The sequence below is a fragment of the Chlorocebus sabaeus genome, chromosome 22, assembly GCF_047675955.1.
Source record: "Chlorocebus sabaeus isolate Y175 chromosome 22, mChlSab1.0.hap1, whole genome shotgun sequence".
NCBI classification, from domain to species: Eukaryota; Metazoa; Chordata; class Mammalia; order Primates; family Cercopithecidae; genus Chlorocebus; species Chlorocebus sabaeus.
In genome coordinates, this window is record NC_132925.1 from 55,936,921 (window position 1) to 56,081,099 (window position 144,179).

Here is a 144,179-nt window from a genome sequence, read left to right on the forward strand (position 1 = left end):
CAGAAATTCCCAGGGAAGGCTCTCAGTGGCTTGGTCTGGGTCACATGCCCAGTCACTGGCCAGGGAATGTAGTGATTGCATTGGTCAACCTAGGTCACATGACCACACCCTCCCGCAAGCTAAGTTCTGTCAGCGTGGCCCAAATCTGAAAGGCAACTGGAAACTCTGCAGGCAGAAACATCACCTGTCCACTAGAGAGGCAGACAAAAAATGCTGGGTTCTTCCAGGATGGTGTTCTGGAATTTTCTGTGTGCTTTATCCCAAATGACATCTTATGCCAAAGAGGAGCGATTGGGGCTGGGTCCTTTCCCTCCTGAGCCTTGCACCTCCCTTCCCCGTACTTGTTGGGGTTGCAGGGCTGCTGTGCCTTTGCGCTCTGGTTATTACAAATACAAATTTGGACTGACCTTGGGCTTCCTTCCTGCAGGGCTCAGGGGAGGCATGTGGTCCTGAATGTGTGTATGCACGGTGTGTGCATGGGTGTAAGTGTGTGAGTTTGTGTGGTGTGCGTACATGGGAGGGGTGGTGTGTGTGTGTGTGTTCCAGTTGGGAGGATCACTTCTTTGAAAGCAGGAAGGACTTCTCTCCCCAGTGTTGTTTTCCTCCCCTTCCTTCTAGGCCCCTGTCATTCTTGTGGTTCCCAATACCCTGCCATTGGTTCCCAGTACCCTGGCCCTCAGCATGTGATCACCTTGTTGTAACATGGTGGACTTAAATTTCTAGTTCACGGGCAGAACTTTAAATGGAGAATGATGAAAGAACTGTTTTTTCAGTCAGGGCAAACAGCCCAAGTGGGGTTATGTTTCTCAGCAGGAAGGCACCTGCTAGATACAGCAGCTTGGATGCTGTTGGTTTACCCTCAGATTCCCATTTTCTCTGCTTTTTGTTTGCATCGAGTGGTCTGGGGTTGTGTAAAGAGTATGGGTTTGGGAATCAGACACACTCGGGTTCAAATTCTGGCCCTGATCATTTTCAGTTCTAAGATGTTGAGCAGTTCATTTAATCTGGCTAAGCCTCAGTTTCCTCATCTGCGAGATGGGGATGATAGCACTTGCTTTGCAGGATGAGTTAAAGATATGAAAAGAGATCAGCCATGCAGAGCTCAGCATGAGGAGGTGCTGAGTACCTGGAAGGGTCCTCGCTCTCCCCGGATCGAGCTCTTTGGTGGGTCAGTGCTTGGCTGCTGGTCCCTGGCCTCTCCTGGGGGCTGGTGATCCGGGCCTCCTGCATCGCAGTGGCTGCTTATAGGAGAGATATGGCTTCCCGTCCCGTGCCCCTCTATTCATCTCTCAGCTCGTCTCAGCTCTCAGATGCTTTCCCTGGGGAGGTTTCCCTTGCTCTTTATTCAGGTGAGATCCCATGTCCTTCCTTTAGGGCTCACATCTTAGCAGCAACTGTACATATGTTTGCTGTATTGCACATGCATTGTTGTATTTATTGAACATTTGACTTGTATCTGCCTGTCCCACTGGTGCCTGTCAATAAACGCCAGCAAGCATGACTGAAAGCCTGAATAAAAGTGCAGAATGTTGATTTAATACAAGGCATATTGGATTTTAATTCCAGCCTGGCCTCTACCAGCTGTGCAATCCTGAGCAAGTCCTTTCACCTCTGAGGTCTCTTTCTTGCACTGTGAAGAATGGGGTTGGATCTTATATTTCCTTTCCTTTCCTATGGCACTGTTTACTTCTCAGATATATCACACGAATCAAGCAGGACTGCTGTGGTTGGGTGTGCGTGGGGCCTCAGAACCCTTCCCTGCCTGAGCGCCTGGGCCCTGCTCACCTCCAGCCCTCAGCTTCTAGAAATTCAGCTGAACACGGCCAGAGTAGAGCCACTCAGAGCCTCCCTGCCACCACATGTGTGAGTCTGGGGGATGAGCTGCATATCTAATAGACCACAGGACACTCCCAAAAGTTTTATTTATTTTCTTTCTTTCTTTTTTTTTTTAAGAATTAAAACCTTGGCAGAATCTGATTTTCTGCTTATTTCTCAGAATGGCACACGTACTGAGGAGAAAAGCACTGTAGAGCCCTGTTGAGGGGTGCTCTGGGCAGCAGATGGTTTTTCTGTTTTATATCTAGAGCAGATGGGCCCTGGGGCATCCAGATTCAGACGCCCCTCCCTCTATCCTGATCTCCAAGCTGCAGAAGCATGTTGCTACTTTTTTTTGCATCTTTGATCCTGTGGCATTCTTTGCTTTTTTCTCATCAGCTGATGGAATTGAAACTTCCAGCTAAAAGGAAGATGGGATGTGGGAATGTGGATGGGGGGACACGAATCTTTTAGGTCAAATCAGTTACGGTCATTTTAGTGATATATTCTGTCCCATAATCAGAAAGTAAGGTAAGACTTTCAGGGGACTGGGACACAGGATGGGAATACTTTTTAGGGGAGACAGGACAGTGGGACTTCAAATCACCCAGTGTGGCTTCCATGGTCACAGCCTGGGGCTCACATCTTGGCTCGACTGCGTGTCAACCAGTGAACTCTCGGGCACCTCTGTTTGCCTGGGACCAGTGACGGGTCTGCAGTGAGGACTCAGTGCAATTGTGCACACAGTGTGCATGGCACGCATGTCCTCAAGCCACATTAGGTGTTATGTGAGGGGACACAGGGAGAGAGAGGCACATGCTGGGAGGGAGAGGTCAAACCCTCAGGCATGGGACTGGAGGGAGAGGGGTGTCCGCACACAGACTCTGAGACCATGTGATGAAGGTGATGCTTTCCAAATGCCAGTCCAAATACTGGGACCTGACTGCACCGGCTTCACCTAGAAAGCTCATCAGAATGCAGATTCTCAGTCGCCCTTAGGTATTTGGGGGTAACGGTGTCTGAGATTCTGTAGTTTTACCCAGTGTCCTCAGAGGATTCTTATGCACGGTCAGAAGAGGGAATTGGCATTTAGAGTACGCATAGTTGAACTTTGGGATCAGAACTCTCAGCCTCGTGTCATTTTTTTTAGCTCACCATGGGAGGACCCCTTCTAAGCCTCATGTATATTTTATCTGTGAAATGGAGATAATCCTTAGCTACCTTGCAGGGCCGTTTTAAGGTTCACACGAGCTACTGAATGTGAAAGCGCTTTGCAATCGGAAGCACTGCCTCAGTATCTTTTCTTGCTAGGAGTGGAAATGACAACCTTGATGGTTTCCAAGACTTCCGGCACTTTTCACTCGGTGCGCCAGGGGGCAGCAGGCACTCGTACATGAAACCTCGGAGCTGGAGCCGTTTCTCCTGCAGGAGCGAGGGCCGGTGACTGCAACACCTGCATCCAATTTCCTCTCAGCAGTACCTGGGCCATGGAGTGTCCTTACAGGACCAGACCCTCTGGAAAATCGAGGTGGCTCCAGGAAGTTTCTTCAGAAACGGATTTAGTATGTCTTCTGTTATTTGTAGGCTGTAGTTAAAGTGTTTTATCTTCCCAAAGGAAGGATGACACAGAGAACTATAGTGTCTTTGAGAAAGCCAGGCTTGAGATGCCAGACTGGAAGTTCATGGTCTAGGTTAATACGTTAGCTCCTGAATCCAATTCATTCATTCATTCATTCATTCATTCATTCATTCATTCATCCATCCATCCATCCATCCATCCATCCATCCATCAAACTTGAACTGAGCCTCTTTTCTGCCGGGCACTAACTAGGCCAGGCATGGGGGAGACGAAGGTGAATAGGGCCCTGATCTTGCCTTGGGGATTCTTGGTCTTTAAGGGAGCGGCAGATGTTTCTAGAATACCACCCATGTGTCAGGTGCTGTTCTCAGCCTTTTACAGGTGTCAAGATGTGAGTCCTGTGAATGAGGTATTATTATTCCCTCCACTTGACAGAGGGGAAACTGAGGCCCAGAGAAATTAAGTCAAGGTCTCAGGTCTAGGAGAGAAACAGGGCTTTGGACATGGGCAGCTGGGCTACAGAGCCTTCACTCTCCCTGGTTGATGGGCGAAGCAGACGTGAGATCGATTCAAGGGTGGGTGCCCACAGCCCTGTGCCTTAGCCGCTTGTTCCTGGGAATGCTCTGATGGAGCCATGCTGCCAGCCCTTGAGCCCCCGTCTGAAGGCGTCCTCCTGCCTACTGTGCCTGGCAGTTGGAAGTGCTGGAGGGGATGCCCGTAGGAGCAACCCTTAGCCAAAGACGGGAGAGTGGGAAGTTGATTCTCTCCAGGTGGTGCAGTCGTGGAGAGCTGCTCTAGAGTGCTTCCTAGCGTTCCCCAGAGGGACTGAGCTCCAGGTGCCCTCAGCGGAACCTGTGGCTGTCCCAACAGTGTACGTGGGATCCCTGTCCAAATAAACGACCCCCACTGAAAGCCTTGGCTCAGGCTCTGTTCTGGGAAATAGCCCTGCCTAAGGCCACTGTATCTCCCAGGATTTGTATCCTTTAAAGCACAAAGGGCTGAGTTCTAGGCACAGCTGTGGCTCCAGCCCAGAACATGCCAGGGATGAATGGAATCAGAGGTTGCGAAGCTTTGGGGGGCATTACTTTGCCCTTGTAGAGGGTGGTGAAGGCCTCTCAGAAGAGATGACATTTGGATTCAGATCACCTCTCTTAACTTCCTGTTAAAGGGTGTTCTCCCTCACTGATGCTTTCCTCGCCTTTCAAACCCGCATGCCTATCTGAGGTCTCAGAAAGCCATGAGCCAGCCCCTGGAATCCCAGTGCCTTCTGTACCCTTCTTGTTCATCTCTAAGCATTTTTTTCCTCCATATTGGTCAGATCGGTTGCTTCTGCCTGACTTTTCTGGAGCCATCTGAAGCCACACATAACCTCCCAGGGCCTCAGTTTCCACACTTGTGAAATGGGGATGGTGATGCTTCAAGTCTCGAATGTGATAGGCTTTGACAGCCGGCATGCTCAGCTGCTGGGCTCCCCTGGGAGCTGGGTGGCAGCCTTAGCCCTGCTCTCTGCAGCGGCCCAGTGCTCTGCCTTGCTCTTGAAGGTGGCCCAGCTGCTGCCTGCGTATCTTCTGCCCTGTCACCTGCTCCAGGCATGGGGCATCCTTCTCTGATCTTTGTTGGCCCTGATGGTGTCCTGGGCTCCTAGAGGATATGCTGCACTTCTTCCTCATTTCTTTCAGATGCCTGCAGACACCTGGAAGAAACCAAAGTCATTTTAAAGGTTCAAACAGCCTGAACCCCTCCAGTACAACCCAGTAAAACATTTAGACTTTGTTCTACTGACAGAACGCTTGTCTCTTCCCCACCTTGTCATACTACAAAGCCCTGTGTGACTCCTCTAACCTACCCTTAGTGGGGCACCATGACCCCGTCCCAATTCCTTGCTTTTTTAAGGGATCCTTTCAGGTACTAATAATGGCAAACATTTATTAAGTTTTTCCCAAGTTACAGGCGCTATTCTAACTATTTTTCAGGTGTCAGACCCTAAGTCTTCACAACAAGCTTATAAAGGAGGGACTGTTTCTATCCCCATTTTTACAGATGAGGAGACAGAAGCCCAGAGAGTTTCAATCGCTTGCCAAAAGTCATAGAGCCGGGAAGTGCAGAGCCAGGCCACTGCCTGGTTTTAAATTCTGGGTGGAAACGCAATGTGCTGGTTTACACGGTGTGCTGGTGCGTGTGTTATCCTCAGCAGCGCCCAGGGGACAAATGGGCAGACCAGCTGACAGCGACAGCAGGCTCCCCTCTTCTCCACCAGGAACTGTCAGAGGAGGCTCGGTAAGGAGAGCAGCTTGGTCGCCTAGGGCTGTGATTGGGAGGCCCTAGCGCAGCAGCTGCTGGGTGAAAGTGGATTGTTTTTCTTCAGTAGGAGTTTTGGCCCCAGGTTGCTTTGTTGCCAAGGCCAGCTTGGCCTCTTTGCAAATAATTGGTAATTGTGCCGTTGCACTTCAGCCTGGACAACAGAGTGAAACCTTATCTGAAAAAAAAGAATTAATAGTAATAGTAATTACTGAGTACTTGGTATGTGATATGGTTTGGCTGTGTCCCCACCCAAATCTCACCTTGAATAGTAATAATCCCCACGTGTCAAACGTGAGGCCAGGTGGAGATAATTGAATCATGGGGGCAGTTTCCTCATACTGGTCCCAGGTAACCTCTTTAGCCACACCTGAGAGTAGAAACATCTTCATTTTGGAAGGCAAGTAAGGGTCCTATCCACAGCTTCCTGTGCGTGATCATTGCTCAGGGCAAGGTGACCAGTAGAGCCCTGGGTGAGCCTCCCCTCTGCCAGCCACTGTGGGACTAGAATTACTTACAATGCATATTATGCAAGATATGGTGTATGTATACACACGTACAACATGTATATGATTAATTGTAAAACAACTTTTGCCTTTGAATAAATCTTAGCTAAGCCTCATCCCAGCCCTGAGACCGTCTCATCAATCTCTGCGAACTTGGTCTGCTGATCTGCAAAATGATGGTATTAAGAGTACCTACTCCTCCCAGACCTGTTGCGAGGACTAGATACACATAATTAATGGAGGGCTCTTAGAACACAGCCCAGCACGTACTGTATTAGTCTGTTCTCACGCGGCTAATAAAGACAGACCCAAGACTGCGTAATTTATAAAGGAAAGAGGTTTAATTAACTCACAGTTCCACATGGCTGGGGAGGCCTCACAATCATGGCAGAAGGCAAAGGAGAAGCAAGACATGTCTTACATTGCAGCAGGTAAGAGGGCATGTGTTGGGGGAGCTCCCATTTATACAACCATCAGATCTCGTGAGACTTATTCACTACCACGAGAAGAGTGTGGGGAAGCTGCCCCCATGATTCAATTATCTCCACCTCACCCCACCCTTGACATATAGGGATTATTACTATGCAAGGTGAGATTTGGGTGGAGACACAGCCAAACCATATCACATACTAAATACTCAGTAATTACTATTACTATTAAATCATTTTTTTGAGACAGGGTTTCACTTTTGTCCAGGTTGTAGTGCAATGGCACAATTAGGGCTCACTGTAGCCTGAAACTCCTGGACTCAAGCAATCCTCCTGCCTCAGCCTCCCAAGTAGCTGGGACTACAGGTGTGTGCCACCATGCCTGGCTAAGTCCAGTGTCACATATTGTCATTATTACTGTTACTTTTACAATGTGGAGTCATTGTGGGACTTAAATGCATAAATGAAATGATTCCTCGCACAAAGTAAGTGCTCATTAATGGGTAGTTTATATTTTTGTTGTTATTACAAAGTTTTTTCTTCCTCATTTGATCCCCACCCCAGATGTGGGGGAAGGCTGGGATTCCTTTTCTCATTTGAAAAATGTTGAAACAGATGCATCTAATAAAACCAAAATGGCTTGTTCCAGGTTTCCTAAAGAGGAAGCATGAAAGGCATAATTGAAATTCAAAATGTTTGGTCTGAAAATCCTACATCCTTTCTCCTAACCACCGTGAATTCTTACTAAGGGATAAGGCATTAAAGCCTTTTTTGAACCATCTTTCTCTTATGGAGGAACATGGCCTCTTAAACCACACCAGCTACTAACTGCCTACTAGGGTCTGAAAGTGTCCTCCCAGCAGTCATGTCCCCAAGGTGATGGCATTAGGACGTGGGGCCTGTCAGAGGTGATTAAGTCACTAGGGTGGAGCTCTTATAAATGGGATTAGTAACAACTTCTAAGAGGCCGGAGAGCTAGCTCTTTCCACCGGGAGAGGATACAGGAGAAGTCAGCTGTCTGCAACCTGGAAGAGGGTCCTCATCAGAACTCAACCATGCTGGCACTCTGATCTCGGACTTCCGGCCTTCAGAACGGTGGGAAATGAATTTCTGTGATTTATGAGCCACCTAGTCTATAGTACTTCGATATTGAAGCCCAGACAGACTGAGACACTGCCTGTTCACACAATTCCGTTCCACCTATCGTTTCAATTTCGTGCTCTTAGGAGTCCTTTGAGACCCGTCTATTTTGAAACCCATTTCAAAGATGAGAAACCTGAGGTTCAAAGAGTTGAGCCTCCTGCCCAAAGCCATGCAGCAGAGGGGGCCGGACCAGGGTCTTCTGGCTTCTGGTTCTCCAGTATGGAATTAAAGAAAGAGTCCGTTTAAACCCAGAGGAGGCTTGGGGTGTGCCAAGAAGCACCCAGTGCCTCCACAGAGCAGGCTTCTTCCTTCTCCGTCTTCACCTCTCTGGCCACCCTGGCAGTCCCAACTGTGCATGAGGGCCAGCCTCTCACTGTGGCCTCCAACCCCTCTTGTACTCGGTGCCTCCTGGTGAACTTGCTGTGCCTTAGAACCCAGCGCTGCCTCCCTTTCACTGCATAGTCCCGGTGTGAACCTTCCGAGTGCGTCTCCCAGCACTGGACCCTGCAGTCTCTGAGTCCCACTTCCACACTGTCATCTCAGACCTGCCAGCAGGCGGTCACCTGTACATGGTATAGCTGAGCCGAGATCTCACCTCCCAACACCCAGCTGGCAGTAGATGGGCAGGACCATTCAGAGGAAAACAGAGGGAGGTGTGCAGGGGTACGGAGGACAGATAGATGTCACTGACCCCACCAACAAATAGTGAAACAGCAGAAAGAAAGCATAGATGTACATGTGGGCATTAGGACACTTGGTCGCAAGTAACAGAAACCTAACCCACCCTGGGTGAAGCAGTTTACTGGCACACAGAACCGAGAAGTCTGGTGTAGTTCTGGCTCTCGGCTGGGGTGTTCCCAGAGGTTCAGGCACTGCTGTTGAACATGTTTCTTTCTACATGTCTCCTAGGCTTCTCTATCCTGCTAATGGCAAGAGGTATACCCTTAGTTCCAGGCTGGCTGTGACTCTCTCAGCATTCCTGCAGCCAAGAGCTTATGACTTTCCTGGTTGCTCTACAAAAGGTCCCAGGACTGAGACTCCTTGGGCCAAACACCCTGGCTTGAGCGAGCCTAACCCCAGTCTCTATGGCCCTGTGCTGAAATAAGCTGATTATCCAGGCCTGGATCCAGGGGATGGGACCTGCCCCATCTAAACACCCTGGATAAGGAGAGGGCAAACCCTGCTTCCCACAGGAAAATTCAGGTGCCATTTCCAGAAGCGGAGGAGAATCCTGGCAGTAAAACCACCAACACCCAGGGCAGTATTTATGCACATACTGGACACTGGGTGTCCCCAGCCAACCACTTTCCTTGTAAGACTGCAAGCTTGGATCTGTTCAACATCACATGTGAACGTGATAAGAAACCAGGGTGGAGGGTTTCCTCTGAGGATGCAAGGGCTGGGATGGAAATTCTCTGTCTAGACTGGCCTGAGTTCTTTCTGAAGCTGGGCAGGACAATCAGGCTCCCAATTTTCCTTCCTTCCTGGTGCCCCCAGCAGCCACCAACAATCGCCCTGCCTCACAGTCAGGGAGGCTGTTGAGGAAGACAAGGTGCCTATTATTTCTAAGGGACATGCTCTCTCCAGGTGGTACAGAATGCAGACTCTCCCCTGAGAAAGAGTGAATGAGGACAGCCCAGGCTGCAGAAGCCAGTGTGGTCTGCCTTTGGGCAGCAGTGGGCAGGTGGCTTTGGCTCTGTGGTCATTGGTGGGCACAGGGAGTCCAAATTCTTGTAGGGGAACAGATCCAATCTGACTCTACAAACATGAAAATCTTCCTGGCTGGAAGCATCTGGTTATTCTTCTCATTCCTCCAGGTTGGCTCAGAGAAAGTTTTCTCAAAGAAGGATCCACTCAGCGGCTGCCCCTTACAGCTGCAGAAAAGCCTCTTTAGTTTTGCCCTGAAGCAGATAGCTGCAGATGCAGCAACCGTCCTTGAAGAGATGGGATTTATATTGACAGACACATGTTTATCCAGATCAGTTAGGGAAAATTATTTTTTGCAACACTCCTCAAACAAGGTTTTGCAGCTAATAATCAGTTTGAGTTGTGCAATGTGAATGCCAAAACTGTGAGACAAGATGAGAAAGCTATGGGCTAGATTGCCTCTCGGGAGAGCACTGTAGGCCGGGAAGAGACACTGTGGTGATCCTCTGGAGCACAGGGCAGGACGCTCTCTAAATCACTCTGCATAATTAAGGAGAGATAAGTTTGATGTTGGGGAGGGAGTGATTGGATTGGGCAAACTGACCACTGTGTGGAGGAGTGAGTGGCAGGAGAGAGAGAGAAAGTTAGCCCTGCAGAGAAGGGCCTGGGGCGTGCCCATGTACTGAGTGGAGAACTTTCAAGGGAGATCTTGGGTGCAGGGTGACATGGACCTTCCCACATTGTCAGGGGAAACTGTTGAGAAATCCTCAAATGCTTGGTGGATGAATCTGTTCTTTTTGCTTTTCTGGATCCTCTCTGGACCCTTCTCCACTCTAGACTGGTCCCTGGGAGGCTTTCCTGCATGGACCTCCTCGCCCTCTAGCTTTTTTGAGGGTTTGGCCAATGGGGAGCACAATGCACTGAATGTGTCCCACCAAAATTCATAGGTTGAAATCCTAACCCTCAATATGAATGCACTTTACTTTGGGGAGTAATCAGGTCATGAGGGTGAAGCCTTCATGAATGGGATTAGCGCCCTTATAAGAAGAGATGCAAGGGTTTGATCTTGCTCTCTGCTCTCCATCACATGGGGATACAAGAAAGTGACCATCTACAAACCAGAAAGCAGGCCCTTCCTAGACACCAGATGTGCCAGCACCTTGATCTTGGACTTTCAGCTTCCAGACTGGGAGAAATAAATTTCTGTTGTTTATAAGGCACCTAGTCTATGGTATTCTGTAGCAGCCCAAACTACCTAAGATACGTGCTTTACTTAGGTTTGGATAACAAGGAGCTTTCATTTAAGCCTGGGAGGGAAAGAGTGAGGCTGGGGATACTGGTTCCCCTATCCCCCAACTGCTACGTTGCCTTGGGCTGGTTGGGTCTCTCGACAGAAGACCTCAGCCGTGATGGAATGACATTTCTCCACAGCCTCCTCTGTCTCCTGCTTCCTGAAGTTGCTCCTTCCTTGGCTCCTGCTGTTACTGGCTCTAGGGAGTCACACAATCCCTTGGGGTTTCTATAAGCCTTGCCCACACCTTGACAAAATTTCCCTCCATTGAACACTCCCCAAATAATCCTGGTTTGAGTGTGCTGGCTGTTTCCTGCCAGGACTCTGACAGACCCACTTGGTGTGAGTGCTTTTCTCATGGAAGCCAGTCTAGGACACGGGTTCTGGGTGCTGGGTGAGGGGCTGAGCAACAAGTTCACACCAGGGAAGAGTTGGCTTGTAGGTTAAAGCAAACACATTTGGGAGCTCTCCGGGAGTATCCCAGCAGCCTGGCTGCCGCTTGAAGCCATTCCCGCTTGCAACTCCAAACTTCGAGGCTCAGTGGGGGAGGGTTAGCATTAGGAGAAATACCTAATGTAAATGACGAGTTAATGGGTGTAGCACACCAACATGGCACATGTATACATATGTAACAAACCTGCACGTTGTGCCCATGTACCATAGAACTTAAAGTATATAAACAACAACAACAACTGCAAAAATCTACATGCTTCAGTGTGAAAAAAAAAAAAAATATATCAGAGCAGCCTCAGGAGCTCACCCAGGCTAGGGCCCCTTAGGCCATTATGGAGAGGTCTTTCATTCACTGAGACCGGGAACAACTAGGATCTCAAGACACAGAAGGTAGGAGATTGAGAACTGCTGATGTGACCATTTCACTGATGTGGAAATTGACATTATAAGAGGTTCAAGGTCACAGGTCAAGTAGACCGCAGCATTGAGAGAGCCGTAGGAATGTAAAAACAGGCCTTGGTCCGAGATCAGATGCTGAGCTCGAGTGTTTATAGGCCATGTCTAGGCATGTCAGCTAGGAGGGTTGTGAGGTGCTGAGATTGAAAATATGTTTCTCCATTTTTCTGACTACAAAAGTAATTCAGATTCATTACAAAATATTTTAAAAATACAACATAAAGTAAAAATCACCCAGGATCTTACCACTTAGACACAACTCATATTTACCATATTTCCTTCCAGGCTTTTTTCTTCAATATAGCTGCAGTCATTCCCTTCTTATAACTTTATTTTCTACATATTTTTTTTTTTTTTAGCATTATGAGTAAGCATTCTTTGTAAATGTGATTTTTAGAACTTCCTATTTTTTTGTCACATAGAATGCCATAATTTGTTTGTATAACCAACTCATAATCATTCCCATAATAGTGGCGTTTACTTCTTTTTGTCTCTAATTTTTAATTTTTTGCTATTATAGTTAATGATACATACTTATATATGTATGTAACTAACATATACAAACCCTCTACTTACATATTTGTGTTCACGTACAATTATTTCCTTCATTTAGAGTCCTAAAAGTGGAATTACAGCATGATAGAAAACATGAACATTTTTTAGAGTCCTAATAAATATTGATGCCTTAGTTTCCAGGAAATTTGTACAGAAGACCCTCAAATATGGTCATTTTGTTCAACATTGTTTCGTTATAATGTTGATAAAAAAATCCATTCCCGGTTGGGGCTGCTGTGTGTGAATGGAGTTTGTATGTTCCCCCGTGTCTGCGTGGGTTTTCTCTGGGTACCCTAGTCTCATCCCACATCCCAAGGATGTGCTGTAGGTGAATGGGCGCCCTCAGTTGTCCCAGTTTGAGTCTGTGTGGGTGTGTGAGTGAGTGTGCCCCAAGGTAGGATGGTGTCCTGGCCAGGGTGGGTTCCCACCTTGTGTCCTGAGCTGCAGGGACCGGCTCTGGCCACCCACAACCCTGACTTGGAATAAGCAAGTTGGAAAATGAATAAATGAATGAACACGAATTATTTTAAAATAATAATTTATAAAGTTCACGATAATCATACAAATGCACAACAGTAAACTGTTTGGTACCAACGTGCTCAGCGAGCCACCGTATTTGTGATTGTTGGTGTTTGAACTGACTGGTGGTAGGAGGTGCTTCTGACAATGTTTGCTTTGCATATGTTTACTCCTTGATTTAACTCACTCACTGATTCACCAAAAGTTTAGTAAATAATTCTCTTACTTGTTTTTATTAATATTTCTTAGTATGTGTATCTTACATTTATTTCAGTGTTTGTTATTAGAGTGTTTTGGGTCTTTCTTTAGAAGTTGGTAATGATTTTGTGACCAGAATTATGCCATAGGAACTTAACTCTTGTTTATATCAATTAGCCCATGGTCAAACTGGTTTTGTTACATGTTGTTTTGCTGACAGTCTCAGTTTCAGAGATCCTATCAAAGACGTTAAGTGAGGACTTAGTGTGCTAAAAGCATTTCTCCTGCCAGTCCCCTAGGACAGTGTGTGTCTCAATGTATGGAGTTTAGTAGGGGCTTGCTTCCAGGCATTGGCTCCACTCCAGATCCCAGCCCTTCCCCCAGGCCTTGCTTTGCTTCCAGGTTTCACTTCAGTTGGTCTTAAAGGTGAGCCCCATGCTGATTAGTGAGCGCATGGTGTGCGTGAAGGTTCCAAGAGTAATATGTGCCTACTTTCTACTTTCCAGATGTTTCTCCCCTCTGGGGCCAATTTCACCACTCCCTGGAAAGTGATGTGATGACCCTGGGCTTGAGTCCAAAGAACATAGGAGAGTTTTGGCAGGTCGATGGTGTGTTGGTGCCAACTCACTTAAAGTGAAAACACTATAAGGTGAGTTTACATGGATGAACATATCAGCATCTGCCTCACATGATTTCAGAGGGCACCACAGCCTCCTCCCAGAGACTTCCTGGGTAGCCAGATCTCTTTGGAGGACAAGTGAGCAGGGTGTGATTTAGAAAGGGTTTATGTATGGGATGTTGACGGAAGGTATATTAGTCCATTTTCATGCTGCTGATAAAGACATATCCAAGACTGGGAAGAAAAAGAGGTTTAATTGGACTTACAGTTCCACATGACTGGTGAGGCCTCAGAGTCATGGTGAGAGGAGAAAGGCACTTCTTACATGGTGGTGGCAAGAGAAAATGAGGAAGATACAAAAACGGAAACCCCTGATAAAGCCATCAGATCTCATGAGACTTATTTACTACCACGAGAACAGTATGGGGAAATCCACCCTCATGATTCAAATTCTCTTCCACTGGGTCCCTCCCACAACACCTGGGAATTATGGGAGTGCAATTCAAGATGAGATTTGGGTGGGACACAGAGCCAAACCATATCAGCAGGGTAAACACTTTCTAGGTGTGGAGACCTGGAGACACTGGTCTGTAGCGACCATTAGTACAAAGTCAACAGTAGTAAAAGAAGTGGAAACTTAGCCTCTCTGAGCCTCAGCTTCCTTCTCTGTGTGGGTTAATGTTGGAAAAGTTTTCTTGGACATTTTCCATTGAGCACACATTTACCCATGTGCTTGAGTGTGCACACACACACGTACACACACACAAATCCATCCCAAATTTATTTGCATTATGAACTTGCTGGATGGTGGATAAATCCCAACTCTTACCTATTTTAATTTTCATCTCCTACTACTTATCCTGATGCCAGAAATGCATTTAGTGGATTATTAGTAGTAGCTATGGAAACCCTGAACAAGGCCCTCTGCCCCCCATCACTACCCTGGGGCCTCACCATTTCCTGTGACTGGGTATAGCTCATTTAAATGTTAACTTTAAAAATGCAATTAAGAAAGTGGATCTTCAGGGCTTGTGTTTGGGCTTATCCAGTGTTTATGTAGTCATCTTGCATAGCTCTTCTCCCTGAGTGTGGGCAACTTAGAGTTGCTGGACATGACCATCTTATAGATGTGGAAACTGAGGCTGAGAGAGGAGCCATGTCTAGCCACAAAGCATCCACTTGGTGAGTGGTAAACCCAGGAAAACAATGCATACCTCCAGATTCCAGGCTGGTGCTTTACTTATTTTACCCATGATTTTAAAGAGGTAAACTCCCTTAGAAAATGTGTCTTAAACAAATCTTCCCGTTTTTTTCCTTTTGAGATGGGGTATCACTCTTTCACCCAAGTTGAAGTGCAGTGGCAGCCATTTCAGCTCACTGCAACCTCTGCTTCCCAGGCTCAAGTGATCCTCCCACCTCAGCCTCCCGTGTAGCTGGGACCACAGGCGTGTACCACCACACTCAGAAAATTTTTTGTATTTTTGGTAGAGACAGGGTTTCACCATGTTGCCTAGACTGGTCACAAACTCCTGAGCTTGGGTAATCCATCCATCACAGTCTCCCAAAGTGCTGGGATTACAGGTGTGAGTCACTGTGCCAGGCTACACAAATCTTCTCAATTCATAAACAGATGGAAGTGGTGAGAGGGGGTAGGTGTGGCCCAGAGTCTCATCCACTACAGGTTTCTGAGGCGATTTTGTGGATCTCTACAGTTCTGCCTAGAAATCAGTGGGGTCCACTAAGCCTGATCCCTTGCTTCACTTATTCTTTCATTCATTTATCCACTCAACAAACTTATGATGAGTACTCACCATAGCTTAGGCTCCAGGCTCAGCTTAAGTGAAGTACCTTGGATCCTTCCAATAAATTCCCTGTCTTTGCCTTTCTTTCCTTTCTTAAATTACTCAGTTTTTCCTGTTGCTTTCCATCAAGAAATCCTAATAGGTGCAAAGAGTTTATACTATTTAGTGGGTGAAGCCCCTTTGAAAGATTTTAGATGGGGAAATATTTGAGTGTTATGTAGACTATGCTGATGGCTTAGAAAGAATGACTGAGTTCCCATATGAGAAGGAGGAGATAGGAGTACAGCAGGTTGGTTAGGTAGTATTGAAGTCGAGGAAAGAAATACTGAAAGTCTAAGCTAGTCAGTGATTAAACTAAAGGCAGGAAGGTGTAGTGATTAATAGCTTGGACTCTAACTACAGACCAGGGTTCAAATCCTGACCTTGCTGCTTACCTGGTATGTAAGCATGGGCAGTTTATGTAACCTCTCCAAATCTGTTTCATCCGCTGTAAGACAGACTGGATAACAGCATCTCTGCTTGTGAGGGATTCACTGAAATAACTAAAAGAGAGGTGAAGCAAAATGCCTGGTTCATAAGAAGCATTCAGTAAATACTATTGGCTATTGTTACTGATAATGGTGATGATGATGGTGATGACAGTGATGATGATGGTGATGATAATGGTTATGATAAAAATGATAGTGATGATGGTGGTGATGACAGTGATGATATTTATGATGTTGATGATAATGGTTATGATAATGACGATAGTGATGATGGTGGTGATGATGACAACAATGACACTGATGATAGTGATGATAATGATGACACTGATGATGATGGTGATGATGATGATGATAATGGTTATAATGATGGTGATAATGATGATGGTGGTGATGACAGTCATGACATTGATAATGGTGATGATAATGATGACATTGATGATGGTGATGATGATGATGATAATGGTTATAATGATGGTGATAATGATGATGGTGGTGATGACAGTCATGACATTGATGATGGTGATGATGATGATGACATTGATGATGATGGTGATGATGATGACAATGGTTATAATGATGGTGATGATGATGATAGTGGTGATGACAGTCATGACATTGATGATGGTGATGATGATGATGATGATAATGGTTATAGTGATGGTGATAATAATGATGGTGGTGATGACAGTCATGACATTGATGATGGTGATGATAATGATGACATTGATGATAGTGATGATGATGATGATAATGGTTATAATGATGGTGATAATAATGATGGTGGTGATGACAGTCATGACATTGATGATGGTGATGATGATGATGACATTGATGATGATGGTGATGATGATGACAATGGTTATAATGATGGTGATGATGATAGTGGTGATGACAGTCATGACATTGATGATGGTGATGATGATGATGACAGTGAAAGTGAGCATGGTGATTGTGATGGTAATGATAATGAAAGTTATAACTATGAAGGATGGAGATGATAAGTGAGATTTGAGGGGAAAGGCAAGGATGATTCCTGAAGTTCTAGGCTAGGTGATGGAGGGAGTCCTTTTTGAGGGGAAAAACATACAAAATGTGTTCATATGGTCCTATGCTTTTTAGAATTTGAAAAGTTGGATATCTTAATCCCAATCAATTAAGGTTGCCTTCTCTTTTCACTCTGGCTTTTTCTCCTGTATGCTATCTCTTTTATTGAGTGGTGCTTTTATTGAGTGGTGCTGGGACAGCTTCAGGAAGGACCTATGCAAACTTCATTAGCTGTGTGTTTAATCTATTTCTTTGTAATTTTCAGGATATCTGAATTATATTTACTTTATGTTTTATTACATTGTCTTATGGTTTTACATGGGAACCAACATCACTTGGCTGTTATCACGTCTTATGCTTATACATGATACCAACATTACTTTTATAAATAGAAAGTAGCTACAGAATTAAATATGATGAGATCAAACCAAATTATCCTATTTAGTCAGATACCTGCCAACACTTTTGTTTTTGCTAAAAAGGGAAATTAAGTATGTCAGAAAGGTGATAAAGACAGTGGCAACAAAGAGAGACTTTTTTTTCTTGAGACAGGGTCTTGTTCTACTGCCCAGGCTGGAGTGCAGTGGCACAATCTCAGCTCACTGCAGCCTCACCTTCCCAGGTTCAAGTGATCCTCCCACCTCAGTCTCCAGAGTAACTGGAACCACTGGTGCATGCTACCATGCCCAGCTAATTTTTGGATTTTTCTCAGAGATGTGGTCTCACTATGTTGCCCAGGCTGGTCTTCAACTTCTGGGCTCCAGCGATCCACCCACTTTTGCTGGGATAATACACGTGAGCCAGCGTTCCTAGCTCAAAGTGAGACTTTCTCCTTGAAGTAACCAGCTAGATTGGTAGAGAAGTGATAAAAGAATATGGTCAATTTTTCACTGTGTGAGTCAATGTTACTTAATGCTAGATTTGTGGAGCACTGAAAGCATGTCCTGAATGGCCAGTGATACTCACGTTATACCATGAACAGTCCTGCTTCAAAGACAGGCTGTCATATTACACACCATGAGACTACACTATTCAGGACCTGTGGAAATGGACATCAACAGGTGGACACAGGTAAAAATTAGCTCATAACTAATCAGCTTGGCCTCTCAGCCTGGCTTCTGTAGGCAGGCAAAAGGGTAGGCATCACTAAACAAGGCTTCTATTTAGAGAAGGCATCCGAGCAGCTGAGTTTGGGATGGGCCAGGCACTGCAGAAGGATTGCTTAAATCTCCAAAGCCGACTTGTGGGTGACATCACTGGAGCCAAGGGGGCAAGAGCCCAGCTCAGAGATCACCATGAAGCAATTAAATGGACAAGAAATGCTCCTCACTTCTAGGTGCTTCCATACAGGACCCTCCTCCCAACGAAGGAGGCGAAGCTGATAAATTGGTCCCCTGGAAAAGAAATGAGGATGAGAAACAGTTTTGCCATTATTTTGTTGAGTGGTTTTTTTGGCCATTATTTTGATGAGTTATTTTGATGAGTGTAATGTTCCTAGTCCCTGTCCCATTCAATAGCAGTTTGGCCAAATGACTTCCAGGAAGACTAAGAAGCACTAACATAATTATGGATACCAAAATTGACCTTTGCAAAATATTCACATCCTTTTAAAATTCTCTTTCTAGGCTGTGACATTAGCAGTGATGCTCAAAATATTGGCAATGTATTTTTTCAAACTTTAATTATGGAACATTTCAAATGTATACAAGAGTAGAGAGAAGAGCAAATATAACAAGGTGCCTTGGTACTCAGCCCCCAATTCAACAATTATTAACTGAGGTTGTTTCATCTGTCACTTCTCCCTCTTCTGGAACCCCTGTTAGGCTATTTTGAAGGAAATCCTATAATTATGTCATTTCATCCACAAATACTTCAGAATGTATTGGGTTGAACCTTATGTCATTTCTGGTAGGTAAACATATTTATTTAAAGTTTATTTATTTGGGTGAGGATTCAAATGTGGTCCACCCATTTTGGCAGCGTCTTCATCTTGCTTTTTCTCCTTTCACATGTCTCCATCTTTCTTCCCATGTCCCTTATGTTTACAGTTATCTCAACAGGGGACATTTGGGAATGAAGCACAGTAATCCCCCTTATCTACAAGGGGTATGTTCCAAGACTCCCCGTGGGTGCCTGAAACCACAGATAGTACCAAATCTTATGTATATTATGTTTACCATGTTTTTCTCCTATGTAATCACTTTTTTTGTTTTGTTTTGTTTTTTGAGACAGAGTCTCGCTCTGTCACCCAGGCTAGAGTTCAGTGGTGCGATCCTGGCTCACTGTAACCTCCTCCTCCTGGGTTCACATGATTCTCCAGCCTCAGCTTCCCAAGTAGCTGGGATTACAGGCATGTGCCACCGCACCCAGCTAATTTTTGTACTTTTAGTAAAGACGGGGTTTCATCATGTTGGCCAGGCTGCTCTCGAACTCCTGGTCTCAAGTGATCTGCCCGCCTCGGTCTCCCAAAGTGTTGGGATTACAGGCATGAGCCGCCATGCCCGGCCCCTATGCAATCACATTGTATAATATGGTGAGTGACACAGACAGTGTGCATATGCTTGACAAAGGGAAGATTCAAGTCCCAGGTGGGATGGAGAGGGACGGTGTGAGATTTCATTATGCTACTCAGAATGGTGGTGTGCAATTTAAAATTCATGAATTGTTGATTTCTGGAATTTTTTACTCAATCTTTTCAAACTGTGGTTGACCTAGGGTAACTGAAACTGTGGAAAGTAAAACCACAGATAACGGGGGATTACTGCAAATGTCTTTGGAGTCCCCAAGCTCTTCTGGGTGTTGTCTGCTCTGTGAGGTTCCAACCTCCCTCTTAGAGACACTCAGAGATTGTGCATTAGCTACCGCCTTAGGAGTTTTCATTCTCAAGAAACTCTGATTCCCTGAAAAAAAGAGGTTCCAGAGATGAGGGAGTTGGTAGATTGGAGGATGCAAGGGCCTCCTTTGTGCTTCTGGGCCCAGTGGGGCTGACATTTCTAACAACACTTTGACCAAAGGTGGAAGGAAACCTGGTCTGACCCGCAGCCTTGCCATTGCTCTGTGACCTTGGCCAAGTCACTCAACCTCTCTGGGCTCCAGTGTATTCAAATGCCACAAAACAGAACGTTTGTTCATTTGTTATTCCCTTTCTTTCCCACCATTAGAATTGAGTCTGCCCTATAGCAAAATGCCTAGCATGTAGTGAGCACTGGCTTATGTCTGCTGAGCAAGGAGATTGGGTGTTCTCAGGAACCCCTTGTGCTCTGAAGCCCTGCTGTTCTCCCACGCCTAAGACTCATGCGCAGTCTCGCCCATCTGAACACATCTCACTTCCATCTCACAGTTGGGGTTGTCTCTCATTCCTGACAGTTTGGCTGACTGAGAAGAGAACAACTGCAGCCCCCAGTGGAGGAAGAAGGGGCAAGCATGTGGGAAGCCACTTTCGCGTGTCCTTGACTAAGCGTCCCCTTTCTGGGTGATAGCCTGGGTCCCAGTGCTCAGCTCTATTTTGGTTGCCATTTGGCAGGTGTTGCCTTGCTGAGGCCTGGGCCCTCAGGGACAAGAGGCCAAAATCTGCTACAAGAATGGTAATTTGAGGAAACTTGGCCTCCTGCCCTTGGGGCTTCAGTGTTCTTTAGGACAAGTTAAGTGATGATATCATGGACTTAATTACTTTCTGGAGCCCTTGTCTCTGAGCTCTAGCCCCTGTGTGAGGCCCCAGGGAGCCTAATTTAGGAGAAGGAGTCAGTGGGATGGCAGCTGTTGAGAGGGGCTGGCTGGAGAATTTCAGAAAAAGGTGCTTTGCTACGCCTGGCCCTCGAGGCAGTGTTTCCATCCTGAGGCCTCCCAGGAAAAAGGCTCAGTTCCTGGAGATAACAGGCCCACAGGGAGCATCTTGGCCATCGACTACTGTTCTTAGTACCCCTCTGAGGTGGTCATTCTGCTGTGCTTGATTACCTCCAGTGACAGGGAGCTCAGTCTCTCTGGAGACAACCCATTTTGTGATTAGACAGCCCTGACTGCTGGTCAGTACCGAGTTGACTTCTACTAGCCCAACTCTTCCTTGATGTCACTGGCATTGCACACACAGGCTTCACCCTGTGGAGCCACGCAGAACAAGTTTGAATTCTTCTTCCTTGTGACAGCCCTTCAGATATTTGAAAGCAGCTCTCATGTCCTCGTGAGCTTCTTCTCTATGCTAAACATAGTGCTTTCAGCCATTGCTCATAAGACATGGCTTCAGTCCTCATCACTCCTCACCATTTTTCACTGGATGGGTACCTGTTTTTCACTGTCCTTCAAGTGTGGGGCTCTGGAGGCTTGGAATCGGAGCAAGGAAAAGGAGGACACTCACTTTATTCTGCCCCCCCACCACACATCTGAGATCACAGCTCTGCTTAGCAGACACCCCACACTCTGTACATGCAACAAAGCTCCCCACGTCTTCCTCACACATGCTGCTAGCACTCTGTGCTACCCCCTCTGGGATTAGGGCAGCTGCATTTCAGGGCCCAAGCACAGAGCTTTCCACCATCTGTCCCCATTAAAGTTTTGCCTTGTTGGATTCATGCTGTATTGTTCCAGGATGCCTGGATATTTTTGGGTCCTAATTTTCTCATTCAACATTTGGCAGCCCTTCTCATCACAGTGCCACCCACGCCATTGATGAGCATGCTGTGTGCCTCACCCCAAGTCATTGATAAACACGCCGTCTGGGCTGGCACATGCATCCCTCTCAGGCTTGCATGAAGCTGTTACTCGGCACCCTTTTGGGGGTGGTCATTCAGCACATTATAGGTTGTACAGCCACATAGCTCCCATTTCTTCACCTACTCATAAGAGTGTTAGGGGAAGCCTAGTTGTGGTCTAGATTTTCTGTGTCTACACACAACTCCTGACTGAGGTATCTTGTCTTAGGCAATGAGACAATGAACTGAACTACCTATGCCTCGTGCACAGCTAGCCCATGCTACCTTCTAGTGATCTCTGCCTACTGTTTAGAAGGTTAACAATCTCCAGGCTGCCCTGGAAGCCAGAAGAGAGGCAAGCCATGAGGCAGTAGCGTTCAGTGGGGCAGCTGCTTGTGTGGGGTCCTTGGGGCTGATTAGCAGGTGATGGAGACTCTAGGCTTCTGATTGAGGTCACAAGGAAGGGCTGTAGCGTGAACGACAGGTGCAAGGAAAGGGTAGCCTATGGCCTCATCCAGGTCAGCTCCCCTGTAGAACCTTTTCCAGAGGCTGAGCTCAGTGGGTTCGTAACTAGAGGGACAATAGGTCTCACATTGCTCTACTTTATTTTCCTTCCTCCTTTCCTTCTTTCTCTCCCTTCCTTCCCTTCCTCTCTTTCCATTGAAAATTTTTTTCCCTGAGCATGGTCTCTATTCACCATTGCCCTGTGTATTAGTCCATTCTCACACTGCTGATAAAGACATACCCAAGACTGGGCAATTTATAAAGAAAAAGAGGTTTGATGGACTCACAGCTCCACGTGGCTGGGGAGGCCTTGCAATCATGGTGGAAGGCAGAAGACATGTCTTACATGGTGGCAGACAAGAGAGATGGAGAGCCAACTGAAACAGGAAACCCCTTTTAAAGCCATTAGATCAGGTGAGACTCATTCACTGCCATGAGAACAGTATGGGAGAAACCAATGATTCAAATATCTCCCACCCGGTCCCTCCCACAACACGTGGGAATTATGGGAGCTACAATTCAAGATAAGATTTGGATGGGGACACAGACAAACTGTATTACTCTGGGTGCTGAGTGCAGAGACGACTGAGACACTGAATTGTCCTCCATGTCACAGACCAGCGGGAGAGACACATAGCAATCACTAGCCTCCATGCCTGTGGTAAGAGGCAGGCTGGAGGGGCACACAGGGCGCTATGGGAGCATGGAGTTGCTGAGTTGTCCCAAGACCTGCTGCTCTGCCCCATGGCCTTCAAAAACCATTGAGCTATCCCTGGAATGACCACACTCTGGTATCCAAATGACAACTTCCCAGACTGTCTTTTATACCTGAAGGAGAATAACATTCATCTGTTGGACCCTGGGCTTGCTCTTTGATTTAAAAAATGCATTCCCCTGAAGAGATGACTTAGTCAGCCCAGGTCATTTTGGGATTCAAGGTCCTGTTGAATTTGGAGACGATGCTTGACAGGCACCAAGTGACCATAGGTCAGTGTGATATGTAGATTTAACCGGGCCATCTGAGGGCTGGAAGCTCTCAGTACTGTCTGGAGAGACTCTAGACTCTAACATCAGTTAGTCTGGGGTTTGCACAGTGGTCCTTCCTGTCATTGACTGTGTGGCCTTGAGTTGAGCTTCTTAGTCTCTCAGGGCCTTAGTTTTTCTCATCTGTGAAATGGGAGTAGTATTTTGCAGAGTCATTGCGAGGATTAACAGAATGAATGCAGTACCCGGTACACAGTAGACTGTTGCATTTCCTGCCTCTAATAGTACTATGAACTCTTTTGAAAAAGCTGTGACTCTTTTAAAAAGGAAAAAAATGCTGGAAAATGTAAATAATTTAGGTTCCATATGGTGCTTGAATTATGCTTTCAAAATGATTCCTAATTTGTGTTTCTCAAGCAGGTGACATTTTGTAGGTTTGCTTTTCTTTGCTGCTAGGTTTTGTTAGGAAGTCTTTATAGAGAGGAAAATGCAGCTGCATTTCAAAAGTCAGAGCCTCCAGGCCTTGCCTTTGTTTGGGACAGCTGGGGCCCTCAGACCAGGGGTCCAGCAGTGTTTCCTGACAAGCAGCCACAGGTGGAACAAGGCCTGCCTTGCTCTGTGCAGAGAGGTGTGGCGTAAAGCAGGGAGCTCCCAGGGTGCCAAGCTGGAAGTGCTTGTGGGTGGCTAGCACCAGAGGAGGGAACAGTGCCATGCAGCCACACACAGGACAGACACGTGGCTTTGCCACTCACCTCTGGGCTACTGGCCAGGGTTCAGGCAGGAGGAGGTTCAGGGTGGAGAATATTCCTCCTGCACCTTTGACCTTCACCTTCCATTCCCCATTTTCAATGCCAAGACCTGAGTTCCATGTTCTCCATCCCAGCCACTGTCCCCACTTCTCCTCTGGTAGGACTCAGGCCAGCCTTAGATGCCAGCTCACCACAGGTCAACCTGATCCTTGTCTGATGATCATTTCTCTCCTGGATTGGTCTCCTTTACTCCCCTTCCTCCTGAATCCCAACATTGTGCCATTTCACTAGGATTTCCCAACTGTGAATTCCTGCGTTATGGCCAGCTCATGCCATTCCACACCAAGTTAAGTCAGCAGATTTTATACTATTTATAGAATGACGTGGAAATTCAGACCTGGCACCATGTCTGCTGACCTGGTGGCCACAGTAAAATCTCTTTTCTCTTTGTTCTTTATTCCCAAAAGTCTTAAAGATAGCTATTTTCGCAAGCAATGTATGCAAATATATTCTCACTGGAAAGGATTTTAAAAATAGAGAAATATGGCTGGGTGCAGTGGCTCATGCCTGTAATACCAGCACCTTGGGAGGCTGAGATAGGAGGATTGCTTGAGCCCAGGAGTTTGAGATCAGCCTGGGTAACATAGGGAGACCCTATCTCAACAAAAAATACAAAAATTAGCTGGGTGTGGTGGTGTGCACCTGTGGTCCCAGCTACTTGGGAGGCTGAGGTGGGAGAATTGCTTGGGATCAGGAAGTCAAAGCTGCAGTGAGCTGTGATCACACCACTGCACTCCAGCCTGGGTGACAGAGTGAGTCCCTGTCTTTAAATAAACAAATAAATAGATAGATAAATATAGGAAGAATATGTAGAGTAAAATATTTAAGTTCCATTTCAATCAATTCTGACTATTAACAGTTTTATTCCAGTCTTTTTTCTATGTATTTGAATACACTTTGTATTGTTTGTGTAAACACAAGTGCAACTATATATGTGTGCATACAGTAAAGAGTTTAACCTTGCCTACAAGAAGGTCTGGTTTTGCCCTCAACCCCTGGGAGGTGATCTTTGTTTGCCTAGGGCCCCAAGCTTGCCAGATAGTAACATGTGGTTTCAGGTGAGGCTGACCACACCAGAAAGACCAACAGTGTGATTGAGGGTGGGGCTTTGAATCATGCAGTATCAGTTGACCTGGAGACTAGATCAACCATGTGGGCAAACAATCCACCAATCAATCAATTACACCTATGTAATGAAACCTCAATAAATACTCTGAACACCAAGGCTCAGGCAACCTTTCCTGTTAGGCAATGCTCTGTGCATATTGTCACATATGGGTGCCAGGAGAGTAAAATGTTCATGATTCCCCGGGAAGAGGACAATGACAGCCCTACCTTTCGCACTTCTCCTACACTCTGCCCTATCAGCTTATTCTCTTGGCTGATTTTTATCTGTATTCTTTCACTGTAATATAAACTGCACTGTGGGTATAATCGCTTTTAGTGAGTTTTTCTTTAAGAAAATTATTGAAGCTGAGGGTTTTGGGAATCCCTCTGAGTATATAATTGGCATGAGAAATGAAGGTGGTCTTGGGGACAGTGCCCTCTAACTTTATAGTTGCCTAAACTAATTGCAGTGTGTGGTTTTACCTATGTATACATGTGCGTGTTTAAATTACCTGATAGTGAATTCCATTCATGGTCCTGGGATTTGAATTTCATCTTTCATATGGTTGGAGACCTTCTTTATGCCTGTTGTGCCTCAGTTTCCTCACATGAAAAATGGGGTTAGTAACAGCAGCTTCAACTATAGGATTGTTATGAGGAGTAAAGGAACAAATGTTTGTAAAGCTCTTAGGTTGGTGCCTGTTATGCACTTAGGGTTACAAAACAGATGATAATGATTTTCATACCAGACCATGGAAATCTACCTTGTTGCTTTTAATAACTGAACGGATATCATTTCTATTAGTTGCCTCTGGGTTTTCCACAAAAAAAAAGTAGTAATTAGGGAACTAAAATGTGTTGTTGGAAAATGACTCTTGTTGCACTACAAGGTTGAGTAAATTAGTCAACTAGTCTAGAACAAAGTATTTATCTGGTATCAATTATTTATCTAGAAAATGCTAAGTTGGCCTACACTATGTGCAGAGGCCCAGTGCTGACAACTGTAGGGATATAAAAACAGGTATTTTGAGAGAAGCAAAAAAGGAATGGAATGAACATCCTTTGTAGATCTAATAAGTGGCCATTGCTATTCATTTGTTATTTTATTTAATCCTCACACCAACACTGGAGAAAAATAGTATGAGCTCATTTTCAAGAAGACAAAAACAGAGTCTCAGTTTAAGAAACTTGCTTAAGTTGACAAGGCCATGATATGTTGAAGGTAGAATTTAAGCCTAGATGCGTCTCATTTCAAAACCTGTTCATCTTGAACAGCATTTCACTGCTGGTCAAGACAGAGATGATGCCTTACAAGAACTTGTTGTCCCTTTGGAGGACGGGTGGTAGAGGTGGGAAAGATGAGACATGATGCAACTAAAGTTAGTTCAAACTCTGATAAGCTCTTCTCCATTTGCAAAGTTTGTCACTCAATGAGCAATTGGAATTTTCAGAACGACTCATATAAGCAAACATTATAGTTTGCAGGTGAGAAAACTGAGGCTCAAAAAAGCTAAGCATCTAGCCCGTCAGTATCTAATAAGGGGCAGAGCTGGTAGTTGAGTCTGCATTGCTGCATGAGTGGGTGTAATAATACTGGGAATGACTTTCTCTATGAAGAGGAGAGTCCCAGGAAAGGAGAGACCTGGAGTTCTTGCCTCATTCCTGACCCCATCCCACTAAACTCTGGAAAGTTGTTTGCAGATTCTTTAAGTTTTAGCGCTTTCTCTTGTGACCTAGCTGCTGAAATCATTGAGACACTGAAAACATATTCCTTTGGTCTTTTGATAATAGTGCATTCCAAAATTGAACATAAATTAAAAACAAAAGCCTTAATTAGTTTCCTTTGCATCTTTATCTGCAACCAAATAAATGGCTGCCTCTGGAGAGTTTTCTTCATTTCTTTTCCAGGCATGAATCACCCTCAGATCTATGCCTCCTCCAAGATACAGTAGAAAATGAATGGGAATTTAATGTCAGCCAAGCATAGTAGGACAAATCCAAGTCGAATACGGGGATGGCCACAGGGCAGTCAACAATGACTTAGAATGCTTAGTTTCATTCTCTAAGTATGGGCTTTGAAATAGTGGCTGCTCTCTGAGCCAGCAGAAGAAGGTCATGAATGAAACTGGCATTTATTTTTCCCTGTAAACTTCCATTTATGAGATCTGATGGATTTACCTTCCCTGTGGTGAAGGCCTCTGAGGCAGGCTGGGGCACAATTACTGCAAGATACCAACCCCTCCTAATCTGGAACAGCTGTCGCTGGCATAAAGGTAACCTAATTCTTCTGGAATCTGGGCTCTGTTTTTACTCTTTGGAACCACAGTTAAACCTGGGGCAAATATTGTAACCACCCTCTCGGGTTCTTGTTTTGAAGACTGCAGGAGTGCTGGGATTTTGGAGAGTATTCAGGAAACATCTGCTCTGAGAAACCTCCACTCAGCGGGAAGCAATAACAATGAATTTGCCCAATTCATCTAAGCTACTTTTAATTGGGCACCTACTATATCCCAGTCCAAGTGCTCAGAACTGGGGATACAGTCATGGACAATACAGACATGAACCCTCCCACCCTTTAGAAAGCTTCACTACAGGGCCTCGCTGGACTGACATTTTAATTATAAGGTGTTTTTGCAGCTGTAGCCTCAGTTTACACATAGCAAGCATGTGGAGGAGACATGGATTGGTTTTTCCTGTCTTCCAGATGAGGGAAACCGAGGCTGGGGAAGGCAAAAGAGGGAAGGTTTGTGATTTGACAGTCACACACTGGTACTGGAACTGGGTCTTCAAGGTCACAACTTTATCTAAATGCTTGGACTTCAAAACCAGTAAACTGGTTATTAGGGAGACTTTAGGGAAGTTAACTTAATGTTTCAGAGCCTGTTTCCCCTCCTATAAGATGGGAATAAGATAATCTACTTTGCAGAGTTGTTGAGATGGTTGACTTAGATAACGTAGATGGATATTAATAGATGGATGGCTACCTGTAGATGTAGATAGATACAATAGATTGTAATATGCTTAAGCACTGGACGTACTGCCAAGAACGTAAGAATACTTACCACTGCAATAATAACATTGGCAGATATTTATTGAGTGCTTACCCTGTTCCAGGTAATTTCTATTATTATTCCTGTTTTACCACTGACAAATTCTAAGCATAGGGAAGTGAGATGATTCTCTGAAGTTACACGATTCATTGAAAAGGTCATAAAGCAAGTATTCAAAACTTATAATTCAGGCGTGTATTATCTATAACTCCATTGTATATATCCCCCTTTTATTTAGCCAGTGGAAAGAAAAGGCAATTAGTTTTGAACTACCAGAGGAAAGGATAAGACCTGTTCTCAAGTAATTTATAATATTGTGTAGCCTTTCCAGATATAGAGCTCTACGTAGCCTCCTGAAGGACAACTGGGGCCTTGGTTTTCTCACCTGTTCCATGGTCATTGTGATAAGCCCTTCAGGGTTGTTGTGAATGGCCAAGGAAAAGTTTTGGAAATCCCGTAGTGCTGTGCACAATGAGAATTGCTTGTCTTCGTGTGTTGAACTCTGAGAGCCACGGCACTTTGTGCTCTAAGTTTGTAACGATGCCATTTGACACAGAGAGAGATAAATCGGTCTGCTGAATCTACAGCCCCAAAGATGATATTTTACTGGGGCAGAAGGACACCAGCTGACTATCCAGGAAATTTGGAGTAAACTATTTAAGTTTAATGCCTGGTTTATTGATACCTGCCATTCAAGCTGAAGTGCTGACTTTAATCTCATTTTTTAAAGACTTGTTCAGAGTTGTTTTCTGTTTCTCATTTTGCCTTTAATTACCTGTCTGTTGTCTTAAAATAATGGTCAGCATCACAGCATCACTGCATTGAGGTACGTAATTCAAAGGGGGAAAAACAACATAAAATGGGAATTTCTTACCTCTCAAGAAACAAAAATAGACGTACTCTTCACTATTACACCAATTTTCAGCTGTGAAAGAGAAGAAACTGTCGGTAATAATTTCTTTTCATAGATTTTTAAGAAGTATTTTTATTGTAGTAAAATATATACTACATAAAATTTACCATTTTAGCCATTTTTAAGTGTATAATTCAATGGTATTAAGTACATTCGCATGATTGTGCAACCGTCACCACCATCCATCTGCAGAATGTTTTTATCGTCCGAAGCAGACCCTACATCCCCTTTCTGTAGCACAATAACTTCCCATCCCTCTCTCCCTTCCCCCAGCCCCTGGTAACCTCTATTCCACTTTCTGTCTGTATCAATCTGGCTACAACTTTAGGTACCTCATGTATGTGGAATCACATAATATTTAACTTTTGTGTCTGGTTTATTCATTTACCTCAGGGTTTTCTAAGTTCACCCATGTTATAACATGTTATAGGCTGAATTGTGCCTGGACAAGTGTGTGTAACATGTTATATTTTGAAATCCTAACCTCAGCATCTCAGAATGTAATATTTTTTTGGAGATGGGATCTTTACATTGATAATTAAGTGAAAATGAAGTCATTATGGTGGGACTTAACCCAATAGGACTGGTATCCTTATTAGAAGAAGATATTAGGACACCATTCATATTAGATTAAGGCCAAAGAGAGAGTCCTAAAACAGATCCTGCCCTCATGGCCCTGAGCAGGAACCAGCCTTGCCAACACCTTGATTTCAGACTTCTAGCCTCCAGAACTGTGAACGAATCAATTTCTGTTGTTGAAGTCACTCAGTCTGTGGTACTAGTTATGACAGCCCTAGGAAACAGCATGTATCAGAATTTTATTCCTTTTTTAAAAAGACCAAATAATATTCCATCGTATATGTATACCACATTTTGTTTATCCATTCATGTAACTGTTTCCATCTATTGGCTATTATTAATAATGCTGCTATGAACATTGGTGTACAAGTCTCTGCTGGAGTCTCTACTTTCAGTTCTCTTGGGTATTACCCAGAAGTAAATCCATATGCTGGATCATATGGTAAATCTATGTTTAACTTTTTGAAGAATCACCAAACTGTTTTCCACAGCAGCTGCACCATTTCACATTCCCACCAGCAAAGCATGAGGGTCCCAATTTCTCCACATCTTCACCAACACTTGTTATTTTCCCTTTTTTGTTGTTATTTTTTTTTTTTTTTTGGAAAAACTTGTATCAAGGAGTTCTACTTCTCAGATAGTAGAATATGCTCTGTGATGGTTAATACTGAGTGTCAACTTGATTGAACTGAAGGGTGCAAAGTGTTGATCCTGAGTGTGTTTGTGAGGGTGTTGCCCACGGAGATTAACATTTGAGTCAGTGGGTAGGGAAAGGCAGACCCACTCTTAATCTGGATGGGCACAATCTAATTAGCTGCTAAACAGGCAGAAGAACGTGAAAAGGCAAGACTAGTTTAGCCTCCAAGCCTACATCTTTCTACTGTGCTGGATGCTTCCTGCCCTTCAACATTGGACTTCAAGTTCTTCAGCTTTGAGACTTGGACTGGCTTCCTTGCTCCTCAGCTTGCAGATGGCCTATTGTGGTACTTTGTGATCATGTGAGTTAATAATCCTTAATAAATTCCCCTATATATATCTATCCTTTTAGTACTGTCTTTTTAGAGAACCCTGACTAAAATATCCTCAGAGAACAATGATAAATTCTGGATAAAATACAAAGATCAACTCCTGAGGTTGTAAAAAGTGCAACAAAGTAGGCAGATTTTGGAAAGGGTCAGACCTTGAAAGAAAGGACAGGCACCCACTAAGTTTCTGGGGTTTATGGCTTTTGCTTGAAGACAGGATGCAGTCATAGTGAAATGAACTGTAGCCAAAATACCAACAGAAATCCTGCATATTCTTGGCCTGGGAACCAGAGCCAGGTTCTCATAGGGCTTGTAACCACTGGGGAGTGAGGGTGGACACCACGATGGGAGAGAGCTGAAGAAGAGGAACCCCCAAATTCCTTATATTCTCCCAGAAGCCTCTGGTTGAACCCTAAAATGCAGGCACAGAGCAGATGAAAGTGCCTTTCAGGGAAAGTCAAACAAAATCAATTGTGTTTGTACATATTGGCAGCAAACAACTGGAAAATAAAATTTCAAAAAATTACAATGTTGTCAACAATTTAGGAATAAATTCAACCAAAGATATTGAATCTCTACAATGGAACTCTAGAATGGAACATATCCATAATAAGAAAAATGAAAGAAGACTTGAATAAATGGAGCCATATACCATATTCATGGATTGGAAGACTGAATAGTGTTGAGATGTCAGTTCTTCCCAAATTGATCTGTTGATTCTACACAATCGCAGTCAAGAATCCCAGCAGGCACATTTGTACAAATTGAGCTGATTCTATAGTTGGTGTAAAATATTCAAGTGACCTAGAATAAACAAAAACAATTTGGAAAGAAAACAAAGTTAGAAGACTCACACTATCTGATCTCAATATTTATGATAAAACCATAGCAATCAAGACAATGTGGTGTATGGGTAAATATGAATAATAGACATACAAGTCGGTGAAACAGAACGGAAAGTTTAAAATAAGCCTACATGCATATGGTCAACTGATTTTCAACAAATGTGCCAAGGCAACTGAGGTGGGGAAGAAGAGTGTTTGCATTCAATTGGTCAAAGCAGTTCATAAGGCTAGTTTAGATTCAAGGAATTGGAAAATAGACTGCACCTCTCGATGGGAGGGACAGCAAAATCATATTGCATGGGTCATGGAGACAGAAAGACGGGAAGGATTGGATCTATTTTGGTGTCTACCACTGCAGGCAACTTGGATGCGCCTTTGGGACCACTCATCAGACAATTCTGCAAATCTGTCCAAGTCTCAGATCAAAAGGCTACCTCCTCTGAGAAGCCTTCCTGGATTGCTGTACCTCAAGGTGGCCCACAATAACTGTTTATCATCCCACTCTGTTCAGCTCCTTTATAGTTCTTCTACAATCTTGTTCATTTGTTTCTTCACTTGTTCATTATCTGTCTTTCCCGTTAGAATATAACTGCAGTTCAAGACGGCTTTACAGTACGTGAAAAGAAAAGAGTCTGGAAAAGTAGCTAGAGGCCAGATCCTGAAGGGCAGGAATAGCCCTGTAAGGAGTTCAGACCAAATATACAGAAACAAAGACTCAGACATTTAGAACAGGGTGTGACCTGATGAAATTGGTAATAGAACTATATACCATATTCATGAATTGGAAGACTGAATATTGTTGAAATGTCAGTTCTTCCCAAATTGACCTGTTGATTCTACACAATCCCAATCAATAATGGTATATGGTATAGGTAATAGAACCTTTGTTCTATTAGGTTGGTACAATAGTAATTGTGGTTCTGCCATTACTTTTAAATTATTTCAAAATCCCTGCTACAAGGGCACTGGAGTATATTTCCCTGGGCCCCCTGTAGTGGCAGGTGGTGTAAAGGGACAATTGGAGAACAGGGACAGAGGGAAGTTTGTCTGGAAGCTGCTGTAATAACCTGAGGGAAAGTGGATAGCCTGGCTTCAGGGGACAGGGGAAATGGGGAGACAAGTCCCTGAAGGCTGGTGTGGCTAGACCTTCTGATTTTTCAACGAAGTATGGATATTAAGTTGTTCTTTGTAGAGTCTTACAATTTTTTGTTACTGAAAACCAGTAAAAAAGTTTAAACTGCATTGTGGGGGGAGCTGTGGCTTAAACCCCACTAGACAGCTATGTAAGGCTGGTTGCCTCTCTGATAAGCATAATATAATCATGATTTCACAGGTGTTAACTGTAATTTAACTTGAATTCCTGGAATCCAGGTTCTTATTCTGAATGGCTTATGTGTGCATCCCAAGATACAGTGCCAGGAGACAAAATCAGGAGGCATGGGGTGCAAGGAGCAGTGGGGAATATGAGCCCACGGAGCGATGAGACCCAGCTCCCTGTCTGTACTTGGGGGAACTTTGGATTCTAATATGTTATGAATGGCCTAGATGCAGCTCTACCACTTTCTAGCTTGGTGAACTTGAGCAAGCAATGTCTTCACTTCTTAGAATGTTGGTTTCCTCCTCTGAAAATTGGGAATAATAATCCCTGCTCCTCAAAGCTGGATGATGGAGAAAACAAGAAAATGTAATTACTTACATGGTGACAACTGTGTACCACACGCAGCTCTGTACCCTTTGCCTCAACCATTCATGTAAGAGTCCCAGCAACTCTATGAGGTTATCACTATGTTTTCCTTTTTTATACAGGAAAACTAAGGTTTGGAGAAATTAAACAACCTGTCAAGTCTACATAGCCACAAAGTAGCAGATCCAGAATTTAAACCCAGCCTTTAAAATCTGTGGTTCCACTCAATATGCTCTGCCCCCAGATAGGAAAGTACCTGACACTTAGTAGGCCCTCAGCGAAGTCATTCATCCATTCAACTGATGCTTCCTATGCACCTACTGTGTGCCAGGCAGTGTGCTAGGCTCTGGGGTTGGAGTGGCAGAATAGATATGTGTGGTTCCTGTCCTTATTTGATATTTGTTGAGTATTAGTTGAGTGATGATCTGTGTTTGGGGGCAGGAAACTGTACTAAAAGGTAGGTTTTGCTATTATTCAGGTTGGTGAGACCAACAGATCAGAAGCTGATGGCTATTGAAAAATAGTTTGTTACTCACAGTTCCGGAGAGGGGTTGTGCCATGCCATGCAGGGCCACATGGGGAAGCCCCAGAGCTGGTCCAGAGGCAAAGGGAGTGAGGGGAAAACATGGGCAGGAACCCTTATTGTGGTTTTCTTGGGAAGAAATGAGCAAGGCAGAGTGAGCAGGCTGAGCAGTCCGGGAACTGGAGAGTTTGAATAACATAGTGGGCTGTGGGCCATAGGGTCTGGGGTAATCCCTAGTTGCCTGGTACCTGGCCTTGGGGTGATTTAGGGCAGGGGAATAGTGTCTTGTGCTGCAGGAACCTGATAAAGGAAGCAGATGGGAAGTGTGGACTCAGGATTTATTGCACATCAAAGGCAAGCCCACTTACTATCTCTAAGAACTGGCTGGCACTTGGAGGGGCAGTCCCTCCTCTGTCAGCAAGGCTCCAGATGCCAGCGTATCAAGGATACAGAAAAGAAGAAAATACAGTTAATTCAGAGACACATTCTCTGGCATGAAATAGACATGCTTCTGCCCTACAGAAACTTATAGGCCAGCTTGAGAAAGGACAGTCCTGTTGGTAGCAAACAATAGCAAACTTAGATATAGGAATTTTTCTCCTGTTCATTCCTTTGTCAAATATTTATTTATTCATTCAGGATGGTATTTATTGATCGCCTACTGCGTGCCTGCCAGGCAATGATCAAGGTGCTGGGGAATAAGGCACCGGCAATTCCCTGCTCCATGGAGTTTACATCCTAGTAGGGGATATCGTTAATAAGTAAACAAGTAAATAAACAAGATGTACCTCCTATATGTGCCACACAAAAAGCAGAGCAGAGGATGTCATGTGGAATGACTAGTGGGTGATGACTTTCAGATAAGGTGGTCAGGGTCAGCCTCTCTGAAGAGGTGACATTTGAGTTGATCCTGGATGGCAAGATAGAGCCTTGTGATGATCTATGGAAGCAAGGAGCATCCCAGGCACAGGGGACAGAAAGTAAGAAGATCCTGAGGTTGGATCAGGGTTTGCCTGTTATGTCGCAAGCATGATTAAAAGGCCCCATCTGGCTGGAGCACAGTGAGCAAAGGAGGGGGTGGTGATGAAGCTGGGGTAGTTTGCAGGTGCCAGATCTTCCAGGCCATGATAAAGAAGTTGGATTTTATTCTATAGAGAGACATCACAAAGTCAGAAGTAAGAAGGGACTTGAGCTGATGCATGTTAAACATTGGCTTGTGGGGAATGGGTTATGGTGGGCAAGAGTGAAGACCAGGTGAGAGCCAGTTGAAGTCAGCCAGGTGAGCAATAAGTGTCTCCTGAGTGCCTGGAGCCATGCCAGGAGGTGAAGGCACCACAGTCCTGGTCCGCAGGGGCTCACGGTGTATAGAGCAGGGAATAGACCCTTACAGAACTGGGGCACTCATGCATGAACCTGGTGTCTCAAACTAGGCCACTGGGTTCTCAAAGTGCCGAACTTTCTCTCCAAAATAACTCTCCTGCTAGGAGAAGCCAGCAAAGCCTGTTTGTAAAGTGGCTCTTGAAGAGCCTTCTGAAGGACTGAACACTCTGAGCTCTGCCTTCAGATGCCGGGGAAGGTTCTGGGCCCTGAGTTTTCCTTTCCACTGTGGCCCTCGGAGTGTGCCTTGAATCTAGGTGGCTCTGCTGGGATCCTGGGCCATTATTTTCTGCCTCTTTTTTACAAGTTTCCATTGGGATACATGGCTCTGAAGTATTTCCCCAGTCCAGTCATTATCTTAGTGTGGATTATTTGAGAATGGAGGTCATATTTGTCTCTTGTGGTTCAGCAAGCCACAGTCAAACTCTGGCTAGCACAAGGATTCCATCAGCTGGCAAAGACCAGGCTCAGTATGGATTAAACTAATTGAGGTGGCAGGGTTTTTGTTTTTAAACTGAGAGTGGAGGACCAAATTGCATAGCAAGCAGAGTCTAACTGAAGAATTACAATAAAGAAGCAAGAAAAAGGAGGGTTTCTTTAGAATCAGTTCTTCCTTTGCTTACTTACTTTAATTGAATTCTCTGAACTATGGTCCAAAAATAAGAAGAAAAACAACAAAAATACAGACAACAACATGATTAATAAGTGGTACTTGTTTCACGGGTTCTACCACCACTCTTAATGAGGAGTAAAGTAGAAAGATCTCAGGAGTAGGAACCAGGGCAACTGTGATCCAGCCCCAGCCCTACTCCTCTTAGCTGCATGGTCTTGAGAAAGTCACATTTCCCTCTGGATTTGTTTCCCCATGTATAAAATTCCTACAACACATTTTATCATCTATGAAATGCAGTAACCCCTATCCTGTTCCTCCAGCCATCTTGTGACCTTGGGCTTTCTGAGCCACGGTTTCCTCATTTGCAAAAAGGGGATTACTTGCACCCCAGCTTACCCATAGGCAAAACACCAGGCCATGACAGGCTCCCCTGGACATACTGTTTCTAGGCTGTATTACTGACAGTAACTAATGCCGATTTGCCTCAATGGTCTTGATATTTTCCCTGTATTTCTTTTTTTTTTTTTAAGAGGTGGGTCTTGCTATGTTGCCCAGGCTGGTCTCGAATTCTTAAGCTCAACAGATCCTCCTGCCTCAGCCTCCTGAGTAGCTGGAACTACAAGTGAGCATCACCACACCCATATATTTTCCCTGTTATAATTTTCCTCTACTCCATGCTGAATATCTGGTGATCTATGATGACGCAGGCCAAAGAAATAAACATAGTTGTTTTTGAACTTTGTTTTCCAAGTGCCATGGGGACTGTCAGTTTGGGAAGAGAACAGGATGGAACAAGTCCTCCCCAGTTATCTGAGGCCAGGAGCTGCCATAGATCATTTTTTATGTGTATAATCTGTTGTTTCCCAATAGGAGTTTGGTTAGACAGAAGGAACCATCTGGGGGTAAGCACGAGGTCCTTTTCAGAGCTGTTTCCACCACCGGACATCAGCATTTTGGGTAGGACAGAAGCCTCATGTCCTCTGTGCGGAAGACCCTGAAATCTGGTCTGGAAACCTGCAGCTCTGGGGCCAAAATGCTGCTCCATGTGGTTGGATGGTTAAGAAAAACAAACTTGAGGAAATATCCCATAATTCTTCTCCTACTCAACACCATGTGGGTTGTTTGGACAGAGTGTGGGTGGTGGTTTTCTTTTGCTTTTTCTTTCTTTTTGAGACAGAATCTCACTCCGTTGCCGGGGCTGGAGTGCAGTGGCACAATCTCGGCTCACTGCAACCTCTGCCTCCCAGGTTCAAGCAATTCTTCTGTTTCAGCCTCCTGAGTAGCTGGGATTACAGGCACCTGCCAGCATGCCCGGCTAATTTTTGTATTTTCAGTAGAGACAGGGTTACACCTTGTTGGTCAGGCTGGTCTCAAATTCCTGACCTCAAGTGATCCACCCACCTCGGCCTTCTGAAGTGCTGGGATTACAGGTGAGAATCACCGTGCCCGGCCTGCGGTTTTCTTTTGCATGATGTGTGCAGAAAGGCTGGATGGGGCAAGACTTGGAAGGGATAATTAAACGTGGCCTTGGCAACTTTTGCCCAAATTTCCTGCCTCATCTGTAGGCACTTTTTGCAGTCCCCTCCAAGCCCCTGATGACAGCAGCTTTCTTGCCTCTTTGATTTGAACCATGCTGTCAAGTTGCCTTCTTTCCCCTCTCAAAGTCCTTCCTTAAGGAACTAGCAGACTGGGAGGGGCAGGACGCTTCTACTGCTCTCTGTTAATGCTGCCACTAGCCAGGAATGAGACTTTTGGTATGGTCTGGTCTACAACTTTTTGCACCTGGTTGCTGGGAGCCCTAGGGGTCTGTGCAGAGGCCTTGGATGCTGCCATGAGAGGCTGATGGGTGGGGTGGTGTTGGGGGGAGTCTCTAGCTCCCCTCCCCCTGCTAATTCTTGCAGCCCTGCTTTCATTTATTTTATATATGGAGAGACTGTGTAAAATTTCGTTGATGTTAATAGTTCAAAAAATGTTTGAATGTATCTGACTTAGCCCATTAAATGCTGCTGAAAGAATGCTCATCTGAAATCAGATTAGGCGGGAGCCATTAAACAGGCCACACATGAATAGGGCTCTTGACAATGTACACAGCTCTTTCCTATTGCCTACCCCCATTTCATCTACCTGAGAGGTGGAGAGGACAGGTAGTCCCATTGTACAGTTGAACATGGAGGTTTAGAGCCACTATGTGGTAAAGCTCAGATCTGAACTCAGGCTTTCTGCCTTCTTGGTTATGGCTTCTTTTTATATCTAGAGCCCCCAAGAATGAGGTAGCCCTGTGTGGCTGAAAGAAGACTCTGGCTAGGAAAAGCCTAAGCTACTCTGCTGGCAGGGCCCTGATACCACGGTAGCTATGGGATGGGTGCAGCGAGAGAGCATCAGAACGGTGTTCTAGTCTTCAGAGACCTCAGAAATTCCCTCTCTCTAAGTAACACCTGGCACTGACTTCTCTGATGAGTCATTTGGTGCTGGGTTATAGTGTCTGCCATTGTTCCTCTTCCTAGACCTTTTCCTAAAACACAGCCATTGAAACACTCACAGGAGGGGAGAAGAGCCCAGATATCTGGCCTTAAATTAGGGATGTGTGTGTAAAACCCCCTTACTCCCCCACCCCCAGAAAGGAAGCCTGATGCTACATGAGTCTGTAACACAGCAGTCACTAGCTCAAGTCCATTCTTTTCAGACAGCTGCTTATTTGCCTGCAGATGACTTAGTTTTTTTGGTAAAAGCCATCAGTGAGGAAAATAGCTCTAATTCTGCATTATAAATGAAACAGACAACACCCAGATTAGCCCTGTTTATTATTATAGTTATTTTTTCCTCTTTGAAAGTTTTCTAGTGTGGAGGATGCCACATTGTGTCATGAAACCTTTGCCTGGAACTGAGTTTGCCTTTAAACTTTTTAAGTGGAAAGAAGTTTCCTAGAGTAAACAGTGCCCTGACCCCTAAAGTGAAGTCAGTTCCCAAAGTCACTCCCCATGGATAATGGGTGACCTATATTTGGGGCCATGTGCACATTCTCATGCAAGGGGATTCCTACTCAAGACAATAGAAAGCAATCACAATTTTAGCAAAGTCCAGAGGATCTCATTCTAATTTGTAGATTGACAGCTCAACCAAAATGGAACCAAAAAAACACATGTACCCAATCAGAAGGCCCTTGAGTGACTCTGAATATGGAAGAAGAAATGAAAGTCAAAAGAAAAGCAGGCATCCATCCTGAGGACCATGGTAGACTGCCAGGTAATTTTAGACTTGAATGATTCGACTTCTCATTGTTAATAGTGAGAGTCTCTGGGGCTATTTAAACTTTTGTTTAGTCATTCCAAAATAAGGTGTTTTAGATTTAGACTGTGGGTGTTTCCTTTATAATTTTTGGCATTTTCTTATTGGCTCCTATCTTTAATGACCCTTTGTTTAAAAAATGCTTTCCTTAAAAAATGTGAATATACTGGTGCATCCTGGCTCATTCTCTCAGACCCACGTACTAATTTGGAATTTGTGATAATTCAGCCACTACTGAATTGACTTCCTTAAGCGAAGTGACACTGGTCATATATTGCGTTTTACTTCAGAAAAGAAACAGCAATTTTCTACTGCTGGTTCCAAATGAATTCAATTCGTTCACCAAGGCAAGACATGAAGTTTCTCCTAGATGGAAATGTGTTTGCTTCCTTGACTTAGAAATTCAACTTGTCATATCCTGTCACCTTGTTAGCTGAGGAGCCAAACGTCACGTCTCATACCAGCTCCCTCTCTGTGGCTGGTTTCTTTTATTTTCTTTCTTTTTCTTTTTGTGGACAGGGTCTTGCTCTGTTACCCAGGCAGGAACAATCACAGCTCATCGCAGCCTCAACCTCTCAGGCTCAAGTGATCCTCCCGCCTCAGCCTCCCAAGTGGCCGGGACTATAGCCACATGCCACCATGCTGGGCTAATTTTGAATTTTTTGTGGAGCTGAGGTCTCACGATGTTACCCAGACCATTCTTGGACTCCTGGGCTCAACCAATCCTCCTGCCTCAGCCTCTCAAAGTGCTGGGATTACAGGTGTTGAGCCACTATTCCTAGCCTGTTTGTTTGTTTTTTTTTTCTTTTTAAAGAGACAGGGTCTTGGTCTGTCACCCAGGCTGGAGTGCAGTGGCATGACCACAGCTTACTGCTGCAGATTTCCTTAAGCGAAGTGACACTGCAGGCACAGGAATTTGAACTTCTTTATACAAGTTGTTTCAAATTGATCTGATGTCACTTTATATATGACTTTTCACTTCATTGTGCATACCACTCACTTAAGAAACAAACTTGTAGAGGGCTGGAGAAATGCTACTGTGTTAAATGTACGCTGCATCTCTGAGATGAATCCCTATTTTAGGAATGCAATGTTTTTATCTAATGTGTACTTTGGAACTGAAGAAACAAGACTGTTAACTTCTGCCCTCCTTTTAGCTCACAGAAGACAACACTTTATTGACCTTGAAAGACACAAATTACATTTTAAAAATACTGTTCTATAATATCAGTCACACTTTGTATAAATAGAGACAATTTTCTCCCCAAGTTGTCTAGTCTGCTAAGACAGGGGTTAGCAAACTTTGGCCCACCTCCTGATTTTGTAAATAAAGTTTTATTGGAACAAAGCCATGTCTAGTTGTCTACAGATTGTCAATGTCTGCTTCCACATTACAACAGCAGAGCTGAGTAGTTGCAATAGAGCTCATGTGGCCTGCAAAGTCTAAAATATTTACTATCTGGCTTTTAATAGAAAAAATTTGCTGACCACTGGTTCTAAGGTTATAGGGAATGCAAACTGGCTGCCCAAAGGCCAGTTGTCCTAACAGCCATGTTTTGCTGGTGTTTTAAAAAGTGAGCCAAAGCAGCTGAGCCCCTGCTGTTTGGCAGCTAGCTTGCATCAGACATTTACCAAACCGCCTGGCTCTTGCAGGCACCGGGATTTGATCCCTGGTTTAGTAGATTCAGAATGGGTGTTTGCTTGGGAGTGAAAGACCCAGATTGTGTTTTCGGTTCTGCTTTGAGCTTGCTGTGTGATGTTGATATGGCTACTTGTACTCCCTAACTCTGTTTCCCCTCTTCTTAGGTGAGGGGTCAGATAACCTGACTTCTAATCAGCCCTTTCAACTCCAATGTGCTCTGGCCTTGCTCCCTCAAGTGTGGTTGTCAGACCAGCATTTGCATCCCCCAGATTTGCTGAACCAGAGTCCAAAGTCTAACCATCTCTCCAGGTGATTCTCATAAGCACTCAGGTTTGAGAGGCAGTTTTCTTGAAGATCACCTTCCTGGAGTGATGTTAGTGGTACGTGCTGGTCTCCACTTTCTAAATAGAGGGCCTCTGGAGATTTCAATTTCTGAGTTTGAATCCTAGGGTGAGTTAGGTGGGACATAAAAGCATGGCCCTGTTAGTAAAATGTTTCCCCAGCGCCTCCCAGGTACTCTCTTAACACTTTGTGGGACCCAGTGTGAGTCTGATGGTCAGTACAGTCACTCGCCCTTCTTAGAACATGCACGGCACAAATACAGGACAGGCAACGCTTTGCTTTGAAATGGCAGGTAGACTCCACCAGAAGAGCATCTACATTCACAGTTTGTGTGTGTGTGTGTGTGTGTGTGTGTGTGTGTGTGTGTATCAGGATGTTGAAATGTCTCTCTTGGTGGGGAGGTAATATTTGAGCATTTGCTGGAAGGTCTCAGACTAGAAAGAAGAAAATTAGTGAGCAATTGTGCTGATAGATTTTAAGAAACTTACATAATAATTTCTTTTTAATTGCTGTTTCAAAGAGTAGAAGAGATTGCAAGTGAGACATCTTCTTTCAGGGTTCACTGCTGGGTAATACAAACAACAGCAACAACAAGGGCAATGGCTGGTACTTGCTGAACACTCACTATGTGTCAGGAGCTGTCCTAAATCTTTGAAACATGCATAAACCTATTAAATCCTCAGAACAACCTCATAAAGTAACACCATTACTATCTCCATTTTATAATGGAGAAACTTGGGGACAAAGTGAAATGACTGATCTAAGGTGCTGGGATTAGAATCTGAGGCAGTCTAGCTCCTAAGTCCATGCTGTTAATGACAATGCTACACTGCCAGGCCTGTTGAATCTACTTGGTCAGTGAGTGGGAAAAACCACTCCTGCAATGACTATCTGTGGGAGGCTGAGGGATACCTTGGAAAGGAACATAAGGTGGGATTCTGCTGGGATTCAGGCCTGTCTGAGTAGATAATTGTCTACTTGTTGCTCTCCTCTGATAGACCATCCCTCCTTAAGAACAAGAGCCATGTCTGCTGTGTCCACTATTGGATTTTCAAGGCCTAGCACAATGCTTGGGGCATAGTAGGTGCTGAGTAAATGCCCAGTGACTGAATGAATACAAGAATCTACTAATGAGTGAGTGAGCTTCCCATTGTTCAGAAGACAAAACATGGGGTCTGACATGGGTACGGTGTGATCAAGGGCCAAATCAATTACATCGTCAGTCGAGACTCTGAGAACCTAAAGGAATATCTGGAGGAATCAGTGGGGCTTCCTAAAGTGGGGAGAGCTTGTGTTAAACTTGGAAGGCAGAGGCAGCTGGAAGGAAGGCCTTTCAGGTGGAAATAAGCTGAAAGCTCAGCTTATTTGCTGTGGCCCAAGATGTCACAGACACCTCCCCTGCAGACAGAGACCACACAGTCAACGTACTGAATAGACAAACACTGTTCTATTTGGCCCGGGGCTTTGGTTGGAGCGTGTTCTTCCCTCTAGCTTTGGCACTGGATGGTCCCCTTGTGTGGGCCAAGGATGCCTGCCCGTCTGCTCCTTCTCCCTGTCCCCTTATCAGCAGAAGATGAACTCCACAGAGCTCTCCTGTCAACTGAAGCACAAACGATTCCCTTGTACGGCAAAGGCTTGTGATTCCTTGTAACAATATTTCATAATTTATATATTTGATTAAAAACCGGAACCTGAGCCAGCAGCCTGCATACTCTAACATATTGGGATCATTAGCTGCTTGTGTCACTCTTCTATTTTAAAACTTTCCATATTTGAACTCGTGGAAGTACATCCTTCACATTTGCTAAACTTTTCCCATAAAAACAGTTTAGTAAGTCTCCATCATCTTTCATAGAAAAAGAAAAAAAGTAAGGCCACAATAAAACCCTCTGGACTTTACCTTCAGGGAATATCATTTTATTTAGGCCTTTAAAAACATTTGCCTTATCTTGCCACTAATTAAAAAGAAATTAAGACAAATGAGAATTTTAGTGGCATTATAATTACTTCAAGATGAGCTGCGCCACTTGGCTTCTCTCCTGGCTCTGCTGCAGCTCTGCCCAGGCCTCCTGTGTGAGCTTCTGTTCCCCAACCCTGCACAGTCTTAGTCTCTTGGATTCTTTGGTCAGTTCTCTTCCAGCTTCTCCAAGATGGCTTCTTCTCTGTGCTTTGCTCCTGTTGCTCTCACAGGGACTTTTTTAAATAAAGGGGACTGTTTCATGAGATTTGAGTGTGGCTGTCTTCTCTAATCCCTCCCCCTTCCCCACAGTGGTTGGCCCACGATGAAGGCATCGCCAATCAGAGTACCCCACCCTCTGGGCAGAGAGATTGGTCAAGGGATAAGCATAGGACTGACCCTTGTTGGCTGATCAAAGTCACCCCGGGAAGCCCCAGAAAGAGAAGCTCCTTTTTCACTGGGCTCATTGGCTCCAAGGACAAAAGTGAGCCCAGCTGCCGCTGGTGGCTGTGTTTGTGGCTGTCTGGGTAAGCCTGCCTAAGAATAAAGCCAATGTGAAGGAAAACAGAATAGAGATGGGGAAAAGAAGCAGAGACTTAACTTGTAATTTGAACTACTGTATCCAATTGTTCCTGAAGCTAGCCCTTCTTCTGCACTTTCTGACTAGAAAACAGATTCTAGAATGCAAATCCCTTCTCACTTTTTTTTTTTTTTTAAGGTTTAAACCAGTTTGAATTGGACTTCCCTCATTTGCAACGAGGGAGACCTGAATAAAATTGCTTCTGTCTGCACGTCCAAATACTTTCATTTTTCAAGAAGCAATGTTGTACCAAGGTCAGAACAAAGAAATACTTTATGCTGATCCTTGCAGTTTCCATTACTAGAGACCCAAGAGAATCAGACCAGGAGATCCTTTTGCTTTAAACTAGTAGAATCTGACCTAAGGCAAATACCAGTTGAGAAAAAGGAGAAAACACATTTCTTCCTTCAAGAGCATCACCTCCATTCTTGGCAGAGAGAGATGTGAATGACCAACAGCCATGCCATTGCATAGTTTCATCTTTCATGTAACTTTCTCATATTTGAAGCCAAACATTTGGAGCCAAAGCCTGATAACCCAGCGAGTCAAGCACTCATGTCACTATTGCTTGTGTCTCCATGGGACAGGCTTGATTGAAAATTGCCAAGACAATATTTTAAAAATGTTCTCACTACAAAAAAATAACTATGTGAGGTAATGGATATGTTAGCTTGATTTAGCCATTCCACAATGTATACATATATCAAAACACCATGTTATAGACCATAAACATATGCAATTTTTATTTGTCAACTTAAACAAATCCAAATAAACTAGGAAGTGTAATGGTTTCAGAAATGTTTAATTCACCCAAGCTACAATGTAAAACATCTCAGGTATCTGTCACATTGTTTTTGGTTATAATTGACACTAATGAAAAGCTATATGTTGAAGAAATATATTTCAAAATGAGGAAATGTACTGCCCTACATAGAAAACAAGAAAATCAATTGTCTCATGTAGCAAGCAGTCTAGAGGTTAGTTCACTGTCTCCATGACATAACTCAGTGCCTAGGCTCTGTTTAACTCTAAGCAGCATCATGGAAAGCTTATTGGCTTGGTTCGCTTGTCTCCTTAAGGTTCTAAGGTGGTACCAGGAGTTCCAACACAACAACAGCCAGATTAAGAAGGAACTCCTTCAGAAATTACTGATTTCAAAGATGGGGCAGGAAAAATACAGGATGGGTATGGAGCATGTTATTGTGCCAGATGTAAAATGTGTTTAAAGAATAATGGGCCATGTTCAAAGGACATAGCAACCAGTTTGAAGGAGCTTTCTTTGGCCATAATTTGGGACAATTTGAGCATTAAAATAAATAAGGATGGTAATCAATTATAAACAATTTAGTAAAATAGAAATCCATAACTCCAAACTGATGTAAATAAGTGAATTAATAAATGGGGAGAAGATAGTGCTTTTCCTTATAATAGAATGCTAATAAACACTAAAGAAATGATTGAATTAGAAAAACCAACATTTGGCAACTATCATATAATAATTAGTTCGATGGGTGGAATTTTGATGAAGAACAGGATATTGACATAGTCCCAAAGCCCCTAAACACACTTATTAAATACAAAGGACAAAAGAATGACTTCACAATGGAAAAATCTGGCTGATACTGGCATTATCAAGTGTTCAAAATTAATGTCAACAGTAATGGAACAAATCAAAATCCTGTATCTGATTGGATGCAACAGAAAGAAAACATCACTTCTGTGGTATTCCTACCAAAAAATGCATAACCTGAATCTAATTTCGAGGAAATATCTGACAAACCTAATTTAATGGATATTTAACTCAACAACTTTAAACAACCTTTAATCTTCTAAGATGTCAAGGTCATGGACATTCAGGAAAGAACAAAGAACACTTCCAAATTGAAGAATAAAGAGACAAGATAACGAAATGGAATGAGTGATCTTTGACTGAATGTTTTTCTTATAAAAGACATTATTGGGACAGCTGGTGACACTTGAATTGGATCTGAGGATTTCATGGTAGAAACACATCAGTGTTAACTTCCTGATTTTGATGGTGATGTGGGAGAATGTCCTTATTTGTAGGAATTACACACGAAAATATTCAAGAGTGATAAAGCATTGTGTCAGCAACACCCTCCCATGGCTCTTTGTTCTCTTCTTGTAACTTTTTTCGTAAGTTTGACATTCTATCAAAAGAAAATAAAACAAAAGCAGGGCTATTTACTGCACAGTATCTCTTTTCATTAAGGAAGAACACTTTTCTAAGACCCTCCCAAAGCACAAGCCTCAGTGGCTGGTAATAGAGGCGCATGGCCTTTCTCCAGCTACAGACAAGGTTGGCAAAGCAAATTTATATAAAGGGGAGTGAGCTCTTCTCTCAGTCCAGTCCTTTCTCTCCATCCTCCCTTTGTCTCCATCCCCAAAGTCATATCTCACTTTGAACATTTTCTGCTCAGACTGACAAGTCTCCCTGACAGGAGCTCACCCTCTCCATCCACCGCTTCCTTGCCACTAGGAAGAAGGAAGTGGAGTGGGGTGGCAACGTGTAGGCCGCCAGCAGTGTCTACCTCATCTCAATCTGAAATTTTTATATTTGACCTTGGTCATTTTGGAACACAGTGCCATCAGCAAAGACGAACCTTCCCAGAACCCCAGGTTGTTTGTTCTCTCATTTAGTTGCCAGGATTTGTACTAAGAGTTGGGGAAATAAAGATAATACAATTATTCTTTAGAAGTTCATAGGGGAAGGCTTTCATGAACAAATAATTATAGCACAATAAAGGCCGTGGAAGAATTATTGTAAGCCTGGGATATTATGAGCTTACAGATAAAGGGCACCTAAAACACCCCAAGGGAAGGGTGAGAGAGGAAAATCTTCCTAGAGAGTGGGAGGGGTGGGGATGGCAGCCCCTCTTCCTGCTGACATGGGAGATAGAATCAGGCAAGAGTTAACATGGATCTTTCCAATTCTGGTACAGAATCCCACTCAGCTACTGCAGCCCCCCAGCAGAGGTAGCAATTAAACACAGTGTTTAACTGTGGGGAATTCCAGGCAAAAGGCACAGCCTGAGTGATGGTACAGAGGTGACGAAAGCAGGGGCACATACTGTGACTGCAAGCTGCCCATTTGGCTTCTGAAAGGATAACAGGAAGGAAGGAGAGTTGGGGCAGGAAAAATAAACTTGATTACAAGGTAAAATAATTTCAATTTTTTTCTGTGTGTGCAACACAGAATTGTTCTTTAAGAGGATTGTTCCTTTAAGAGGAGAGTGCAAGATTGTTCCCTGATTGTTCTTTAAGAGGAGCGTGCAAGATGAGGGTTGTGTTTCTGAGCATTTCATCGGGAAGTGGTGGGTGGAAAGGGTGAGTTCCTGTAGGGGAGACCTGTCAGTCTGAGGAGAAAATGTTCAAGGTGAGATATGACTTTTGGGATGGACTGAAAGGGAGGATGGAGAGAAAGGACTGGTCTGAGTGACCCATCAGATATGAAGGCGAGTGCCAGAGATGATTCAGGTGCTCCAAACGCAAGGACGGGTGTCATTAATAGACATGAGAAAGGCAGGGACAGGCTCTGGATGGTGCCCCATGGGGACTGTTGTGGGAGATAATGCCCATCCATGATGGTGTGACCCAGTGGACAAAGTCAATCAGGCATTGTGCTGGGATTTCAACAGAGAAGAGATGATGTATCTCATGATCTCCCTGTCCAGCTATCACCAGCCCCTGCTTAAAGCTTTTTGAAGGATCCCCCTTGCTCCTAGGACAGAGACCAGTCTTGAATTGCCCCAAAACTGGAGCAGGCTGGCCGTGCCCACCTATCATGCCCCAGGCCCACCCTCCTCACCATGCTCTTTCAGTTCCATCCATGGGCCATGTTCACCACTGTATCTCCAACACCAGCAAATAGGTGTTGAATAAACTGGTGGGTCTTCCACCACAGGGCCTTTGCACATGCGTTCATGTATCCATCTTTAACCATTGTCCTTTCTCTCTTTGCCAACTTAGAGGTAACCCATTCTTTTAAAATTTTTTTTATTTTTATTTTTGGAAACAGGGTCTCACTCTGTCACCCAGGCTGGAGTGCAGTGGCATGATCATGGCTCACTGCAACCTTGACTTACTGGGCTCAGGTTATCCTCTAGAGTAACTGACACTACAGGTGTGCCACCATGCCAGCTACTTTTTGTAGTTTTTGTAGGGACGGAGTTTCGCCATGTTGCCCAGGCTGGTCTCATACTCCTAGGCTCAAGTGATCCACCTGCCTTGGCCTCCCAAAGTGCTGAGAATACAGGCCTGAGCCACTATGCCTGGCAAGGCTACTCATCCTTTACAGCCCAGTTCAAGTGTCACTTTCCCAGGGGCACCTCTCTCGATATTCCTAAGTCCAGTTTACATGCATTATAGTAACACAAACCTTCCTTGTATAGCATGCACAGTAGGTGTAATTTTGCATTGACTTGTGAGAGTATTTGCTTGAGGTCCATCTCCCCCACAGACCGTAACATCTATGGGTGTAGGGGTCACTGTTCTTTTTGTGCACGCTGTATCCCCTATATTCAGCATGGGAATTGGAACTTTGATGTGCTCACTGAGTATCTGTGGAATGGATGAATGAATGATGAATTGGTGAGTATTTCACCAGTGCTTCAGGAAAGTGCCAGAGAAGCAGGTTATGCTTGAGAAGCACCTTATAGGATGAATAGAATTTCAACAGCCAGAGTTGGTCTTCAGGTAGCCAGTCCTCAACTAGCAAAGGCAAAGGGAAGCTGCCTTGATCAGAGGGAGCTTCTACATGCTTAGGAAGAATAGGGAACTGGAAATCTAGGGAAATAAAGGGCTCCAAGGCCAGAAAGACAACAAAGCCAAGTTTTGGAAGGATTCAAATGTCCATGAGGACTTGGTTGTTGACTTGGCAGGCAATGAAGAGCTATGGAGATTGAGTGAAGGAAATGACACACTTGAAACTTATCTTTGAGAAAATGAACATAACTAGGAAACCGAGGGTGACCAGAGAAAGCAGCTGGGAGCAGAAAACCACTGCCTTGGGAGGATATAGCAATGGCTTTGGTGAAACTTACAAAGCACACGAATGGGGGTTTTCTAGGTACAAGATGGTCAGAGCAAAATTTGGATGGTGAGGTTAAAGAAACCTGGCAGCAGATGAGGAAGTTCCAGAAAGAAAACCACTGGCGACCAGACTGTAAGCTCCGACAACTTGTGTCTTTTTCATCCTTATGCTCCCAGTAGAAAAAAATACGTTTTTCTTAGAAATTGTGGGAAAGAAATTAATTTAAGAGCTGAAAATGTTCAGAGAGACCATAAAATGGAGATACAATTTGGCCCAAAGACCTATTCTACTTAACTCATTCAATGTTTAGTTGGCAACATTAAAAATTGAGATTTCTCATAAAAGTGGCATTAATTTTTTAGGTTAATTTTTATTGAAAAAAATTTTATTTCCCATTATTTTGGCATTTGAAAAAGTGCTGTATTTTTAAAGATCTGCCCACATTAGTCACCACGTCCCATGTGGCACCCATTGCTGGAGCTTAGGTGGCCCCTGTTCAGCGGCTCCCCAGTACTGGTCTTATTTCCAGAGGGGTTCATTCACGATCTGCCTGGGCTCTGAGGGCAGCTGAGTCAGGCACCTGGCTAAAGAGAAGCTCATCGGTTCCCAGCAGGCCACTTTTTAGTGTACCATAAACCATGACACCTTTGTTACATTAGTGATCTGGGAGTATCTCGAATAGGTAGATGGGGCGGGGTTCTGTCCCAAAGCCTACACTCCCAGTGGAAGTCTGATGAGATACATTGATAGAGAGGCTCATTAGTATTTTACCATATTTTCTGCCAGCATTGGCATTCAGGGTCGTGGGGTTAAATAGATGTTGCAGAATCACTGCCATGGTGTAAATAATTAGATAAGGGTGTATGTGGAATTCACAAAACTTTTATTGATATGTTTATCATGCCAAAAATGTTCTTTATTTAAAATTCAAATTCCACTTGAAAAGAGGCAACAAGCGATAGTTGGGATCCCAGCCTGCTCCTGGAGGAGCTCCTGTGTCCACAAAAAAGCACGCACATTCTACAGCTATGCGATTTGCTCACACGGAATTGCATTCTGGAAAACTCCTCCCAGAGTCCCCTTGCAGAACGCCATTTGTGTCTTTAGTTGGTTGTAGCTGGGAAACAACAGAAAGAAAAGGAACTCCATCCTAGGATTTAGAATATTTATGGTTTTGAAACTACTGACCCTCAAGGATCTATCACCACCCAACCTAGAATATATATATATCATCCTAGAATATATATAACATATGATATATATATTCTCACTGAAAAGCAAATCACTGTTTATGTCACTTGCTTGCTGTCATGTGGGCCCCTTAGGATGGTCTCAGCACACCTGGCTCTCCTTCTCAGTGGGATCCTGTGGATTCTGGCTGTGAGTGGGCAGCCCTTCAGGAGCGTTTGGACTTGCTGCAAGTTGGACACAGAAGCTGACCCTTAGTGACAATGTACGCCCGGCCACTCAGCAGCTGCTCACAGCCCTCACAGACAAAGTGCTTCCGGTGCCAGGCCAGATCTTCCACACGCTGGTAGTCCTCAGAGAATATTATCTGGGAAGGGAAGCAGGAGAAATGCATGACTCAGTTTCTGTCCCTAGGTAGAGATGGTATATCTAGGACAAGTTATAGGGTGGTGGTTCATCCCATCCTATTCTTGTTTTAACCTTTAAAAGCCTTAGTGGAAAAATCTGGCATAAATTTGAGGCAGTAAGGATTGTATTTGGTGAAGGTTGTGGTTGTATCTTAGCTTCTCAGATGGAAAAAAAAAAAATTCCTCCACCACAGGCAGGTTTTACTTATCTAGCATCTGTGATACTCTTTGGGCCAAATCTAAAGTTTAGTTCCAAGGTGGGATTACACACCCTGGTGAAGAAAGCTTAGGGAAAGATAAGCTGCCAATGGCCAATCATCAAGAGCAAGAGTACAGAGGGTCACTTGGGCTTGGAACGAAGTGACTCTTAGAATAGACACACGGTAAGGATCCCCTGAGGCTCAGGAAGTGTAGAGGAGCATAATGTTTAATGGGCCTTCTAGTATTGGAGTCAAACAGGAACTGGGTATGAGTTTTCACTTAAGACATCTACCAGCTTTGTGACTTTGGGCAAATTACTTAATCACCCTGTGCCTCAGCTTCCACATCTGTAAAATGGGGATACAAATACTTTCCATACCATAAAGTTCCATGATTTCCAAATGGCCAACTACATATGAAAGGCTTAGAATGTTGACTGACACAAAGTCAGGGATATCTGATTAGCATTGACCTTTCAGAGCTGCACTTTTCTTAAATATGAAATGAGAAAAAATCATGCTTATCTCTCCCTAAAGGATTGTTGTGATATAAATGGCATGTTGTACATAAAGTATGTAGCAAATTACTGACCCACTGTAAGCTCCTAATAAATGATGGAGAATTGTTATTGTGCATATACTGTTGTCACCTCAAAAATTAGGCTCCAGGGCAGGGCTGTGACAGTTCTTTTCCTTCTTAATATCACTTAATAACAGAGTTATTAGGTAAGAGAACTACAGGGTCTTAACTTCATGTGGTGACCAATTCATAGAAGGTGGTAGAAAATAGGTGTTGGTTCAATATAAAGAAGGCATTTCTAACCTTCATACTTGCCAAAGATGAAGTCAGTATATTGCCTGCAACCAAAGGCATGCAAACAGTACTTACTATGATCATAATTAGTATTGTCATTGTTAATACACCTGAGAGTTACTTTCGTCAAACCAGTTTGAGAGACTTGAATCCCTTTCATAGCATCTCTATCATATTGTATTGTATCGTGTCACATTAATGTTAAATCTCATATTATGTTATAGTATATTATCGTTAAGACTAACAGCTGCTACCATGTATAAGTTCCTAGGTCAGGCCCTGTGGCAAGCATTTTCATGCATTATCTCATTTATCCTCATAGCCACTCTATGGGATGGGTGCTGGTCTCATCCCTATTTCATAAGTAGTAAAACTGAGGCTCAACTGAGGCTCCGGAGTTAGGTAGCCACATGACTATAATAATAATAACAGATGCAGATACAGGTTTGAACATGGGCAATGCCTCCTGGTTCACCCTGGTATGTTCTGAGTACTTACTAAGTGCTAGGTATTATGCCGAGGACAAGATTCACTGGCACTGTGTCTGACCCCTCCCAACAACCCCATGGTTTTCTGTCTCATTTTGCAGATGAGAAAATGAAGGTTGAGAGCATGCAGTGAGGCCTGACTTCAGTTTCCCAATCTGTAGAACACATTATCCACAAAGCCATACTCCTCTTGGCCTCTGGGCTCTTACCCTCAGCAGTGTCCCTCAAGCCCCCCAATCCATCTAGCCACTATCTCCCACCTCATCGCAGCCGGAGCACCGGGGCCGCAGACTCTCGCAGTAATGGCGGCCGCACCAGGGTGCACCATCCTTCCAGAAGTAGATGAGGTCCACCAGCGGCTCGGAGCACTTGGCACACACAAAGCAGGTGGGGTGCCACTGCTTGCTGTAACCTGCCCTGTCCGAGTAGACCACGGGGCTGTCAGGAGGGGCCACTCCCTTGCAGAGTTCGCAGACCTGGAACGATGGGGAAGGACCACAGGAGACAAGGAAGTCAGGAGAGCACAGTGACATGGGTTCGAATTCCAGCTCCAGTCTCTCTACTTCTTGGGTAACCTTGGGCGAGTCACTATACCTCTCCATGCCTCAGTTTTGTCATCTGCAAAGCGGCACAATAATATTGCCTACCTAACAGGCTATTCATGAGGACTAAATAATTTATTTAGCACAGTGATTCCCAAATTGTTTGGTCACAGTACCCTTTATACTCTTAAAAATTATCAAGACCCCCACAGAGTTTTTGTTCATGTGGGTAATAGCTATTGATATTTACCATAAGAGAAATTAAAACTGAGAACAATTTAAATATTTATTTTTTCATTTAAAAATGACAATACTAAACCTGTAATACATTAACATACATATTTGTTACTAAATAACTGTATGTTTCAAAACAAAAAAAAGTAGTAAGAAAATTTTAAGACATTGTTTTACATTTTTGCAAATCTCTTCAATGACTTGCAGAAGACTGCTGGATTCCCATAACTGCTTCTGCAGCCCATCTTTTGCACGCTGTTGTTTTGGTTGAAATATATGAAGAAAATCTGAACTCACACTGACATAAAGTTGGAAAAAGGAGGGAGATGCATTTTAAAAGCCCTTCCAGATAACTGTGGATATTCTTCTTTGATATTATATTAAAATTTGACAGAGGATAGTTTCTCAAGTTAGTTGCAGTGTGAAATCTGAAAGCACATCAATGAATCTTTCATACTTGGTTACATTAAAACCTGTTTGTTTACCTTGCACTTTGAATGGATCTTTTACCCATGCATGAATAGTTTTAAATAATATTTAATAAGCAATATTTTTGGCTAGAAGTGGTGGCTTATGCCTTTAATTCTAGCACTTTGGGAACCTGAGGTAGGAGGATCATTTGAGGCCAGGATTTTGACACCAGTCTGGGTGACACAGCAAGACCCCATCTCAACCAAAAAAAAATTAAAAATTAGCCAATTGTGGTGGTGCTCGTCTGTAATCCCAGCTACTCAGAAGGCTGAGGCGGGAGGACTGCTGGAGCCCAGGAGTTCGAGGCTGCAGTGAGCTATGATCGTGCCACTGCATTCTGACCTGGGTGACAGAGTGAGACCTTGTCTCAAATAACAGTAACAATAATAATAATAATAATAATAATAATAATAATAATAATATTTGAGTAGTTACAGAGTTACAGAAAAATTGCAAAAACAGTAGAGAATTTCTATATAGTCCATGCTCAGTTTCTTGAGTTCTTAACATCTTACATTAATAAGGTATATTTGTCATAATTAACCAATATTGATATGCTATTATTAACTAAAGTCCACACTTTATTCAGGTGTTCATAAACTTTACCCAATGTCCTTTTTCTATTCCAGGATCCCACATTACATTTAATTGTCATGTCTCCTGAGGCTCCTCCTGGCTGGGGCAGTTTCTCAGACTTCGTTTTTGGCCACCATGACAGTTTTGAGGAGTACTGGTCAGGTGTTTTGTAAAATGTCCCTCGGTTGGGATTTGCCTGATGTTACTATGATGACTACATTGGGAGGAAGATCACGAGGCAAACTGCTCCTCTCATCACATCCTACCAACGGTACATACTGTCGCCCTCACTCATCACCATTGAGGTTGATCTTGACCTTCTGGTGGAGGCAGTGTTTGTCAGATTCTCCACTGTAAAGTGACTCTTCTCTGCCTTTCCATACTATCCTCTTTGGAAGGAAGTCACTAAGCTCTCCATGTTTAAAGAGTGCTTCAACTCCTCCAGGGCCAAGTATCTACATGTTATTTGGAACCCATGCATGATTTTGGCAGACCCCCCAAAAGGACTCCATGCATGTTAGCTAACATTATTTTTAAAATACCTATGGAATTATCTAATTTATATCTGTTCCCTCCACTAAGTGGCTAGCTGCGGAGGGCAGAGAGAGGCTGCTTGGTTGCTACTCTGACCCAGGACCCTCTACTGGGCCCCGCACACATAAATTCCCCATCAATAGTTGTTGAATGAAGGAATGCTCCACCCTGCCATGAGGCCTTTCCCCTTGCTGTTCAGGATGTCTGGTACATTGTTCCCATTCCTGTTTGCTTGATTAACTCCCTTTCATTCTTCAGAACTCAGACTTAAAGATCTTTTGTTCTGGGAAATCTTCTCTGACCTCCTTCCATGGGCAATTAAGTCCATACTAAAGCTTCTCTGCTTACCTTTCTCTGTATGGTTATTTGATACATGTTCTTTCTACACTAGATGGAAGTACCTTGGGGGCAGGAGCCACATTCAACTATGCTTGCTTTCACATCTCCCCAGTGCCAGGGACATAGTAGATCAACAATGAATATTTGGAAACCTCTGCCCTCCAACCTCATACTTCCTACTTAGGGGACAACAGATGAATGTGGAAGACACTAGCAGATGATGCATCTGTCTGCACCTTAGAGACAGGTTTAGACTAAGTGCAGCAGAGAGTTGGGCTCCAGAGACAGTTGTGGAAAGTTCTTGGGAGTTTTCAGAACACTCTTGCCTTTCAGGGGCTCATCCCTGTTTACCGAGCATCTACTATGTGCTAGGCCCTGGACTAGATCCTAGGGATACAGCAGTGACCCAGGCATATAATGCCGTAGCCTTCAGGGAAACTGGGGCTGTGTGTGTACGGAGGCAGAAAATAAAGATATAAACAAACAGATGAGATAATCATGGAGTGTGATAAATACTAGGAAAACAATCACAGAGTAAGGGAATGGAGAGTGACTGTGGGGTGGATGGCAGGGACCACCTTAGCAGGAGAGGCCTCTCTGAGGGATAAGGGGCTAGGGATCAACCACATTCCTATCTACCTCACAGCAGTCCTCTGGATAGGAGATGCAGGTATATAGGAAATGCACTCATTTTATAGATAAGACCAGTGAGGCCCAAGGAGACAAAAGAGCTTGTGAAGGGGGGCACAGCCAAGAAACAAGCTGGGATTCAAACTGCCGCCTTTGGCTCTGTGACTTTCTATGGGAACTGAGCTGGGTCGGGTGGGGAGACTAAACTCAGGGAATTGTCTGAAGGGCTAGGAAGGCTCCCAGGAGCATGCATTCTGGCATGGCAAAGGAGCAGCATGCCCAACGGCTAAAGGTGAGAGGCAGCTTCCCTACAGGGCCTCTCAGCAGTTAGGGCAGCCAGTGCCTAGCTGCTTGTCATTCTCTTTCCATGTGGGGCTCCTTCATCTGTCTTTTACTGCCAGTAACATTTTCACTGGCCTGCTCAGAAACCATGACAAGGTGGACCTCAACTCATGTTGCTCCTCAGCTTCAGTTAGGATTAGGGCTTTGTGGAGAGGGTGAGTGTGCCTGGGAGAAGTTCTCTGTGAGAGCTCTAGATTTCTGTCTTATGCCAGTTCCCAGGAGCAGCGAAAGTTGCCAAATGTTCATTCATTCACTGGTTCATTCAGGTATCCATCCATTGCACATTTATAACTTGCCCATTCTAATCCTCTAAAGAATGGGAGCTTGACATTCTCAATCCACACAATCTTTTGAGCCATTTTAGAGTTATCCCCTGCTGCTGTAAGCCCCGATAATGATGATGGAGACGACAATGTCTGTCATGTCCCTACGGCGTGTCTGCATCCAGCACTGTGCTCAGGGCTTTGCTCTTGTTACTATTACCCCTTACATAAACCCAAGAGAGTTATTTCTCCTTCTAGAGTTATTTTTCTATTCAGAAAATCATTATCTTCTCTCCTAGAAATGGCAAAACTGAAGTTCAGGGAGATTCAGTGATTTGCTCAGTAATGCACAGCTGATGGGAGGCAAAGCTAGGATGTGAACAGAGGCCAAACCTGGCTCCAAAGCCAAAGTTCTTTCTACTCCATCATGTGGCCTTGAGATCCGGCGTCAGTAAGCTACAGCCTGTGGCCAAACCCAGCCACTGTCTGTTCTTGCAAGCCCCATGAGAATGAAGACTGGATTTTACGTTTGCCCTCCAATTCAGTGAAATGTTTTCTCTCAAGAAAGAATTCTACTTTTGTCATTAGTAGACCTATATTGAAAAAAACCCCTGTGCTCAATTATTATCTTTTGAATTTCATTTAAAAAACCCAAGGAAAGTTGTTTCCTCTCTTGTTACATAAAGTGCCCACATGATATTGCAATTTTGGCTCTTGGCTCACATCTCCTAAAATATTTACCACCTGGCCGTCCACAGAACGTGTTTGCTGACCCTGGCTTTAGATGCTAATTTAAACTTAGTATCAACTATGTTTCAGCCAAAATAGAAATATTTATTGTTCTGCCATGTGAAGACAGGGAAGCGTATAAGAGTCTGCACACTTACTATTCTTAACTTATATACTTTGATAGCATACTTAATATACTTTTATATATTGGAGAGGAAATAAACATTAAAATGGTGAAAATTAGAAAAAAAAAAAAACACTGAATAACAAAGAATGTCCATGTACTGATAGCAGTTTCTGAGCATAGGAGGTCTTGAATGACTGCCTATATAAGGAATGTGTTTGGTTAACTGGATATATCTTGAACTGGATCCTGACTGTGCCTGATAATGTTCCTTAGAACATGCTAGATCTGTGGTTTCAGTTACGCCCCCAAGAATGAAGGGTGTGAGTTTTTCGCCCAAATGAAAATCCTGTTTCTCTTCACATGATTGAGATTCAGCTGGCCTGGAGCCCATCAGGGGGTCTAGACAAAAAACCAGTGACCAATCATCGTCTACTTATTTTCACCCTCTCTCCTGCAGAGCTGGGAACTGTAAACTCTTTGGCCAGGGCTGTCTGAATACAAAGTGAGTTGTCTGTCTGGCTTCTCAGTTCTACAGAATGAAATTTCCATTCTTTAACTCCCACGCAAAAGGGACTTTGTGTCAGTTCACCAAACTACACCCCATCGGGTAACACCATGATATATCAATGGGGCTCCCCACTCCACATTACCAAATGGGAATTGACATGACAGTAGGGGAAGGGAGAGGGATAGAAATGCACCTGGATTGGTCTGGGGAGCACTGGCAGGCACCCTGATGATACACTGAAGGAAGAAGGGGGATATCAGGTCCAAAAGGCAGTTTAGGGTGATCATGGGTGACTTTGAACCCAGGTTATGGGTTGGGACTTCACTCTGGAGGCAATGGGGAGACACAACTGGTTCTTTTAAAGACATTTAAAAAATATTTACATTTTTTGTAGAGACGGGGTCCCACTACGTTACCCAGACTGGTCTTGAACTCCTGAGCTCAAGGGATTCTCCCACCTTGGCCTCCTAAAGTGCTGGGATTACAGGTGTGAGCCACTGCACCTAACCCATTACTGGTTCTTGAGATGAGGAGTTCAAGGTTCTAATTTGCACTGTAGGGAGATATTCTGGCAGCAGTATGAAGGAAAGAAGGAAAATTCTTGTTCACAGGGCTTGTTGGCAACCTTCTCGTCTGTTGGAAAGCACTTTCTGAAGCCCCTCTTGGAGGAGTGTTTCTTCCCTCACTGTTCTCCCTAGCATCCCTGGCTCTTGGCCCGGTTTCTACCAGTAGCCGGCCCTTTTAAGCAAACAGTGTCACTATCACTCTATGAAAACAAGATGTCTGGGTAAGGAGCCCTCTCAACATGTGTCAGGATGAAATGTGCTCTTCTTGCCTCTGAGCCATTTTCTGTGTCCTTAACCCAGTCATCTCAAAGGATGAGAGATCTGAGGATATCCTGGATCTATCATCTGGTGGTCCCTCAGCCACCAGAAACAAGCTAGCAGCTGAGAGTCAGAATGCCCAGCCTACTTGGGTCTCATCATCCTGGCCCTTTCTCTGCACAAACTTAGTCTCTCCTACAATCTTTTGTAGCAAGGTTTGCAATTTCTAAATTGCAACAGGTGGCTGAGAGGGGAGATACCAAGTCAGGCTGCCTGGGTTCATAGCTGTGTGACCTTGGGCAAATGAACTAACTTATCTGTGCCTCTATTTTTTCACCTGTAAAATGGCGATCGTAATGATAGCAACATCATAGGATTGTGGTGTGGGTTAAATGACATAACGGAGTTTTTGGACTTTCTAAGGGCTCAATAATGATTTGCTAAAATCTCGTCTATTCCTTACCTCTATCCACCTTGCAGGCTAGAAATGTAAAGCCCGGAGGGATTAAATCACTTTCCTAAAATGACAAAGACATGTTGAAGGCAGGTTTGGAAGCCTAGATTTCCTTCCATGATACCAAGGGCATGTAGACTAGCAGGAGGTCATTCCTGCCACTGATGAGCTCTGTTTTATCCCCTGTCAGTTATCTCCATCTGTGCAAGGCCAGAGAATCGAGTCGTGTGAGTTTTTCATCATTTGCCACTGCTCCAGACTCAGTTCCACTCATCCTCTGCTTAGAGGACCTGCTCCTCCCCATATCTGATCCCGCCCCTGGAGACAGTCTACTGTCTACTTATTTTCACCCTCCCTCCTGCAGAGCTGGGAACTGTAAACTCTTTGGCCAGGGCTGTCTGAATACAAAGTGAGTTGTCTGTCCGGCTTCTCAGTTCTACAGAATGAAATTTCCAGCTCTTTCCCTCCCACGCAAAAGGGACTTCGTGTCAGTTCACCAAACTACACCCCATCGGGTAACACCATGATATGTCAATGGGGCTCCCCACTCCACATTACCAAATGGGAATTGACATGAAAGTAGGGGAAGGGAGAGGGATAGAAATGCACCTGGATTGGTCTGGGGAGCACTGGCAGGCACCCTGATGTGGTTCTCAGGGTTGAGCCTGCCTCAGTATCCCCTAGATGGCTGGTTAAAACATATCTCTGCTCCCCCCCTCGCCACCACCTTCCCACAGTGTCTGATACAGTAGATCTGGGGTGGGGCACAAGAATTTGCAAATTCCTAGGGGATGCTGGTGTGGTCGGGGCCACTCTTTGAGAACCGCTGTTATAGACTGTTTAAAAATAACTTTATACATAAGCTCAGCAAAACTGATATCACCAATTCAGTTCAGTTACAACAAAGGCTCATTTGAATTCCTGGGATGTTTAAATTCAACACTATTTTTAAGAAAGACCAATGAGGCCATTCTCAGGCTACTTCCCCTATTAAGGAGCTAGTATGGTCAAATGAAAGTTCTTTGGGACTATGGTAAAAGGCATGGAGAAGAATACTTTATAATTAGCATATCAGTTGTTTCCTGTTCATGTTCCCAACTATCTAAGATTGGAGTTTGCTCATGAGAACGCTTCCAACATCTGTCATGTGACCTTGTTTGGAGACTATTTCCCACCTGGGTAGAGGATGTGTGAAACACACCTTTCAGAAGTAGAACAAATGGGAAGTTTCTCCCCGTGCCAATAAAGTGTTGCCTTGTTCCTTATTCTAATGGCACAAGATTCTTAATTGAAATGAAAGATTTTGAATATTGGGGTCTTTGCAATTTGTAAACATCTGCCTCAAGAAAGCTGCAGAACATTTTAGATTCAGCTGCTCAAAAGTTAAGACCCTGCAGGGTTGTGGGGTTCCCTCAGCCATGGTGTGTTTAAGCTATGTTGGCAAATTTCTTGGATACCCTTCCAACCAACATGGAATTTAATTTCTTTTCCATGAATATAGTCCCACCTTAGTGACTCGATTCTATAGAACAGAACATGGATGAAGTGATGCTATGCAGCTCCCAGGGTAGTAATAAAGGCAATATTTTCCCCTGGGCTCTCTCTCTCAGTACACACACCTTGGGAGCCTTCAGCTGACAGGAAAGAATCTTGGTATCCCAAAGCTTCCATCTGAGAGCAACCACGTGGAGAGACCTTGCAGAGGTCAAGGGAGGGTCCCAGCTGTGTGTGTCTTCCCAGGCTCTAGCCCAAACATATGAGTGAATGAGTTTCAGGTGATTCCAGCCTCCTGCCTGCAAGCTCCTCCAAATGACAGCGAATGGACAGAGACAAGCTGTCCCCATTGAGCCCTGCCAAAATGGTGATTTGTGAGCAAAATAGATGTTGGTTTCAGCCATATGCCTTGGGATGCTTTGATATGCAGCCCTAGGTGATGGAAACATCAAATGTGTACATGCAGAATTATTAAGGTTTCTGAAATGGGAGTAACCAAGACACAAAGTGTTTTAGGCAACAGCAGACTCGGGACAGTGGCCAAGGGTTACTCAGCTGAAGAACTGTCTCTGAGGAATGAACTGTGTTGGCCTTCAGAGAGGGATCAGCAGATATGGAGAAGGCTCTAAATCAGCAATAATCTCTGTCTCGGGTTTGCCAGAAATTCTGTCTGAATTGTGTTGTTTTCCTCTGAAAGGCCCTTATCCAAAGGCCTACCCAGTCTAAACCCAGAATGCCTCGTGGAAATCTCACTACTACAATACAGTAAATATTAACACAAGGGCCTTGAATTCAGGCACTGAGTTCTTTCCAACACAAATACTCAATAATTTATTTATAAACAGCATCTCCCCATTTCCTCTTATGGTGACTATTTACCATCTTTGCTTTGCAGCCTCATGTATCCCAGAGGTTTTTATGGGTGTGTTTCTTTCTTTTGTAGTCTAACATCATTTCTGGCATCCTTAGCTCTCTTAAGTTCTGTTTCCCCACACTGTACAGTCTTCCCAAGGCTCCCTATGGTGCAGAATGTGCAGGGTGGGTGGGCAACGGTTTGGGTCATGTGCTTTGGAACACGGTTCATGCCATGGTTTCATCACTGCTGAAGCTCTTGGACAAATCATCCAACCCTCTGAACCTCAGTTTTCTCATTTGTAGCACACAGAAGCAGGCCCTGGCTCATAGGAAATGTCTTACCCTGATGTTGGTTGTCACTACTGTTAACTGATCCCTTCACCTTATGTTTCTTCGGGCAGGTTATCCATTATGGGTCTCTCTGCCAAGCATCTCTAACTGAATTTCCCTCCCTAGTTATGTGATGAAGTGAGGGAGATGGAAAGTCTTCATAAATGCTACACGTGTAAGAGAACATCAGTGTGGGTTGTTCTCAAATCCAGCTCTGACAAGCATGGGCCCAAGGACTGGCTCCTTGCAAAAAGAGGCTGCTTGGTCCACAGCTGAGCAGGGACAGAGTCTCAGATGTGTTCATTCCCATTGCAATGGCCTTGCCCAGGGCTTACAACTGTGTGGATGCTCCGGAGATGGGAGCATCTGTTAATTAGAGTCTGTGTCAGGTTTGGAGTGAGGCAGGTCTGGATCCTAGTTCTGCATTAACTACTCACCATCTAGGTGACTAGACAATTTCCTCAGCTTTGTTTTTTGAAATTTTTGTTTTTGTCTGTGATCCACAGTGGGAAATACATGTCATGTCCTGATCCAACACACACACACACTCTTGAAAAAAAAAGCTTCTTAGAAAAATATTTACTACTCCTGAAACACTCTCCCCTTTTCAGTTAAAAATATTCTTGTTGTAATCCACTAAATTGATGTATTACCTACTGATGGATTGTGACCTGAAGTTTGAAAACACTGTTTAACTTTGTTAAGAGTGTCTCTTAATTCCCTTGTCTGTAAAAAGGAGGATGATATACTTTGTAGGATAGTTCTTAGGATTAAGTAAAACAACATGCAAAATCTCTGGCACAGTGCCTGGCACAACCTAGGTAGTCAATGAATGGGAGATGACAGCATCAACATCATCGTCATCACTTAACCCATATTAGCAAAACAAAATTGAGTAAAACCAAAGAGATTAATAAAAAGCTAAAACCATTCTTTATGATTCTTCTAGTTCAGGGGTCAGGAAACTGCATCCATCTGTGGGCCAAATCCAGCCCACCACCTGTTTTTGTAAATACAGTCTGATTGGAACACAGCCACGATCATCTGTTTAGATATTGCCTATGGCAGCTTTAGTGCTTCAAGAGCTCTGGTAATTAGTTGTGACAGAGACCATGTGGCCTGAAAAACCTTCAATATTCACTACATGCCCTGTACAGAAAAAGTTTACCAATCCCTGTTTTAGTCAATGGAATAATATGCAGCCCACTCAAAAAAAAAAAAAAAAGCTCATGAAGGACATGTGGCAACATGGGAAAGTATTTATAGTATAAAAAGTGGGAGAAAGGGAAGTTTCTTTGGGAAAAAAAAAGATCTCCCTGAAAGTCACTAAAGTATCTCCACTGCAAAGCAAGAGGCAGGCAGATGTCAAGAAGCTGGTAACCATAGTGATTTTGCAGTTGCCCCCAGGCCCCTGCCCATGATGCCTGAGCCACGGGTGGTGGGACTGTGGGGAGCAGGGATTCCTCTGGGTGAATGACCCCAGGTTTGTCTCTGGGCCTCTTACCCTCCTGTCCTCCAGCTCAGATGGGGCTCACTAAGTGGGGAGGAGTGGCAGTTTCAAATTCCCAAGTGGAGCTGGCAGGAAAGCCAGCCAGCCCGCCTGCCGAGCCCACAAGCCAAACATCTGCTTAGACAAAGACTTGGAAGTCCCTTGCCCACAAATATGTCCCTCTACTGGGGCTGGGGTTGGGCTGAGCCGCCAGCTGCTGTAAGTTTCCATCTGAGAGGCAGAACTTTGGCGGGGAGGGAGGGGACGGAGGACTCCTGTCCTCCTCTCAGCATTCTTGTGGGGAAATGGGGCAGAGGGGTCAGACTGTGCTCCCAGCATCCTGGAGGATGATTTAGAACCATATTCACACGTTTTTATGACTGTGGGGAACATCTTCACTTCTCTCAATGGACTGTCATCCTCCTAAGTTTGCTCTTTTTGGGCAGTCACTTGGCCTGAGAAAGGAGTGGTTGGGGAAGGGGCAAGACGGGGAGGCGCCCGATAGGAATGGTAAATGCTAGAGTAGAGATCACATTAAAGGCTGTGTTCTGGCTTTCTTTCCCCTTTCTTCAGTTACAAGTTTGGGGTGTGGAGAAAGGCGGAAATTCCTGGGCAAAATAACCATGCCCGGGAAATCTGTGTATTTAATTTCTGAGAAAATATTCAGCGAGCTCTCTAAATGCAGGGCAATGGCTTGGTGGAGCTGCTAACAGTCAGAACATTAAGATCATTGCCCACCCAGCTCAGGGGCCCATCAGTTCCATCCAGGTGGGGAGTGCAGGGCTTGGAGAGTGCGCGAGGGACTCCCACCAGCCTGGTGAGTACGACGGGTCCAGGTTGCTGGAGTCAGCAGCTCCATGGAGATCTCTGATACTCAAAAGGCCCACAAGAACCCACAGTGGGTGGAACTGGAGGTGGATAGGGGAGTTCTTTCATTGTTCTCAGTATGCAGATAAGAGGCTCCCAAATGCTTAGTGGGCTGAGCTGCGAGTTACCCCAAACACTGCTGCCCACCCTGGAGAACCTAAACACTCACATATATACCCCGTGGCATGGTTGGACCCACCCTGCTGAGGCCCCACCCCAAGACGGCTTCAGACTACATTCTGCCACTGAAGCAGAAGGACTGGGGATTGAACCGAAGCCCCACTTTCATCAGCAAGTGGGGTAACCTCACTGTGCCCCAGGTTCCTCATCTGTGAAATGGGTATAACAACCCCAACCTCTCTCGCTGGTTGTTACAAATAGTCAAAGAGGTTTACTACTTGGGAGGTTGAGGCAGGAGGATGGTTTGAACCTGGGAGTTTGAGGCTGCTGTGAGCTATGATCCTGCCACTGCACTCCAGCCTGGGTGAGAGAGTGAGAGCCGTGTATCCAGAAAAATAAAAAATAAAGAGATTGAGACCTTGCACAGTGCCTGCTGCAGGCTCACAGTTTCCCCTTTCTTCCCTTGATTCTCATCTTGTCTTCTTTCCTACCCTCCATCCCCGCACAATGGGATAAGCGAGGAAAAGAGACGGAGACTAAATATTTTTGAATTGTATTGGCCTCACTGATTGAAAAGGGCTCACTTCTTCAGGGGTGACAGCGGGTGCAGTAGCATTTGGGACCAGGATTTTTCAGGCTTGGTATTGCCCCATGAAGAAGGATTACTCTGACAACTTGGTGGCTGGAGGAACTTCCCATGATATCCTGCCTCTCCTAACCTCAGTGTAATAATAACACTTTCAGAGGACTGCCCTGAGGTAGGCATGGACAGCCACAGCTTTTCGTTCATTTCTGAAGTGGACAGAGGTGCCAAGGCTAATTTTAGGTGGCCCTGTCCTGTCAGTAGGGCCCGTCTGCTGGCCTGGGGTTGGGAAGCTGGGGTTGGGGTCAGAATCTGCTCACTGTGTTCAGATCATGTAACTGACAGTCCCGGTCATGCAGGTGGGCTGGGCTCAGACGGCAGTGTGTCCTGCAACCTGGCCACCCCTATTATCTGGGCTCACTCAGAACATGGCCCTTAGTAGGAATTCCCCACAGGCATTTTGGCAATAACGCTCCGCTGGTGTGAACATTATTCTCCAATGGGGATGGTTGGGTTGGGGGGGCTGGGTGGGAGGACTTGGCAGGCTGACCCTGCCATTGCTCCGATAGGTCCTCTCCCAAGGACTCAGAGGAAGGATGTCCCCCAGCAGGTGGACAAGGTGGGAGGGAGCTGAGGGAGCTCACAGCTGGTGTGTGTCGGGGGGTGGGTATAGTGGAAAGTGGGGCCCTGGCCTCAGATTGCAGAGAGTTAGTGTCATCAGGGATGGGGGCCGTCAAGATAGGGTACAGAGCATAGTGTGGTAGATTCTGCACCTGTGCTTCCAGATCCAGCAACAGGAAGGGTTATGCAGCATTCTCAAAGGTGGGCTCGCTTGGGGTAATCCACCCCCCATCCCACATAAATAAATACATACATAACTTTGGGAGGCCAAGGCAGGTGAATCACAAGGTCAGGAGATCGAGACCATCCTGGCTAACATGGTGAAACCCCGTGTCTACTAGAAATACAAAAAATTAGCTGGGCATGGTGGCAGGTGCCTGTAGTTCCAGCTACTCGGGAGGTTGAGGCAGGAGAATGGCGTGAACCTGGGAGGCGGAGCTTGCAGTGAGCTGAGACCGTGCCACTGTACTCCAACCTGGGCGACAGAGTGAGACTCCATCTCAAAATACACACATACATACATACATAGAGCCAGGAGGCCAAATACATCTGGAAAATGCCCATGTTACCATCTAGACTCTCACTATAGGCCAAATTGGTGATATCATTTCTGCTGAGCTCACATCTAAGGTACTTTTTTTTTTTTTTCTGAGACGGAGTCTCGCTCTGTTGCCCAGGCTGGAGTGCAGTGGCCAGATCTCAGCTCACTGCAAACTCTGCCTCCCGAGTTTACACCATTCTCCTGCTTCAGCCTTCCGAGTAGCTGGGACTACAAGTGCCCGCCACCTTGCCCGGCTAATTTTTTGTATTTTTTTCTGGTGGAGACGGGGTTTCACCGTGTTAGCCAGGATGGTCTCGATCTCCTGACCTCATGATCCACCCGTCTCAGCCTCCCAAAGTGCTAAGGCACTTTTTAACACTGTTAGCAGCGGTCCTCAAAGTGTAGCCCCAGACCAGCATCACCCAAGGACTTGTTAGCAATGCACATGCAAAGGCTCCACCCAACACCTACTACTAAGAAGCTCTGGAAGTGGGACCCAGGCTTCTGGAGTTTAACAAGCCTTCCAGGTGATTTTAGTTTAAGGACCACAGCACTGGCCTACTAAAGGCTCTGAGAAGTTCTGTAAAGAAACCCATGTAGTTTCTTTCACTCCTGCTGCAAAGAAACTCACGTAGTTTCATGTTCACTCTAATGTCTCCTGAGCCAGCCACATGATCCTTTTACCGTCCAAAATATCTGGTAGCTCTCCTAGGAATAAGCTTAAGCTTTGGGAAATGAGAAAGAACATAGACTTGATTTTAGGCAGATGTTCGTTTGAATCCCAGTTCTGAGGCCCAGCAGCCTGGGGAGGCACAGCCACTTCACATCTTGGGGCAGTTGTAAGCTTTAAATCAGATATTTGCTTAGTCCTGTCCTTGGTTCAGGCAATGCCCACGGACTTGCTGACACTAACGACAATCACAATGAACACGATTAAGATGATAAACAGGCAGGTGTTACAGTTCCCGTATGTTCACGTCTCTCTTTTTGCCCTTCATTTTTTCTCCCATAAATCTCTGTTCGGTTTTGGGGTGTCAGGCTGAGTCCTACAATTTCTTCCCCACACCTTTATTTTCAAGTTGAATCCCTGGACCACTTCTTGCAAAAATCATTGCCCTTCACCAGGGGAGCAGAAGTCAGGCTTCCTGCCTGATGCTTGGCTCTGGTAATTGTTCTATGCTGCCCTTTTATGAGAAAGGAGAGGGCGCAAGCGTACAGGGTGGCCAGCACACACGTCCACTTGATGTGAATGCTGGTGAGGCAAGGCAGACGGGTCAGGGAGTGCAGCCCATACCCACTCCTAATGGCGGGGTTGCTGGGAACACACTGTCTGTGGCCTGTCAGCCTATCTAGCTACCTTTATCAGGATTCACTCCCCTGCTTCAAGGAGGTGAAAAGGGAGTTAAATAAGGGCACACAGTCTTCTTCCTGTCTGGAACAAATAACAAGCAGGGTTTTACAACTTAGCATCACAGAAAGGGTATTGGATCCAGGTTCTGCCCCATAGAAACCATGGGATCTTAGAAAAGTTACCTGTTATCTTTGAATCTCACCTGTAAAATGAATTTGGTAAAATTCACCCTACCAGACAACTGTGAGAATTAAAGATAGACCCTGACAGTGTGAGCATAGTGTTTGGCACAGAGCAGGGGCTTAATAAATGTGGAATTGGAATCGTGCCGTCCCCCTAGGCAAATTGCCCTTCCAAATAGATCCCATTTTTTAGGCTTAAGTTCAAACTTTCATTCATGGGTCACATACTCATTGAGCAACTGCTATGTATATCAATGATAGCCACTGCAAATAAAGAGATGAACAAGACCTCAGCATCTACAGAGGATGACATACATTCATTCACTAATTACATAATAATTAAATTAAAATTGTGGTTGGGGCAGGGACATAGAAGTCTGTCTCCCACAGCTAGCCCAGCCCAGTCCAACCAATAAAGGCTTCCTTTGGAATCCCTACTTATTTTCTGACTTTGGCCTTTTCCATTTACTGTCTAGTATTGCTATTTAAATGCTTCTCAAGTGTCACAGTTATTTCCTAAAACTGACTGTAGGCAAGGACCCGGGTTCTCGTGCTGCCTTTGCCTTTGTTCAATGCTGAACAAATATGCGAGGCTCAGTCAAGAATAAAATACGATGTCAGATTCACGTGTCTCTTGGGAATGGCGATTTGGAAATACTACAACGACTTAGAGGTCTCCTTCCAACTTGGAATTATCTAGTATTTAGGGTTTATGAACAAACAGCTATTTGAGGGTGGACAGAAGCCAGGATCAGGGTGGGGCGGGGAAGACCAGTTTATAGACCATGGTAACTAGATCTAATATTTTTTTCTTTTTTACATCCCTAGGACATGTATTCTTCCTGAGAAATGGGCCTTTTATGCATCACTGCCAAATCTGTAGTAGAGAAAATAAATCTTGTTCTTTGGCCTTAGAGTCCTCAGATAAAACACTTCCTTGGATGGCAATCCCAGATGGTGCTAATAAGATGGGGCTTGGAGTTGGAAGATGCAAGTTTTGGATGATTAGCTTGAGTGACTCCAAGGGAGAAAGAGTACAACCCTCTCTGGATGTGGCGGCAGCTTCGTTTGGGCTGGCATTTCCCTGGGTCGCCTGGCTCATGGGTGACTGCCAGTCTGTTCAGCAAGGTAGATAATGTGCTTGGGGATCTCGTGTGCTGGGATTTCTATCTCCAAAAGTTAATTGCCATAGAAACAAATGAGGACGCTTGGTTGATGGGGCAGAGGGAGCAAAAGGTAAAACAGGGGCTGGGGACCAGAAATGCAGTGCACACTAGCCTCAAGCATTCCTTTCGCCTTCTGTGGGGTAGTTTAAGACAAACCAAGCCGTGAGGTTTCATCTCCTCAGCGCTGGCTCCTCCTTTCTGTTTTCTCAAAATGGCCCCCAGTGGCTCACTCCTCAACAGCACTTCTTCCACAGTGCCACTTCCTATGGGTTGAACATCCCCTCCAAAAACTCACGTTGAAACATAATCCTCTGCATGGCAGTATTGAGAGGTGGGGCCTTTAAGAGATGATTGGGTCGTGAGGGCCCAGGCCCTCAGGAATGAATTAATCCACTCATGGCTTAATAGATTAATGGGTTATCACATGAGTGGGACTGGCTTCTAAGAAGAGGAAGAGAGACCTGAGTTAGCACACCCAGCCCCCTTGCCATGTGATGCCCTGAGCCACTTCGGGACTCTGCAGAGAGTGCTCACCAGAAAGAAGGCCCTCACCAGATGCAGCCCCTCGGCCTTGGACTTCTCAGCCTCCACATATGTATGAAATACATTCCTTTTCTTTATAAATTACCCAGTTTCAGGTATTCTGCTATAAGTAACAGAAAATGGACTAAGACACTGCTAGAAGAAACTTTTGCAAGCACAGCATGGACCATGTACCTCTGACCAAAAGCCTGTCCATGACCTTTGGAATAAAGTCCTAACTTCATGGCATTCTGCAGTTTGGGGACAGTGTCCTCTGCTTGTTTGATTTCCTGGGGCATAGCAGCTAATACAAGCTAATCAGCATTTGACTGATGAATTGATGGAAGGAATGAACCCTCCAGAAATCCAGCCTCTGCTGCCCTTCCCAGCCTCGTGTCCCCAGCTCCCCAAGCATGCCACACTTCCAATCACATGGGACTTCTTTTAATCTTCTAAATGTACTGTGCTTTCTTGAACTCCTGGCTCTTTTTGCAAATGATCACCTCTTTAAGGGGGTATACATCCTCCCTTCAAAGCCTGAAGGCTTGGATGGCCCCTAGATATTCTTTATAGACCGGCTTGTACCTCACCAACTTCTTGAAGCTTACCCTCACCACCACACAGGCTTAGATGTCCCTTCTCTAAACTGTGTCAGTTTTGTCTGTGACCTCCACTGGACTATAAGCCTTTCAAGGGGAGTGGTATTGTATCATTTTCCATGGGCCCATGCCTGGCACAGAGTAAATGAGTAACCAATATCTGCTGAATGCACAAATTCATGAATAAATGCACGAATGAGGGAACAAAGTCCCGTGATGGGGCCCTGACGGTCCAGCCCCGGGCCTGCATGGTTTCAGCCTAGCTGGAATATGGGAGAAACTTACGTATTCCACTTCTTTGGACGGGTCACTGAGGCTGCCGTTGGTAGTAGCGGCAGTGGTCTCTGCCCCCTCTGGCTTTTCCTGTTGCTTCCCCTCCTCCTTGGGCAAGCCACCCTGCCCCGGGAGGGTCACTTCTCCCACGCCGAGGGCCTCGCTCTTATATTGCTTGACAAATTCTTCCATCAGTTTCAACTCATTCTCCAAAAGTCCACGGCAGCGCGAGGGATCCTGGTCATAGATGGGGAGCTGATGCATGAGCTGGCGGCGGCGGTAAAAGGCGCCCTCTGTGCCTGTCACTGGCTGCTTCTCCTTGGGGATGAGCTCCATGTACTGCAGTCCCTAGGGAGGAGGAGGAGGAAGGGACAACGTGATGTGGACGGGGCTTCATCAGTTAAAGAAACTATGATAGAATCTACCTAAAACTAAAAATGCATTCTCTTCCAGCATTCTCAGCAACTGAAAGACCCACAGTCTTTATTTTCTTAACTTAATGCAGTTGGATTACTTTTGTAATTTTAGAAAATTATGAAAGCAATACTGTCCATTGTGACAAATAATACATACATGAGAGAAAAAAACTTTAGTAAAGGGAAAACATGCATCCCTTAGCTACCTTGTGTATGTAGGGAGTGTTCTATGTCTCAATTTTGGTGATAGGGCCATGGAAGTGTATCTGTGTCAAAGTTCGTCAAGCTGTACACATCAGACGCATGCACTTTGCCATATGCATACTGTACAATCATGTGCTACATGACAGCATTTCAGTCCACGATGGGCCACATATGCCACAGTGGTCCCATAAGATTATCATACTCTATTTTTACTGTACCTTTTCTAGGTCTGGATATGTTTATATACACAAATACTGACTGACCCTTGTGTTACAATTGCCTATAGTATTCAGTACAGTCACATGCTGTACAATTTGTGGTCTAGGAGCAATAGGCTATACTGTGTAGCCTAGATGCGTAGTAGGCTACACCATCTACGTTTGTGTAAGAGCATTATTTGACATTCACCCAAAGACAACATCACCTAAGGACACATTTCTCAGAACGAAACCCCAGCATTAAGTGGTGTATGACTGTCCTTTGTTTTAAAAAGGATTTTAAAAACTTACACCTTATTGGCTCATGGTAACAGCTTACCAACAACTTTGTGTTTATCCTTCCAGACTATTTCCTATGTATATTTATTAAATAAGGGCACCCAGTCTTCTTTCTGCTTGGAACAAATAACAAGCAGGGTTGTACTTAATGTACTTAAATGCTATTTTCTGTGCATGTGTACCACTTAAAATGAGTCCTTGGTCAGTGGGTTCTGTTTCTCCTGTGACCGCGCCAGCCCATGTCATGGTGTGGGACAGGCAACAATCTTGAGTGTGAGAAAGAGACACTTGTTTGCATCTGTTAATGTGTGCTCTGTTCGTTAAGTAGCTAGCTCTCTACTTGCTAATAATAATCATTATTTTATCGTTTATTCTCCAAGGAACACTGTAGTTTTCAATTTTGGACGGCACTGGAAAGAGAAAGGAGTCTACATTTACTCATGGGCTAGGTTTTCCATCAGAATTTGAATAAAGCTCATTTTGCTTTGTTCTCTGACTTTCAATTAATAGTAATAATTACATTTACTAGTTTGCCTCTATCCCCAAAGAAAAGTTGCTGTTTTTAAACCTCTTCTCTAGTATCATTTGCTAGACAGTAGCCAGTTGATAAAACTCTTACAGTATAATGACAAGTAATGCCAGCTGGTTGCCTTCACGAAACCTGTGTCCCACTCGGCGCTCTCTTCTCACTGGCCCCACAATTGATGGGCTTGATTTCTACCTTCACTCATGGACTTACAACTCCCCCTGCCCCCGGAAGGAAAAGCCCTCTCTTGTCTTTCCTGTTCTTACAAGCAGCACTGTATGCTTTGATCTCTCCCTAGTCCTTAACCATTCCTAGTGTATTTCAGCTGACCCTCTAGTGGGACTGTCCACTCCCTGAGGGCAGGCCATGTCCCTTCTACTGCAGGAGCAAGAGCAAAGGCTCTGGAATCAGCTTGTCCTGAACTAAAATCCTGGTTGTAGGTATCCCAGCGGTGTGACTGTGGCCATGTCATGCCGACTCTCTGCACAGGTTCTTCAGCTATAAAAATGAGGCTTATAAATCCTAGGGTGGCTGTAGGATTACTTAACAGAACCACAGGACCTACCAAGCTGGTCCAACCATGGCCCATGGGCCACATATGGCCCAGGACAGCTTTGAATGTGGCCCAACAGAAATTCGTAAAAAATTCGTAAACTTTCTTAAAACATTATGGTATTTTTCTGTGATTTTTTTTTAAGCTCATCAGCTATCCTTAGTGATAGTGTATTTTATGTATGGCCCAAGTCAATTCTTCTTCCAGAGAAGCCAAAAGATTGGACACCCCTGATCTACATGCTACTGACTTTCTCTTCTCTCTCTCTCTTTTTTTTTTTTTGTTGTTGTTTTTATTTGTTTTTGTTTTTTTGAGACAGAGTCTTGCTTTGTCGCCCAGGCTGGAGTGTAATGGCGTGATCTCAGCTCACTGCAACCTCTACCTCCTTGCTTCAAGCGATTATCCTGCCTCTGCCTCCTAAGTGGCTGGCATTACAGGCGTGAGCCACTACACCTGGCTAATTTTTGTATTTTTAGTAGAGATGGGGTTTCGCCATGTTGGCCAACTTGGTCTCCAACTCCAACTCCTGACCTTACGTGATCCACCTGCCTCAGCCTCCCAAAATGCTGGGATTACAGGCATGAGCCACCGCACCTGGCCCTCTTTGCTTTTCTATCTGTGGCTTTTCTCTTTTCAAATCTCTGATTACAGTCAGATTCACCAGCTACATATGTCAAAGTAGTGTCTCTCAATGGACACAGTGTACAATAACCCTGTGAAAAATTACTAACATGCAGATTGCCAGGCACCAAGCCCCAGTCAAGATCTCCCTCCAGTAGGTTAGGTGTGGGGTACAGGAATCTGCATTTTAAACAAGAATCCTGGTAACTCTGATGCAAGAAGTTGGCTCCTAGACCTTACTTGAACTACTGTTTCAATAAAATATTGGCAAACAAAAAAAATGAGTGAGATAAACAACTGGGATTCTCAAGCACTGGACAGATATCTGAGGAAAGGCCGGTGGATGATTCCCAGCTGCTTCAGGCTTTTGCAAAACTTAAGAATTCTCAAGGAAGAAATATGAATTTTGCTAACACCTGAGAGAGGCCTAAATGAGCTCTTACTCTGCTCCAAGTTATAGTCAGAGATTAACATTCTTGATCAGAATGGTGTAATTTAAGTAGATGTTCATTTTAGATTTGCTGTTTTTGTAATATGAATTTTGTTTCTCTCAAAACTGAATATTTTTATTTCATTTACCTCCTGGGAAACATTCCTAATAAAAAAAAAAGTCAACCTTGTTTAAAATTGCTTTTTCTTAGAAAAGTATAATTAAATCATTATTGACATAAGGTATTTCAGGGTTTATTAATTAAAAAATATGTAAAGGCAACTTCTAATAGTAGAATCGACAAAGTCTCAGGTCAATAACATTTCCACATCATATGACTGGTAACTGTCTGAATATTAATGTGTTCACAAGTAACTGTCCAATTTGGCCTCATTTATATATTTGTTTGTATTGAACAGAACTCTTACACTTGGGTGAGTCCCAGGGACGGAGAGATTAGGGGAAGATATAGGTCAGGGCCACAGCCTGAGAAACTGTGAGAGGCAAATTGTTCATCCTGGACAACCACTTTCCATTTCCGTGCCTGACCCTGACTCTGAACCTTAGCACCCGGTCTCCTGATTCCCCTCACCTAGGTGGCCGCTGCTAGGTTCATCCTCTTAGAACCCATCTGGCCCATAGCTTATCAGTTGGGGCTGGACTCATTTGGGAATTGTGGGAGTGAACACGGAAATTCCTGCTGAGATGCATATTGTACAGACCCTGTTGCTGTCTGATTTTAGGGAGCAGTGGTGAGGAAGCTAGGGTTGTTGTGGGGTGGGGCAGTACAAGTCTAGGGCTTGGTACCTGCTGGGATTCATAGTAAATAAATTCTGGGAAACAGCATAGAAAAGGGAGAGACAGGTGACCTGAGCTTCTGTGGGACTCAAATTGAGGGATGGCTGCAGATGCCCCATTGGTGGCTCTGCCCTAGATCCCAGAGGACACCTGACTGAGACACCTTCTGGCACCGTAGGCTCATAGCATACCCAGCTAATCCCAGGTATGTCTGCATACTTCTGAATGCTTTTGAAGGTGCTTTCTCAGACAGAAGAGATGACCTGGGTGGTGGAGTGTCAGGAAGTCAGGGTTTTAGGTCCAGTCCTCCTGCTGCTCTGTGTCAGACCAAGAAAGTATCTCCTGGGCCTCAGTTTCCTCATCTACAAAGTTCAGGGTAGATTGTGTAATCCCTAGGGTTCTGACCATTGTGAGAAATCCCTGGCAATCTCACTCAATAGTCACCACAACCAAGAGAGAGAGAAGAGCAATATCACTAACCCAAATTTATAGCTTGGAAAAGGGGAAGGAGATGGTGCATTCCTGTCAAAGAGGCCAAGATAGTCCACAAACCACATGGACGAGCAGAAGCCCCTGTACATCACACAGCTGCAGAAACATCTGGAAAGGGCTTCATCCTGACCCTGTCTTAGGAGACTAGGTTGTCTGGTAGTTTCTTTCTTGATCAGTATGAAATTACAGATGGTTTCTAACACAAATATGTCAGTCAGGTAGGTCTGAAGAATCTCAAACCTTAGAGTGCGTAAGAACCACTGGGAGACTTGTGAAAAGTTTTCTGGGTCTATCCTTAGGTTCTGATTTAGGAGGTCTGGAGAGGCCGAGAAATGAGCACTTTAAGCCAGGAGTGGTGGCACACGCCTGTAATCCCAGCATTTCCAAGGCTGACACAGGAGGATTGCTTGAGGCCAGCCTGGGAAACACAGAGAGACCTCATCTCTACAAAATACTAAAAAATCAGCCAGGTGTGGTGGCACATGCCTGTAGACCTGACTACTTCAGTGGCTGAGGTGGGAGGATCGCTTGAGCCCAGGAGCTCAAGGTTATAGTGAGCTATGATCACACCACCGCAGTCTAGCCTGGGTAACATGTCTCAAAATTTATCTATCTATCTATCTATCTATCTATCTATCTATCTATCTATCTATCTATCTGCAGTTTAAAAGTTTCTCCTGGGTGGCTCTGACACAGGGCACCCCAGGGTTGGGGCTTCTCTGGGAGCAGTGAGTGGGGAAAGAGGATGTGACCATCAGAGACAGTGGGAAGTGGCAGCCGGACAGCCAACAGGCTGGGGCAGGCACAGGGCCCTGCAGAGATGTGTTAGTGTGTAGCCTTGGGTGGCAAATTTGCTCACACTGTCCCCTTCCTATTTCTTGCCCAGGGTCTGCCCCTGCTTCCAGAATTTAAAGAAGGATTTTGGAGAAGTGGAAACAAGAGATTGGCCCACTCTGCTAGCGTGGGGATCAGGCCTGACTAGCATCTTTCTCACACCAAGTGCTGAAGCAGCCCTGTGCAGGCTGATTCGGCTCATGGGAGAGTAACTGCCCCTCCTGGGAAGACTGCTGACTTCCCCAGGTTCAGCAGTTGAAGGGATGATAGGAGCAGCCAACTCAGGGAGGGCTTGCTATGCTCCAGGCACTCTGCCAAGTGCTTCACACACGTTAACCTATTTAATTCTCACAATCCTAGCAGGAAGGTACTAATGTTACCTCTTGGAAAACAGAGGACAGAGAAGTTAAGTAACCTCCCCAAGGTCACACAGCTAGTATGTGATAGAGACAGCTTTGAACCCAGCAGCATGGGTCTCAAGCCCTTCTCTGCTGCCTCTCCAGAAGATGGATGATTTTCCAAGAGGAAAAATGTTCCCCAATCTCTGGAGGCATTTCCTTTAGTCATCACTTCAGAGTGAGCAGGCTGTGTAAGCATCAAGTGGTAACAGGATCCCCCATTCCCTGGATGTGTCTGTTTCTTTGGGATTCCAGGACCTGCACTCTTTTCTTCTGAACTTTACAATCACTGGTGTGCTAGGGATCCTGGGGCAGCATCTGCATGTGGAATCAGCCAGATGTTAGCTGACCCCTGCGTTCACGGTGTCCTTTCACGGCTCTGCACTGGCTTTGGGTGCCTGTGGCTGCAGGGGTAATATGCTTCCTGGCTGGAGCCTTGGAGAAAGGGAGTTTCCCTTCCCAAGGACCCAGTGATCCTTTTGCAGTTCAAAGCTCCAGCTGGGGCTGGGCATGGTGGCTCATGCCTGTAATTCAAGCACTTTGGGAGGCCGAAGGGGGCAGATTGCTTGAGGTCAGGAGTTTGAGACCAGCTTGGCCAACATGGTAAAACCCCATCTTTACTTAAAAAAAAAATTAGCTGGGCATATAGTCCCAGCTACTTGGGAAGCTGAGGCACAAGAATCGCTTGAACCCAGGAGGCAGAGGTTGTAGTGAGATCAGATCCTGCCACTGTGACAGAGGAAGACTCAGTCTCGGAAAAAAAAAAAAAAAAAAAAAAAAAAGGCTCCAGCCTCTCTGTCTTTGCATTGTCAATGCTACCACATCCAGCTGCCACTGGTGTGTACTTTGAGATGCCTGGCCTTGCCTGGCTGGTCTGAGACTTCCACCACTGCTCCCTATTCATAAACGCTGCTAATCAAGACCTCAGAATCCTTCTTAACACAGCCCTCCAAGCAACTACGATTGACTGGCATGGACTTGGGAAGGGAATGACAGGGACAGAGGTTTGGGCCAGAGTCAACCACCTGGCACTGCTCTGACTCTGAAACCGAATCTCCCAGGTATCTCTCTGATACCCAACTACGTCACGTTATCTACCTCTGACACCTGACTATGTCATAGGAGCCAAATCATGTTCCCATAACCTTTAGCAGGAGGCGTTTTCTCACACCAGTTGGGAAGGTTGGTTTAGGTTTTATGTTTTTCCTGAGGACCTTTCTTTATTTTTCTTTTTTTCTGAGATGGAGTTTTGCTCTTGTTGCCCATGCTGGAGTGCAGTGGCACAATCTCGGCTCACTGCAACCTCCGCCTCCTGGGTTCAAGCGATTATCCAGCCTCAGCTTCCCGAGTAGCTGGGATTACAGGTGCCTGCTACAACACCCGGCTAATTTTCTATTTTTCGTAGAGGCAGGGTTTCACCATGTTGGTCAGGCTGGTCTCAAACTCCTGACCTCAGGTGATCCACCCACCTCGGCCTCCCAAAGTGCTGGGATTACAGGTGTGAGCCACTGTACCCAGCCCCCTGAGGACCTTTCTGAGTTATTTGGTGTTCTGCAACCTGGCTGGGACATATTGAGTGGAGAGGTTCCAAGAATCTGACTGTAGCAGGAAAGAAACTAAAAATGCAAAGCAAAGTGAAAGGGAAGGAACTCCTATACCCTGGATTAGGCAGTGAAACACACATGGGATCTGGAATCCGGAGACTCTTTTCTGATTCTTCTCTTTCTGATTCTTCCGCTGGCAGCCAAGAACAGTAAATGGGCTTCATCTGACAAGTCAACCCCAGCCCATAGTGGTGACCTAGAGTGCTGTGTGAAGAAGGACCCTGAGGGCCGATAAGGAGTCAATGGGAAACAGTACTCTGACTGATAAGCAATGCCTGCCATGGGTGTGGAAGCAGAGGGCGAGGTATGAGTAAGTGCCACTCCTGCATTGGCTCCTCACGGGCCTCTGTTTGCTCCTCTGTAAAATGGGCTGGTAACATACTCAGCAAATAGGGAGTGGTGAGATGTTCATGATATACATACACAAATGTTCAGTGGATGCTGGTCTCCTTTGTCTTCTCCCTCTTTCCTTCCCCCAAATCCTGGCTAGCTTTCAAAGCCACACTCAAGCTGCTTCCTCTTCATGATCGCCTTCCCCGAAAATGCTAACCCAGGGTATCTGCTCCTTCCTGCCTCCCCTCCCACCTGCCAGTTCGCCTGGCCTGGCCTGGATTGGTAGGGAAGAGCCCAAACTTTGGAGTCAGGGCGGCCTGAGTTCATGACCTGGCTCTGTCACTTAAATCAGCTGTGGGACATTTGGCTAGCTGCATCGCTGCATCCTCTCACTGAGCCTCAGTTTCCTTCTTTGTAGATGAGGCTAATGATCGTATACTTCTAATAGTGCTGGAAAATTAGATGAGATTGTGCATGGATAGTTCCTAGTATAGTGGCTGGTAGACAGTAAATACTTAACAAATATCCACAATTAGGCTTATTGTTATCAGCATTTGCAGGCTTAAGAATTGCTCAGGCTTTCTTTCTGGTTGCAAAGGATGAGACATAGCAAAATTCAGTCCCATTCCCAAAATATAATCAGTCTTGATCATTCAGCAATTTAAAAAAAAGTTAGGAAGGTCAGTGGGAAGGGGGAGTTGTCCAATCTCAGAAATGTGACTTGCCCTGGATGCCCAGATGCAGAGCAGACAGAGGGGTTCTTTATAGCTATGTGGTTTTATGAGCCAGCATTAATCACTGCCTGACGATGCCTTCCCCTGATTAGTCTGGGGTCAACGTGTTTGGGGTTTTCACCAGCCAGTTCCTGACGCCTATAGACGGCTCTTTCATGAGCTGCTTGCTTTAGTTTCCACTGACATCCTGGAGACCTGCTTGATAGCTTACCCAGACCTGGAGCTGGAGGGAGACCTGAGCTCTGAACTACCGGGCATGTCCTGGCTCTGCTGTTGTTCTGTGGCCACGCTCTGTGGCCCGGGACCAGCTCCTGTCTAGCGCTAAAAACTTTTGAAGGCCAATTAACCATTCTGTGTTTAACCTTACGTGTAAAACAACTCTGCCTTACAGGGTGATTGAGTTCATGGATGCTGAAGTGTTCTTTTAAAATGTGCTTTTGCTTTTCAAAAAGTACAGATCAAGAAAAAAATCTTAGCCTCTCTTCACTTTATCTGGAAGGGATTTTCCCTCCTTAAGGCAACAGCTTAGAACTGTGCCTCTCAAACTCCATATGGTGAAGGATCAAGGTTTGTTTGTTTTTCACTTATTGCAGAGTGATTTGTGGTCTCTCTCATGTGATCAGAATGTAGCACATGCCCCAAGAGATTTCAGTGTGAGTCTTACCACGTGGAATTCTGTTCAATGGTATGAGTTCTCATCCCACCACACAGTTGCAGTCAAACTGCTGTAACATTTTCCCAACATATATTCTCACATTGGGTCTAGGTCACAAAGACTGTGTGGAACAGCCCCAGTCCACAGCCCACACTTGGAGCATCTCTGGCCTAAAAGGTAACACTGCACTAACACTCGTCACACCTATCCTGCACCCTGCACTGTGCTGGGTGCAGGGATGTTACAGCTTACAGGACAGACAGGGTGTCTGCCTTCATATCTAGGCACGGAAAAAAGATAATCTGCTTGCAATAAAAGTTGTTAAAGAAACCAAAAGAAAGAAAAAATGTGATAGGATGGCAGGTAACATCTATTGTAAACTGAATATCTAGGGAAGGACTATTTAGGAAGAGCAAGGAAAGAACCTTTCAAAAAAGGATCAGGAAGTGCGAAAGCCCCAAGGAGGGCAGGAGCTTGGTGTGTTCTAGCACTGAAAGCAGGAAGTTGGAGTGTCATAAGGTGTTGAGATGTTGGGAGTGAGAGCACAGTGATGGGAGCCATGGAAGAGCCTGAAGGGTAGGGCCATGAAGGGCTCCAAAGGCACTCCTCTTCTTCCAGCAAATATTCAGTTAAATGCCATGCTTGCATTTTTAAAATTGTTGAACCTTCTACAAATTGTATTAGCTTATAGAAATCATCCAGCCTCTTGTTACTCCACATGTGGGGTTCTGGGGGCCAGTAGCATCAACATCACCTGGGAGTGTGATAGGCGTGTCATATCTCAGGATGGCCCTGAACCTGCTGGATGCATTTTGATGAGCTCCTCAGGTGATATCTACACATGTTAAGATTATAGGAGCCCCGATCCGGTGCATTGGATCTTGAAGGTGGCTGCATGGGGAGTCATTTAAAATGGTCACACCTGATGATTTGGATTCTGTAGTCTGGAGCTTCTGACTCAGTGGTCTGGGATGAGACTTGGGTGTGGAGACCTTCTGCAGGTCTTGGGGATTCCAGTGAGCAGTTAGGGTGTAGCCTTGTGTGAGTCACTTGCTCTCTCTGGACCTGTGTCCTTTCTGCCCGCCTCAGGGTTTCTCTGATCATTTACCTGAGATTTCTCTAGTTGCTTTTGTTCAAGGTTGTATAAAACCAGTTTGGTTCTGCCTTCTAAGACCAATAGGTTTCAGCGTTTAGGCAGAAGACAGAACTGTTTCTCAGCTCTCCTACAGGTTTGCAAAGGGCATATCCCAGGCTCCTTTGAGGGAAAATGAATATCTTGCAGATGGAAACAAGCACTCAGAATTTTGAGTGATAAACTATCTCCTGTTCAGAAGTAAGGAGCCCAAATGGAACAATGATTGCCCTTGTAGTAGAGCTGCAAGGCCTCTTAGGGTCCATATGAATACCTCTACCCATTTCATGGATAAGGAAAACTGAGGCCCAGATAGTCTTCATTTCAACATCACATGATATAAGGGCAGGGCTAAAACCACATTTTATCCTGTCATTTTTGTGACCTTGATCTCTTGCCACCCCATGTTTGAAGTTCAGAAACACTTGACGTAGCTAGTATTTATAAGGATAGGAAAACAACTGCTTAGTTGGGGAAGCTCTCTTACCAATTTCTGGGTGACTCCAGGGGGAGCCCACTCGTAGGTGATGGTGTCAAAAGTGGGATCTTTCCCAGTGGCAATAGGGTTGGTCATGATCATCCGGTTCCTCTTATAAATCCGGATGCCGTCCCCACCTTTCACCCGAGCAGTGAGGGTGGAATACTTGGAGTCCATCAGCAAGCGGCCAATTTTCCGATCATCTTCTAGGTCGGAGGTTAGGCAGTGGTCCTCTTGGCTGCATTTGCAAGACTTGCATATTTTCCTGGGGGTGGGTGGATGGAGATGAGTGAGATTAACTTCCAGAAAAAAGAGGCAGATTCTTTTGCTTAAAAGCAAGCTAAAACTTTAAGTTGGAAAGGTTAGCAGCAGACAAATGGTAACCTGAGACTAAAAGGCCTTTGGAATTGGGATTTGCATTTGGGAAATGACAGTGTTTATATTAATCTATCAGTGAGGAATGTAGGATACAACTTTCGCTGGTAAAAAGAGTGGCATGTTTTCACTCCTGCTGGTTGCCACGGCAAAGGCCGATTTGTTCATCAGAGATGCTCTAAAGCTGGACTGGAGTCTGTGTGGCCCATAGCCTAAACCTGGCCCACAATCTGCTCTTGTAAATAAAGTTTTATTGGAATATAGCCATTCCCATTCATTTATATATTGTCGGTGGTTGATCCGGGGCAACAACAGCAGAGTTAGTAGTTACAACAGAGAGCGCCTGGCTCACAAAGCCTAAAATATGTACTTACTTTCTGGCCCTTTACAAAAAAAGTTGCTAACTCCTGCTCTAAAGAATTATTAAAATTGTTTCCCAAGATCATAGCCTCAGAGCTTCAGCAACTTTTAAACTCTTTAGCATAAATACTGACGTTAGAATGCAGTAAACATTTTCTTCAAGAAATTTGTGAACAGGGCCCAGCAGGGAGAGAGCTGAGAAAATCCCTCTGGCTGGGGAGATGGATGTTTGTTGGGAAGGCTTTGTAAGGAGAAGGAAACACATCCTGGGGAGGGTTCAGGTTTACTAAAAAGCCTCACGCTTCTCTTTGATAATAAAAAAAAATGTGTGGCTACTTGGTGTCATGCTGTTAAGGTTTAGAAATCCAGAGTTCCATGGCGTGAGAGGAAAATTGCTCCCCTCCCTTTCCAGCCTGTCACCATGGGCAGGCTGTGCTGGGTCTCAGATGCTCTTCTGCATGCAACTTGCGAGCTTGTTAAGTAAAGTGAGCAACGTCAAGGCCAACTGCAGGGATGAGGGAGGCCCAGCAAGGGAAGTCACTGCAGCTGAATGATCAGCAAAGCTGAGGGAACCCTCCTTTTCCCTCCTATACTCAGGAAGTAAATACGTCTGATTGAATATCACAAATGTTGATTGTGGGGCTAGTGGGGGCATACCTTGATGGTCTGCATTAATGGTGCTCAGCTAAGGTCAATTCTGTCCCTGGGAACAGAATCAGCAATGTCTGAAGACATTTTCGATTGTCCCAGTGGGGTAGGGGAGTGCTGTTGGTGTCTGGTGGGTAGAGGCCAGGGATGCTACTAAACATTCTACATTCCACAGAACAGCTCCAACAACAAAAAGTTATGAGGCCCAAAATGTCAATTGTGCTAAGAGACTGGGAACCCCTCACTGAATATGAAAAGAAGGCCTTGTTGTGACCTTTAAGGAGCTTACAGTTGGGATGGGGGAGGGAGAGACAATCAGATGGAAACTATATAAAGTACAATACGTTCGGGGCAGAAGAGAGTTGCCTATAACCTGGGGGTAGTTCTACCGGCCTAGGCCAGTTCTTTGGGAGATTATTATGTGGTACATAGAAAAAGGCTTGGTGCTTAGTGGTCATGAGTTTGGAAAACAGTGGGCTAAGGGAGGTTAAACACCTCTCTTTAGTGCAAAGCTACTCCTTGACTTTGATATGGTGATGTGCGGCATGACATTTTGAATGCTACTGGAGAAGCTTGCAGTACAAGTTCACATTCAGTGGGCTGCAATTTGAGAAATGTTAAAATTGACAACCTCAAGGATGCATTCCAGTAGCAAAAAAGAGAAAATGACCCTAAGGGTGCTGCAGGGAATAAATGAGGTTTTCCTTCTCAAAAAAAATTAAATTAAAAAAAAAAAATGGGTAGTTTTGTTTTGCATTTTATTCACAATCAGTAATATTCTCTTGCTTATCCCTTTTCAGAGCCAGGCACGAGGAACCTGCTTCTTTAAGAAGTCAGGCACTAGGCATTATCAGGGGTTGACAGTGGGGGAGTGAGAACAGCAGGGCTGGAAGTGGAAGGAGGAGGAAGAGGCAGAAAGTGAAGGAAATCCTGGCATGGAGGGACACGGAGGAACTTGACTCTTCAGTGTCCCATCTGACCTTCTAGCCTCCCCAATACTTTCCATAAATAGAACTAGATGAGGAGGCTGCCCATAGCTTTTTCGGTTAATGTGGAATTTCAGGATGCTAATTAGAGAGGCTGGGAATGCAAAACATTTCAAAACAAACAAAAAAAGTTAACAGATCTGAGATGCTCTTTGAAACTGTGTCGACACAATTTCCCCTTTCATTCACACTCTTCATATGGCCAGGCACATTTCTGGGACTTTATACATGAGGGATACACCCCTCTCACCCCATCCCACTCTTTCCAGGTGCCCAGATTGTAGAGGACACAGGCACGCCCCAAAATATCCTCAACGGTATTAAAACGGTCATTTCTGCAATCTGTCATTGGTAACCTGAGACTGAATTCTGTCCTGTGATGATTAGTTGATGGACTTCCCTATTAAACCAGGTTGGCTGGCACTTGGGTCATTTAAAGGTCTTTCAAACAATTAAGAGTTTTAAACAGTTTAACAGGATTTCCCTCCTAAGCTTCTGTGATGTTACTGCTTCAATTTGAGTCTAATTTAAGTCCCTATTTGGATTCTTCAAACCAAGTCCCTATTTGGATTCTTCAAACCAAGGACACTTGATATGCAGGACCTACAAGCTTCAATCTGTATTTCTTCACTTGATGTTCAAATCATTTGTACGACGACAAGGAAATGGAGGGATTAAAACAATACTAAGAGACATCTGCTTGTAGCCATGAGAAACAGGGTCCAGAATTGTCCTCTCTTCCTAAACAACTGGAAAACCAGAAAAAAATCTACCAAACGACCATTTTCAGATGTTTGTTGCAGGCAGCACAGGATTGTGATCCTTGAGAGAAGGGAAAACTGATTTAATTGACTCGGTGGGTGCATTTAGATAACATTTTCTTCTGGCTCAAGAAGTCTAAAAGGAGACATCCTAGCTGTCTTCAAATTGCGGAGGAGGAATCAACGCTGTTCTGAGATTCTAAGGGAAGATTCAGGACCAGTGGGGTTGAAATGATAAGGAAGTTGACTTTTCCAGGCCAGAAAGAGTTCAAATGGCCAAAACAGAAATGCGGAGAACTCCTCCTAGGAGTGTTTACATTATAGATGGATTTTTTGCAGGGGATAGAAGCCTGAGTTAGATGACCTTGAAGGTCCCTAGCAACCAGAAAATGATGCGAGCTTCTCTGAGGTTGGGAACTGTCAGGGAATGGAGTCAGGGAACACAGTTCTGCTCTGAAAGCTCATAGCCCAGTGTACTGCAGAACGGTTAGGAGCATGGGATTGGGATTCACGCAGATCTGAGTTCAAATCCTGCCGTTTGGTAGTTGTCACCCCATTGCCTGCCTTCAGTGTCTTGATCAACAAAATGGAGATACCTAATACCTACTGCTTCGGTTTATTTCAACATTTACATAAAAAAGATTTCATTCGGTTCATGAGTAAGTAGTTATTTTTATAATTCCCATCTCATAATGGAAGTCAGTACTGCTGCGAAAACACCTTCCAAACTTTGTTCCCCCACTGAGGGCCCAAGGCAACACTACAGCAGTGATGATAAAAACTCTTTCTTTGCTATGTGCTCCACAGAACTTAACTTTCCTCTCCCAGGGCTGCAGGGACAGTCTCACAGTCTATTCCCTGCACAGCTCTAGAGGTGCTGTCCATATACATGCTGACATGAGTGCTGCCCAGGGACTGTGCAGTGTGGCAGCCTCACTCTTGTCCTCAGAATCATCAGTGGAAAAAAAGAAAGAAAACCTCTGCAAATCCAACTCCAGCTGGATCTTATGGTCCTCCTGTGCGGATATGAATACCAGGTCCTGGTTTTTAAGTAATGTGGACAGAATGACCTCTCTTTCTGTCCCAGGGGTCACTCTAGACCAAAACCCATCAACAGTGATGTTGGTGCAGTGGGGGGAGATCAATCCCATCCACCAAACCTTAAGGCATACCCCAAATGCACAAGGGACCAGCTAACCTCTGCCCGGGTCTTCCCAGAGCAGTTCTTGCTGGGCTGGGCTTGGTGGACTCTACCTTGAAATGGTTTAGGAAGTGCTAAACTCCTTCTTCACATCTTTACTCCCCCCGCCACCCTCCCCCAAGGACTTTTTTCATGTTTCTAAATTGGACCAAGGAGGAGTGCCTTCCCTCTGTAGCCATCCTTCCCTGACAACGCATACAACCAAAGCAATCTCAGCGAAGAAAGCAGCCAGGGTTCCCCGAGAGGACAGCCAAGTAACAAAGGCAGATAGGGACCCTCCTGACAAAATCTGTTACCTCCATGAATGTGGCTCAAAGCCCGAACATGTCCCCTTGCATCCCAAACATGCCACACCTCTTGCTGACTGCAGCTGGCCCAGGGACATCTGGAAAAGGAACAGAAAAGAGGGTGTTTTCCTTCCAAACATCTTGGACCGGAGATGCTTGACCTCTAAAAGACTTGGCATGCTGGCAAAGGGACTGTGTGGGGTTCAAAGGGCTTGAGATCAATAAGCCATCACAAACTGTTTACCAGGAACTGAGAAGACCAAACGGGAACATGGAATGGGGCCAGAGGGTAGGCAAGTGTGGAAGGGTGGGGCTCTTCCCAATAAGAATGCAATGGGGGTTCTTTCCCAGCCTCCAGTGCTGTTTCAAAAGAGCAAGACTGGTTGGAAACGCCCTGCTGTGAGTGACCATCTATCTGTTCCATCCCCCACCCTCACCCACTCTCACTTGTCACTGGAATGGAATCTCCAATGAGTGTCTCCTCTCCCTCATTTATTTGTGATTTATTGATAGAATGTGATTAAACCAAAGCTACAGCCACAAACAAACGTGCATGCTGCCAAATGTTTATAGCTCCAAGCATAACTTAAATATTTTGCTAAAACATTGAAAAATCACATGAGCACTTAAAATGTCATTTGGAAGGAGAACAATGCATGAGACAGGTTTTACTACTTGTTACCAGCCAAAGGTACCAAAAGTGCATTGGCTGCTGCTGCTGAGGTGTTTAGACCCAAATGGCATCTTTGAACCAGAAGCATCACCTGGGAGCTTGCCAGAAATATAGACCATCAGACCCCACTCCAGCCCGTTTGAATCAGAATCTGTACTTTAACAAAATTCCCAGGAGATCTTCATTACATTAACATTGGAGAAGAAGTGGGTTAGTAATATGGATCTGCTGGCTGAGAAACTTACCCAACTCTCCATTGGGGTTGGGGTGGGGACGACTTGGTACAGGGATGTACTTTATTATTATTTCACCAGAAGCAGGGCTCAATCAACTAGTAATGTAAAGGGATAAGCTTCTTATCCAACAAAAATACCATTTATTTAGCATCTACTAGGTACCAGACACAGGAATACAATATAAGACTCAGGTGTGCCCTAGTGGAACTCACGGTTAGCTAGGCGGATATGGAGAGAAAAACACATTCATCTCCTGCTCCTGTAAGGGGCAAGTCTGAGGTAAAGGAAGTTGTCTGTTGTGTAGTAAAAAAGGCACGGATTTTGGAGTTTGAGAGACTTGGATTCCAAATTGAGCTTTTCAACTTATTGGCTGCATGGCCTTGGACATACTGAGCCTCAGTTTCCTTACCTGCCAAATGGGTACAGAGATAATATATGTAACATACAGGACCACTTTAGGCATTAGAAATGGTAACTGTTCTTATTTTGCCACAGATTTTAGAAGCACAAAGGCAGGTGTTAATAAACTCAAATGGAAAATATGAGTTTATTAGAGCAGATTACTTCTTCTTAGAGGAGGTGACTATGGATTTGGGCTGTGCAAGATGGACAGACAGAAAAGGGGAAGGAGATGCCTAGCAGAAGGAAGAAAATGTGCAAGGTAAAAAAGGTATGAAAGCCATGATGAGTAGGGTGTACAATCTGAGCATGTCCTTTGGATGCTACTAGTCTACTCTCTTTGCATTTAAGAGGGGGAAAAAAAAACAAACAGTGAAACTTGTGAAGCCATCCTCATTGCCAGTGGTAGAATTCAGACATATGGAAAGAAACAACTGTCCTTCACAATACTTCTCTTCTGCACCAAATCTTCCTACAATAATGCCTCCCCTCCCTGCCTTCTATTTGGTCACTGCTGTTTACACCATGTCCCCACACACACTGTCATTTTGTTCAATACATATTTACAGCTTCAGGGAGTGAGAGTCATGTTGCACATATGTGGAGTGTGGAGGGAAGCATGTTTATATTTAGCCCTATTCAATGCTAGAGTCATGTGAAAAGTAAAAATTAAGACAACACCCACTGCTAACTCATTCTCCTAAGCTGAGGAGCTTTCATTCACAGGCAGGACTTTGCTCCCTAAAGCCACTGGCATATATCCTTGCTCATTTCCACCTCTCCTTCTTGACACCTTCAGTTCTCCTAGTTGAAATGCAGTGATCTTTACACACTTAAAATTGGAGGCATTCAAAGTTTATTTTGGGAGATATACAACTTGTGAATAAGGCTTCATTGTTGGACCATCTCAGATATACTCAGAGGGCTGGAAACTGGAGAGGTAGGTGGAAGCATTTCCAAGTGGCAAAGCACCCTGCACACTTCAGCTTTATTGTTCTTCTAATGAGAGGCTGATTTAACCCTCATTCTACAAGGGGATTAGTTCTGATGCTTGGCTTGGAGAGTACAGCTGCAATCTGCCTGCAAACTCAGAGTTTGATTTAGAAATAGTGACGTAGGTAACATAGCAGGGCAGAGCAGAGAACTGGCTGGTGATGCAGGGGTCTGGCCTTTGGGTGCCAACTCTGGCATTCATTAGCTGTGTGACTGGAGACGAGTCATTTCCTTGCCCAGCCTAAAGCATCTCCTCTGAAAAATAAGGAACTCGCCTGCACTGGGGTTGCCCACATTCTGTTCTGCAGGATCCTCACTTGGTGAGATGTTACAAAGTGGTTCCTGGTTGGGAGTGGGAGAGGGAATTACCCGATCAAATACAAATGGCAGGCACTGGATGTGTAGAGGCTCCCGAACCTTTAACAGGCCAGCCTACGCTAGAAGCAAGAAGTGAGGTAGAGAGCAAGCAGATGTCTTGGGTTTGGAGACCCAGGCTTTAGTCCTGCGTTTTAGTGCCAGTTTTTCCCCTTTCCTCTGCTGTACTTGGGCAAGTAGGCTTGTTGAGTTCCAGGCTGCTGGCCTGCATCACGGGGATAACAAGAATGCAACTTGCCTTGCAGGGTTACCAAGAGGTTAAATGGGATGCTGCCTGAAAAGGGCTTGGCACACACTTATAGGCACTGAGCCTTCTTTGTTGTTGTTGTCATTAATTACATCTTGTGGAAAAAAAGTTTGAGAGACCCTGAATTAGATGTTCTCAACACATTTTTTTTTTTCTAGCTTCAAAATGCTAGGGGACTTCAGAGGAACTATTTTTTTCTAAATACACATCCTCTGTACTTTCTTATTCCCTACTTTTTTGACATGTAAAAAGAGTTGCCTCTCTGACTAGGTTTTCCTACAAAACGTAAAAACAAAATAAGCTCACACATGTCCCATACTTAATGATTAATTCATTAAGTGAGGCCATCCCTAGCCCTTTGCCCTCGCGGTGCTCTGCTACCCATCACCTGAAGAGAATTGATGTTAAAAGCTCAACAAGCACAAAGAAAGCCCCATGCAGTCAGGCAAGTGAAGATGCAGGCAGTCTGGCCTAGTTGGGCAAGAACGCTAAACTAAATGGAGGTTCAGGAAGTAGAGAGTTGGCCCTGGTCTCCATTGGCTAGTGGGATGGTTTCCATGGCAACAGAAGTATGTGGGAGAGAAAAATAAATGGCCTTGCAAGGAAGAAATTGATTCAGGTCATCAGGCCACACTTGCAGCTAGTTTCCTGGCTGACTGTTTAATGTAATAAATAGTCATTTGTCTACTGCATGCCATTCATCCAGAAGCCAGACAGACCCCACTATCTTCAACACAGAGAGAACGATCTTGTTTACTGAGGAGGGGAAAACATCAGTCAGCCACAGTTCCAAGTGAGATACTCTGGTTTATAAACAGTAGGTTTTTCTGATGTGGGCTCTGTCTCTTGAAAGACGGCACAGTGTCTCACAGTAGCTGAGAATAGAAGAGTTTAAAAGAAACCATCACTTAAAAAAAGGTTTCTTGGAATGCAGCGTCTAATCTGTCCTTTCTCCTGAGAAGAGGAAGAAATGTTTTGACGATTTTATTTGGCTCGGGTTAGTCAGATATGGTTCATCTGATATTATCGTGAAACTGAATGGTGGCAGGGACTTAAAAGGACTTAGATCAGACCAGGAGACCCCTGGGGATGCAAGGAGCAGGGGCAACTCTCAAGCATTTGCCTTCAGGTGAATCAAGGGAAGTCTTAGAGGGAAAAAAATGTCACCAAGAACAATGTAGGGTTGAGAAGAAGAGGAACATAAAAGAGAAAATGCAATAGGGAATTTAGGGATGAGCATGGGATTTGGAATTAGAAAATGGGGGTTCTCCTTCCAGCTCAGCTTCTTCCTCATGGAGTAACTCAGTTTCCTCCTCTGAAAAATGAATTATCCCTGCCCTTCCTTTGTCTCAATAGGGCTGTTGTAAGCAGCATGTAACATTAAAAGGCAGTAAATTGAAATAAGCATTTACCATTGTTAAAAAAATAATTAGATGTGGTGGCTCATTCCTGTAATCCCAGCACTCTGGGAGGCTGAGGCAGGGGGATTGCTTGAGGCCAGGAGCTCGAGACCAGCCTGTGCAACATAGTGAGACCCCCCCATTCCTACAAGAAAACAAAACAAGACAAAACAAACTAGGTGTGGTAGTATGTACCTGTAGTTCCAGCTTACTTGAGAGGCTGAGGCTGGAGGATAGTTTGAGCTCAGCAGTTTAAGGCTGCAGTGAGCTATGACCACGCACTGCACTCCATCCTGTCCCCCCGGCCCCCCAGAAAAGTATTTAAAACTCAGATGTAAGGCAGAAAGGTGAGTGGCACATCCTTTCAATGCCATATGGAGGCAACATGACACTGGCTCTCCTCATCCCCATAGGATTAGAGAAATTTACTTTGCTCAGCTCCGAGACTTGGTGAAGTAACATGTTAACTTGCAGATCTTGATCCAATAGAGATACAAACAATTTCTGTCCTTTCAAAAAAGATAACCCCAAATGTTATAGTTTACTGTTCTGGAAGACATTAACCAGTTTTGTAACTAACCCATCAATCTTGTCCTAACATTAAATTACCTATAAATACCTAACTCCTAGAGAGTTTTTTAAACTGGCCTAAACATCATACAGGTTCCTTAGAACACAATCTTTGTTAAATTTCACTTCGTATTTGCACAAAAGTCGTGATTCTACCTTTTTGAAAGTTGTATCTTAGTACTATCACATGCTCTAATGATTACCCACAGGTTTGCTTTCTGAGGTGGTACGTTCCAAATTGACACAAAATTCTATTCAAAGCAGACTTGTCTTTTACTGGTTAAGTTCTATAAGTATAAATGTTATTAAAGATTATTGGTCAACATGACTTGTTATTTAAAACAAACCCTCCCCTAGGGGTTCCAGGAGAGAAAGTGGAGTGAGATGGTTTGGGTGGAATAGTTATAGGAAGGTCTGAGAAGGGACTGGAATTGTATTTAAAAATATGACCCTGAAACTACTCTACCACCATGAACAACCCCAATAATAATGGCTTTAGAGTTTACAAAGTGATTTTACTTAGTAATTCTCTTATCTAGTAATATGACTTCCCATTGAAATATAATTATCATCATCATTATTCCCAGTCAACGGATGATGAATGACCTTGAGTCTGAGAGTGGAGAAGCAACTTGCCCATCCAGATGGTCTCCACTGGAGCTCCTTTGAAGGCAGTGGTGGTGGGGTATCCTAAGTCTACTTTTTCCTATACTGGCCTTTAATCAAAAGTGTTTTATCTTTCCCAGTGATCATGATCATAGTTAACATTTATTGTGTACTTCCTATGTGCCAGGCACATGCCAAACATTTTATGATATTTCATTTCAGCTTCTTGACAACCTTATGAGATAATTTCATTAGCCTCATTTTCAGATAAGGAAACTGAGGCCCAGAGAGGTTAAGCTCTTCTTCAAGATTCAACAGCTAGTAAGTGGTGGAGTCAGGATGTGAAACCAGGCAGGCCTTACATCAGAATTGTGCTCTTATCCAATCTGCTATCACACTTTTCACCAAGGACACAACACTTTACAGTTTACAAAGTACATTCACATCCCTTATCTCAGTTGGTTTTCACAATGATCTTAGGAAGTAGGTATTTTACATTTTGCTCATGAGAAAAGCCCCTAGAACTGACAGAATTTGCTCCTAAGAATGTAATTCCTGCACATATTATTGCAACCCAGAACTCATGACTTCTTACTGTCCCAGGAGTCTCCAGACCCCAGACAGCACTCCTAGGAATCTAGCTCTGACTCTGGGCATTGGACCAGTTGGGTTCAAAAAGAAGGGACAGAGTGTCTGCAGGGGTGAGGGGTGCTGGAAAGGTTTGGGCTGGGAGTAGCAGGACAAGGTTTAGACACATTCACCTTGGTCCCAGGCTTTCTACCACTTGCTCCTGTTCTGTTCAATAAACTAAAATGTAGATGTCCAAGGCGACAAATAGACTTCAAGTGCAGGTGGGGAGTCAATGGCCAGAGGAGAAAGTGAATCAGAACCTCAGGCAAAGTTTGTGGGAGAAAAGTGACAGGATATTGACTTCATTTAGTTTGTCTGCTGCCTCCCTGGAAGCCTGAAAGGCCAGAGACTGTGTACGCTGAGGACCAGATCTAGGAGCTGGAGCTCACATTGGGACCCAAGTTGTGCAGATGCCTGGATGAACAGTAGCTTAGGGGACTACATGTTGAAAACTACTACCTAGAAACTGTTCTCACTTAAAAAATAGAAGCAAAATCCATGCTAATCAAGAAGCAAGTCATTTCTGGGTTTATTACCAACTCTTCATAAATCTGTCTATATTAAGGATACTAGTGCCTGTCTCATTTTGAAGTCATGCTGAATCACTTTTAAAGGAATAAAGGTTGCTGGATGTTAGATGTCATGGGGCTTCCACAATGTGGCCCACCTCACCTATCCAAATTTGTCTCTATTTCCATATTATTTACTGTTTTCCACCCAGGTTCTCTTTCCAACCACCTGAGCCTCTTGCAGAACTAAATCCACACCAACTCTGGGATTTTGCTCATGCTCATCTAAACCTCAGAGAGTTTCAAACCTGCTCACTCCTTAGGGTCCATCTTTAGTCCCATCTTTTCCATAATGAAAAGGAATAATAGTAGCTGTAAAAGGACTAGAATATGTGGTTTTCCAGGCACTGTGCTAAGCCTGACCTTGTGCAAATCTTACAACTCTATAAGGCAGGTATGTTGCAGTGGTTCTCAAGGTGTGGTCCCCAAGCAGCAGCACAGCAGCAGCGAACCTGTGAGCACTGCAAATTCCCAGACCTCACCCCAGACCTATGAAATCAAACATTTTGCAGGTGGGGCCCAGAGAGCGCTGTTCAAGTCCTCCAGGTGATTTTGATAAACAATTAAAGTTTGAGACCACTGATGTATTGTTAGTGCTTCTAGGTTGCATATGAGTTAACTGAAGGGTAACTGTCCTGGTTTGCACTAGACTGTTTGGTGCCTAGGATGTAGAAATTTTTAGTATAAAAACCAGAAAAGCCTGGGAAATCCAGTCTCTCTAGTTAAGTGTGGCTCAAAGGGGTCAATTTAAAGTGCTAGAGCTTAGATTTGGACACAGGTATCTGAATTCCAGATCCACATTTTAATTTAACCCATGCACTACAGTTCCATGCCAAAAAGCCTCTTCCAGATATTTTGGGGCCCTCACAGGTTTTTCTCAACTCACACAAATGTAAAATTACAAATGCAATCAGTGCTAGGAAGGAGAAACAGTGTGTCACGAGATTGTCCTTTAGCAGGGGATTTTGCCTGGTCTGGGTGTGTGAGGAGGGCAGTGCTCCTCAAATTAAGTAAACACTCTAATTAGCATAAAATCATCTGGGATCTAGCTCAAATGTACACTCTGGTTCAGCAAGTTTGGGGCAAGCCTGACATATAGTTCTACCCACCTCCCAGGAGAAGCCATTTCTGCTGTTCCAGGGACCACACTTTGAGTATCGAGGGGCTACAACAGTGGTTCCCTAACTTGTCTGCAACATTAAACTCTCCTGGGGATCTTTTAATGCTTCCAAAACTTGGGCTGCACTCCAGGCCAATTTTGCCACAATCTCTGGGGGTTGATTACAGGCATCAGTATTTCTGGAAGTTCCCAGGGGATGCCAATGTTCAGACAAGTTTGGGAATCATTTGATCTCACCATTGTAACTTCAACTGTTCCAACTTGGACTTTCAGGCTCTCAGCTCGTTGGTTTAATAATCTCCCTTCCTGGACCTTTGCTCACTGTTGGGAGGAATGTAAATTGGTACAGCCATTATAGAAAACAGTATGAGGTTCCTCAAAAAATTAAAAGTAGAACTTCCATACAATCCAGAAATCCCACATCTGGATATATACCCAAAGGAAATGAAATCAGTATCTCAAAGAGATATCTGCATTCCCAAGTTCACTGCAGTGCTATTCACAATAGCCAAGATATGGAAACCACCTAAGTGTCTGTCGACAAATAAATGGAAAAAGAAAATGTGGCACACACCCCCACATACACACACACAAACACACACACACAATGGAATAATATTCAGCCTCAAAAAGGAACAAGAATAATGCCATTTGTGACAACAGGGATGAACTCGAGGACATTATACTACGTGAAATAAGTCAGGCACAGAAAGACAAATAATGATCTCATTTAGAAGTGGAATCTAAAATAGTCAAACTCATGGAAACACAGAAGAGAATTTTGGTTGCCAGGGGCTGAGGACTGAGAGAAATGGGGGGATGTTGGTCAAAGGGTACAAAGTTTCAGTTAGGCAGATTGAGCAACTTCGGGAGATCTAATGTAAAGCATCATGACTACAGTTAACAATACTGTATTCTATACTTGAAATTTGCTAACAGAGTAGATTTTAAGTATTCTCACCATGTAAAAAAATTAGTTTGATTAGTTCACAATGTATATGAATATCAAAACATTAATTTGGGCTAGGCTCAGTGGCTCACACCTATAATCTTAGCACTTTGGCAGGCCAAGCGGGGGGGATTGCTTGAGCCCAGGAGTTTGAGACCAGTCTGGGCAACATAGTGATACCTCATCTCTACAGAAAATTAAACAATTAAGCTGAGTGTGGTGGTTCACTTCTGTGGTCCCAGCTACTCAGGAGGCTGAGGTGGGAGGACTGCTTGAGCCCAGGAGGTTGAGGTTGTAGTGGTCTGTGATCGTGCCACTGCATCCAACCTGGATGACGGAGTGAGGCCCTGTCTCAACAACAACAACAACAACAACAACACAAATCCATCAAGTTGTACCTCTTAAAGACATACAATTTTTATTTGTCAGTTATACCTCAATAAAGCTGAAAAAAATTCCCTTTTCATACTCAGCTTGTGGACCACCATTCCTTACAAGCAGAGTTTTTTATAGCAAGTCTGGCTTTTGTTGTTGTCATTTCAGCATCAGCCCTGGCACAAGCCTGCCCCACAGGTTCTGGTGCCAAATGCAGTCATTCTCTTAACCAGACCGAAGGGAAACCACAGCCCTTCCTCTTCCTCTATATTTCACTGGCTGGCTGACTCCTCTCTGGGGTGCTCATGGATACTGAGATTCTCTGCCCCGCCTGAGGTGAGGGGTGGTCCCCAAACCCTCCCCAACTCCAGGTGGAAGCTTGGACTGAGGAATCCCACTAGATGAAGGGGCCCAACCTGGGAATGTGCAACACTCAAATGGTTGCAAGCTGCATGGGAAGTCTTTTTTTTTTTTTTCCTTAAGAAGTATGATTTTTCTGGGGAGTGGCCTGGCAGGGAAGGCTTTTTTCACTTTCCCACTTAAGAATCCTGGGGTCTATACCTACTATGTACCCACAAAAATTAAAAGTTATAAAAAAGGAATACTGGGGTCTTGACAAGGGTCTGGACTTCTTCCATTGTTTGAAGCTCCCAAGAATTGAAGCAAGGACTTGCCAAAACAGGGTTACACAATCTTAACAGAGTAATGGAATCAACATACTTACCAATATGATCACTGCCTGTCCATAACTTAAAGTCTACATTTGTTGCCCTTCCTGAAAGTAAATTCTCTGCCTGACCTCTCTTCCTGAGACAGATCCTGTGTGTCACCAGAGGAGAAGGCCAGGGGGTTGGAAAGCCAGGGATGCTGAGGGAAGGGAAACAATGACTCTTTCCAGTCTATTTGCTCTTAAACATCAGGGTGACTTTTTGCATCCTATTCCATAATCTCTATTTTTTCTGTTGTAATGTAAAACAATGTTCCCCATCTTGCTCCCTCCAATCTTAAAGCAGAACTGCTGCTCCGTGTTTATCCTTTGGCTTGTTGCTCACTCATCTCCCCAAGCTTTGGGAAGCCCCACGCTAGGGCTTTAGGCTGTGGTCAAGAGAATCCTGTCTTTCCAAGTATGATATGAAAGAATGAGACTTGCAGCCCACTTTTATGGCAGAAATCAACCAAAAAAACAACTTGGATAAAGTGCATCCTAAAACCACAGTGAGTTTCACACAGACAGCAGCAAAGACCTCATCTGTATTAGGGGTCATATGACAGATGCTCTTTAGGGAGCTGTGTGTGCTTGTGCATGTGTGCGCATATGTATGTGTGTGAGTGTTTGTGTATGTTCAGATCTACCATTTCTATTCCAGGGTTGCTCCTTGGGCATTCCTATTCCTCTGTCTGGACAAGCACAAATGTGAAGAAATCCCTTTAATTTAGGGACTCTTTTCCTGAATTGTGTAATGAAGATAAAAATGCACAGACTAAACAAATTGAGATGAGCCCTACTGATCTAGTACTTAGAATTCTAGGGATGGAAACTTTTGTTTTGTTTTGTTTTTAAAAATCAATACTATTTAAAGCAACAGAATGAGAACACAATTGGTGGATAATGAGTTGATGGCAGAAGTGCCTGAATCAGCAGCACTTCAGGGTAAAGATTCCATGATATTTCCTATTACATGGTTTGTGTGTGTTAAATTTATCCCACAGACTGGTTGTAATTGGAAGAGTCAGATGGATTTATCTCGTAATGTCAGGAGTTTCTGGTGTCCCAAATAAAGTTTTAAGCAAATGCTGAATGAAAGAATAGTTTTCACTCTCTATGTCAAATGATATATTCTCTTTAATTTTTAATTTTTAAACATCAATTAAATTGTTCGATCATTCCTTTTTTTTCCCCCTCTCTCAGGATTGGTTTTTCCAGGTTCAACTCTAGGGAAAATTTGGGTTTGGGGCAAAATATACCATGTTCTCCTTAATGACCCTCTCTCTCAACATGTCATGTCTAATGGGTGAGATTAAGTTAAAATCAGGGTGGTCACAAATGAGGAATAAATTCACAGAAGCCCAACGTGCCAAGCTGGAGCATGTGAGAGGCTGGAGCAAAGCATGGTAGTCCCAGACCCTTTGGGGAACTGTTGAAAGGGAACTGTTGCTCCTGTGACTCCCACAGCAGCTGTCCCTGAAGTCTCTGTTCCAATTACTGTGTTCAGGCTCCTTGAGGAACAGAACCCTGGGGCAGTTCTGGAAAAGGCTGGCCAATTCCTCCTATCACCTCCACAGGGCAGACTCTGACTTTCCTAGACTAGATACCCACTCTCCTCCCCGTTGCAGTCTCCAAGCCACCATGGATGCCCTTTCATGGAACACTGCTGAGCTTGTAATCACTTGTGTAGCTCTGCCTTCCCCTCCAGGGGAGGGGATAATTGGAGACCACCAAGGCTCACATCATCTGTGAACAAAAGGGGTTAATCTGGCTATAAAAACAGAGTAGAAAAGCAAATCCATATGTGGAAAGGGAAATACAAAATGAAAGCTTTCTCTGTTTAAGACCTTGCTCTTGCCTCCCCTCACCCCATCTCTGCTAGCCAAGTTTCACTGATTTGAGATTGGTTCCAGGAAAGCCAAAATACCCAGAGCCTGGGCCATGAAAGAAGTAAGCGTATAGAAGCCTGTGCTTCCCTTTGAGGGGTAGGGTGTTGGTGGTGGTTCTAAAACTGTACTCCACCTGAGAAGCTGACCCCACCATCTGCATCTTGAAAAACAAAAACAAAACAAAACAAAACAAAAACAACTCTCCTTCTAATTAAGAATCCATTACTGCAATCACAGTTCCCTCGGTCATCTGGTCTACCAACCGAATCTACTAGCATTGTCTACCTATCATCACAGTATCACTTGGCATAAGGGAGCAGACACTGTGAGTGCTCTGCTAGCCAAGATAGGAGACTATCTGCTCCTTTTTCTTTTTCTTCTGTCTGCCTTTTGGATAATTTTACTCTTTTGTATTTTTAGCACTTCCATCAAAAATAGACGAAGAGGTGATAAGACTCAAATCAGCACATTTTTCAAGGGTTTGCAACTCTTGGAACAGCCGGATGTGAGGGACGTTTGGACAGAGGAGCTGTAAGCAATTCTATACAATCATTCGCAGGCTGGGCTCCTTCTCCCAGTTGGCATGGGTGATAGCCTTTGAGAAGGGGAAGCATGGAAACAGTCACAGGATCTCTCTTTTATCTGTCAAAGGGGATGGAGTTGGGGTCACTTTGAAAAAGAGGAGTATGGAACAAGGCAAAAAGTTCCAAATTCTAAATTCAAAGATTCATTGCTGGGTGACTGGATCTGTGTGATGGCGCATGGAACATCTACGAATCTGGCAGTCCTGGCCCAGGACATGGACTCCTTGTTGAACATTCTGTTGGCAGGGCGAACACGATGATGACCGAGGGGGAAAGGAAAACAGCCTTTTTGGCTGCCAGCTTCTTGCTTCTTGCTGATGTTTACATGCCATTGTATCCAAAGCAGGCCCACAAATCTTATGTATAAGGGACCCCACTGGACTGAAGTGATAGGATTTTTAAGGCTGAACTAATATTTTCCTTTGACACAAGCTCCCTTTGAACTAGCTACAGATACTGCCCAGGCTAATGTGAATAGTGAATTGTACAAAGGCAGATTGAGAAAACCAGCTAAGAGGCAAAACCATTCTCTGCTGTTTATTTCAGAATTGTCCATGTTTCTAGAAAAGTCAACCTGTTATTTGAGGGGCTACCTGCTTAATTCAGTCAGTGAGAGGATGGTCCTCTGATCTCCTTCCATTTGTGGACTTTTTATGAATCTTTTGAGATCACTCAGAGTCCCAAAAGGTGGGCATTGTTTTAATTGCCTATGAAAGGGATTCCTATAGGGCAAAAGTTGACCTGGCATTTCTTGCCAAACTAAATGCTTCCAGAGGTTCCAACACAATCGTTTTTTCTCTTGGAGTTGTCTTTTTCTTTCCCTAGGTATGTCCTGCCAGCCTTTGGGAATATGTAGTAAAGTCACCAGCATCACTATGAGCCAGAAGTTATCCAACTCCCCTGGGAATCTTATTTAGTGATTTACCAAGTAACTTGAGGGAAATCAAGATAGAAGAAAATAAGGTCCCCATGGGGACCCCTTACTCCCCTCTCACCCCACCTTTCCTAAATTAGAACAAGCTGTTGGTGTCCCCAGGCCTAGTGTCTTCAGGTTACACTTGGAAATTAAAATCTAATTGGTTTTGTGGTTCTTAGGTTTCCGCCCTTAGCAGACTCCTTCTCAAGGATACATCTGTAAGCTTGAGGTCAGCAATAGCTACTTATTATACCTCCCCAGTTTTATAAGATGCCCCTGATTTTAGCAGCCTGATGTCTAAGAATGTCATCCTGTAGGAATGTCATTTGGTGTGTGCGTGTGTGTGTGTGTGTTTGTGCATGCATGTATCTGAAATCCAAATTTGCAGCACTACTGATCTTTCCAAGGATAACACACTTTTATTGGAGTTAATTTTGGAAATAGGGGAGACATAACACACCAAGTTGGTGGATTTTTAATCTTGCCTGTCTGAATCTTAGTATCTTAAAAGGAAATGTGTTGTATAAACGTACAGCACTGTTATTAAAAGTCTTAAGGCTTTGCTTATGCAAATGCTTCCTGCTAGGAATCTCACAGGAATTCCTGGGTTAACTTTCATGACAATGGAAGCATTGATACACACACACACACACACAGTCACACACAGCACACACACACACGTGTGCGCAGATGGAAAAGGATTTCCTTCAACCAACATTGGTGCCTTGATGGTAAAATATCACATGTGTTTTAGTGTAGTGCCTTCAGCAAGATGTTTTCCTGGTTTTAAACCAAGCATCCTTCTTATAAAAGACTCCTTTTTCTTTTTCTTTCTTTTTTTTTTTTTGCTATCATATGTCTTAAAAACTAACACTAAATACACTTTTTGGTTCAGATGTTTTATCCTTTCCTGGATTTTCCCCCACATAATGATCTAACTGTACACACTATATATAGCTGGATTCTGCATGTAAGAAAGTCATAGATCTTTAGGACTAAAAGGAACTTAAAGAGTATTTAGGTCACATTTTTCTAAGCTCAGTTTTATGAAACAAATTAGTTGCAAATAATTCACTTTCAAGGTCTTGTTTTTCAGACTCATTTGCCACAATTCAAATGTAAAACAGAATACAGAAGCCAAGTTACTTTCCAGAAAATTATCTCTTGAGTAAATGTAGAATTATTCATTTAACCATATGTCCCAGGAAAGATGCCAAATTCCTGCATACCTCTGAGCCTGCCCACATACAGTTCCTTCTGTTTACACCATTTCTCTCTCCCTTCACCTAAAAAACTTCTATTTATCCCTCAGACACTCCTATCATATGGTCTTAGAAAACCCTGTACCTTTTATTTTGTAGTATCCACCATGATGATAATTATTTAATTATGTATATAACTCTTCAATATCATTGTTTCCTGCTAGACTGTAAGCTCTATGAGGGCAGGGTCCCTTTATGTCTAGTTCATTGCTCTGTTACCAGTGTCTAGAATAATGCCTTACACATAGTAGCTCCTCAATAAACATTTATATAAAACATCTTAATCTATGCTTCATCCATGCTTTAATCTATGCTTCATCTATGCCATCATCTATGCTTCCTGGCACATCAAATCTGATATATGTTAGATATCCTGCATCTGAGTTTGATGCCCAAAAGGGGAGCTGGAAGGAAAGAGAGCCACCCTGTTTTCCTCTGGTTTTCAGGATCCTAGCCTCCTGTGGTTACGCCAGCCCCTCTGACTACCCCCTTCTCTGCCTTCCTCAATAACTTTCTTCTCTCCCCAAGGTTCTCCCACTGGCTCTTCTCCTCTCTTCTTAGAATCTACTTGTAGTTTCAACTATTCTCTCCAGCTCTCATCTTTATCTCCAGGAGTGTTTTCAGTTCCTGGAATCTCTTCCTGGATAGACAGATGAGACTGCTAACTCACTCTCTCCCTGTTTCTCCTATGTTTGTGGTATCTTTGCCTATCCAGCCACCCAGACCTGACATCTGAATCCCAGTCAACTGCTCAAGGCAAAGAGACTTGGAAAGAAATGCTGTCTTCTTGCTGCAGAACCCAGTTTTCCTCATCAAGTGGTCCGTTCCTAGTTTGTGCCATCCCTTGTGTGGTGTACTCAGGAGGCAAGAGATGACCCTCTGATGGGACAGCCAGTTTCTTGACCATCTGGAAGGTGACTCACTAGAGAGAGAAAATCAGACTTCTCTAGAAAAACTCTGCTGCAGGCTTCTCTATGAAATAGAATACAGACAAGCACTGGGAAATTGTGAAAACTCAGGGCAATCAGTGAGTCAGTAAGCCTTGCAGCCTTTCCATGGCATTTCTGGTCTGGGATCATTGCTCTGGAATACCCCTTGATCCACTCCTGCCCTTGAATGATTTGCTGACAAAATGTTGGGGGAACTCTGTGCATGTTGGAACTTAGCGTTGAACCTGAGTCCTGGCTACATTTTTACTACCTGTGTGAACCCTGGCAAGTAGTTTCCGCTCTCTGAACCTTTTTTTTTTCATCTTTAAAATTGATCATAATCCCTATGAGCTTCAAGAGGTGGCTGTAGAAATCAAATATTTTAATGCATGTAAGATGCTTTGAAAACCAGGGATAATTAAACATTAGATGTTTATAAAACCTCATGTTCCTCCTTCATGAATTTTGTTCTCCATACACCATCTGTGTGATTATTGACTTTTCTTTAAACACACGTTTAAAAACATTTTTCTTGAAAAACATTATCTCTAAAGTGTATAAAAATTAGATGGTAACCACGACAAATGCAATAAATATGAATCATTAAATTCTAGCTAGGTATGATTGCCTTTTACAAGTTCTGAGCCTGGGAACTAACTGCCAATTGTTTAAAGTGAAGTTCAGCAAGTGTTTGGGATGATAAAGACGTTTTAGCATCAGATGGAGACTTCCTCCTTGACACAATCAGAAGAATGAAAGAACTGAAATGAGAGAAAGATGCTGACTAACATGGTTCAATGTTGTCAGTGCATGTCTGTGTGTCAACTAAATTCATCTTTGGACCAACAAGTCCATGACCCATACTTCTGGAACACTGCAAACATGTTAGATATAGATTAGAAATAGTACAGGTTGAGCATCCCTTATCCAAAATGCTGAGGACCAGAAGTATTTCAGATTTTGGATATTTTTCAGATTTTGGAATATTTGCGTATATATAATAAGATATCCTGGGGACAAGATCCAAGCCTTAACCTGAAATTGTTATGTTTCATATACACATTATACACACAGCCTGGGGGGTAATTTTATACAATATTTTAAATAATTTTGGTGCATAAAACAAAGTGTGCGTACATGAGTTACATGAGGTCAGGTGTGGAATTTTCCACTCAAGGCTTCATGTCAGCACTCAGGAAGTTTCAGATTTTAGAGTATTCCAGATTTTCATATAAGGGATCCTCCAGCTGTACAGAAGGAAAAGGAAGAGCTGTGGGTTGAACTGCCCACATTTCATTCACATTCACCATGACTAAGTATGTAACCATGGAACTTAATCCCTCTGGATCTTAGTTTACTCATCTGCAAAATGGGTTGATTGTAAAATTCAGAAAAAATGATGTAGCACAATGCCTGGCACCTGGCCTGTATCTGGTAAGAGCAGTTACTATGCCTCGTGCTAGAGTAAAGCCTCTGTTTTATCTTCACACATCAAAGGTACGACATGGTTGAAATTTCTGGTGTTTTGGTTCTGAGGAGTAGAGGACGACTAACAACACTAAGGATAAAACTTGGGGTCATTTTTCTTACTAGCAAACTAAAGAGGAGAATTGCAGTGATTAAGTGGATCATTCATATTTTAAAAATATCAACCAACAAAGCAATTTCTCCCTGCAAAACTTCGAATAGACCTATCCACTCCTTCTAGAGTGCTGTGGTCAGCATGGTGTCAAGGGCTTGGCTAAAATTATAAAGCACTGAGAGGTGTTGATATTAAGCATTTTTTTTTAAAAAAGGAGTGCCAACTCTAAGTCTTCAGGATAAGAAGAAATATGATGAATTCAAGGCCTTCTTAGAATTTCTTGCACTTCAAAGAGCATGTACTTGGCAATGATTCCGCCACTTTCCTGAGTTTGGTCAACGTGGCTGAGGAAAGGCAAAACTCTTAAAATCCACGCAGATGGAACTTTTCCACTGGCCCTAGTTTGGTATAAATATTCATCAAGGACTACAAACTTAAAGTAGATAGCTGTCTGAGTTATAAGAGGTTTGCACTAAATTTCAGCCAGTTTTCAGTCGTCCCTCCAGCTCTTGTCTCTCAGGAGGGCCAAGCCTCCTGAGATGCAGCTGCTGTTGTTCCGTGATCCAGGCCAACCGCTTCCCCAGACCATGGAAATCATTGGAGTTTGTTCTCAAGAGAAGTCCATCCAGAAAGAGAGAGCCTCAAGGCTCAGATGAAGGTTCAAGTTAGTTATTTGAAAAGGGGAAATGAATCAAGGCCTGGCTCGTTCACCATCCTAAAGCCCATCTTTTTGTAGACAAGCTTAAAGAAGGAGAATAAAACTTGAAAGCATACAAAAATTCAGGGTCTGGTTTGGTGCACTGCCTTCCCCAGTTCCTCTCATTTTCATTTCCTTTTCATCTTAAGATTCCTCCTAAACACTACCAGGCAGTCTCCTACCCATTCTCCCCGCCCATTTCTACTTTGCCAGTTCTGATCTTGGTGCAGAATGGGAAGGGACCACACTGAGGGGAGATTGAAAAGGTTAATGGTCTGCCCTCCTCTATTCCACAGCTGTTTAGTTTTTGTATCCTCTGCTCTTAGGGTCTCTTTCCTTCTTTCTAACCTCTCAGAATTCCTTGTCCCTGTCAGAAAGGAGAACAAAGCTGCTCTTATCTCTTTTCATGTCTTTCCTTCTATTTCCCAATTCCATCCCACTCCCTTTTCTATCCATTAATATCACTGAGCCCTTAACATGTGCCACCGTTCCAGGGTACACCCAAAGGGGAAGAGGGAATGTCTCTGTTCTCAAGGAGCATAACATGGAGAATTTCAGCATAAACAGGATATGACAGTGCCAAAGTTAGGCAGGCAAGACAGTCACTGCAGATGGTTCAGGGCCATTCAGAAAATTAAACGTGCGTGCAGCGGGAGAGTAAGTCCACACTAGGAGTTCACAGGACAGCGAACTTAGTCAGAACTGATGGTTTTATGGAGGAAGGCACTGAGGAAGGGGTGGGATTTGGTACCATGGAGGAGGAAACTCTCTCAGCATGCCCACAAGGAAGAAAAAGTATGTTCAGGGAATGAGTGACAGGTCTGCCTGGGGCAGCAGAATGTTGTAGTGGAAGATGTGGCTGAAAAGAGACCCATCGCATAGAAACCTGGATGCCAGGCTAAGTTCAATGGCAAGATTTGAAAGGGTCCCGGTGGCAGCTCCTGGAGACAAAGTTCTCCCTTAATGTGACACCTCCAGGGGGCTGCAGCAGGAACTCACTCTTCATGCTTTGCCCTCACATTGGTCTGCTGCCTGGATACATATCACTTTCCAACTGTTTATCAAATACTGTCTCTATTATTATCTAATAGTACTCCAAAGGAAAACTTACATGCAGTAAAAATGCACCAATCTCCAGTATTTGCTCGATTACTTTATATGTATATCCCAAGTGACCATCATCTAGATAAACATGTAGAATATTTTCAGTGGCCCAGAAAGTTCCTTCAGGCCCCTTTCTACTCAATAAACACCTCTTCTTATAAAGGTGGTCGTTATTCTGATTTCTATCACTGTTGATTAGTTTTGCTTGTTTCTGAACATCGTAAAAATGAAATTACACGGTGTGTATTCCTTTGTGTCTGGTTTATTTTTCTGTCTAACATGTTTAAAATTACCCATATTGTTACATATGTTAGATATTCTGTTTTACAAATATAAAACGATTGGTTTATCCATTCTCTGTTGATGGAGATTTGAAATATTTCCAGGTTGGGTCTGTAATGAATAACATGGCTCCAAATATTCTTGCCCAAGATTTTTTGTGAACATCTGTGATCCTTTCTTTTGGACATATACCTAGAAGTGTAATTGTTGGAATACAAAGTGGATATATATTTAACTTTTTAGATACTACCAGACAGCTTTCCACGGTGGTTGTATAATTTTATATTCTCCCTGGCAACGTCTGTGAGTTCCAGTTGCTCCACATCCTCTCTAGCACTCTGTTCTGTTAGTATTTAATTTTACCATTCTGCTGGGTATGTGACACTGTCTCATTGTGCATTTGTTTTTCTATAATGAATAATGATGTTGAACATGTTTTCCTATACTTTTAGCTATTCAGACATCTTCTTTTGAGACATGCTTATTCAAGTCTTCACCTGTTTTTTAAAAATTGGATTTTTAAATTGATTTGTAGAAGTTATTTATATATTCTGAGTACAACACAGATCTATCTATCTATCTATTTATCTATCTATCAATCATCTATCTATATACACAAATATATATACACACACACAAATAAATATTCAAAATGAAGGTCAGAGTGTCTATTTCTTGGGTTTCTTCCCACTTTCAGGGAGACCTGGTGTCAGCTCTTAGCGGAGTGAGATGGCAGCAGACATGCCCCAGGGTTTGTCTGGGGATCAGTATATATAAATACTGCAAATATTTTATTTCTGTGGATTGCCTTTCACTTTCTTAGTGGTATCTTTTCAGGAAAGCAAGTTCATTTTGATGGCCAGCCTTCATAGTTATTTATTGAGTACTGCCTCCAGAGGAAAAGACACAAGCATGCAAAATTTGATTACCCTCGTACTGTTCTAGCATTCCATAGAGTAATAAGTGATGACAACTTTACAAACAATTTTTTAAAAGTTTTGGATATTACCTCTATTTATCAAGCATTTCCTCTTTGCCTCCTTAGCCTTCTTTGATTTTGTATGCATCCCTCTCTTCCTTTTTTCTTTGAAAGTCAGGTGCTATGCATGTATGCACGTAGAACAGTGCTGATTTTTCTTGAGTGTTTATGACATGGGTTTGGAGTTCTTCTCTTGGTGCTTTAATGCTGCCTAGCACCTCTTTCTTGCCATGATTTCCCACATTAAAAATCCTCTTGCAAGAAACAGGATAGCTGGTGGCACAGAAGGGCTTCCCTACCTGAGTGAGGCCAGGGAAGGGAACTATCCTAGCCAGGTGGAGGAGCTGGCACAAGTAACAAGACGGATCCTCAGACAAACCTTGGGGGATGTCTGCTGGCCATCTCACTCAGCTAAGAACTGACACCAGGTCTCCCTGAAGGTAGGAAGAAACCCAAAATACAGATGCTCTGACCTTCATCCTGACCAATATGTAGGACTTAGTAGGTTAACTGGGACTGGGACTTCAGAAAAAAATGGCCATTACCTCCTTGAATCTGCCAAGGAAATAAAGAAAACCAGTAAGGAGAAGTTACACAGAGAGAAATTTTAGCTCAAAATAACAGAGCTTTCCAATAATTAGAGAAGTTTAAAAAATTAGACATCTTCAGGAGGTGTGAGTGTTCCACAGTGGTATTCTGACAGCAACTGGCTGCCCAGCTCATCTCATGTTTATGTGGAAGTGGTTCTACACAACACAGTTTTTAAAAGTCTTTCTGAACTTGAAAGACTATAGTACCTTGAATTCTAATCCTACCTCTCCCACTAACTAGCTCTGTGACCTCAAGCAAGTCATCTGGCCTTGCTGGGTCTGTTTCCTCATCTGTTAAAGAAGGCAGTTGACCTAGAGAATCCCTAAGCCTCTTCTTACTTCTTAAAAGTTAATTTTAATTGCTGAAATATACAGTACAAACATTATTCAAATAAATATAGGATGATTTCCCCTGTGATGGTCCAATTCTGGGCTGGGCTCATGGAAATGTGCAAGGTGGGTGATGACAGCCATTTTAATTAGCTGGGAATCTCATTACAGGGTTGTATCTTCCCCATGGGCTACTGAGGTCTGTTGGCTCTGTAGGAGGACAGATTAGAGGAAACAAAGCTGTTCCACCAAGTCTTGCCCTTTCTTCATGTCCTTGCAAATGCAGGGATGATCACCATAACGTTATTTTTCAGATAATTGCCAAGGAATCATCTGGGATTTTATTTTTCTCTGTTTAATGTACCATGTACAACTGACAATTTTAAGGACAATCATCCTAGCGGCACTGAGATATCCAAGCCATGTGTGTTTCATTTCAATGCATCACCTGCTCTAAAATACAGCAAGAAGGAACTCACATTTTCAGACCAAGTCAGAAATCGAAGTAAAAACTGTGTGAAAGAAATTGTTTTGATGTAAGATTCCAGATCTTGTTAACCAAGTTCCCATATTTCAGAATGCTGTTTTGCTTCCTCACAGTTCATCAACAAGTCCTACTTGCGATTTCTTTTCCTCTTGTTATTAAATGGCTTCAGAGTGAAGCTCAGGGTGCACACACATGCCATGGTGCTCTGAATGGTGTTTTCATGTTCTGCTCACATGTGCCATGTGCTGGATCTCACAGACGTATATGTGTGTGCACACACGTGTGTGTTCCTTTCTTTCCATATATATTGCATATATTTGGTTACCTTTTTTTCCTGCTGTCAAAACACAAACCTGTATCTTCCTGCAAAAATTCAAACTCAACCAGGAGGAGTTTTCTGGATCTCCATTGCAGGGCTTGGGAGAGCCTCAAGTCACTACCATGAGAAGTTTTCTACGTGCAGCCTGACAGGCCTTGCTATCCTGTCACCCCAATGGGTTTTGCTTGAGAGGAAGAGGAACAGGTTCTCAGATGAGAAGATAAAAGATGTGCATTTGTGGCTGGATGAATACAGTGGAATGTATTTCTCCACAGTCCAAGATGGGTGATATTCCCCAAGTTGGAAATCGAATAGAATGGAAAATATGGGTGTCAGATTTGGAAGGTATAAAACTGGACTGTGGCCTGATCCTAACAGCTCATTCATCCTCGTCTTTCAACGCTCAGCTCAAATGTCCCCTCTTTGGGAAGCCTTTCTTGACCTCCCCAGGTAAGATTAAATATTTCCTTTTCTGATCTCTCTCAGTCCCACACATGTACCCCAATCAAGGTCTTTAGGCACTGCTATGATTCTTTGATGATTTGATTAGGCTGTCCCTTTTCTGAGACCATCAGATTTTAAAATTCCTCTCCTTTTATTTCTCCATTTCCCAGCTCAGTCCCTGGCATATAATATTTGTGTAATACGTGTTTGGACAAAATAAATTCTTAGAGTTAGCCAAATCAAAGGTTAGTTTAAAAAGCTTCAACAAAGTAATGTTTTTATTCTCTTTACCATTTCACCTTCATTAGCTCTCTTAATGGTGAGGATGCCTTGTGTTTAACACACATTCCTTATATGTCAAGTACTGTGCCAAGAGCTTAGATGATTGTTATGAGTACAATAACTTTTAGGCCCCTTTTATTGATGAAGAAACTGAGGCTCAGAATTAACATGCCTTGTTCGAGGTAATAGGAAATGAGTGGCAGAGTTGGAATTTGAATTGAGTTTGTTTACTCCAAGAGCCTCAGACCTCAATCCACTATAGCTGTATGTGTGTGCTTACATGTTTATGCTTATATGTGTATATTTGTGTGTGTGTGTGTGTGTGTGTGTGGTGCAATGCTGCTAATGCCTTAGCTTGATGTGCAAAGAGTCTTTATATTTTTAGGTTCTTTGTTTATCTGACATGAGAATATCTCTTAGGACAATGTCTTAAATGCATAAGATAAAAATGCAAAGAAAACCAACATTACTGAGATAGTATCAATATATAAAAACAAATTTGTGACTTAGTAACAGATGTGCCTTTACTAAGTTAATGAATATGATCTAGCAGTGGGTATGGTCATTTCAGAGCAGGGATTAGTATAAATGGTAGGATGAGGATCTATCTCAGCTGTAATGTGATATAAAAATACCTGCTTTCCATTGGTATGAAAGGCATAGGGGCTGCTAAACTTCTAGGGTATTTATCTTTATTCATAGCAGTAAGAAATGCTAAATTTCAGTTATAGGTTAGGGATAAAAAATGCAATACTTTTCCTAATTTAAGTTCCCTGACACCCTCAATTCTATCTACAGATCCTAGGTTAAAAGCCCCTCCTCTATCCACTAATAAGATTTCAAAACATCTCTCTCTTATACTTCCTCTAAAATAAGAAGCCCCCAGATGCTGACCTCTCCCCACATTAGAGTCAGATCCTCTTAACAAGGAGACTGACTGGCCACTGACCCAGGGTTGGGGTGGGGAGCACCCACGTGCCATGGTAGGAGGGGTGGCTCTCCTCCAGGATGAGGGCAGAGCTGGGATCTACTTTCCTTCCACCTCTTTCAGCCAGCAGATTGCCCGGGTCAGTCACCTGGATGGTCAGCCTCATGAATCAGTACCTAGAAACGCCACTGAGTCATATAGCCCAAATAGATGTTCTCTTCTAAGGGCAGGTTTCTTATGAGGTCATTAGCCAGCCAAGAGCCCTTTCCCTATGCTCCTGCCCTTTGGTGTCCCTGACATCAATACTATGAAAAATACAATCTAAATGTTCAGCTGCCTCTGAAAACATATGCTGAGCAAACATATGCTGAGCAAAGACAACTGGCCTACCACCACATCGCTGTAGGAAGGCTGAGGGACCACTGGCTGCTGGTGGGATCTGAGAGCTGCGAATAGTCCCCCTTGCCTCAGACTCCTTTTCACTCAGTGCCTCTGGTGGTTTCTTCCCAAAGGCCCTGTTTAAAATGTGACAACTGGGAGAACTACCACACTTTTTCTACTGTTACACTGTAGGGATGATCAGAGTTGAGATGTGGCTCTGAAGGTATGTGTCCTGGAAAATCTGAGGGTGGAAAGGGAGGTTGGAAAAGGAAGGAGAGGTATGTGGGTGTGTTGGGGAGGGGAGAGGTCAAGGAACACAAAGACTCACAGAACACTGACATTATTTGACCTGTCTCCTGCCTTATGAAAAATAAATTCTACCAGACTCAAGTTTACTTGGCAGGGATCAAAGCTTTTCTATTCATTGTCATGTATTCAGCACTTAGCACAGTGGCCGGCACATAACAGATGCTAAATAAATATTTGTTATATAAAGAAATGAGTGACTGTTGCCCTATCTTATAAGCAAGACATTGGAAGGAAAGACCGGTAATGGGGTAATGGAACAGGGGAGGGCTGCTGTGGAAACACCCAAGATGAATTGTGGCTATTCTCATGATTTTGCAATGTGATGTGGCCTGAGCATATTTATGGCTAGGTCCAAGTTTAACTACAAAGAGAAGGTCCTGCAGTCTGAGAGCTTACAAGCCCCATGTGATGTAGGTAAACTGAATTTGGTCTTCCACATTCCAATACTTAATAACCTATGGGATTTTTGCATCTTGCTGATGAGAGGGGATACCCATACCAGCAAGAGAAAATGTTTATCAAGGGTATATTATGTATCCAGGCACTTTATGCGCTTTACCTCATTAAACTATTGTTTAATGTAGAACTATGGTTAGCTATCTTTCTCAAATGAAGAACCAGAAGTCCAGAGAGGATCAGTAACTTGGCAAAGTTTGCAGACCTGGCAAATTGAAGAACTGCAGGTCACACCTAGATCTTTGTGCTTGCAAATGCTGTGTGTTTAATGGCTCCTCGAAGTGGCTTCTGGACCTTGTGGCCAAAGCTAAGTTCACAGTCAAAATGTCCACCTGAACTTCTGAGTTTCAGGGTATGAGGTTGACACAAAACTGGGACACTCTGGGTGTGGAAGTGACAGAATACAGCAGACACTCTTTTCTCCTTCATTCATAAAAGACGCTGAGAGTCAATGTATCTTGGTTGTGGCACCACTCAAGTAAATGTAAGTTTGTAAATTTCAGGTATGCCATTTCTTATGTAAATTTCAGATATGCCATTTCTCCCTCGTCCCATTTGTGACATGAAGGGGTTGAATGAGCAGATAACAAGATTCTGCTCAGCTCTTTTAGACAATGTCTCATTAGCATTTGTCTCCAAAGATAAATTTTACAAAGGACTCAATATTTTTACACAAAGCATGTGGATTTGAAACAGCCACCTTGAGCTGGACACTGGCACTCCTTTGTCCTTCAACAGAGTTACTTGCCAAATGGAGCCTTTGTTTATTCTCCCTTAGCAATTACACTTCCTTTTAAAGCATGTCTCCTGGTGGGGGCCCAGGCCATGTTTGGCTTGGTCATGATTTACATATTATTGGGTAGGCCATGGGTCAGGCTGACCAGACATGTAGAAATGTGCATGTCAAGGCCAACCTTATCCCCATGCCAGAGTTTCCTGAAAGCTCTGGGACAAGGTCTCTAGGATTATTTTAGAGTATTAGGATAATATGTATTATTCTTTAAAAGGTCTCTCTACTAGTCTTTTGCTGGGAGATGTCCATTAGCCTTCTGGAAAACCAGGAGAAATCAAGAAAGTCTTTATTCTATACCTAGGAAATGGCTCTGATTTGGTGTGGGTGACAGTATACTCCTGGTGGTGACCAAGAGCTATCAAAGAGATGCAGATGCCTGGCAACATTTTGCAAATGCTGGGAAGATTCTGAACCAGACTATCAATGAGTTCAGTGGGCTGGAAGAAATTGATCTGTGTATGAAAGTCACAGTAATAATCATAGTCCCTCCACACCAGATTTCTGCTTTCTATGAATGCCTTCTGTTTCTTGTAGAGTAAAAAGAACTAAAGTTTTGGAGTCAGAGAGGCCTGAGTTTGAGTTCTTAATCTGTCATCACGTGACCTTAGGCAAGTCATTTTAAACTCTTAGTCTTACTTATGTGTAAAAAAGGACACAAATATCTTTGCATGGTAGTCCTTGAAGCTAAAGAGCTAACACACAAGAAAATGTCAATCATCTCTGGACCCTTAGAGACATCTTTCCTTTCTCTCTTTTGCCTAGCCCCAAACTGGCCTGTCCTAACAGAGAATAAGTCTGTTAGGAGGCAAGAATCCAAATAGGTAATAAAAGCAAGAACAGATTCCTTTCTCTTTTCTGAGAAAAAAAAAGTAAAAGGGTTTGCTTCTCATACAAAAGAGCAGATATGAGACAAGGAGTTGATCTGGGAGTTTCACAAAGCACTGTAATTGATTTGTCACTTTTGTTTTTGTGAAAACACAATTTCTGCATCAAATATACAGGATTAGATACTAAATCTGTGTTTCAGCCACTAAAGGAGCCTTGGTGGACATAGGAGACTCAACTTCATATGTAACTCTTTCTATAAAAGTTTTATAGAGAGCATTTTCTAGAGCTTTTGCAGATCTACGCTATTGCTATGTGTAAACATTCAAGAATGGTTTGGGACACACCAATTGTTCCATGTGGAGTTAAGGAAATGTTGTGATCTTGAAGGAGTCCTGCAAAAGTAGCTGGTGGCCCTGCACCTGGTGAGATAGTAGCAGCTGGGCAAATCCTCTTCCTGTTATCAAATGGTAGGGGATGGGAAGATATTTCTAAACGAAGTCTCTTCAAGAGCAACAGCTGGCTCTTCATTTTGGATGTCCTGAAAAGCTGCTTCACAATTCCGCTTTCAGTGGAACGAAGTTTTAAGCCGATTTTTTCATAATCATTTGTTATTTGGGAGATGGTCTGGTGTAAAGGAAAGGTCAGTGGGCTGGAGGCAGAAAGAACCCTGGTTGTTACCCAAATTCTGCCACTTCCTAGGAAAGGTGACCTGTCCAAAGTCACCCAGTGAGTAAATGCCTGCAGTTATTATAATGACTGACGCCCCTGCCAGAAATCTGTTCTTAAAATAAAGATTTAAATGGTGTTGGATGAATGGTCGGGAGATAAGAGCTCTCAAGGTCTGTTACTTATCATGGTAAATCTCCACTTTATGAGACACACAAGCTATTTTGAATGTGCAAGTTGAAAAGAAAGGACGATTTGCCTTCCTAAAGTCAAATCGAATACTTCTCCTGGAGCCCTCTCGGCTCTAGTGGATTGTGAGAGGAACTATTCCCTTACTTCTCTACTCTTTACCTTTTCCTCTTGGGAAGTGGCCTGTGTAAGGGCAGAAGGAAAGACACACACAAAAGCCTGTGCGCAGCCCCTCCTTCCTGGTCCCCAGCCTTTGCTGATTTCAGCCTATTTTTTTTTTTCATCCTTGTCACCTTTGGTCAGTTGCATGAAGAAAGGATCAAACCAAGCATCCTCAGAGGGGAATGCCAAAGTCATTTTTCCACTTTCCAACTCGTAGGAGTGTTGGTAAGCTCTGAGCAAATCCCTAGCCTTGGAGCTGAGACGGCTTAGATTAAAGCCTGAAGATAATCTGATGAAGCTCCTCCCTGCCTCCCACTACCACAGTGGCGGATACATTGGTGAAAGTCAACTGTCAGCTCCCAACTCCACGTAGTCAGACACACCTGCAGGTTAGGACAAAAATCTGCAATTTACAAAGTAATGGTTTCAGCATCTGTTTTTAGAGAGCCTTTAAAAGGGACTTGGATAATTTATTTCTGTTTTTAAAAAATAAGGCTCTGTTTTGGGCCAAGTTACTTATACACCTATGGGCATGTCTCCAATGTCTTGGCTATTAAGGTCTTTAAGTGACAGTTTAATATGTTTTTAAGATTGAGGGAGCCAACGACAATTCTCGAGGAGCCGTGTTTACATTGGATCAGCTCACCCGGGTGATGTGCCAGTAGTTTTGCACACTGCAGGAAGTGGAGGTGAAAGCAGGAAGGGCTGAGTACAGAGGGAAGGCCTAGCCTGAAGGACAGGAAAGCCAAGAGGGATGTGACGTAGAGAAGCATGGAGAGAGACATCCAGGTGGACCTGGCAATGCACTTAGAATTACCATCATTTAAGGCCCCGTGGGCATTTTGTTGAGGGGTGAGAATTTCTAATTGGCTCCCTGTGGAGCCAGCCCACTGGTGACTGTACAGTCAACTATGAACAGGCTCCTAGCTCTCTTTCTTCTAATCCCTTCTAAATTCCTACAGATGGCTCCTTGAGAGTCAAGGGGTCTGTATTCTTACAGAGCCTAATAGGCTTCAGTACATTTTCTTTGCAACTTCTGACAAGGAGCTTGATCCCTCTGGGCCTCAGTTTCCTTATCTAAAAAGTAAGGAGCTCCAATTCCCCTTCCAGGCCCAACATTATATAACTCCAAAGTGAAATGCTCAATAACTGGCAATCCACATTCGGAAGGGAAGACTATTCCACGTAAGCAGATTTTGCATCCATTGGGTGAGAATGAAGGCAACAGCATTTGGTCATTGTCTTAGCTTGTCAAAGCTGAGCAATGGCTTAGGTTCAGCTGAGTGCAAGCTGGGTGCTCTTCAGATGGGGACAGTTATAAATAAAAGTGTCCTTCATTTGCCAAAAGACTCCTTTCAGCATCCATGTACCCACTGAAATGTACTGCCACCACCAAAGACTGCCATGGCTAACTTTGAGTGCTCATATGCTGAGCCTTTTATGTACATCATCTCACTTAATTATCACAGCCACCTTGGCAGGTAGATGTTGTTACTGTTTCTTCAACTTTCAAATGAGGTGAGGATACAGACTCAGAGTTAATTAGCTTGCCCAAGAGCATACAGCTAGTAAGTGGTGGAGCTGGGACTTAACCCAGATCTGAAGCCAAAGCCTGCACTAATAATTTGCATCCTTAATCAACAAGAACAAATCCATAGTTGAGATTGATTTCACCCAGAAAAATGGCATTTGGCCTTCAAGGCCCTTTGTTATTAAGACATGTTGGCGATTTCACCATTCTCAGGGAACTGTCTGGGCTAGGAAACCTTCTCTATCCTAACAGAAAAAAAAAGATGGTTCAAGAGCAGCCAGTGGTAGCATTTTACTTAGAAAGAAAGAGAGAAGTTGGGGAACTTGTAAGGTCTGCCGTGATGTATGTCTGTGGCCCCTAGTGAGTCTCTTTCCCTAGCCTGCCTGGGGTTGGTGAGATGATCTTTAAGTCTACTCCAGTTTTTAGATTTTGTGTTCCCTGCTGACGATCTTTTTATGACTATCCAGTTGGTGGGGATTCCTGCCCCAACCCCCTTGGGGGTAGGGCAATGGAAAGAGCCTGTATGCCATTTCTCATTTTGTAAATAGGCCCCTTGTAGCTCTAAGAGTCTATGAAATTGTTTCAAAATGTCTAAGTGTGATTATGCATCCTGAAGCCAAATGTTATAAACCTCCCCCCCACTGTTACAGATTTAAAAAATAAATATGCAGTAAAAACTTTTCAGCATGTTGCTGATATCACGTAGTACTTAATCACTTCTGTGACATTCAGTTCAGCAAGAGGAGCTTGTCGGTTCTCTTCCCTCCCCTCCACATTTTGAGTTGAAGGCATTGGTTAACCTACAAAATGGTGATCTTCCTCCTGATTGTCGCAGTCCCAAGAGGTAAAAAGATATCTGCCCTTTCATCTCTACCCACCACATTCTTTCTCTAAGCCTGTAATTGGATCTAAATGGAAAACAAACCCTTTGCAGGCCAAGGAAGTTGGCACTAGGGGGTGACAAGAAGGAGAACAAGTTCCACCTCTAATCAGGATAATCACACTCCCCTATGCAAAGGAAAATAAAAACAAGGCTTCCTCCAAGTGGCAACCCAGGACTGCAGTGAGGAAGGGGAGTCTCCATATACCTCATCTCACCTCATACAGTAACTATAAACCAGCTTATGTTAAAAATACTCAGAATCATTTCACTTTCTGGAGGACAATGAAACTCTGCCACCTTTAGCCCGGAACTATTCTGTGTCTGAACTTGGGGAGGCAGTTCAGACACACAAATATCAATGCTACAAGTTAAAAAATAATGCATAAAATGAAGCCTATGCAAACAGTGTGGTCTTAGCTGGACAGATATTCTCGTGGCTCACTCATACGTTTTTGAGTCCTGCTGTGTGGCATGGTGTGCTATGTTCGAACAGGGATGAACAAGACAGGTTCGTCCTCAAGGAGTCCAGAAAAATGTATAGAGAAATAAGAGCATTGCATGCATAACTCACTACTAGGTAGAGATTAATAGGTATCTTCTAAGAGTCTAAAGTATTATGGTAATTTCTGTAGAAAGGGAAATGACTTGATTCTGCAAATAGCTTGGCAAATGCAATGAGGCATGATACATTCCAGAGAAATGCCCAGATTCAATGTGACTTGGTACACCCATTTAGAAGGATCCACTGGACTCTGTGATAGGATCTGGGCAAATTGTCTATAAAAGATCACAGCTATAAATTAGATGGTGAATGCTGTGCCTCTAAGTGGCTGTTTGTGTCTTTAGTTTGATTCTCACAGTCTTTTTTCTTCCCCCTCTCATTCTATCCTGCAGGTTAATGGCAGATGTTTAAGGAAGACTTTGCCCTGCAAGACTAAATCCTGTGAAATCAGAGTTTAACAACTACTGCTTTGGGAAATTAACTCACAGTGTCAATATCCCTGCTACCACTGCCCTGAGGGAGGTTAGGTCTGTCATCCCCACATCAGAGACAAGGAAACTGAGGCTCAGAAAAGTGACTTGCTGAATACTGTGCAGTTAAAAAGTGGCAGGACCTAGGGCTTTCCTTACAGTCAGCTGCCTGCTAGAACCAACTCTCTGTGACTCCAGGCCTCAGTTTCCCCATCTGTAAAGCTTAGGTTGTCTCTCTGTTCCCTTCCCATTCACATGTTCTCTAAGTCTCCAGCCTGTGCCCTCTCCCAGCTGCACTCAGGTAAGCAACAAATGATATTGGAGCTGTAGGCACAGCCGTAGGCTCCTGTGAAGGAGTTTACCCGTGACCTTCTGGGCTCCGGGCCAGCCCTTCTTGAAAGGGAAACGTGCAGACCCTGGGGACAGAAATCAGTTCCCTTATGCTGGAACTGCTGCCACTGCCAACATCACCAACTAAAGAAACTGTGCGCGCGCGCGCGTGTGTGTGTGTGTGTGTACTGGGGAAAACACACAAAACACTGGGATAATAGCAAAAGGGAGACTATGAGTAAATATCACATGCCCTCAACCCTTACTTCAGCCACCTGAGGACAGGGAGTGAGGAAGCTAGGGGTTTTTCCTTTACAGACCATAAGATTATATATATATATATATATATGTTTCATCTTAATTAAATATTAAATTTTAACTAGCATCACCAAAGACATAAGACCCTTTGCAAATATTTTACACAACAATGGGTTTGGGATATGTGTGCCTGTTAGCTCAAACATGTATCCCCAACTATTTGTTTTCCATGCAGTTTTGGAATTTAAAGAGTTTCCTTCTCATTACCTTTTGGGAAGTTTCCGAGAACAGATGGGAAGGGGAAACAAGAAAAAGAATGAGTCTGGGTAAATACAGACAGCTTTCCGCTCACCTTTTTAACTCCTGGGTTGAGGTCCTTAGCCACCTTTGCCATCCTCTTCTGGGGTGGAGGAACAGCGCCTGGCTTCTCAGGCAGAGGCGCTAGGGCGCGCAGCGGGGACAGCGGCGGCTGAATGGCCAAGTTCGCGGGCCTGGGAGGGAGCTCTGTGCGCAGCCAGGCGCAGCTGGGCCGCTTTAATTGGAGAGCGGGACTCCCTCTAAAACCTCGCCAGCCACTCCGCGCCGGCGCTCGCGCGAGGCCAGCCAATCGCAGCGCGAGGCTGTCCCCCTCCCTCCGGAAGGTCTCTGCACTGTGGCCGCTAGCGGAGCGGAGCGCTGGCTGCCCTGACGTCAGCATGGCCGCGGCCCACGACTGCCCGGTTCGCTTGTATCCCTCGAGCGGCAGGAATCCGTCCCCACGCCCTTTTCCTTTAAAGGGCAACGGGCCGAGGGTGGGGCGGACGGCGCGGCTCCCGCGATCCATTCAGGTCAAAAGGGAGAGTGATCAAACAGGAGGGCTGAGGTATTTTTAGTGAGCTGGATCCAGAAATAAATGTTGAGCTGTGCTCCCCTTCCCACCCTTTCTGCCTGGTCGTAGGGGGCGCGGGGAGGGCCGAGGGAGGAGGTGTTTTGCAGGAGCTGGCTAACTTTTCCCAAACCTGGGCGAGTTCTCCAGTACCCAGAGAGGAGAAAAGATTCCAGCGAGTTATGAATTTTTTTAACTTAACATTTGTAAAGTATTAAACTGCTTTCTCATAACTTGCTTTAACATAAATCCTCTCTATTCTATGAGCAAGAAATCACTGTCCTGATCTTAGAGATGCTCCTAAGGATATATTGTCTTGTTGTGTGCTTATATTATCTCAGGTATGATTATTATTATGACTCTAAGACGATAGATGAGGAAATAATCAGAGAGAATTACTGGTCCACAGCTGAACTCTTGAGCAAGGCTTTAACCTGAGAGACTGAGAGTAAGAGACAGAGAGAGCTCATAGGGGTGGGGCGTGGGGGAGGGGGGCGCACAGGATTGTAAACTATAAACTGGTAAGTTAGTAATTTTTAGATAAATGGGGTCATGCAGGCCTGGACAAACAAGATTCCATCTGAGTTCACAAATCCATGGAATGTGGAGTCCTTGCAACACATAACTACTCTTATAAGACAGAATTGGCTAGGTTCCTCTCTCTATGTCATGTTGTTTGCCCATAAAGCCACATCTCTTTGCTGAGCCGGTTCCACAAACTTGGATTCCCAGAGGCATTTCCCCCTGCCCTGACAGAGGATTAAAAACAAGCCCTTTTTATCCTAGAGAGAATACTGCTGTCTCTGTTGTGAGGGGTTCGGCCTGTAACGCCTCTTTGCAGTGCCCCCTGCTAGAAACCAGGGCTCCTGTGGGCTAAAATAAAACTTGGTTGCACAGAGACTTAAGAGTGGTTCCGAAGTACACCGTCCGGGAGGGATTTGCCGAGAGGGGGAGGCTGCAGTTCCCATTCTGGGGGCTGTCTCTTGCTGGAGGCTTTTTCCTCTTGAAAGCCTCCTCCAATTTAGTTCTTATCATTGTCTCCAGTCATCCCAAATCTCGGCCAGGGATCCTGAATTGTGACTTTTTATTACACATTCCTGGAAAGGGCTTTCTATTTGTGGCTTTCCTTTTCCAAGATGAGGGTTGACCTATTTCTTCTTGCACAGATTTCTGCTATAATTGATTTTTGCCTTGTTTGCTCCCAGCTATATCCTCAAGTACCTAGCATGTGATATAGGTTCAGTACACATTTGGCAAATGAGTAGAGGTTGGGTTCTGGCTTTTATATATTTTTTAATTGATATGTAATGATCGTACATGTGATATTTTCATACATGCTTACAATGTGTAACGATCAAATCAGGGTGTTTAGGATTTCCATCACCTTGAACATTTATTATTTCCTCGTATTAGGGACATGTCGAATCACTTTTAGCTTTTTTTTTTTTTTTTTTTTTTTTGAGACAGAGTCTTGCGTTGTTGACCAGGCTGGGGTGCAACAGCACGATCTTGGCTCACTGTAACCTCCGCCTCCCAGGTTCAAGGGATTCTCCCACCTTGGCTTCCCAAGAAGCTGGGACTACAGGCATGAGCCACCATACCTGGCTCATTTTTGTATTTTTAGTAGAGACAGAGTTTCACCATGTTGGCCAGGCTAGTCTTGAACTCCTGACCTCAAGTGATCCTCCTATCTCAGCATCCCAGAGTGCTGGAATTACAGGAGTGAGCCACCACACCCAGCCTCTTTTAGCTATTTTGAAGTATACAATTCATTGTTAACTATAGTCAACCTACTGTGCTATTGAATACTAGACTTTTTCTTACTATCAAACTGTGTTTGTTCCCATTAACCAACCTCTCTTAATTCCCTGACATCCCAGCCCACCACTTCCCAACCTCTGGTAACCTTCTTCTACTCTCTACCTCCATGCAGTAAGCAGGCAAGGTAAGAATAGGGAGAGATGGCGCAATGGCACACCTGGCCTGGTTTGTCCAAACTTCCAAGGTGGGCTGCATGTTAAACCAGTATGTAAATAAACAGTGGTCAACAGAAGCCTGGCTTGGGAGAGGAGGTTTCCACATGAATAGTCCTTTCAGTAGCAAATCCTAGGAACAATAGTGCTAAATCAGGATGTCATGTCAGAAGCCTTTATATTTTAGAGCTATGGGAACAGAAGCCAGGAATATAACAAAGACAAGCTTTATCCCTTTCAAACCAGGCAAAAGCCTGCCCAGTGAAGTCATTTCCCCCTCCCTTCCCAGCCACCCTCCTCGCCCCATCTTGAAAAAATATTGTTCCATGAAATAATACTAATTTATTAACTTTAACACTATTTATTAATAGCTCCAACCACAAGAGTCTCTCCCCCTCCTTATTTTTACCCTTGGCTCCAGGTACAGTTAAGGAGGCAGATATTGCAGCTGTTTCTCAGAATTTCTCAGAATGCGAGTGTCAGGAGCTGCTGCTCAGGGTGGCTCATTCCCTCCTTTCTGGAAAAAGACCTACTGTAGGCAGAGAGGGGATCCCTGCTCTCTGCTAGAAGTTGCTGTCTCCCCAGTTGAGGATTCTGACTTTGACACTTTAAACCTTATACTTGACCCACTTGTTCCAGGGGACCTATATTCAGAGACTTAGCCGGACACCTGGACAGACTACTACAACTTGGGACTTTTCAGGAGAATGAGGGAAATATAGTTATTTCACCTGAGCCTCACTCCAGCTCTGAGGTCCTCTTCACCTCTCTTTGGAAGAAAATTGGATATCTTTTCCAAGTTGAAAGAGTAGAGATCTGATTTCTCCAAGGGTCATTGCTTTTTGACACTGGGGTTTATTAGAAGCATTCATTCATCTATCAAGGAGTTTTGGGGTATGTGCCATAAGCCAAGCCCTCTGATAGGTGCTGGAGGTATCAAGGTAAATAAAAGAATCCTTCTCCTTGGAGAACATCTTGGTCTAATAACTGTTTCTGGGGCTGTCTGGTTGACAGAGCCCTAATCTTACTTGAACTCCAAGACAACCGGTCTCAGAGAAAACAGAAATCCCAAACAGTCCCAGGGCTGTATCAAAGGTCATACAGCTGGCAAGTGGCAGAGCTGAAATTTAAATTTGGAGTTTTTAACTTCAGATTGCACCCTTTCACCTATACTGCACTGCTTCCATAATGATTGCAGATGGTCAATTATAAGCAAAACAGGAAGCACTTGGATTAAGATGCTGCTGTTGTCCTCATTTTCACTGGTCTTGTCCTAACTGGGATTTTTGACTCTGAGTTTTGTATTCTTTTTTACCATTCATGAATGAATTAATTAAACAAACAAACAAAGATTGAATTGGGAAATACTATGGGTTAGGCCATGAGCTGAGGATGCAACAGTGAATAAGACAGGAAATGCCCCTCCCCTCATAAAGCTTCTATTCTAATGTGTGTAGGGGGGAACAGGCATTAAACAAGTGGACAGATATTTAGATAAGGTAATTAAGGATGGCAGTGAGTGCCTAGGAGGAAATAAATGGAGAAATTCATTGGATGCAGTCGTTTTAGATCAGGGGATCCAGGATGGCCTGGCTGAACAGGTGGTGTGTGAACTAAGCCCTGATGAAGGAGAATGAGTCAGCTGTGAGTAGAGTCCCCATAGAGAGAACATTCCAGGAGGATGGGGTCATGAGTGGAGAGACCCTGAGGTGAGTGCAAGTGTGGTGTGTCTGAGGGATCATGAGGTCAGTGTGGTGGGACAGGGAGAATGGTATGAGGAGCCTCAGGTGAGGCATGCAGGAGCTGGCTCATGTAGGCCCAATAAACCATGCTAAGGAGTTTACATTCTCTTCTGGAAGTGGTGGGAGGTTAGACATCAGTGCTTTCCCACTGGAACACAATGCAAGCCATGTGTGTAATTTGACAATTTCTAATAGTCATATTAAAAAAATCAGAAACAGGTGAAATAGTTATTATATATTTTATTAAACTCAATATAACTAAAATGTTGTCATTCCCACCTGTGATTAATATAAAAATTATTGAGATGGTTTACACTTTTTTTTGTGCTTTGTCTTTGAAATCTGGTGTGTGTTTTACCCTTACAGCATATCTGTCTTCAGTTTAGCCATGTCGCAAATACTCAATAACCACATCTGGCTGGTGGCTTCCATCTAGCTACCATCAACCACATCTGGATGGTGGCTACCATATTGAGCAGAGCAGTTGTAGAGAGTCTTAAGCAGGGGAATGACAGTGTCTGATTTACTGTGTTACTCACAGCAAGGACACCAAAAGGTGTTAATGGAAAGCTAGCCAGTAACTCACAATGTCTCACTCTCAGGTGGAGAAACTGAGCAATTAAAAACTGGTAATTAATTGGTGCAGTATGGTCTACCATGTGTTCTAAACACTGCACTGGGAGGCACACGTGATTTTCTCAGAGTCACAAGGCTAGAAAGGGGCAGAACTAGAAAGACCTTGAACCCAGATCTTTTGGTTTCATGCCAACATCTTCATAAATTCTCAACAATCATGGCTCATAATGATGTTTTTACTATTACAATGTAGCAAGCAGGGCCCAAGTTATTTCGATGTGAAAACATGAATAGTATGTTCTGTTTATATCATTAAATAGTATACTAGTTAAATTAAATTATAACCAAATCCTATTTGGATTTTTTTTTTTTTACATATTGTATTCATTGAACACAACTAACACTTAAGTGTCAGTAGACAGAAATGGTCCATGGAACACAGTATATCTGAATTAACTAATATAAATATACAAGAACCTTCTACATTAATTTGTATCAACGTGGACCATCATTTTACCATATATATGTGAATTATTCACAACTTAAGGTTTTTGGTTTCTTTCCTGTCATTTTCATGGTAACCTTCACTTTAGAATAACTGTCTAATTTTTTCCAGATTTTTGGATGACCTCTTAGAACCAGAAAAGTTTTTGCCTATAAGGCTAAAACATCTGGATAAAAACAGAACATAATTGTTGGTCCCAAACAGTGTCTTGCCTTGCAGTCTTTGACAAGGGAAGTGGAAACACAAGGAAAATATGCCTGTTACAAAATAACAATAGATCAGGACTCTGGAGCCCTGCATTTTGATCCTGGTTCTGCTAAAAATGTGACTGACCATCATCTGGCAATTCAAATTTGTCAAAATTTACTGGGGGAAAGTGATAAACTTGCTCTGCACATCAGTCACACATCCCACCTGATGGTGCAATGGGGTCATTCCCTTCTTTGACAGATTGATAAGGGAGTGGAAGGCACATATGCCTAAGTCCCAGAAAATCTGCATGTTTAGCTCCATCACAGGGGCAAGCTGGGTGATTTGAACAAGATACTTTGGAGTCTCTGTGAAGTTAGTGGTATTGTTACATAGCGTAGAAAACCAATGCACTATCATCCCCATCTTTCCTGGTTCTGTTTTAAAGATTTAATTCTCTTGGAGTAAAAAAGCTTGGTACCTATTTTTAAATGAAGGTTTCATTTAATTGATTCTTGATTCTTATACTTTCCTGGGGCACTAAGTGCCATAAGCTGAGTATCTCGTTTTTAAAGCAGCATTTTCTCTTATTCTAGCATCTAGGAGATGACTCTAGCTATGGTCCTGGAGGATTTAATCATATTACACATTTAATTTAACTAGTGTACTATTTAATGACACATCCAGCCTATCCATCTTCTGAGGGTGTGTGTGGATGTGGTCAAGCCTCTATCATTTTTGTTTCAGGCAGCAGAATTGGAGAGGCCCCCATTCTGGGTAGCTGGAAGGAAGTGAACACATGCCTTTTGTTTCCAATGTGCCATTAGTGCTTTATAAGTTTAATCCTTAAAACCCCAGGGGAAAGTGTGTTATTCCTACTTGCAGATGAGAGACTGAAGCTCTACTGGGTTAAGTAAGCTGTTCCAGGCCTCGTTGCTAGTTGGAATCCAAACTTACCCTGGGATTGCTCAGAAGACCCCTGGTTTCAGGGTGAGGACATAGCCTGGACAAGGATGGAGAGACTGGACGCCCAGCCTTTGGGAACTATTCTGGATATTTTCCATGTGCCCCTCAGGTTCACTCTCTTCCCTCTTCCTCCAGCTCCGTGCCCAGGAAGTTGACCCTTGGACTCCATCCATGAACTCCTTTGCTGTCTTCCATTGGATTCAGCCAGTCTGAGGTAGGAGATCGGGGTGGGTGTATTTGTTCTCCCACTGCCTCCCTGTTGGGCTAGGCAGGGTTTTGGAGGGGTTGGCATCCTCCCTACCTAAAGCCACAGCTCCCGTTGGTCTGGTGACTGCTCTCTCCCTTGGCCTCTTCAGGCCTAGGGGTGGTTCCTGCTTCCCACTGTGTTGGGAACCAGTGGGGAGTCCTTGAATCACGCCTTCTCCTTTATAAATAACCCCTTCATTAAACTCCCTCAAGCTACCCCTTTGAGTGTTTCCTGCCAGAACACTAATCCACACAGACACAACAGTGAGTTTGAGAGATGATCCTAGGGCAGCCTTAGATGGCTTGCTCAGATATAGTCTGCCTGGTATGTTTCTTTTACATTATCTTTGTCTATTAGTATGTGGATTAATTAAAATAATTGAATTGAAGACTTGGAAATGAATTAGAATAGGAAAACCAGTTTGAGGTGTTGGGAAGACAAGACAAAAATTTAGCAGCCTTCTAGATTGATCTGTTGGCTGCTCTTGAGTCATAAGGAAACTGACTGCTGAGTTCTTCCTCAGCCACTGACAGTGACTTTAGGCACTAAGTCCTTTGTGCCAGGGTCTCCTCATCTTTAAAAATGTGGCCTCTTCAAGTATGGGAACAGCCTTATTAAAGAAACACAAAGAACACGAGCAATGCCAACAGTCAACACCATCAATATTTTCATGGGGTCATGGAAAATAGCACCAGGGCCTCTCACTGGGCCACGAGGCAACAGGTGGGCAAACACTTCTCGTGAGTGGTTTCCTTCACTTTCTGTTTTGTGCTTTTCCCTCAGCTAATCTAATCCTGAGCCATCAGACTTCTTATGCTCAGGAATACCTATACATAAAAATGACTTGTAAGTTGGAGATGCAAGAAAAATATTGTCATTAAAATAATTATCAATAAAAATTGCTGCTAAAAAGTAGGGCTTGCTGTGAGGAGTGGATTTGGGGCTGTCTGCAAAAGTATGGTTTGAGCCCTGATGGCCTGGATTCCTGGACCAGGGGGACCAGTTGCATTAATCTCCTCTTGATTCTTTGGGGATTAGGTGTGAGTGTGAGGTGATGGGGAACCTAGAGCAATTTGCTGAGCTGGACCTTCTTACTGAGCTGAATCTCTGTAATTTGCTGACCCAAAGGTAGAGTTTGCAGTGGGATATAACCAAGTCCTTGTCATTATCTATGTGTCCCTCAGGGAATCAGGTGTCGCTATGACTCACTGAGAAAGTGTGTTGAATAGGATTAAGGAGCAATACAGCAGTTCCAAGTTCTTAGTCTAAGAATCACTTTGATTCTTGGGGGAAAGGGAGAGTAGTGGCAGGGGTGAACTGGCTTGCAGGGGGCTGGGTTGTGGATTTACAGTAGCTTGTCAAAGAGGGAACTGTCAGCTTCGAGGGACATGCTCAGGATAATTGGTACCAGGTGCTGTTTCTGAGCTACCACCAACATGACATTGCCAGGCTCTAGCCACACAAAATTTCACTGAATTCTCCTGACACTCTCCTGAGTCAGGCGATCTTATCTCCATTTTGCAGAAGAGCAAACTGAGCCCTGGGGATGTTAAGTAGTTTTCGCAAGGTCACATAGCTGGCTGCAGAGCCTGAAATTGAACCCACATGGGTCAGACTTCAAAGTTAACACTGAGAAAAAGTACAAAACCACAGCTAAAATACCAGTGACCACTTCTTGGGTAACTACCATGTGCCAAGCTGTGCTGTGCTACAGGACCTGGGATAGAAATAAAAACCACTTCCTCTCCTCCCTACCCATCACTTAACACCTGTGGGCTAATTGTAGGTGATCCTCAATAACCTAATTATGTGGCCTATTTAGAATAACATTCCAGTTTAAAATAACCTTTTACCCACCAGTAAATAGGGAAAATCGGGAATGTTCCCATCAGGGAATCTCTAATTAGTGAGTGGAGGAGGGAAGTCTTATAGCACCTGTGTTCTCCAGGAGAACTTAAGAGACAGAGAGGAGATAAAAATCAGTATAATTAAAGCCTTAGCATTTTTCCCATTATCACATTTTCCATTCTGTTTGCCATGTTGGCATTTTAATTTTCCAATGCCTTCTGGAAAACATAATGTTACCTGGCAACATTGCCCCATGGGATGTTGAAATCATGTCATTTTCTAGAAAAAAAATGGTGAAGATGCTTCTGAATGTTACCTGTATCTGAACTCCTGTCTATGAACCTGCATCATTTGTGATTGGAAATAATTTCTGTAGCTTGGGCTTAAGGCCAAAATTAGACTCAATTGTGAAGGAGGAGATGTCTGCCCTGATCCATTTCCTCCCAGTTTCTCACCCTTCCTCAGTGATGAAATTATCTGCCCGAGCATGTCCCTCTGACCTAGTGTCGTAGTCCTTTATGTCTCACTCCGTGCTGAAGCCTCATTATTCATTTGCTGCCCATCAAAGTTTACCTTTCCTGCCTACTGTCCTCTCAGTGCCCTGTCTCACCTTCCCCTCACTGGGTTGAGCAGCATACTTTTGAGGAAAGAGTGAGGGTTTCCAAGTCAGGCATATCTGAGTTTGAACCCTAGCTCCATCACTTGTTAGCTATGTGGCCACAGGCAAATGGACTTCTCTCCCAGGTTGTTCTGGCTGTAAAATGGAAATGATGAGCCTGGCATCAAGAGGGAGGCACCTAGCTGAAGTAAGATGATGTGCATAGAGCACCCATCCATTGCCTGGCAGAGTCACACCCATAGTTCTCCCAAGATTCTCTTCCTTTTTAATGTCCACCTAGTTCTTCTTTGTCATGAATTGGATTCATAATAACAGTTCCCCATATTGCCTTCTTCATCACCAGGGAGATGAAACTGTCTTGTCAGACTGATTCTGCAAAGATTCTTTTACATGCATGTCTGCAATAGGGAGTGCAGGCAAGGGGGATTAGTAAACATTAGTAAACATCTTCCCAAAGCAAACAGAGGGGCTGGGAGCTGGACAGAACCTCAAAGGTATCGTATCCCCCAACTTTGTAGCATCCCAATAGGGTGTGCTTCCCTCTGCTTGGATGCCTTCCATGGCAAGCAGCTCTTTTTTTTTCCTTTTTTTTTTTTTTTTAACCAGCCAGTTCCAAGTACTTTTGGACAGCTCTCACTGTTAGAAGGTTCTTCTTTACTTTGGGCTGACATCTGCTTTCCTGGGGCTGTCACCCTTCTGTGCTTTTCCAGCCTCTGGAATCTATTCGAAAGGCTCTCCCTTTCCCGCATGATGACAGTTAATCTATTAGAAAGCTAGGATCATGTGCATGAGAGGTCTTCTCCTCCTCTCCCCTCTGTGTTTTAGGCACTATGGTACTCTGCTTAAGTTTGATTCCACCATTATATTCCACTTTGTGGGCAGTGGCCCCCCACCCCCCATCTCAGTGGGCTGGTATGACCTGTAAAAGGGTAGAAGTTCCTGCTTTGGAGTCAGACACATTTGGTTCATATCCCTGGTTGGCTACTTACCATGATCCTCAATCCACCTATTATAAAATGGAGGCAATACTACCAACCTCATAGTCCTGGCACACAGATTAAATGAACAGCGTGCAGCTAGTGCCTGGCATGGAGAAGGTGTTTGGTACTTGGTAGCTGTATAATTATTTTCTAATTGCCAGGTAGGTAGCTATCATGTTTGGTTCTCTGAGAAACTCTTTCCAGTGACATTTAAGATTTTGCTCAGGCTACATTTGGGAGTCCAGTCTTCCCTAGTGACAAAAAATGGCACTAAGTAAGTATTCCACTTATTACAATCACAGATTTTTAGAAGCAAAATAGGATAGTCAGCATGTTGTTCAATGGCCATTTTAGTTTGTTCCCACAAGGCAGGTAATAATTTAAAAACATAGTTTGGATATTCTGTGACTAAACATGCACATCCCAAGAGGCCCCTTGGGAATGCAGCAGAATTTCCAGACAGCCACGGGCAGAATTCCAAAGCTTCTGAAAGATGAGTGTGTTCGTGGCTGATGAACAAGGTATGAAGACACCAAATCCCCCTGACAAAGTCCAGCAATGCCTTGCTGCTGATCAGTCTTTCTGGAAAGACTGGATGAGCTCACCCAGAAGAAAAGAATGGGTAGGAGATTTCAGGAAAGATTCTTACTTATCAGAAATTAGGCTTTAAAAGTTTTGGGCCTTCCTGTTGATTCTCCCAGCTTTTCTCACAACCCAAGACACATGGTTTAGCAATGACGTCATCTGACATGGATAGTCACACTGAAGTCAGAAGCTGTCAAACAGATCCTGGATTATGATGGAGGGTGGGAGGGATGTACAATTTGAGGGCTATGTGAATGTGAAGTGAGTGCTTTGCCATAGGGTATTACTCCCTATCCCATCACTGATGGGTAGCAAAAACAGAATTAAACTCTTTAATATATTCAGAAGTGGTTATTATGTGTTCCTCTAAAGACTTTACTATTTCCTAGGTAAAATCTACAATTCTGTAGTCCTACCTCTTGTCATGCTAGCAAAGTACTTTTATATACTCCAGTTGAATATAAATGGCCAACTTCAATCATTGAGTTTGTTCTTTTTTTCATTGAATCACTCAGTTATTCAGTCTGTGGAGCAGTCTTTCAGGCATTTAACAAATAACGATTGCACATCTCTTTCTGTATCAAGAGCTCTGCTGGGCATGCAGCAATGTAAAAAGACACACACAGGATTCACTCTCCTGGGGAAGACAGATGTTAAGCAAACAATTACAACAAAAGGTAATGAATGGGAGCATTATGACAGGAAAAGAATGGGCCTTGAGGCAAGAAAAGTTGAGTTTGGCTGGCGCTTACAGTTCTCTATTACCGAAAGTATCAGATTCCAGTGGCTTAACTTCTAGGACATCTAAATAAATAACTCCAAACACTCCTCCATTAGAAAGAGTAAGAACTAACATTTGTGGAGCTCTTGCCATGTGGGTAGACACTGAGCCAAGCCCTTTACAAAGATAGTCACACTTAATCCTCCCAATAATCCTAGAGTTAGGGCCTCTGAGTACTCCCATTTCACAGATGAGGAAGCTGAAGCTCTAAGTGATTAAGCAACTTGTCTGTGGTCATGCAGAGCCAGGTGGCAGAGCTGGGAGTTGAACTATGGTCTCTCTGAGCTCCTGGTAATAACCATGAGTGCTTGTCCCCCAACACAAGCCTAGGAACTGGAAAAGCTGTGACAAAAGACTTCGAGAACTCAGGAACTTCCTAGTTTACTCCCAAAGAGCCAATAACCCTGCAGTGAGGCTCACAGCCCTTGGGAACAAGAGGAGGAATTGGGGTGACCAGGTCAGAGGGCATGTTAGGGTGAACTATGCTCCTGAGTCCCAGAAAGCATGAGAAAGGTTTTCGAGAAGTTACTTATAATAGTAGAAAGAACGTTAGAGAATCCAACCCAGAAATGAATCAATCTTAGATTCAAGTGTGCATTTTCATTGTAGCTGGAATAATATAAACCAAATTAGAAAGCTTAATGTACACATGACATCTTTATTTGGTTGTAAAGCAATCCATTACACACACTCTCTTTCCTTTTCAATGATCCAAAAAATAAAATGAGTCAGTCATTTTTTGCAAAAATAGGTCCTGCCTTTCAAAAGAAAATAGTTTTCTCAAAGAACATAGCCTTCTATTTTTTCTCACTCCTTATGTTCCCGTCCTCTGATATGTACCTTCTGTCTAGATGTTAGATCGTTTTGAACTAACTTGGAAATCTTCATGCTTAATTTAGAAGTGATTCATCTACAGATCGTGTAGTACCTAAGTTTGGCCAGTGATGGGGACAGTTGCTAAGGGGGGTGTTGATTCAGTCTTGCCAGTAAGTGACCCATCTTCTATCATCTAAGATGTCACTGACTTGCTGCAGTGACTCAGGTGGAGTCTTCATAACTGTGAGTATGCTGGGGAGCTTTCTCAGAAGCTTCTCTTGGTGTCCCCCACATGGTTTGGGATGGCTCTATGCTCAAGGCATTGCTGACACAGTGCTGCATATTCTCATGAAGGCATGAATGATTCATGTTTCCCTGCCAGTTCCATTTGGTCATTTTACAGTTTTTTCAGGCTTCATCCATATATCATCTCCTTCCCCCAAAGGATTATTTTACCCAATATCTCAGTTTTCACTAAAGTTGGCTCCTTCTCATCCAGACTCAAGAACAGTGAGCCTCAGAATCCAACTGTATTAGTCCATTCTCACGCTGCTAATAAAGACATGCCTGAGACTGGGTAATTTATAAAGGAAAGAGGTTTAATTGACTCACAGTTCCACATGGCTGGGGAGGCCTCATAGTCATGGTGGAAGGCAAAGGAGGAACAAAGTTATGTCTTATACGGCAGCAGGCAAGGGAGCATGTGCAGGGGAACTCCCCTTGATAAAACCATCAGATCTCATGAGACTTATTCACTATCAAGAGAACAGCATGGGTAAGACCCACCCCTACGATTCAATTACTTCCCACCAGGTCCTCCCAAGACATATGGGAATTATGGGAGGTATAATTAAGATGAGATTTGGATGGGGACACAGCCACACCATATCACCAGGTAATCTGCTTGCACCTCATATTACTACAATTATTGCCTGTTCCTGAAAACAATTAGTACTACTGTACTTGTGTCATACTACAACTACCACCACCACCACTTGTATTACTACAGGTAAGCAGTATTTTGGAACACTTAACAGGTTATAGGCACTGGGTTGAGTTATTTACATGCTGTATCTTTTTTTTTTTTTTTTTGAGATGGAGTCTCACTCTGTTGCCCAGGTTGGAGTGCAGAGGTGCAGTCTTGGTTCACTGGAAGCTCCGCCTCCTGAGTTCACGCCATTCTCCTGCCTCAGCCTCCCAAGTAGCTGGGACTACAGGCACCTGCCACCACACCTGGCTAATTTTTTGTATTTTTAGTAGAGATGGGGTTTCACCATGTTAGCCAGGATGCTCTCCATCTCCTGACCTCGTGATTCATCTGCCTCGGCCTCCTAAAGTGCTGGGATTACAGACGTGAGCCACCCCGCCTGGCCTACATGCTGTATCTTAATCAATCTTCATACTAGTTTTATGTGGTAGATACTGTTTTGATCCCTATTTTGTTTAGAAACAAACCAAGGCTCACATAAGCAAAGTAACTCACCTAAGCCCCACCAGTAGTAAATTGCAGAGGCATTATCTAAACCCAGCTTATCTGGCACTATGACGTCATCATTTTCTACTTTCATGATTTTTTTACACCACCTCTTATCATCTGTACCGTTATTTACTTAACATAGAGTTCCTGGCATGCACCACACTTGTATGATTAGGTTGTAAGAGCAGACAAGTCATTTTGAGCATGTGGTCCTTTGAACTTACCGATACTTCCACTGCCCTCTGCATCATCCATCAAAGTAAATCCCATGAAGGAAAACAGAAATCCTAGCATTAACATGAACTTGGAAAGAGGAGTTTGTCAAGCTTCTGGTCTCCTCTGTGGCAGATACTTTTCTTATAAATCTCCAGGCATGAGAGTCATTTTCTAAGCAATTTTTTTCTACTGTACTACTGTACTATAATGTACTACATGATTTTTTTTCTCTACTGTACTATAATTGTTTCTTCTAGCGAGGACCTTAGTTATTTCTAGGAATAGTTTGAGGGCATCCGTAAGATTTTGTGCAACTTTATTTCTCTAGATTGAACAACTCTAACCTCTGCCTAGAAGGACCTGGTGGTTTATTTGGAAACTAGAAATTATTTCATGGTTTCCAATTACGAGGGGCCTCTAGTGAGTTGTGACTACCAGCATCACCCTCATGCCCAGGCAAGAGTGGCTCCAGCCCTGAGGACCACACTCTGGCCCTCCTCTAGGCTACCCCCTCCTTCTAGGCTGGATTTTAAGTACCTTAGTCCCCACTAAGGGTCTTTGAAGGGTCTTAATCCCACTTCCAGAGCAGAGTGGGCCGCTTTCCTGGGTTTATTTGCTTCCAAGATGAACCTCGTAACAGTTTACCCCTAGGCCCAAGCAATAACCAAGAGCTGGCTGTGTATGGGTTATAGATGGAGTTTACGCATATATGTGAGCAAGACCCCTGGAAGTGTGGAACAGAGCTAGGAGTGGGAAGAGTAGGTGGAGATAGACCAGGATCCAGAGAGAAGTTCAAGAACTTGGAGTTCAAACCTTAACTGCCAAATTGTTTCAAAAACATTTGTCATGGTAGGAGAGAACACATTTTTATTCAACGATGTGTTCGCTTGATTTACAACTCATATATTTAGACCTATGCTATGTGGGTCTCCAGTTATATACCCTTTGCCCTGGGTTGACCAAGTGGTAGGGTCAGGTAGCTACTAATAGGGTAACAAGCTGTCCTGGTTTATCTGGGACTAAGGGGTTTCTCTGGGATGCAAGATTTACAATGCTAACAGAGAAAGTCCCAGGCAAACCAGAATGAGTTGAATTGGTCACTCTAGATAACCCACTATCTATATTATAGTGACTGATATTAATTTGTATAACTGTATAGAAGTTAGAATCTTTATGGGGCAAAAACACCTCCTTATATTTATGTTTTCATCATAATAACCTATTAGAAATTCCATTTAATGATAGCTTTGCTCTCAGAGTCAGGAGGTAAGTAAAGGCCACTTAGCCACGGACAGGCCTTCTGTCTCCAGGGCAGGATGAGGCAGTGGCTTTTGTAAAATTGCCCAGAGTCAACAATGAACATTCATCAAGCACTAGAAGAAGCAGCCTCATCAAAATTCTTGGTGGAAGTCAAAATAGATTGGAATGCCAATCTATTGGATTTTCTCAGACTGCCTTGTTTTTACAAGAACAAGGAACCTGGAGATTGCTCCATGTGACATGATTTCCATCAGTACCCAATTCAAATGGGTACAGTTGTCTAAAGTGATTCCCTTCTAGAGAGCCCACAGATAACTAAGAACTGTGGATATTTTGGGATATTTGGTAATTGAAAAAACAGGGGGTAAAAACATCTTTAACCAGAAAACTCTCTAGGTCAAATTGAAAAGTGGGCAAAGTTAGTCTCCAGCCGTGCTGCTCCTTCTAGTTTTGCCATTGTCTTTTCTGATCTCGTGGGAATAAGCTATTCATTCACTCAGCACATTAGGCCAAGATTACATTCCAAGCAAAAGGAACTGCAAAAACAAAGGCTGTGGGGTAGGAACATACTTGAAGACCTGAAAGTAGACCAGCAGGGTGGGCTGCGAGAGGAGAAAAGTGGAAGAAGATGGGGTCTGAGTGGTGGGCCAGGGCTGTATCAGTAGGAACTATGAGTAAAGACTTTGGATTTTATTAAGTGTAATGGAAAGACAATGTGGCAGGCTGAATAATGGTCTCCAAAAGGTATCCAGATCCTAATCTCTGAGACGTGTAAATGTTATCTGATATTACAAACCAGACTTTGCAGATGTGATTATGTTAAGGATCTTGAGATGGGAAGATTATCCATGTGGGCTCTGAATGTAGTCACACGTGTTCCTATAAAAGGGAGGTGAGGGAAAGTCAACACAGACAGAAGAGGACAAGGCAATGTGAACATGCGACAGAGATTGGAGTGATACAGCCACAAGCCAAGGAGTGCTGGCAACTTCTAGAAGCTGGAAGTAGCAAAGAATGGATTCTCCCCTAGAGCCAGGAGCACAGCCGTGCTGACACGTTTATTTTAGTCCAGTGACGTGGATTTCAGACTTCCAGCCTTCAGAAACAGGAGACAAGACGTTTCTGTTGTTTTAAGCCATCATATTTGTGGTAATTATTTGTTACAGCGGCTGAAGGACAATGATAGAGGCAGATTTTAGCCTCAGACTGGGGTATAACATAGTCTGATTTATGTCTTCCGATGGGCCCTTGGAACTCTTTGTGGAGTAGAGACCAGAGAAGGCAGGAGTAGAGGTGGAGAGATCAGCTGGGAGGTTCTTGCAGGCATGCAGATGAGACAAGATGTGGCAGTGGATGTGTAGAGAGGTGGAACATCCAAGATTTTCTTTGGAGGTAGACTGAAAATACTTGCTAATAAATTGCCACTAGGAAAAGCGGGCTCTGAAAAGTCATCAAAAACTTAATCTGAGTGTAAGTGTGTGTGTGTGTGTGTGTGTGTTTATCCAAGAAAAAAAAAAAAAGTAAGTTTTTAAAAGAAGCACAGTTTAAGCCAGTGTTGGGGTTTTAGGCTAGAAACTCCTCCAGATATGGAGAGACATGCTCAGTGGGTGGCGAGTTGTGGAATTTCTTTAGAACACATTCTATTATGCTCCTTAGCTGACCACCTGCTCTGTGTATAAACAGTCACAATTCCTTTTTCAGAAGTTGATACATTGCAGGTCAAGTCATGATATTGCCCATGCCTGCTCACAGGGAATTTTTGTGACACTCCTGGGTATGGGAGGCCTATGAAGAATGTAGTTTAAATGCCGCAATATTGACATTCTTAGGACATTTCAAAGGTTTCCTGCCCTGGTGACCAAACTTTAGTATGTGTCTGATTCATCTGATGAACTTAGAAATTATGCAGATTTGAGAAATGTAGCTCCAGAGATTCTGATTCACTATGTCGGGATAGTGATTCTCAAATTTAAAATAATTACCTGGGGAACTTGTTAAAATGCAGGTTCTGATTCAGTAGGTCTGGGTGGAGCCTGAGATTCTGCATTTCTGATGAGCTCCCGGGTGATGCTCATGCTGTTGGTCTCTGGACCACACCTGGAGGAACAAGATTCCTAGGGATTGTTTTCAGAGCTGTAAGCCCCTGTGTGCCAGGGTTGAGGCTGCCTCCAGTGTGGATGTGATACCACAAGTGTCTGAAAACAAAGGCAGCCCTGGATACACTGCCAAGCCCTTTTGTAGGATGACCCAGCTGTGGTCTTGGTTCAGCAGATCGTTTTCCTCTCGAAACCAGTGACACTCTGCATTCCCTCCCGCTGAGCTCATACATGTCTCCTTGCCAAACCCAACAGAAGCTGGCTTCCCAGACTAGGTTACGAGGCTGAGGTTTGCCAGGCTCAGTCCTTCCACAAGTGCCACTCATTGGCTAGACGACTTCCTCAGCCCATCACTTCCTCAGTGATGTCTGTCTTGTTCAGGATGCCATGCAGGCTGCATACCACCGTCAGCATGTTGTTTCTAACACACAGTCCTGGCCATGCTCCTCCCCTACTTCCAACCCTGCTTTGGCCGCCATTGCCCTCCAGAGAAGGTCCAACTTCATTGGTCTACCCACCAACCTCTACTACCATCTCCAGCCTTTGCCATCTGCTACCACCATTGGTTACTTGTTTTATATATGCATTATCTCTTCTCTCCAGGCCAGAGAACTCATAGTTGAATTCAGAAACCATCCTCACACTATGGTAAAAACTGCATATGGTGAGGAGAGAGAGGAACAAGATTTGAGAGGCAGTGCAACCTAGTGTATAAGAGCACAGGCTTTCACATCAAGGCCCAGCACAGTCATACTTCAACTGTGTGACCTTGAACTGTCCCTGGGCCTTAGTTTTCTTATTTGCAAAATGGGGAAAAGAAAAATTTTCATTTAGGGCTGTCGAAAGAATTTAATGAGGTCATATATTTGAAAAACTTAACTTTGTCCCAGGCATGTAATAAGCACTCATGTCAGCAATTGATGTCCATCCCTCTCTTTCCTCTCTCTTTTCCCTTCTTCTACTTCCCCTCTTTTCTTGCTCTACTCTCAGGATCTTGGGGCCTTCATAAAGGTACAATTCTTGGGATTTTCTCTAAGTGAAAATTCCACAGGGGTGGGAAGTATTGATCATATTCCAGAAACTGTTTTTGATAATTGGCCAGTAGGAACTGTTTTGAGCTGTCCACTTAGCTACATTCGCAGGAGCACTTTAAAAGGAAATGAATGAAAATGCTCATTATTCTGGTCATTAGTCCATACTTGGAGCAAACAGGAATCTCTAGGTCCAAACATTTCCCCTGTAAAGCTTTGTTTACCTTGGAGACCAACATCAACACAATTAGGTTTCAATATCAACAACGTGGGAAGGTTGGAAGTCAGGAACAGCGGATGCCTTTTATAAATCCAGTGTCCAGGGCCACAGTCAACACCTTTCTTTCTGGACTAGGAAGGGTTGTTTTGCTGTGGGGGATAGGGTGACATTTCAGAGTTGCTCCATTAGGTGAAATAATCAGGCACTGACATTCGATTGCAGATGCGGTTGTCAGTAGCATTATGTGGGACACTCCTTGACTTGGTGCAGATAAATTCCAAAGATGAGTGCTTGCTAAGGTCCAGCCACCTCCACTGCCAGTCAGATGAGGTATAATTTGTCTGTGGGTCACACTAAGCGAAAGAAATGTAGGCTTCAGGTAGGGCCAATTCATCCACTCACCAACAAATGTTTTCCAAGTACCTAGTATGTGTCAATCACTGTTCTAGAGACTGGTTATGGAGCAACAAAGGGAACATAAAAATCCTTTTCTTCATGGAGCCTACTTTCTAGTTGGGTACATACTTGAATTAAGCCTATAAAATATCTACTTGCCTCAGCCTGAATTCAAAGACATAAATGATTCCAGGTCTTGGGATTCGGTGGGGGAAGCAACCTTAAAGATCGTTTATACTATTGGTTCACTATCTTTCTTAGGAACACACACTTCTTTGAGAATATTATAGAAGATGTGAATCCTCATTCAATCTATGCAAACTTTCACCTTCAGTTTCTGATAATTCATCCCCCCTACCTCCCCAAATCCAAGCCATAGGTTAAAACCTTTGATCTGGTTCTAATATCTTGAGACAGTTCCTCAGTATCCTTGCAAATAAGAACTTACTGAAAGATAACGGATTTTTTTTTTTTTAAATGAGGAACTTGCTCCCTTCTCAGGCAGCTCATTTCATCCTAGAGCTCTGACTGTAGACTATTCCAATTTCTTTTTTGACACTGTTCCTTGTCTCTAAGCCTTGAGGCTGAGGTCTTGTGCAAATATGTCTGGCACCCTATTCACTGTGTTCCCATTTTTCTTGAAGGTAGAGAGAGAAGTACCTCCCTCTATCACTGATATGGTTTGACTGTGTCCCCACCCAAATCTCATCTTGAATTGTAGTTCCCATAATCTCCATGTGTCATGGGAAGGACCTGGTGGGAGGTAATTGGGTCATGGCAGGATGGTTACTCCTATGCTGTTATCATGATAGTGAGTGAGTTCTCATGAGATCTGATGGTTTTATAAAGAGCCTTCCCCTTTGCTTGGCTCTCATTCTCTCTCCTGTCATCCTGCAAAGATGTGCTTTCTCCCTGATTGTAAGTTTCCTGAGACCTCCCAGCCATGCAGAACTGTGAGACAATTAAACCTCTTTTCTTTGTAAATTACTCAGTCTCGGATATTTCTTCATAGCAGCGTGAGAATGGACTATACAATCACCCTCCAGGTTTTGAGGCTATTATGGGCTTGGCTACTATTCTTTTCCCTGAAAAGGAAAGACTTCAGTAATATTTTTTCTCCTGGTCTCTCTATAAAGATACTAGCCTAAGATAGGCCTCCTTAATCTCCTCCATCCTCTGTTTACCTTCTTATCTGAAAATATTACTGGATTTGCAAATTAGCCAAAGGAAACAGAGACATGTTTTTAAGGCTGGCAGTGTGCTTTTTGAGCCTGCAAGAATTCATATGGCTTAAATGACTTCTCTGTTCCTTGTGTGGCATGGAAGGAAAGAAAAAGAAAAAAAAACTTGAACTTACAGCCAGGTAGAAGAGCCGAGTCAACAAGGTACCCTCACCCTCTGTGGAAAGCCAGTTTTTCTTTTGACCTGAGGTCCAGACCAAGAGAAATGGTTCAAAAGGACAGGGCCAGTGATCAAACTGTGGGAGTTCCTTATGAAGCAAAGGATTGTGTGACACATCCCCATACCTTAAAGAGCTTGGTGTTCAAAACAAATCTGCTGAGATTTGGAAGTGAGTAGGTCTTCTTATCTATCAGACAAGAGCTAGGTGATTTTTAAAAGCATGGGCCCCTCAAGAATGGAAAGATTGTATTTATTCATAAAATTAATGAAGCCACAAAGCAGAGGGGGTTGGAGTAAAGGGATTTTATTTTCTTTAGCCCACTTCAACAATCACCGCCCTATTACTGTGGGCCTGCTGTGTGCTGGGGAGTTATGTAAGAACTGGGCTGTTCATTCTGCATCTGCACAGCATCCTGACCAAGAAGGAATTGTTGTCACTGGTCCTCTGCTTCACAAAATTAAATTGAGGATTAATTAATTAAAGATTCTTGGTTTATACACATACTAAAAATTTCATATTTGAATCATGTAATGAATACTCATGACCTCAAATTTAAAACAAAATCTCAGACTTTGACAATAATTTACCTCTAAGTGTATGCCTCCTCCCTCATCTCATCCCCACCCCCCCATCATACTATTGTCCTGAGTCTCATATCCGTCACCCCGCCTTTCCTTTTTATATAACTTTATTTCATCTGTACATATTCATAAATACTTGTGTCTATTCCATTCTAGTTGTTTTAAAATTTATATAAAAGGTGATCACACTTTAGGTAAGTTTAGGGACTTGTCTTCTTTACTTCATACATTGCTGAGACCCATCCATGTTGCTGCATTTCTCTGTAGTTTATCCATTTAGACTCTTATTGTATTCTAAGTATCTGCCATATACTCTTAAATATTCTATTGTGGGAATATCCCACAGTTTATTCATTCATTCTTCCTCAAATGGGCTTTTGGGTTATCACCAGACTGTTGCTCTTGTTAACAGTGTGGCCTTGAACATTCTTTTGCATCTTGGTTTTCCAAAGTGGTTGCACCAATTTACATGCTTACTGGAAATACGTAGATTATAGTTAGTCCAATGTTTGGAATTTTCAGTTTTAAATTTTTTTCCAAGCTAATGAACATTAAAAAAATTGTGGTATTGATTTGCATTTCCTTGATCATTAAAGATTTTGAACAACTCACATATATATTTGGCTCTATGTTTCTTCTTTCGTGAATTATCTGTTCCTTTCTTTTGCCCACATTTTCCTATTACATTAGTTATGCTTTACTTAGTGATATGGTTTGGCTGTGTCCCCACCCAAATCTCATCTTGAATTGTAGTCCCTATAATCCCCATGTGTTATGCAAGGGACCTGGTGGAGGGTAATTGAATCATGGGGGCAGGTTTTTCTGTGCTGTTCTCATGATAATGAATAACTCTCACGAGATCTGATGGTTTTATAAAGGGAAGTACCCCTGCACATGACCTCTTGCCTGCCACCATGTAAGACGTGCCTTTGCTCTTCTTTTGCCTTCTGCCATGATTGTGAGGCCTCCCCAGCCATGTGGAATGTGAGTCCATTAAACCTCTTTCCTTTATAAATTACTCAGTCTCAAGTATGTCTTTATTAGTAGCATGAGAACAGACTAATATGCTTAGTGACTTTTTTATAGGAGTTATTAATGTGTTATTGTTACTAATCCAGAAAGACAATTAATAGCTATATTTTCTCAACAGGGAAACTGAATGTCCTAGAGTTAAATGACTTGGTCATGATCATGTAGCCATACATGGAGGGCCAGCATTCCTCCCAGGCCTGTCTGATTTGGTGTATATCCCAAATACCTGGCCCATGCTATCTTCCTACTGAGACGTCTATGGACCTACAATGCAAGGTCTGATGCTTTTCCCTGCCATAGCACCAATGGACTGGAGAGTATTGAATTGGTCCCTATGTCTCTGGGCTTAGCTTTTTCATCTATACATCTGTGTTGTAGTTTTCTTCCAGCAAATCTTAGATCATCTGTCCCCAATATTTTAACTCTTCTTGTCATCAGGTATCAAAGTGGCTGGTGTGCTGGGGGAGAGAATGGTCCCCAGCAGCCTCCACTCCATCTGACCAGTCCACAGCATGGTCTCCACGGTCTTGGATAATCAGGTCTTGACTGGCAGCTCCAAGTATCTTACTTGATTTGGGTTTGGGAGGCCTGGGGTGAACAACGATAGTCCTAGTAGGTTGGTGCAAAAGTAATTGCGGTTTAGTAATGGTAGAAACCACAATTACTTTTGCACCATCCTAATAGCTTCTTTTAAATTCTTCCTTGATTGTCAATTGCCATGATACTTGGTTATCATTTCTTGAATGCAGTGGTTTCCAGGGAGCCATTGATTAAGCATGGCAGAAGGGAAAATTAAGAATAATCGTCATGATGGCTCTCATTTTTTTGTTCATTCAACAAACATTTATTGAGCACCTACAATGCTTCGGGCACACTGGGCAGATAGTGCTCATAGATGTCAGATAGATTTGAGTTTAATGCCTTTTACTGGCTCTGGGGACCTTGACCAAGTTCCTTAACCTTTCTGAGCTTCAGTTTTCCCATTATTAAAATGGGGGCTAATATCCAGGTAGTAGTTTTAAAATATGCCTGCAAATTCTTTCCTCCTGTTAAGAAGTGGCATCAATGTCTCCTCTCCTTGAGCCTGGTGGGCCTTGGTGGCTGCTTCAAAGAACAGAATGGGATGAAGTGATGCTACAGAACACCCAAGGCCAAGTTAGAAAAGGCCATGCATCTGCACTCTGGGGCCTTTAGCCACAGTATAAGAAACCCAGGGACTCTGAGGCTCCCAGGTAGAGACCCCACGTAGAAAGAAAACACAGAGGATGAAAGATAGACAAGGAGCCACAGCTCATCCAGTCCCAGCTGTGGAGACTTCCCAGCACAACATCTAGACACATAAGTGAATACACCATTGAGATGACCCTATCTCAGTCACCATCCAACTGCACCCACATGAGGTCCCTGAGCAAAATCTGCCCAGCTGAGCCCAGTCAACCTCTGGATTTATAAGCAAAAGGAATGATAGGTTTTTTAAAAAATTATTATTATTATACTTTAAGTTCTAGGGTACATGTGCACAACGTGCAGGTTTGTTACGTATGTATACATGTGCCATGTTGGTGTGCTGCACCCATTAACTTGTCATTTACATTAGGTATATCTCCTAATGCTATCCTTCCCCGCCCCCCCCCCACAATAGGACTCAGTGTGTGATGATCCCCTTCCTGTGTCCAAGTGATCTCATTGTTCAATTCCCACCTATGAGTGAGAACATGAGGTATTTGGTTTTCTGTTCTTGTGACAGTTTGCTGAGAATGATGGTTTCCAGTTGCATCCATGTCCCTGCAAAGGACATGGACTCATCCTTTTTTATGGCTGCATAGTATTCCATGGTGTATATGTGCCACATTTTCTTAATCCAGTCTGTCACTGATGGACATATGGGTTGATTCCAAGTCTTTGCTATTGTGAATAGTGCCACAATAAACATACGTGTGCATGTGTCTTTATAGCAGCATGACTTATAATCCTTTGGGTATATCCCCAGTAGTGGGATGGCTGGGTCAAATGGTATTTCAAGTTCTAGATCCTTGAGGAATCACCACACTGTTTTCTACAATGGTTGAACTAGTTTACAGTCACACCAACAGTGTAAAAGTGTTCCTATTTCTCCACATCCTCTCCAGCATCTATTGTTTCCTGATTTTTTAATGATTGCCATTCTAACTGGTGTGAGATGGTATCTCATTGTGGTTTTGATTCGCATTTCTCTGATGACCAGTGATGATGAGCATTTTTTCATGTGTCTGTTGGCTGTATGAATGTCTTCTTTTAAGAAGTGTCTGTTCATATCCTCTGCCAACTTTTTGATGGGGTTGTTTGGTTTTTTCTTGTAAATTTGATTGCGTTCTTTTTAGGTTTTGGATATTAGACCTTTGTCAGATGAGTAGATTGCAAATATTTTCTCCCATTCTGTAGGTTGCCTGTTCACTCTGACGGTAGTTTCTTTTGCTGTGCAGAAGCTCTTTAGTTTAATTAGATCCCATTTGTCAATTTTGGCTTTTGTTGCCATTGCTTTTGGTGTTTTAGACATGAAGTCCTTGCCCATGCCTATGTCCTGAATGGGATTACCTAGGTTTTCTTCTAGGGTTTTTATGGTTTTAGGTCTAACATTTAAGTCTCTAATCCATCTGGAATTAATTTTCGTGTAAGGAGTAAGGAAAGGATCTAGTTTCAGCTTTCTACTTATGGCTAGCCAATTTTCCCAGCACCATTTATTAAATAGGGAATCCTTTCTCTATTTCTTGTTTTCGTCAGGTTTGTCAAAGATCAGATGGCTGTAGATGTGTGGTATTATTTCTGAGGGCTCTGTTCTGTTCCATTGGTCTATATCTCTGTTTTGGTGCCAGTACCATGCTGTTTGGGTTACTGCAGCCTTGTAGTATAGTTTGAAGTCAGGTAGCATGATGCCTCCAGCTTTGTTCTTTTGGCTTAGGATTGTCTTGGCAATACGAGGTCTTTTTTGGTTCCATATGAACTTTAAGGCAGTTTTTTCCAGTTCTGTGAAGAAAGTCATTGGTAGCTTAATGGGGATGGCATTGAATCTATAAATTACTTTGGGCAGTATGGCCATTTTCACAATATTGATTCTTCCTATCCATGAGCATGGTATGTTCTTCCATTTGTTTGTGTCCTCTTTTATTTCACTGAGTAGTGGTTTGTAGTTCTCCTTGAAGAGGTCCTTTACATCCCTTATAAGTTGGATTCTTAGGTATTTGATTCTCTTTGAAGCTATTGTGAATGGAAGTTCATTAATGATTTGGCTCTCTGTTTGTCTGTTACTGGTGTATAAGAATGCTTGTGATTTTTGCACATTAATTTTGTATCCTGAGACTGCTGAAGTTGCTTACCAGCTTAAGGAGATTTTGGGCTGAGACAATGGGGTTTTCTAAATATATAATCTTGTCATCTGCAAACAGGGACAATTTGACTTCTTCTTTTCCTAACTGAATATCCTTTATTTCTTTCTCTTACCTGATTGTCCTAGCCAGAACTTCCAACACTATGTTGAATAGGAGTGGTGAGAGAGGGCATCCCTGTCTTCTGCCAGTTTTCAAAGGGAATGCTTCCAGTTTTTGCCCATTCAGTATGATACTGGCTCTGGGTTTGTCATAAATAGCTCTTATTATTTTGAGATACGTTCCATCAGTATCAAATTTATTGAGAGTTTTTAGCATGAAGGGCTGTTGAATTTTGTCAAAGGCCTTTTCTGCATCTATTGAGATAATCATGTGGCTTTTGTCTTTGGTTCTGTTTATATGCTGGGTTACGTTTATTGATTTGCGTATGTTGAACCTGTCTTGCATTCCAGGGATGAAGCCCACTTGATCATGGTGGATAACCTTTTTGATGTGCTGCTGGATTCAGTTTGCCAGTATTTTATTGAGGATTTTTGCATCGATGTTCATCAGGGATATTGGTCTAAAATTCTCTTTTTTTGTTGTATCTCTGTCAGGCTTTGGTATCAGGATGATGTTGGCCTCGTAAAATGAGTTAGGGAGGATTCCCTCTTTTTTTATTGATTGGAATAGTTTCAGAAGGAATAGTACCAGCTCCTCCTTGTACTTCTGGTAGAATTCGACTGTGAATCCGTCTGGTCCTGGATTTTTTTGGTTGGTAGGCTATTAATTATTGCCTCAATTTCAGAGCCTGCTATTGGTCTATTCAGGGATTCAAGTTCTTCCTGGTTTAGTCTTGGGAAAGTGTAAGTGTCCAGGAAATTATCCATTTCTTCTAGGTTTTCTAATTTATTTGCGTAGAGGTGTTTATAGTATTCTCTGATAGGAGTTTGTATTTCTGTGGGGTCGGTGGTGATATCCCCTTTATCATTTTTTATTGTGTCTATTTGATTCTTCTCTCTTTTCTTCTTTATTAGTCTTGCTAGCAGTCTATCAATTTTGTTGATCTTTTCAACAAACCAGCTCCTGGATTCATTGATTTTTTGGAGGGTTTTTTGTGTCTCTATCTCCTTCAGTTCTGCTCTGATCTTAGTTGTTTCTTGCCGTCTGCTAGCTTTTGAATGTGTTTGCCCTTGCTTCTCTAGTTCTTTTAATTGTGATGTTAGGGTGTCAATTTTAGATCTTTCCTGCTTTCTCTTGTGGGCATTTAGTGCTATAAATTTCCCTCTACACACTGCTTTAAATGTGTCCCAGAGATTCTGGTATGTTGTATATTTGTTCTCATTGGTTTCAAAGAACATCTTTATTTCTATCTTAATTTTGTTATGTACCCAGTAGTCATTCAGGGGCGGGTTGTTCAGTTTCCATGTAGTTGAACGGTTTTGATTGAGTTTCTTAGTCCTGAGTTCTAGTTTGATTGCCCTGTGGTCTGAGAGACAGTTTGTTGTTATTTCTGTTCTTTTACATTTGCCGAGGAGTGCTGTACTTCCAACTATGTGGTCAATTTTGGAATAAGTGTGATGTGGTGCCAAGAAGAATGTATATTCTGTTGATTTGGGGTGGAGAGTTCTGTAGATGTCTATTAGGTCCTCTTGATGCAGAGTTGAGTTCAATTCCTGGATATCCTTGTTAACTTTCTGTCTCGTTGATCTGTCTAATGTTGATAGTGGGTGTTAAAGTCTCCCATTATTATTGTGTGGGAGTCTAAGTCTCTTTGTAAATCTCTAAGGACTTGCTTTATGAATCTGGGTGCTCCTGTATTGGGTGCATATATATTTAGGATAGTTAGCTCTTCCTGATGAATTGATCCCTTTACCATTATGTAATGGCCTTCTTTGTCTCTTTTGATCTTTGTTGGTTTAAAGTCTGTTTTATCAGAGACTAGGATTGCAACCCCTGCTTTTTTTTGTTTTCCATTTGCTTGGTAGATCTTCCTCCATCCATTTATTTTGAGCCTATGTGTGTCTCTGCATGTGAGATGGGTCACCTGAATACAGCAAACTGATGGGTCTTGGCTTTTTATCCAATTTGCCAGTCTGTGTCTTTTAATTGGACCATTTAGTCCAATTTACATTTAAGGTTAATGTTGTTATGTGTGAACTTGATCCTGCCATTATGATATTAGCTGGTTATTTTGCTGGCTAGTTGAGGCAGTTTCTTCCTAGCATCAATGGACTTTACATTTTGACATGTTTTTGCAATGGCTGGTACCTGTTATTCCTTTCCATGTTTAGTGCTTCCTTCAGGATCTCTTGTAGGGCAGGCCTGATGGTGACAAAATCTCTAAACATTTGCTTGTCTGTAAAGGATTTTATTTCTCCTTCACTTATGAAACTTAGTTTGTTTGGATATGAAATTCTGGGTTGAAAATTCTTTTCTTTAAGAATGTTAAATATTGGCCCCCACTCTCTTCTGGCTTGGAGAGTTTCTGCCGAGAGATCTGCTGTTAGTCTGATGGGCTTCCCTTTGGTAACCTGACCTTTCTCTCTGGTTGCCCTTAATGTTTTTTCCTTCATTTCAACTTTGGTGAATCTGACAGTTATGTGTCTGGGAGTTGCTCTTCTCAAGGAGTATCTTTGTGGCATTCTCTGTATTTCCTGAATTTGAATGTTGGCCTGCCTTACTAGGTTGGGGAAGTTCTCCTGGATGATATCCTGTAGAGTGTTTTCCAACTTGGTTCCATTTTCCCCATCACTTTCAGGTACACCAATCAGACGTAGATTTGGTCCCTTCACATAATCCCATATTTCTTGGAGGCTTTGTTCATTTCTATTTACTCTT

At 43.7% G+C, this 144,179-nt stretch overlaps 1 protein-coding gene across 1 annotated transcript; it reads right to left on the bottom strand.

Annotated features, from left to right (window-relative positions):
• Window positions 1–49,264: 49,264 nt before the first annotated feature.
• On the bottom strand, window positions 49,265–116,153 carry LMCD1 (LIM and cysteine rich domains 1). Its single transcript, XM_007985091.3, has 6 exons — window positions 115,947–116,153; window positions 84,394–84,482; window positions 79,776–80,031; window positions 69,074–69,409; window positions 51,756–51,971; window positions 49,265–49,953 (listed from the first exon to the last, which is right to left on the bottom strand). Exons 1-6 carry the CDS (start codon window positions 115,986–115,988, stop codon window positions 49,795–49,797), a joined length of 1,098 nt encoding a protein of 365 aa, XP_007983282.3. The 5' UTR covers window positions 115,989–116,153; the 3' UTR covers window positions 49,265–49,794.
• Window positions 116,154–144,179: the final 28,026 nt, after the last annotated feature.

Excerpts from the sequence above, each read along its gene's own strand:
- LMCD1 (XM_007985091.3), bottom strand. The coding sequence starts at position 115,988 with ATGGCAAAGGTGGCTAAGGACCTCAACCCAGGAGTTAAAAAG. Across the intron at positions 84,483-115,946 it reads TCAACCCAGGAGTTAAAAAG|ATGTCCCTGGGCCAGCTGCA; the intron begins GTGAGCGGAAAG and ends TTCCTTTTCCAG. Across the intron at positions 51,972-69,073 it reads CGTCCAAAGAAGTGGAATAC|GTCTGCGAACTCTGCAAGGG; the intron begins GTAAGTTTCTCC and ends CCATCGTTCCAG.